The sequence below is a fragment of the Sorghum bicolor genome, chromosome 4, assembly GCF_000003195.3.
Source record: "Sorghum bicolor cultivar BTx623 chromosome 4, Sorghum_bicolor_NCBIv3, whole genome shotgun sequence".
NCBI classification, from domain to species: domain Eukaryota; kingdom Viridiplantae; phylum Streptophyta; class Magnoliopsida; order Poales; family Poaceae; genus Sorghum; species Sorghum bicolor.
The window spans coordinates 58,367,352-58,487,267 of NC_012873.2; the positions used below are offsets into that span (position 1 = coordinate 58,367,352).

Below are 119,916 nucleotides of genomic sequence, written 5' to 3' on the forward strand. Positions count from 1 at the left end.
GGGGCTGCACTTTTATATAGTGAAACTATTGAATCATTTGTTTGGCTCTTTGAAACCTTTTTGGTGGCAATGTGTGGTAAGCATCCTAGCACAATATTCACTGATCAAGATGCAGCCATGGCGGGAGCAATTGCATATGTATTCACAAAGAGGATGTATTCTGAGTTTGAGGAAGAATTTAAAAAACAGTTCGTATTGTCTTGTAATTTAGTGCAGACTGAAGGGACAAACTTAACATTCATGGTTACATATATGCAGTCTGAACGTGGCGCGACAGTGGTATTTAATACCAAAGATTGCATCATCACATGTTCTTGCAGAAAGTTTGAATCCATAGATACGTGTACACATTTCAATTTTAAATATAGAATGTACTACATATGCTGGAAATATAATCGTCTATGTTTCATAGGTCTGTTGTGCAAGCATGCACTCAGGGTCTTCAATATGAATGAAGTTTACAATTTGCCCTCTCATTATATACTAAATAGGTGGACAAAATATGCAAAAAGAGGATTTTATATCGAGAAACAAGCAAGTAAGAAGGAAGATTTAAAAACACATGCTGCTCTTATCTCTCGAAATGCGACATCTGTTGCATTGAAATGTTCAACTTCAAAAGAACTCCTTGATGATTTCCAAAGAATTATAGAAAAGTTTGACATAGAGGCAGATGCTCGTCTAAGAAAGATGCAAGAAGAATGCAATGATGTTCCGCTAGTGGTGAGTGAATGTGACGGTGGCACTTTAAACGCTGCAATAAGTTTTAAAATTCCCCAAGTGGTTAAAGGGCCAAAGAATTCACGCTACAAAAATGTCGTTGAAAAGAACTCAGGAAAGAAGAAGAATAAGAATAAGAATAAAAGCACTAATAAGAAAGGTATAAATCATCCATTCTATTTATTTTTCCCATTATATGGGTACTTCTATAGTAATTCTTTTATTTATTACTTACAGATCGGGCTACACGAGAAGATCCCAAAAATAGTGCAGAAAAGAGAGATGAAAGTGATGATCCAAAGCAATTGATCGTAATACATGAGTTGGCTCATTATTTGTTTTTAAAAATTTATTTACTACCAATTGTAATAAAAATTTTCCTATTATGTACACAGGACCTTGATGCCGGTACAATTGCCAATGACACTGCAATGCCAATGTTTACAAATGAAGTGCAAGGGAAATCTTCAACCATGGCTACTTCGTTTATCCAAGGTGGACAAGCTAATGCCACGATGTCGTTGTTTGCAAGTGATATGTATGAGTCATCTTCGAACATTTCAGCTCCTTTTTTCCAAGGTGGACTTACTGGTCTTCTGCTTGGAGTTGAACAAGATGCCACATTGTCCAAATCTGCTAAAAAGTTACACTTCAATGAATAATAGTTATTTTTGGTCACTGCATTGTATCATTTTAATTCAGGTTTGAATTAATAGCACTCTATAAGACATAGCCTGCAGTCTGTATGAGTGCAGTTTATTTTATTTTGGCATTCAAAAATTCAGTCATCAATGTTTTGGTCTTGTCAATGCAAATGTTTGAATTTATACACTAAATGGAACATCTAGATGATGTGTTTGAGAAGATCCTCTCTGTTCGATATACAAACTGAATACACAGTCATTGCAGACACTGACCATTTCAGGTTGTGGCATATAGACATTCAGAAATCAACACTTTGCTATTGTCAACACAGATGTATTCAGGCACTCTGTTTGTTTTGCATTTCATATAATATGCTTGTATTCTGGAGGACCATATATCTTTCAAATAAAATAGCAGTGTACATGTTACAAGCTCTCAAGTTGCAATGAAAGGTTACAGTCATAAAACTACATTCCAATTCAGATAAGATAGCTTCCTGATTCCCTAGAAACAAAATGAAAAGTTCAGGCTGCTACATCAAATACTAGCATGGTGATTACAAAATTGGCAAAATAAATGTGACTTAGGATAGCAAAATTGAAGCCTTTACATGTCAAACACCAATAGCCTGGACACCATCGGCCTGCTTGTAACATTCATCACCATGGTCCTATACAATGTTCTTAAGTCTGTCACTGATATTCCATCGAGCATGTGGTAGGCTGCGGGTGCACTGACGCTTCCTCGCATGAGGACCTTCGCCTGGCATGGTCACCGGTGGATGGACGCCCCAATGGGAACGTGGGTGACCTGCGCCCTCACTTGCCTCCCCGGAGACGCCGTCCAGCGGCACCATGGCATGTGCCGTGTGCGTGTTAGCCTCGCCGCGTCGGCGATGACGAGTCGTAGGGCACTGCAGGAGTAACGTGACTGACCTTCACTTTCTCTTGCCTCCCCTAGAGATGCAGTCCTGCAACGCCATGGTGCTCGCCGTGTGTGCCTCGGCCCCGCAATGGCACGGCGGCCTGTAGTCTTCAGTTGCCATCTAACTCGGCTGCTCTTGCTGTTCTGCAAGCCGAGCCGTAGCTTTGCAGCGAAGCCGATGTGCAGAGGGAAAGCAGCAGCGGACGACCCCATCCTCATCTAGCCGTGCGAGGAACTGCTTGGGCACGTGGCTATCATCTGCGCCAGGTCTGCACAGAGGGTCGCTGCAGCCGGCCTTCACCGAATTTTTTTCCACCGATGAACTGACAATCGTTCAACTTCGAGCACTACCCGGAGCAAGTTTTACGTTCTCTTCCTTTTCATCCAGGACTCTTCTTCCTCCTTAGGCCCACGGGTCGTGGGCCTTAAATGAAAACGTTCTCTTCTCTAAGGCCTGGTTTAGTTTTAAAAAAAAGATTCGAAAAAAACCTTGTATATCGCCTCAGCTTGCCGTGCAGCGCCAAGTAGCCAGGAATACCGTCCCTCTGATCTCTGATGACAGTTCGAAAGATACAACTGACAATATGCCAGAAACACAGAATATATGCACAAACCTTGTATCCGTAGCCGACGCAGCAGTATAGCACGCTGTAGAATTAGTCCTGAATATGACGGATTATATGTCACTCTCATATGCATTAACGCATACTCTCTCTGTCCAAAAAAAAGAAAGATATTTTTAACTTTTAGAAATCGTGTTTGACCGTTCGTCTTATTCAAAAGTTTTATGTAAATTATAAAATAAATAAATCATTAGTAAAGTATCTCTAATAATAAAATAGGTCTCAACAAAATATATAATATTTATATAAAAATTTTAAATAAGACGGATGATTAAATAAGATGTCTGAAATTTTAAAACAATATTTTTTTTGGCCGGAAGGAGTACCTTCCAAGTCTGGATGATCTTCCAGTCCTAACCAATTCTATGCAAGTTAAGAGCTGCAAATGGCTCTCTATAGTCACTTCGAAAAGTTCAAAGTGCCAAACTGTCAGTCCTCCTAAACAGCCAGCGTACCGTATTGGGATGCACGCTTGCAAATGGAAGCATTTGCACCGAGAGAACAGAAAGCTGTTGATGGCAGCCTGGCAAGTTCGCGGATCCTCATCGGAACTGCCAATGCACCTGATTGACCGTTTATTCATTTTTATCGGGCGCCCCTGTCTGTCAGTGTCTTCCATTATAAATACATCTTCGCTTCTACTTACGAGTATGCGTTTGCTGCAGACGTGCTTCACTAGTCAACAACTGCACTACCACATTGACGCTCTTAACAGCATTTTTCTCTCAAGTGTCCGACGATGGCCGTCAGTAGGATGCCGGCGATCTGGGTACTACTAATAGGTGCAGTCTTGACGTTTGGGGTTGCAGTCAGTCCAGCTCAAGCGTCCAGGTCTCATCGTCACTACGATTTCGTCGTCTGTCCCCGCACGATCACTCCCCCCCCCCCCCCCCCCCCCCCAAAAAAAAAGAAAGAAGAAAGAAGAAACATTTCTTCTGATGCTGTATGGTTAAACAAAACTTCGCCTGCAGATAAAGAAAGCTGACTACACCAGGCTCTGCCAGCGGAAGAGCATACTCACCGTGAACGGGCAGTTCCCCGGTCCAACCATCTACGCGCGCAAGGGCGACGTCGTCACCGTCAATGTTCACAACCATGGCGATAAAAACATCACCGTCCATTGGTAATCGCAACGATCCAGCCCTAGCTAGCATCAACTCTTGCTGCCCCCAATAAACCACGTTTTCTTCAGCCCGGCCGGCCGGCATCACGATCACAATTCACAACCATATGGTGCAGGCACGGCGTGGACCAGCCGCGGAACCCGTGGTCCGACGGGCCGGAGTTCATCACGCAGTGCCCCATCCAGCCCGGCGCAAGCTTCACCTACAAGATCATCCTCACCTGGGAGGAAGGCACGCTGTGGTGGCACGCGCACAGCGATTTCGACCGCAACACCGTGCACGGCGCCATCGTCATCCGCCCCAGGCGTGGCACTACCTACCCGTTCAAGAAACCCCACAAGGAGATACCCATCTTCCTTGGTACAGTAACAGTACTATATAACCGTTGCTTCAATGCGCATGCCTGATCGTGCAACAACGCTAGTTTCGATCTGTTAAGTCTGATTGATTAGCATGCAGGTGAGTGGTGGAAGGTCGACCTCCGGCAGGTGCTCGCCGACGCGCTCCGTACCGGCAGCGAGTTCAACGCATCCGACGCGAACACCATCAACGGCCAGCCCGGCGACCTGTTCCCGTGCTCCAGGGACGGCACGTTCAAGCTTCCCGTCGAGGACGGCAAGACGTACATGCTCCGCCTCATCAACGCGGTGTTCACCTACGAGTCCTTCTTCAGCGTCGCCGGGCACAGCCTCACCGTGATCGGCACCGACGGCTCCTACGTGAAGCCGTTCGCCGTGGACTACGTCTTCATCGCGCCGGGGCAGACGGTGACCGCTCTGCTCACGGCCGACCGCGCCTCGCGTGGGCTGCGGAACGCCCGGTACTACATGGCGGCGCGGCCGCTGTTACCGAACAACCCGTTCATAAGCTTCGACAAGTACGACAACAGCGTCGCCACCGCCGTGCTGGAGTACGCCGACGACGACGCGGCGGCGGCGGCGGCCCCGGACCCGGAGTTCCCCGTCCTGCCGGCCATCAACGACAGCGCGGCGGCGGACGCGTACACGACGCGCCTACGGTCGCTCGCCAGCGAGGAGCACCCGGTGAGCGTGCCTCGCCACGTCCAGGAGCACATGCTCGTCACCCTCGCGGTGAACTTCCTCGCGTGCTCCCCCGACGAGCACTGCCAGGGGCCCCAAGGCAACCGCATGGGCGCGAGCCTGAACAACGTGAGCTTCGAGGCGCCGCGGCACGCGAGCATCCTCGACGCGTACTACCACAAGGACAAGGTCCGTGGCGTGCACACGACCGATGACCTGTTCCCTAGCAACCCGCCGCTGCTGTTCAACTTCACGGCCGGCGACGACCTCCCTCAGGAGCTCTGGTTCACGAAGCGCGGCGCGAAGGTGAAGGTGCTGGAGTACGGATCCACGGTGGAGGTGGTGCTCCAGAACACGGCGCTGCTCGGCGGCGATAGCCACCCCATTCACCTGCACGGGTTCAGCTTCTACGTGGTGGGAACGGGTTCCGGCAACTTCGACGGGGATAGGGACCCCGCCGGCTACAACTTGGTCGACCCGCCGTACCAGAACACGGTCGCTGTGCCCAATGGCGGGTGGTCTGCGATCCGTTTCCGTGCCGAAAATCCTGGTGCGTACGTACGTGTTGCTGTTTTTGTCTTTTGTTGTGTTTCTATGCAAGTTTCAGTTACCGGTTCCAGGTTCCTCATGATCATGGCTATTGTTGCCTTTTTGTTAGGTGTGTGGTTCATGCACTGTCACTTCGAACGGCACATGGCGTGGGGGATGGACACCGTTTTCATCGTCAAGGATGGGAATGTCCCGGAAGCTAAGATGTTGCCACCACCTCCGGGGATGCCTAGGTGTTGATGTGATGACCAATTAAAGGTTGATATGGAACCGATTTTATTAGTAGTTTTTTATTTGAGAGAGAGAGAGGAGAGATATCCATTAATTAATTATTAGTAGCTTTACTAGCCAGGCCTGGGCCAATTCTCGTTGGGCCTTTGAAAGCAGACTGCAAACCCAAACTCTCGGGCCAATCAAACTTCACTGAGACTGTTTTATGGCAGATCAATTTGTACACTTCTATTGGTTTTCTTTCTTTCTTGTTTATTTATTGATTATTGTGTGTATGTATTTGTAACATTTTTTTATATCTATATGTATACCTAATAATAATATTAAATAGCGAAGATCCTTCCAACTGTCTTTTTTACTTTTCTAAAATATCATGCATCCTTCATGTTTTGAATGTGTTTTGTATTCACGATCTGTGTTTATACGAGTCTGGCTCGTGTTAGTACGAAATCCAATTTCAAACCGTATTGGAACCTGAATACGTTTGCTGGTGTAGATTAAATATGATAGTTCCTTCCTCCGTTCTTCGGCCTGTCGTCCTCCCTTCTCGTGTTCACAGTTTAGAGCTGCAAAATCTTTGCTGGTGCCATGTCATGGCCAAGTCTAAGCCTCTAGGCATCACGACTCGACACAGCTTGCCGTGTGTACAGGCGTGTGACTTGCCTTCCACATTTTGAACCTCACAATAGATGCACATGATAGCTATATATTTAAGCTAAGTCAATCTAATGTCATATTCTCATCCTAGATTAATCATTTATTGCACCTAGCAGTTATTATAAGCCTTAATATTAATTTAATTTAATTTAAATAAGATTTAGTCAAGCTCAATTAAACCTCTTTTCTACAACTAAAAACCAGGACAGTGTCCTGCCTCGATTGCCCCGCTCCCTACGACTAACACACACACTATGGTTTTGTATGGTTTCCTCTCCAACATGTGACTAGTGGCGTCTCTGTTGCATGTGCCCTCTACCTCTCTCTGATTTTTAAAAATAAAAAACTAGATTCAAAGAATCAACTATGACCCCCAAACCCTAATCATCGTGACTCGATCAACAAAACCAAAAACTCTTCGTCACTAGCAACTTAACCTTGCCAATAACAACCTTCAAAACTTTTCCTCCTCCTACTCGACCATGTCGCCTCCTTTTCCAATCAAATATTTTCCTCTTGGGACTTGGGGGAGAGAGGAACTTAGTGGCGAATACTCGAGATCAACGGGTAACACTGGGGGGTTGTCTTCTCAACTTAATCATCTCAGATTTTCACCGCCTCAATATCATGTTTGTAGCCTGACTGCTTTGATCTTGTCGTGCCGTGTCATGATGGATTGCAATGGCAACTAAGAGCCTGTTGCCCAAAATATGTCTTCGAAAATGAGGGGCTCCCCAAGAGCACCATCTTACCCTTCCTCCTTGTGGCCAACATCTCCACCAAAGGACCAAAGGTGAGAGAGAAAACCCCAGATGAATTGTGGGCTTTCATACGAAACTACTTTTTAGAAGTAAGCAAAATTGGTCTATAGAGGCACTGAGGCAGTTAATGCTTTCGATTGCTTCCAGAAATCCACTTATAAAGACGATTGGTAATAGCATGACTTACTTCTGATTTTTTTCAGAAAAATAAAATAAAATAAAAATTGGCCCCAAAAACCTATTAGGTATGAAAATGTCATCAACTATAAAGTTTTAGATAGATTTGTGGTACTCTAAGTGATTTTAGTAAAAATGTCATCAACTATAAAGTTTTAGATCTCTTCGAGCTCTATAATTTTTGTATAAATGTTCATCTTCATCCAATATTCCAACTACATTTAGAAAACTTATGTTGTTTTTGTTGCACTAACACTAACCTTCTTTACAAATGCTTTGTATACAAACGGTTCGTAACGCCATCCGTTTCTAGAAAATAGCATTTTTTTTAGATGTGGTTCTAACCACCCTTGAATAGATGAAGGTTTTAGGGGTGACTAGAAACATTGATCGCCTATATAAATTTACTTTTGGATATGGATAATCTCTGAAATCATGTTTAGAAATGGTTTTTATTGGACCTCCTTTCGAAGTAAGAGAGACGTTTGTGTAATAGTGTGAACTTTGAGGATGGCGAAGGACTCCAGCATGCATGCTAGCTCCATCTGTGCTTGAGAATGTTCATGATGATCCTCTACGTACCTCACTACCCGAGGATGGTTGAGCGGAGTGATGCGTCTCTATCAAAGATGTCCACGCTAGCAAGTAGCATCCATTGCCCTCCTGGTGGCGTGCTGCATCCCTCCCTCCTGCTATGGGGATTTATGTTTGGGGTTACTTGCATTATCCCATCTTTGAAGGCGGCCACAAATGTTGTTGGCATGGCCAATGAAGCATCTGCTGGTAATCAGTGGTGAAAGGTCCTAATATGGCTAGAGGGGGGGTGAATAGCCTATTTAAAAATTCTACAAACTCACTAGAGCAAGAGGTTAGTAAATAACAAAGCGAAGCTTTTTGCTCTAGCTCTAAAGGGGTGTTTGCAAGCCACCTATCCAACAATTCTAGTTGATATAATCACTAGGCACACAAGAGAGCTATGTCACTACTTACACTAGAAAGCTACCTAAAGTTTCTATACAAGTAAGTAAGCTACTCTAGTTTGCGGGAATGTAAAAGAGATGGTTTGAACTTTATACCGCCGCGTAGAGGGGATGAACCAATCAATAATGTGAAGTCCAATCACCGGGAGAAATCCAATGAATCAATCACAATGGAGGCACACAATTTTTCTCCCGAGGTTCACGTGCTTGCCGGCACGCTACGTCCCTGTTGTGTCGACCAACACTTGGTGGTTCGGTGGCTAAGAGGTGTAGCACAAACCTCGTCCTCACTAGGACACCACAAGAACCTACCCACAAGTGAGGTAGCTCAATGACACGAGCAATCCACTAGAGTTACCTTTCGGCTCTCCGCCGGGGAAGGTACAAGACCCCTCACAATCACCGGGAGATGGCCACGAACAATCACCAACTCGTGCCAATCCTCTTCCGCTGCTCCAAGCCGTCTAGGTGGCGGCAACCACCAAGAGTAACAAGAAAACCGCAGCTAGAACGATCCCCAAGTGCCACTAGATGCAATTACTCAAGCAAATGCACTTGGAAACACTCCCAATCTCACAAAGATGTATAATCTATGAAGGAGATGAGTGGGAGGTGTTTGCTTAGGCTCACAAGGATGTCAAGTATGTTAGAATGCCAAGAGTGTATGCCCCAAGCCGGCCAAACACGTATTTATAGTCCCTCAAACAAATAGAGCCGTTGGCTCTTTCACTGGGCGAAATACGGGGTCACCAAACGCTCTTAAAGGGGCACCGGACGCTCAGTATCAGCGTCCGGTGCTCCAACGTCAGCCGCGTGTCAGAGTCTAACGGTCACCTGCAGTGCACCGGACGCGTCCGGTGCACACCGGACTCATGCGTAGAGAGCTCCAGGGTCACCGGACGCGAGCCACCGGACGCACCCTCAGCGTCCGGTGCTCACCAGACCCATGCGCAGAGAGGGTAGCAAAACGCCCGCACACCGGACGCGCACCACCGGACGCTCAAGCCAGCGTCCGGTGCCTTTCGTCCGGTGCCTTACCCTAGCTGGGCCAGGCAGCCTGCACACTGGACGCTCAGACACAGCGTCTGGTGCCTCTGAGCCAGCGTCCGGTGAGTGTTCCTCAGCGAGAAACACTCCCGCGACTTCTCGAATTTTCCCACCAGCGCAATAGAAAATATGCACTTCATTTTCTCAAAAAGCGCCGAATCCCGCCTCGCAAGCTCGGCGGGAGGGAGAGAGGAACCCATCCTCTCTCTACCCTTCAAACTTCAACTCCATTCTCAAAGTGTGCCAACGCCACAATGTGTAAACGAACAAGTGCACGTGTGTTAGCATTTTCACAATTATTTTCTTCGAAGGAGTTAAGTTAGCTCACTAGGTTCTAAATGCATGCATATGAACAATGACACCTAGTGGCACTTGATAACCGCTTAGCCAAAGAATTCCCCTCTTTATAGTACGGCTATCTATCCTAAATGTAATCACACCCTCTGTGGTGTCTTGATCACCAAAACCAAAACCCTAAGCAATACCTTTGCCTTGATCTCCATAGGGTTTTGTTTTTCTCTTTCTTCTTTTCCAAGTTGAGCACTTGATCATCTTGTGGTCATCACCATCATCACCATGATCATCACTTGCTCCATCACTTGGCATGTACCAACCTCATTAAGTCTACACACACTTAGTATAGAGGTTAGTACTAGGGTTTCATCAATTATCCAAAACCAAACTAGGGCTTTCAAGTGGGCCGGCCGCTCAACATAACCATTCATCACCTATACTTCTTCGTTTTCCTAATCCTAAAAAAAGTAGACTAAACTTTTGGGTTAGGGATTTGGTAACTCGCGTGCTCTGATTGATGTGGTGGCCCAACGGATGGTTCTGGTGCTCCAGCCTATTCACTGGTCGTCAGACGTCAGTGGTATGCTGACAACTCGATCTCTAATTAAACACCTGGTCAAACACTTAACTAATCTATTCTTACTTGATCTTCTCCACAGAGAGATTCCCGCGCAGGTTGACACTCCGCATGTCATTATGATACAAGTGTTAAATCTTAAAAGACTCGTGAATTGAATGTCAATTATTTAAATCTCTCTCTCGCTAAAAATGTCAAGTCAAGGGAAGATGATTACCTATGGGGAGGATCTAGGGCGATGAGGTCCAATGGAGACTTGCAAAAAAAACTAACTAACTATTCTCCGATCTATTTATATATTCATCTCTTCCTATCTTTTTAGTGAATCACACAATAGACTAATCTATTCTTACTCGATCTTCTCTCTTAAGAATTAGTCCCCGCTATTATATCAAGTCGATTACCTGAATCTAGGTGTACAACAAGTTCTACTATATATAAAGAACCCAGCCAGCTAAACTACGCTAAGTACATCATTTCTTTCTTTCTTAATTCTTATGTAGACATAGTTTCTCATATATATCTTGTATAACAAAGAATTTTCATCTCTCTGTTATATATTTAGTCCCAAAATCACATCACCATTTTGTTAGATGACACCCTAATTGATAGTTATAGTTTCTACTTTAGACTATTCTTGCACTCCTCTCCAAATCCCGACAATGACTGATTAACACATGTTGATTTGCGTGGTGGAGATGGTGCCCAACATTCAACGAGAGCACACGGCTTTGGAGAAAGAGACTTACACAAGGTATCTTTCAGTCTATTCTCACAGGATTGTACGTTTGAGTGTCCTCATCCTAAATTCCTCGAAATTTACTGCAACCTTGTATGTTAGTTATATATAGGAAATTTATTGGATAGAGGCTTCTTTGTTCCAAAGGAACACACGCATGGGTGAGTTTTTTTTTCCACGGTGGGCCAGGGTTCTTCTCGTATGCATGTTTAGCACGTTTTGTCGACAGTTCACACTCAGTACGTGCATGTGCTCGTCGAGGTGCTCATGTCTGTTACGTTTTAAATTCTTCGAAACCGCCGGCAGCACATTCTCTGGATTCTAATTAATTCTTTACTGGAAACCACCGGCATGCATTTTCGTTCCAAACTCATCTCTAAATCTTGACGAAATTTTCTTCGATCTATACATAAAGAAGTAGCTGACCCACGGTTTTGACTCAGCAAATTATTTGAATTCTGGGGCTCATGGAAGAGACCCCTTCCCGGACTCCCGGTTGTTCTGCTTCCTGCAGGTGGAAACGGGATATATTTAGCCGGGAGAACCATCTGTTCTGTTTCCTGCAGGCATCAGTGGATGACAATTTGAGCTGAGCATGCATGTAGGTCTCCGGATACAGCATATATGGATTGAAATGTTCTTCTTTCCGAGGGAGAAGACGAATTTTCTTTTCTTGAAAGCTTCTTCCCATAGGTTACTCATCAGTTTTGCTGGAATCTGCATACTAGTATTTTGTCAATGCGGAGTTGGAATGGACTTAGGGACCTTTGCTTGCATTGGGCGTGAGGTGGCCGACCTTCTCTTTCTTCCATTTACTTTGTCTCTATACCAAACAACAAAACACGAAAGGGACGCAGATTGGCATCAGGTCCAGCCTCCAGGGTTCACTTTCACAAGACGGTTAGATTGATAATATAATACACTATATATAATAACAGAAAAGAAAGGTAGTGATACAATGATGCGCATGGCACTTTCTTATATATCTATTTAAACCTAAGTGATGAGTTTTGAAAAAGAGCTACGCATATCACTTTCGTATATCCAAAATAGGAATATCACTTTGGAGATAAACCTACGCACGCATATCCCTTTTGTAAATCTAATAGATCTCTATTAGCTTTCGATTCAGTTGACTGATTGATATCATCTAGCTAGTATATCTAATGACCTACTCCCTCCGTTCTGTAATACAATCTATTCTGATATTTAAAATTTGTTCTCAAATATAATAAATTAATTCTGAAAGACAAAAGCTAATATTGTATTAAATATTTTTCATTTACCGACCAATTACCACTCATCGCATGGATGATAGCTTGTAATTAGGAAATAAAATAGAGTATATGCGTCTTTTATGTTCTCTATTAATTTATCTAGAATTTTATGACAGAGGGAGTAAGTTTTTTTTTAATCTAAAAGGTCAATGTCATCTGTGAAGTTGTAAACGTCGATGTCATTTATAAGGGGCTGTCATACGTCCAACTCCAAATAAGAATCAGCTTCGTGTTCGCCTTTTGCGCCGGGCCTCCTCGGCAGGCGGCAGGCCGCTATGCACATGCATATCATATTGCCAGTTTGTTCGTTATCTTAATGTTAAAAATTACATATAATTTCTATATCTATTAAATTCATAAATATTATATATCGAAATTATGGTCTATAGATAGTTTTTTATCGAATAATTTTCTATCTAATCACATTCATTCTTTCTCTATTTTCAACTAATCATATCACTTCATCAGCAAGTATTATAGTAGGTTGTAAGTCGGCTAAATGCTGAGGGAAGGAGAGAGAAGAGGAGAGAGTAAAAGTGGGTTGTAATCTTACAGCCGACTCAAACATAAGAACTAAGAAATTTTGTGAAAGAGACAAGTGAGTCATGTATTAATAGTGATGAGCTAATCATTATATGAGTGGGCTGTAAAAAGGCTGTAAAGAAACCTTACAACCAGCAACGGTGTACTATTAGCCTTGCTCTTAGATCCGGTTTCTACAATTTTTACTCTTTCTTCAATAATTATATTGTCATATCAGTAAAACATTTAGATGGTAGTATATAAAAACTGCGATGGTTTCTTTATCGGAGTGACTTTAGTTCACGGAATCATATGCATACGTGCTCGCTTGCGTAATCCATGACAGACATGCCCTGCTCTGCAATTACTTAAGAACCAGTTGGAAAAGTCTCTGCGCACGAATTTCTCTAGTTATTGAAGTCAGAACGGCATAATCTACTACTACTCCTAGTAGTAATTTACTTTCTAAAAAAGTCAAGGCCGATACCTGGAAATTGGTCTGCTTTTAGCTTGCGTCACGCGGAGTTCAGACAGTAGTTTGGGATGTTTGGATGACTAGTTCGTAAAAAATTTTCAAGATTCTTCATCACATCAAATTTTATAGCACATATATAGAACACTAAATATAAAAATAACTAATTGCATAATTTATTTATAATTTACAAGATGAATCTTTTAAATATAATTAATTTATAATTAAATAATAATTACAAAATACAAATAAAAATACTACCATACCAAAAACCAAAAATTTTCACAGTCCTCGGACGAACGCCGGCCGGTCGATCAGATCAGGAACTCTCGCAAGAGGACATTCTTGCTGTTGGTGTCACAGTGTCGCAGACGTGCCCGCCGTGCATACACGCCCGATTGGATGGACCACATCAAACGTCGCAAAGAGAACATCTCTCTTTGAAAGACGCGAGTGAACATTTCTGGCTGTTAGTTGGTGTCACATAGCTAGTGTCTCAGGCGTACTAACCGTGCATACAAGCGTAGCCAGCTAGGCACGTACTACGGTCGTACGTACACAGCTAGTAGTGACATGCATGTATATATTGGAGTATTGTTTACGTACATACGTGCATGGCTGAGCAAAGCACGATCTTTTTCATGATTGCATACAGTCAGCACATATATAGGTTCCTTATGCCCACGTTCACATATATATTATTGATATAGTCAAATTGATCACCTCAACCTTCAATATTAGGTATGCCAAACAATCTAAAGTACCTAGCTCTAACTACTGGTCTCTCATCTCTGCTACAGCATCCAAGAGCAGAGCCATGAGCAAGCATCTCCCGGAACCCTCCTTGCATGCATGCTGCCGACTGTCGTTCGTTGAAAACTTGCATGTGGCCGCGCACATTGGGTTTTCTTTGACCTTGACTCGTTCCAGCCTTCAAGGCGACTGTGCTGTGCATGCATGCATGCTGGCGTAATCTAATTAAATAACCCAAATGTCGCCGTCGTGCCAGTTCCCGGTGAAGATTCATCAATTCAGGCCTAGGTAGCTCAGACGTCGTCGTCGTAGGCTCGCGCCACCGCGGCGAGGCCGCAGAGTAACTAGCTAGAGGCAGCAGACCACGCCAATCAACTCACGCTAACGGAGGATCGGCGTTTCAGGGTACGTATATACGCGGCTTCTGGAGCCACACCGTGCATATATTAGTCGCCGGCCAAAAAAGCGCGGCCAGGAGCCCAGGACGTGGACGAGTTGGTAAGCTTGCCAAGCAAGCTAAGCAGACAGAGATCATTCGAAGTTATCAGCCGGACCGGGTAGTTTAGGCACTGACTGGTGGTTGCATTATTGGCGCAGCTCTCGCTCTATAAATACCTGCGCCATCCGCTCCAGATGAACATCGCACAGCAACGCACGGAGATCACATTGCAGAAGCTAGCTGCTAGAGCTACTATATAGCCTTTGCATCCTCTCGCTCGCTGCTAAACACACGTTTAATTTGTTCCAGTTTGCATGCTCAAACTAACAGAGCGAACACATCAATACATCATCACTTTACACAAGATCAGATCAGGAGAGCTGATCGAGCTCTAGCTCTGCTGCATGCCCCTTGGACAGCGTTCGAAGATGGGCGGTGTAGCTAAGATGCCGGCAGCAGGCCGGCTCAGCTGGTTATTACTGCTAGGCGTGGTGTTAGCTTTTGGAGTTGCAGCTAGCCCGGCGCAGGCTGCCAGGAATACTCACTACGACTTCGTTGTAAGTTGATCGAAAAATCTCATTATTTCAACTTATATTACCAGTTTGATTTATTTCATTGAGAGATACACAGGCAGTAGCTTGATCAGTATTTTCGGACACTTGATGTTGATTGCATGCCTTACAGCAATTCAGATCATTTGCATATGTCAGGAATATCTAGCTAGTATGAATTGTTAGATACTCTGCATCATGGAAGTAGATCTAGCTAACTTTATTCCGACAGGCACAGATTGACTTCTTCTTACTTGCTTGTCCAGAAACACTAGCTATATATCTAGCTAAGCATAGAAATTACGGAAGCCACACAATTTTCCCATTCCCCTGTGTGAACTGCTGCTGAATGCTGAACATCGTCATCACTTGAGAAAAAAGCTAGCAACGATGTTATTAGCTGCTTGCTAATCTTTTCCATTCCAGCATGCAGCATCTGTTCTCGAAAAAAAAGCATGCAGCATCGCCTTATCGAAATTAGCCTCTTTAATTTGCTAGTTATCCAAGCTCCTGACGCCCACTGCTTGCCTCGTACTACCATGCAGTAGGCTCGAGAGACAAGGACTAACGCCGGCGTGTGATATATATTTTGCAGATCAAGGAGACTAAGGTCACCCGGCTCTGCCAGGAGAAGACCATCCTGGCCGTGAACGGGCAGTTCCCCGGGCCGACCATCTACGCGCGCAAGGACGACGTGGTCATCGTCAACGTGTACAACCAGGGCAACAAGAACATCACCCTCCACTGGCACGGCGTGGACCAGCCCCGGAACCCGTGGTCCGACGGGCCGGAGTACATCACGCAGTGCCCCATCCAGCCGGGTGCCAACTTCACCTACAAGATCATCTTCACCGAGGAGGAGGGCACGCTGTGGTGGCATGCGCACAGCGACTTCGACCGCGCCACTGTGCACGGCGCCATCGTCATCCACCCCAAGCGTGGCTCCGTCTACCCCTACACAAAACCGCACAAAGAGATACCCATCATCCTCGGTGAGTGGTGGAATGCAGACGTGGAGCAAGTTCTCCTGGAGTCCCAGCGGACCGGCGGCGACGTCCAGCTTTCGGACGCCAACACCATCAACGGCCAGCCCGGTGACTTCGCCCCGTGCTCCAAGAATGACACCTTCAGGATGTTCGTGGAGCACGACAAGACGTACCTGCTACGGGTCATCAACGCGGGGCTAACCAACGAGATGTTCTTCGCCATCGCTGGGCACCGCCTCACGGTGGTCGGCACTGACGGCCGCTACCTCAAGCCGTTCACCGTCGACTACATCATGATCTCCCCCGGACAGACCATGAACATGCTCCTCGAGGCCAACCGCCCCACCAACGGCTCAGCCAACAGCTGCTACTACATGGCCGCGAGACCATTCTTCACCAACATCGGACTCCCAGTCAATGATAAAAACACCACGGCCATTCTGGAGTACACGGACGTGTCGCCCTCTGTGGGGCCACCGGACTCCCCCTACCTGCCGGTCATCAATGACACCGCCGCAGCGACAGCGTACACAGTGCAGCTCCGGTCCCTAGTCACCAAGGAGCACCCGATCGACGTGCCAATGGAGGTCGACGAGCACATGCTCGTGACAATCTCCATCAACACGCTCCCCTGTGGTGCCAATGAGACATGTGAAGGCCCCGGAAATGGCCGCCTTGCGGCGAGTCTGAACAACGTCAGCTTCATGCCGCCGACTATCGACATCCTCGATGCCTACTATTACTCCATTAGCGGTGTGTATGAGCCGGACTTCCCCAACAAGCCGCCTTTCTTCTTCAACTTCACCGCTTCAGACCCACCAGTGGAGTTCCAGCTCACGAAGCGGGGCACCAAGGTGAAGGTGGTGGAGTACGGCACCGTGGTGGAGGTGGTGTTCCAAGACACGGCCATCCTTGGTGCCGAGAGCCACCCCATGCATCTGCATGGCTTCAGCTTTTACGTGGTGGGCCGAGGCTTCGGTAACTTTGACAAGGACAAGGACCCAACAACGTACAACTTGGTCGACCCGCCGTACCAGAACACCGTCTCCGTGCCCACGGGCGGCTGGGCTGCAATACGCTTCCGTGCGTCAAATCCTGGTGAGTATTTGCTAAATTTGGCAACAATGATGGAACAACAATATATATATATATATATATATATATATATATATATATATATATATATATATATATATATATATATATATATGATTTTTTTAATCTTACATTGCGTTGTCTATTTGTCTGTTAGGTGTGTGGTATATGCATTGCCACTTCGATCGTCACACGGCGTGGGGCATGGACACTGTATTCATCGTGAAAAATGGCAAGACCCCAGGCGCTCAAATGATGCCACGTCCTCCTAACATGCCTATGTGCTAAGGAAACAAAGGCATGAGCCATGGATGACTGCGTTGCATGCAAAACAGTCGAGCAAAAATAATTAATCTCAGTTGATTGGTTGATTTAATTATTTGCCGTACATATTTTAAGTAGACTGTTTCTTCTGATCAGTTGAGATGAAGAGAGAAAATTATATTTATTGTATTCATTATTTGTGTTGGTTTACTCCTGGTGCAATCTTTAAAAAGTGTAATTAAACAATGTAAGTTACGGGGAGCTATATATATATTTTTATCCCGTGAAGATTCAATATAAATACGTGCTTCATATATGTATTCATTTATTTTCGCCATGATAAGACCATGACCATCACAACTTTGTCATTGTGATTGGGGCTCCTTTTTTTTTACCCTTAGCTAGGTCCCGTTTGGATCCTTACAAATGAAATCTATTCCAAAATCGAAGTCTAGGCACAAATCCAGCAGGTTGGTGTGTCCATCTGAGGATGTATTTTTGTGCTGCTGCAAGTAAGTTTGAGGTTGGAGAGAGAGAGAGAGCACATACAAAAGTAGGGGGTATGGGCTCCTGTTGCATTATTTGTCTTTGTCGTACCTTGGCATGGATAGAGCAGTGACGAACCGACGAGCCTACTAGGGCATCGTATATTCTTGACGGCTTCGATCTGCAGGTACGTGGTACGTCTTCCGAGGGAAAAAAAACAAGGAAACTGCATAACGATATTCTTCCACATGACAAAGACGACGAAATTGCAATGAGCATGTTGAAATTTTTCTGTGAGGAACACGAACCGACAGATTAATTACATTTTCTCCGTGAGACTTTCGAGGAATGAAGACTATCTTGACTTGGATATAATGTAACATTTTTCCTGTGTTCCACACTCACGTAGCTTTGGTTCGATGGTGGCTACAATCACACATTGCTGAACACCAATCGATACCCCACCAACAAGACAATCATCGGTGCATGGAGCGGCGGCGGGCACGAGGCAGCGGCCGGCGCGTGCGTGAGTCGATCGAGCCGAGCGTGCGTGCTGTGGATCGAGCGTGCGCTGTGATGTTGGGGTCGAGTGCTTGCGTGAGTTTTGGGGGTGGCGGCCAACAGGTTAGGGGCTAGGGCTAGCACTTTTTTTAATGTATTTTCTTTCAGTTTTTTTGATAACATATCTTCTTTCATTGAGATGCGCGAACACCAAAATGACAGCGGCGAAGGCCAGGGCAACAATGCCAAATTGAATTTCTATGTGCGTATATAAATTTCCTTATGTGTAAGTTATGAACACACGGAACAATTACTCATTTTCTCTGGGCGTTTTAGCAAACCGACAGAGTAATTACAATTACCATGTGTGTATCATCATCACACACAGAAAATCCTCCCATTTTTCTATGCGTTTATGCACTTTTTTGTCGATATTTTTGGTACCGACAAGTTAATTGATCTTTTCTTTCTCTCATTTCGTTTGTCTATACCAAACAACCAAATGTGAAAGGGACACAAAAGCTAGCTAGATTGGCATCTAAGGGCCTGTTTAGATTGGGAACGAAAAGTTTTTGGGTGTCACATCGAATGTGTCGGAAGGATGTCGGGAGGGGTTTTTAGAAACTAATAAAAAAACAAATTACATAGCTCGTCAGGAAACTGCAAGACAAATTTATTAAGCATAATTAATCTGTCATTAGCATATGTGGGTTACTGTAGCACTTAAGACTAATCATGGAGTAACTAGGCTTAAAAGATTCGTCTCGCGATTCTTAACTAAACTGTGTAATTAGTTTATTTTTTTATCTACATTTAATGTTCCATGCATGTGTCTAAAGATTCGATGGGATGGATGAAAAAATTTTGGATAGGGAACTAAACAGGGCCTAAAAATCCAATACAGGCCGGGGTTCACTTTTACAAAGGAGATGACTGGACTGGTAATACCACCAGTGGCGGAGTCAGAAAAAAAATAGGTGTGGCGAAATTTGTAAAAGAACCAACGTACTAGCTTGTATAACGTATTGACATATGTATTTCATATGTGTATTTACTTGTATATAATACATATATTAAGTATTTTTTATAAACTTTAGGTATGGCGGTGGCCAAAGCTTGCCAAATACCGGCCTCCGCCACTGAATACCACTATAATAACACAAAAGCAAGTTGTGATACAAAGACGTATATGACACTTTCTTATATATCTAAACCTACTAAGGATGAGTTTGACAAAACTACACATTGAAGAAAATTAGAGGCACGTGAGCATTGTCTCATGAGGCACGACGGTTGCTTGTTAATTAGATGTGGAACATCTTCACATGCGGCTTTTACATCAAAGAACTATTCCTTGGTAAGTTGGAGATATCGCTAGGATCTAACTAACTCAAAAACCTTAAGATATCCAAGTGATATCTCCATTTCCCTAACAAACCAAGGATAAGTTACAATACCAAGTACACAAGATCAAGTACACATTATCTAACACTCTCTCTCAATCTGTCCTTACAAGGTTTAGATCGTTCCTGAACATTTGAAGTGATGGTATGCTAAGATGTTTGGTGAAGCCATCCGCGACTTGATATTTGGATGAGATATACTTAATGTCAAGCAGTTTCCTTGCAACTCGTTTGTGAACAAAATGAAAATCAACTTTTATGCGCTTTTTTTTTGACAATTAACTTTTATGCGCTTAGTGAGGGTATGAAAGATTGTATTAGAATAAAGATACTTAGTCAAAAATAGGGTTTTCTTATTTTTTTTTCTCCAAGTGATGCATCTTCGTGCTCATGAGGAACCTGGTCAAGCTATTTTGCTAGAGATGTTTTTCAGGGGTCTTAGCACGCATCTATCCACTCAAGCTAACTCCAAACACATAGAATCACAAGATCCAACAAAGCGGTCAAGAGAGGGGAAAAGAGCTGAGAAAAACCAAATCAGACCAAAACTCGAAGTCGATCTTGACACAGACATGATTTCTTTATTGCCAAGATTAAAAAGGTCTATTCTTACACATAGACAATGGTTTCATTCACTCATTTGTGAGATCTCTCATCACTCAGTACAGATCTCAAGCTACAAAATAGTAAACTAAGAGACACAAATGAAAGTAATGGAAGAGATGGGCTGATTTTGGATGCTAAACAACTCAAGTGGGCTTAGCCGACTCCTGATTTGACCAAGTTTCTCAAATGCACAAACGGACTTCACCGTTGCATTCCCCTTGTCGAGCTGATAAAAAAATATATCATATATGGTTCGTCTGATTTGGAGTCTGGATGAATTAATTATGAATTTCAGAAGATTTTCACCTAGAATTTCCTGTGCCAAAATACAGTGTCCTAGGCCTGTGGAAGTTGGCTAAGCCGACCTGGAAGTCCGCTAAGCCAACTTTCTCCAAACCGATTTTATTCCAAATCATGTTTTGGTATAATTAGACGTGATAAATTCAAAGATTAAGTCTTGGAGATGTTTGTTACTGGGATAAGATCACCCCCTCTATATATACGAAAGGATCATGGTCAATTGAGTTTCCAACTATCTAATTGATACAAATCAATCTACAAACTCCCTTCTCTCTCTCTCTAACCTCCATATTATTCATCTCTTGATCCACGACCAAGGATAGTGCCCTAGGCTTGCCAGTTGCCTAACCCGGTGATATCCTTGCCCTAACGAGGTCACTCCCGAACAAGAGCTTTGACGGTTTCTTTGCTAGTTTACCTAAAAACTAGCCAGTTCTTCATCACGTAAGCACATTAGTTATCTTTTGGTGGTTTGCTTGTAAACCTTCGGTCTGTGGTGGTCCGGGCATCCAATGTCCTTGTTGGTGTGTGATTTGGACCATATCCAACATCAACAACATCGCATTGCCAGTCGTTATTGGGTTATTAATTGGCCTGGTGCCCATGGTTTCATGCATACGTGGTCGCTTTTGTAATCCATAGAGTCGTCTATGCGCATGAATTTCCCTAATTATTAAAATCAAAGTGACACATATAATTTAGTACTCTTTTATTATAAATAAATCAATTCTTAGAATTTGTGTTAATTAAACTATTTTAAATTATACTAACTTTATAGAAAAAATAATAACATTTATGACATTGAACACCTTAAATATATTCTATGCTAAATTCAATAATACTAATTTGATATCATAAATTTTAATATTTTATTTTAAATATTTAGTTAAAGTTTAAAATGTTTGATTTAAGTCTAGAAATCTATTTATTCGGGACGGAGGAAGTAGTACTTTAAAAAAAAGTCAAGATCGATACCTGGAAATTGATCTGCTTTAGGCTCGCGTCACGCGGAGTTCAAACTCACGCCGGCCGGTGGATCAGATCAGGAAGTCGCAAGAGGACAATCTTGCTGTTGGTGTCACAGTGTCGCAGACGTGCCCGCCGTGCATACACGCCCGATCGGACCACATCACACGTCGCAAAGAGAACATCTCTTTTTGAAAGACGCAAGTGAACATTTCTGGCTGTTAGTTGGTGTCACATAGCTAGTGTCTCAGGCGTGTACTAACCGTGCATACAAGCGTATAGCCAGCTAGGCACGTACGCACGTACGTACAGTGACATGCATGCATGTATTGGAGTATTGTTTACGTACATACGTGCAACTCGCCGAAAAAATATCCAGCACGATCTGGTCGTTGAAGACTTGAAGTATAGCAGGATAGCATGCATGCTCTGACAGTTTGATGCATGTCTGATACATGCCCTCCGTTGATAAAAAAAAAATAAACTATAGCGTCCGTTTGTTTGCTTCGCGTCAGGCGAATGCGTCAAGTTTTGAAACCGTAAATTTGAAATTTCGAACTTTAGTCCTTCACACATAGCCACACGGCTGTACCTGTAACACATGTGCCACATACTGTGGCTGCATCTGATCTTGAAGAAAAAGAGCTACTCCGATCCCTTTGTCCGTAAATATTGGTTACCACATTTTACGTGCCAACAAATTTAATTCAAATTATAGAAATATATGCAATATTTTTATTTTTAAATAAATTTATTAAAAAAATAAATTTAAATATCTATCTAATAATACTAATTTTGTATTATAAATATTAATATTTTTTTAATATATATTCAATTAAAATTATTTCTCAAGAAACGAAAATAACAAATATTTAGAAACGGAGAAACTACACAGAATAACTTGGGACCGAAGAAACAAGACCGGATCAGCTACACAAAGTGACGAGGGCTTCCTGCGAGTAGCACCCACTTGCAAATACTCCGTAATAAGTCAATCTCATGGGACAGAAATTTTGGTTGCACATATAACGCGTATTATAGTATACCTATTCAGAAAAAGTTAATCTCATGGGACAGAAATTTTGGTTGCACATATAGCTTAATTTAACGCGTATTATATAAATACCTATATTCTTCTTCATGATGATTGCATAGTCACATAGTTTCACCGACACGTTCAGATATTGCTTTGCTAGTCAAATTGATCACCTCAAAACCTTCAACATTAGGTGTGCGTGTGCCAAATAATAAAAAATTAGCTAGCCCTAACTACTGGTCTGCTACAGCATCCAAAAGGACCATTCGCTAGCTGTAAGCCAGCATCTCTCGATCGGAATGCTGCCGTTCGTTGAAAAAACTTGCATGCATGCGGCGCCCACTGGGTTCCTTGACGACCTTTTGACTCGTTCCAGCCTTAGCTTCCAGTTGACAGCATGCATGCTGGCTTAATAAGTTTAGCAACCCAAATGTCGCCGCCGACGTGCCAGTTCCCGGTGAAGATTCAATTCAAGCCTAGCTAGCTAGCTCGGACATCGTCGTCGCCGTCGCCACACACACACGCTCGCGCCACCGCGGCGAGGCAGCTGTGGAGCTAGCTAGGTTATATGCCACGCCAATAAACTCACGCTAACGGAGGAGAGGGGCGTTTCAGATCAGGGTACGCGGCTTCTGGGCGGAAAAAAAACGCTAGAGCGTGGATGAGTTGCTAAGCTAGCCAAGTCCAAAGACAAATCATTCGAAGTTATCGACCGGACCGAGCCGGGGCAGTTGTTGTTTAGGCACTGACTGGTGGAGGCATGACGAACGGGAGCATGCATGCATCCCTTGCTCGTCGTTGCATATTGGCAGCTCTCGCTCTATATAAATACCTGCCGCGTCCGCTCCAGATTAACATCCCACCAGCAACGTTAACACACGGCGAGATCACATTGCAGAAGCTAGCTAGCCTTTGCGTTCTCGCTTGCTCTCGCTGCTAAGAACACGTTGTTGTGTTCCAGTTTGCTCAAACTAAACAGAGCGCAGCACACATCGATCATCACCATACACAAAGAGCTGATCGAGCTCTAGCTCTGCTGCTTGCCCCAAGGGCAACGTCTGGCGACGGGCGGTGCAGATAAGATGCCGGCAGCAGGCCGGCTGATCAGCTGGTTACTGCTAGGCGTGGTTTTAGCCTTTGGAGTTGCAGCTAGCCCGGCCCAGGCCTCCAGGAAGACTCACTACGACTTCGTTGTAAGTTGATCCATACATCTCATTTCAGCTTATATTACCAGTTTAATTTCAGAGGTGCAGGCAGTTGTTGTTTGATGAGTACGTAGTATTTGCGGGCGCTTACAATGCAAATCAACAGCTGTACATGTATGTTCTAGTTTTGAAATATCTGTAGCTAGTAGGTTGATGTGACATGCATATGTATTTGCATGCCTTCTAGCTACTCCAGTATGAGTTGTTAATTAGATACTCTGCATGACCATGATGATGGAAGTAACTAGACCTAGCTAGCTGTATTCCGAGTTTTCGACAGGCACAGATTGACTTCTTACTTGCTTATCTAGAAACACAAATTATATAATCTTGCTAAGTATAGAAATTACGGAAGCCACAATTTTTCCATTTCCGTGAATGTGAACTGCTGAACGGCGTATGATACTGATACATATATATATATATTGCAGATCAAGGAGATGAAGGTCACCCGGCTCTGCCACGAGAAGACCATCCTGGCCGTGAACGGGCAGTTCCCCGGGCCGACCATCTACGCGCGCAAGGACGACGTGGTCATCGTGAACGTGTACAACCGGGGCAACAAGAACATCACCCTCCACTGGCACGGCGTGGACCAGCCGCGGAACCCGTGGTCCGACGGACCAGAGTACATCACGCAGTGCCCTATCCAGCCCGGCGCCAACTTCACCTACAAGATCATCTTCACCGAGGAGGAAGGCACGCTATGGTGGCACGCGCACAGTGAGTTCGACCGTGCCACCGTGCACGGCGCCATCGTCATCCACCCCAAGCGTGGCTCCGTCTACCCCTACTCCAAGCCGCACAAGGAGGTGCCCATCATCCTCGGCGAGTGGTGGAATGCAGATGTGGAGCAATTGTATGAGGCGACAGAGCAGGGCGGCGACGCCAGTATTTCGGATGCCAACACCATCAATGGTCAGCCCGGCGACTTCGCCCCGTGCTCCAAGGAGGACACCTTCAAGATGTTCGTGGAGCATGGAAAGACATACCTACTCCGGGTCATCAACGCGGGGCTCACTAACGAGATGTTCTTCGGCGTCGCCGGGCACCGCCTCACGGTGGTCGGCACCGACGGCCGCTACCTCAGGCCGTTCACCGTCGACCACATCATGATCGCCCCCGGCCAGACCATGAACATGCTCCTCGAGGCCAACCGCCCCATGGACGGCTCAGCCAACAGCCGTTACTACATGGCCGCGCGGGCGTTCGCTACCAACGCTGCAGTTAACTTCACCAAGACCAACACCACGGCCATTCTAGAGTACACAGATGCGCAGCCCTTCACGGAGCCACCGGACTCCCCGAACCTACCGACCTTCGGTGACATCACGGCGGCGACGGCATACACAGCTCAGCTCCGGTCCCTGGTCACCAAGGAGCACCCGATCGATGTGCCAATGGAGGTTGACGAGCATATGCTCGTGACGATCGCTGTCAACACACTCCCCTGCGAGGCCAACAAGACGTGCACCGGCCTCCGCCTCGCGGCAAGCTTGAACAACGTCAGCTTCACGCACCCGACTACTGACATCCTCGATGCCTACTACCGCAACTCCATCAGTGGTGTGTACGAGCCAGACTTCCCTAACAAGCCGCCCTTCTTCTTCAACTTCACTGCTCCCAACCCACCACAGGAGCTTTGGCTCACGAAGCGGGCCACAAAGGTGAAGATGGTGGAGTATGGCACCGTGGTAGAGGTTGTGTTCCAGGACACGGCCATCCTCGGCGCCGAGAGTCATCCCATGCATTTGCATGGCTTCAGCTTCTATGTGGTAGGTAGAGGCTTCGGTAACTTCGACAAGGACAAGGACCCATCCACGTACAACCTGGTCGATCCGCCGTACCAGAACACCGTCTCCGTGCCCACAGGCGGTTGGGCTGCAATACGCTTCCGTGCGGCAAATCCTGGTGAGTACTTTATTTGCTAAATTAAATTTGGATAACAATGAACTACTCCTACATTGTATGTTGTTATATGGATTTTTTCCCTTATATATGTTGTGTTATTTTTCTTTCTTGTTTATTAGGTGTGTGGTTTATGCATTGCCACTTCGACCGCCACACGGTGTGGGGCATGGACACTGTGTTCATTGTGAAAAATGGCAAGACCCCAGACGCTCAAATGATGCCACGTCCTCCTAACATGCCTAAGTGCTGAGGATCGAAACAAGGGCATGAGCCATGCTGTGGTTTGCATGCAAGACAATTGAGCAAAACTAATTAATCTCAGTTGATTGGTTGATTTAATTATTTGTAGTACATATTCTAGGTAGAGTAGTTCTTCAAATAAAAATAAAATGGTCAGTTCAGATGTAATTAGTGTGGTTTCTGTTCTTTTGTTTTTTTATTTGGGTTGGAAGAAAAATATTTACTCTATTCATTATTTGTGATAATTTACTCCTAGTCAGTCTTCAAGTGTAATTAAACAATGTACATTACGGAGCTACATTTTGTATCTTGTGAAAAATAATATATATATATATATAAATACATGCTTCATATATGTATTTTTTTGCCATGATAAGATCATAATGAGCATTTAAAGAAAATATATTTGATAACAACACTGTTCAAATACCTTTTAACTTTTTAGATTAGATGATCGAATAAAAACACATCCCTTTGCTGTGAAGATGCCTTAGCATGTATTTTATTAAAAGGGTAAAGAATTACACAACACAATTATGATAGAACCCCGTAGCGCAAATTACAACTATCAAGGTGGCAAGCGACTTGGAACAACCTAGGATAGCAAGAAAAAAAGTGAGGAAAGAGGGACCCAAAACCCCAAACCCTAACTGACTGAACGGCCCGTGAGAAAAAAGAATGCAATGGTTGCCTACAGAGAATATAAAGCCATGATGGCAATGCATCCACCTAGATAAGCCGAAACGAGCATCCCACAACAAACAAGGGCAAAGCATCCGCCAGAGAGGAGTCCAAAGCAACATCGGCAACAAAGCATCCACCAAGGGAGATGCCAACATGACAACGATAGCAAAGCATTCTGAGAATGGTAGTAGCAAAGTATCTACCATGAAAGCCAAACAACGACACAAAGCCTCCGCCTGGAAGGACAACCCAAACAAGCATTGCAGGGCAGACCATTGCGAAGAAGGTTGTGAAGTGCACATAGGCACAACACAAACCTCCCTTGAGGCCCAACCACACAACAAGGACGAATGAGACAACCTCATGGAGTAATAGGTGTGAACGCATGGTTGATATGTGTTCATTTGTGTTGAGTTATTATCAGGAGATGATCAGGATTCTGGTGAGTTGAGACTAACCCTAGCATGAGCGAGTGGAAAACATCTCATCGTTGTGTTGGTGTGCATGTGGTGGAGCACAAAGACGGTCGACGGTCATGGAGAAGGTCAAGTAGAGACGTGTCATGCTGATGGACTAGAGCGGTGAAGGATGGACATGAGGCTTAGAGCGAGGAACCTAGATTGCCGAAAGACTGACCACGGGTGGCTAACACTTAGATACATCGATAAGCAAATGTACATGTGGAGGAGTAGAGTGTGTTAACTAAGTCAAGATGATGGTTGACCAAGTCAAGTGGGAACATTAGAGGACTTGGTGATTGGACGATCGAGGATGACAGTGATACATGTCGAGATTGTGGGAGAGGCGTAGCGGATACGTTCTCCAGGCGATTTTGTGGTTTGGGCCTCAAAACCACTAGCGGACAGGTTTTTTGTTTGGGCCACAAAACCCAATTGGAGTTTCATCAAGAATGAAAGGCGACACGTGGCATCATCGCAAAGTTTGCATCGAGGCAAAGCAAAGTCATGAAGAACCTATGTCCGTCAGATGGGCCATTTAATTTGCCCTAGGGTTAAGTGGTTTCGCCTAAATATTTAAGGGTAGGTTAGGAAATCTATAATAGCTTTGTAAATAAGAGGATGATTGCTCCTAACTAGTCTATCTCTCTAGTTGTTATTTCCTAGGCTTTCTAGTCTCTAGTTTCTTTGTTTTCATGCTTTTGAGATCCGCAATGTAGAGAGTGATTTATCTGTTGTCTGGTTCTTCCTCTCCCCTTCCCTTTCCCTTATGAGTTTTTACTAGATCTTGTGTTCTAGTGAATTTGGGGATGTTTTGTGGGATTGGATATGTCCTTGGAACTCTCTCATTATCATATCTACCAAGTGACCTTTGGCAGATTCATCACGAGCACAAAAATCTACCATTGGGAGGAAATTTGAAAAGACCCCAACCTTTTTTATGGATGTTGAAATTGTGGGAGTTTGTGTGAGTTATAGGTGTTGATGCTACGAGGATATCCTGCCAACACCCTCTAAAACACCTCTGCAAAGTTTTAGATTGACCGGAGTTGATTTGAACCCTCAACGATTTTTTCTCAAAAATTTCAGCAGTAGCTCGATCATACTAGACATGTCCGGTGTGAATACCAGACAAGTTCGGTGTTCAAAGTTTGGAGCTAAAATTTAGTGGTTGCTTCATTAAGATGTCAAGAGGCTATGGTTAAATTTTGATAAATTTTCGACACCGTTTTACAGGGTTGAGTTTACTTTAGAGAGTTTGAGTTTGCAAGTGTGTTGGAGTTGAAAGGCCAAAATCGGAAAAATGGATTAGCCTCTCATTCACCCCTCTTTGGTTGCTTGTACAATCCTTCAATTAGCATTAGAGTAGGTTAAGGAACAATCTACCTTAACTGGTTCATGTAATGCTCTTTACATGAGGCTCTGCATGCCTAGGCTGATTGTGAACAAGATACATGCTAACAAGTCACAACTAACATATGACGGACATAAGAGGACCCTGAAATGCTACATGCCCTAGATCAAAGGGTTTGGAAGATCAAATTTGTTGTAATGATTGGGTCCCTAAACTTCGAGACTCTTATAGTCGATGAGTCATTCAGCAAGCTCAAGTCCACAAAGATAGACTAGCAAATCCAGAGCCATATTTGAGAACCTAACAAACCCATCCTAATGTCTAGTCCACGAGGATCTTCTCCTAACCTCTCATCATTTTTTTCTATGCTTTGTCTTCTTTGATGTTCATTACAAAAGAGCAGATTGAGGTGCTTGATGATGATGATGAGCTTGTGATGGTGATCAACAGGTTCAAGCAGTTCTATGACCACGACAAGAACCGCTAGTGTGTGGTGTGCCATGAAGTGTTTGGGTGCAACAAATTTTATAGTTTTAAATACCATGGTATTACTAAAACTATAGTCTTTTTGGAGTTTTAAAAACTCCATTCTATACATTTTTTCCTAAACCGCGGTTTTACACATCATTGCTTCTAAAACTACAGTTCTTGATACTGTACATCTAAACAAGGCCTAAAGGTGAAAAAAGTGGAAATAACCGAGAAGCTTCTTGGGTCACAAAATCAAGGGGCTTCTTAGGGTTTATTTGGCACAACTCATAACAATTTCATGAGATATTATGAGTTTTTTTTTGCTAAACACTATTTTTCAAAAGGATTAAGTCTACTTTTAGCCCTTCAACTATTGGCCGAGTTTAATTTTAGCCTTCAACTACAAAACCGTCTGTTTTTCACCCTCAACTATCAAAACTGGTCACTTTTAGCACCCGGAGAGAGGACAGGGCGGTTTTGAGTCACTTTGAGCGGTTTTCCTTTTCCTTTTCTATGGTTAAATCTGTGAATTTCATAGTGAATTGTTTGAGCATGGTAAATTCATAAAATTTTTTGGGTAGCCTTGTCATGATGTTCTCTATGCAGAAAAAATGTGAAACTATGAAAGTAAGTATTTTTTGGATGCTAAAATATTAGCTCTTTTAATTAATAAATACATGTTCTATGATTTTTGTAGGATAATATATATATATCCTATAATCATGAAACTTTTTGCATAACTGTTTTATACTAAGATAGACCTTCACAAAAAGTTTGAGATCAATTTGATGATGTTTGCTTATATCCCTAATTTATATGCTTTATTAATTACATATAAATTAGGGACATAAGCAAACATCATTAAATTAATCTTAAACTTTTTTTGAAGGTCTATCTTAATATAAAACAGTTACACAAAAAGTTTCATGATCATAGGATATATATATTATCCTACAAAAATCATAGAACATGTATTTATTAATTAAAAGAGCTAATTTTTTAGCATCCAAAAAATACTTACTTTCATAGTTTCACATTTTTATGCATAGAGAACATCATGACAATGCTACCCAAAAAAATTGATGAATTTACCATGCTTAAACAATTCACTATGAAATTCACAGGTTTAACCATAGAAAAGAAAAAGGAAAAACCGCTCAGAGTGGCTCAAAACCGCCCTGTCCTCTCCCCGGGTGCTAAAAGTGACCGGTTTTGATAGTTGAGGGTGAAAAACAGACGGTTTTATAGTTGAGGGTTAAAATTAAACTCGACCAATAGTTGAGGGGCTAAAAGCGGACTTAATCCTTTTCAAAATAGCTTCATGGGTGAAGTTATTTTTCTTTCTCTCTCACAAAGATAAGTTAGGATAAAGCTAAAAAAAGTAGCTTATCTTAGCTCTCTTTCTCCCATTTTTCTCTTTCATTTATGCATGAAGCCGCTGCGCGAAGCTATTCTGCTAAACAACTTTTTAAAAACAGTTTAACTTTACTTTAAAAGTTGCTCATGAAGCTCTTTTTCTTAAAAAAACAACATCACTAGTGAAGTTATGCCAAATAGACCCTTAACATATATATTTTATAAAGAAAAAACATTAGTTGACTATTAGAAAATAGAAACATGCCCTTTTATTACTCTACAAGCTTGTTCAAAACACATATTAGCATTTCTTTTTGTGGTTCGTTCGTCACGGATTTTATGTAAAACAACATTATAAGTTATATACAAATTGCAGTAACATTTCGGCATACAAATAGTTTGTCTTCTACAGTAGAATTTTTACAAAAACTATTTCTTTTCAAAACATGACGAAAAGTTTGCACAGTACTATTTTCTTCGCATCAAAATAATCGTATATCTCGTCGAGTAGTCTACTCCTTGTGAAACAAAATATGTACTGCTTATATATTTCTCCGAGTTGATTTTGTCTGAGTTAGACAGAGGAAAGGAGAGGAGCACGTAGCAATTTCTCCGTGTTGATTTTTTTAAAAGTTTATTTAGACTGAGTTCCTCAAAGAAATGTGAGATCTGGCACTGGCACCTTACCTGTTCGGTTTTTCTCCCCACGCTAACCTTCAACCACCAAGGACCGAAGCCACACCACACCAGCCGTCCTCGCGATCTCTCCGTCTCCCATCCCTCACCGCGCTCTTCTCCGCGCGCCTCCCCGCCGGATTCGGAGGCGACTCGCGGGGCCGGTGCCCAGGCTGCTGGCGGCGGCATCCGCGGTGGCGGGCTACCATGGAGGATCTGGGCATCGAGGCGAAGGAGGCCGCGGTGCGCGAGGTGGCGAAGCTGCTCCCGCTCCCGGAGCTCCTGTCCTCTATCGCCTCCATCAAATCCGACTACCTCGCGCGGCAGCAGGTGACGTGATCCACCCCGAAACCTCACAATTCTACTCGCGGTGGTGCCGCCAATTGCAACGGAATCTGAAGTAGCAGGCGAATGGGTTGGGTTAACCCGGATTGTCATTCTCGCAGGGACGTCTCCATGTAGTTTTTCTCCTCTCTGTTCTGGTTGAAATTTAGTCGTGGCGTGGATCATAGTGGCTCTGTTCTGGTTGAAATTTCGCGAATGGATCATAGCCCAAACTAATGACTAAGTTATTGTGTGCCACTGAGCTTCTTATACTGCCACATCCAGAAGTGTGTGGCTGTGTTCAGTTCTGTCTGCAGTCAGTATAGGTAATATGTTCACGTGAAATGGTGATTTTTTTCTTTTCTGAAAAATTAGCAAGAGCACTGCCATGTCATTTAAGTAGAGGATAGAGATGCAAGGTTACAAGGTCTTATTACATAGGAAACTTAAAGCGCATAAGCGTAAAAAAAAGCGAACACACCGAGAGAAAGACCTATCATTACAGACCGGTAAGCGAACCACATGCTTGAAATCGTAGTGACAAATGTGCCACAATATTCTGGGCTAGCTCAATTATTTAGCTGAATCAGAGATCTCTCCAATTTTTCCAAATAATTTATCATCTATGCAAAGCTGGAACTGCTAAGTTTAAAAGCATGGACACTTGGTTCAAACCTTGATGAGCTATGAGCTACATGCAACTTTGATGTAAACAGTTGTTTCTGTTCTGCAGTGTCAGATGAAGGTGCTACCGTGCTAGCAAGCTGTTACAGTGTTATGTTAATATAGTTTGATACTCACGCTTTCAATGATTGAACTGGAACTCACACTTCTTCCATACAAGTTATGTCTAAAGTTTGATTAACAAATAAGGCTTGTGGAGAGATAAACCTGAACAAAAATTTGAGATGACACGGTTGGGGCCTTTCGCTCTTTTTGTTTGCTTGCTTTTTTTTTATCAGTCTACCTGCTTTTGTATTTCACTTTAGGACAATGTTTGAACTGGAAAACAGACAAAATTCAACCTGCTATTTGAAATATTTTCAATTTCCACAAACTGAAAATCAAATGGACATTGACCGTTGAAGTCTTCTGTCTTCTATTGACAAACAACAAACAAGAATGCATTTTATTAATCCTAAGTTGGTTGGGGTGGGATTTTTTTTATTCAGTCACCCCGTTCTTATGCTTGTTTTATTTGTTTGTATTTTGTTATCTTGATTATAAGCTAAGCTACATGTTTTTTCTGTTTCATTGCTGTTATTGTGCAAATTCATTTTGGGGTTACCTCAGGCTCTTGTTGACAAGATTTAGAGAGCGTTTGGATGTAGATATTGGAGGTGCTGGAATTGAATCATTTACAGTACCAAATCAGCCTTGTTTTGGAAATGGCATATAATAACAAATCTATGGTTTGGATGTACATAGAATTGATCCATCTTCTTCTCTGCCTCTCCACTGTACACATGACCCAGCTCCTTACATCACCGGAGCTGGGGAAGGAGTGGTGAGAGAGGCCTTCGAGGGTGCGGAGAGGGTCCGGGTGGTGGTAGTGGCTGGGCGTTGGGTCTGGAGCAGTGTAGAGAGGGTGGAGCGGCAAGGGAGGTGTGGGAGGTGTTGGGGTCGGGGCGCATGCGCGGAGAGGGTGGGGGCAGCAAGGGAGGCGTTGGGGTCAGTGCTCGGGGCGCACATGCGGAAAGGTGTGGAGAGGGTCGGGGCGGTGAGGAAGGCGTCAGGGTTGGGGCTTAGGGCGCACGTGTGGAGAGGGTTGGGGCAGCGAGGAAGGCGTTGGGGTTGGGGCTCGGGGGCGTAGTGGGTCAGAACGCCCAATTTCACCCAATATGGAGCCACACCCAATTCTCTGGTGGTGGGATTCTCCGTATTGGGAGAGGCCACTTCTAGTTGTAGTCCAATGCCAAGGAATGGGGTTTGTAATTCCAAATCTCAATTCCACAGCATCCAAACAGCAGAATTAGGGAAACCTGATTCCAATTCCCAATTCCAAGCTCCAATATCTACATCCAAATGGGGTGTTAGAGAATACTTACATAAGCTGTTTAAATTAGATTGGTCATCTCGTAAAATGGCTTGAGCCACAAAAGAAAGCATGCTAAAAATAATATGTTATATAGAAAATGATTTGGACATATGCAAGTGCAATATTTTCTTGGAGATTTTACATTCACTGTTTCAACCACTTTGTGTACCTTTTTGTTGTCTGAATACCTTTTACAAAATTTTCAGACAAATGATGCACAACTCAGTACAATGGTGGCAGAACAGGTACTCCTTAATATCTGCTATGAGCAGGCAAACTTATGAACAGTACTGAACTATGTTCGGTTTATTACGTTACTATTGTCGCTTCCATCATCTATATCCCTTCATGTATGTCAAATTATTTCTGGATATGCTTGAAAACTGACAGGTCGAGCAAGCCCATGCTGGCATCAATGCTCTAGCATTATCTCAAGAAACAATAAACAAACTACGTGAGAACTTCATTGATATAGACAAGTAAGCTATGTATCTGGACTTCTACATTTTTCACATTCTCTTGCTTGACTGATATGCTATAGACTAGCATACTTCCAAAGTTTGTATGTTTTTTCTTTCATTTCTCACTCCTATTATCATTAGTTAATAATTTACTTGCAGGTTGTGTCAGGAGTGTCAAACTTTAATTGAGAACCATGACAAGATCAAGCTTCTTAGCAATGCAAGAAACAATTTGAACACAACTCTAAAGGTTTGCTAACCAAATTTGGTGTCACCATTGCATTCCCACTCCCTTGCATCATGCTATTTGCGTTTTCGTATAGTTATGAAAAGATCGTGCTAACCACGTTACAGGACCATGGAATCCTAATTAAGTATACTTGTTTGTATGCTGGTAGGATATGGGAGGTATGATGTCCATTTCTGTTGAGGCAGCTGCTGCACGTGACTCATTAAGCAACGACAAGGAGTTAATTCACACTTACGAGGTTGATTTTTCTTCTTCTTTGACTTATCAGTCAACATCATTATCGGATGCGCTAATGGTAATTTTCTATTTATCTGACTCTTCCTTGTCATCTTGCTTGTGTTGAAATTAGAGACTAACAGCTCTTGATGGTAAGAGGCGTTTTGCTCTAGCTGCTGCTTCATCTCACAAGGAAGAAGTTGGAAGATTAAGGTTCTCCTTTTGAACTTCAAAGGCTATCTAATATTAATTTTTCATGAGACACAGCATCCTTATTTAATTTTCCTTTCAACTCTCTTGTTAGAATAAGCTAGGCATTTCCAATAGAGGTTTGCTCCATTCTAAGGTCACTTGTCACCTAAATCAGCATTTAACTAATTACCAGAAGCATGTATTTTTTCTAAATATGAAGTTTCTACTGCTCTGCATATGCAACTGTACTCAACCAACCACTTTCTACTTTTCAATTTTAGTCCATCTGTGAATCATTTAGGCTTTTTTTAATTAATGGACAGGTAATAGAAGTATTGTTGATGGCATAATTTAAAAACAGTGGAAGAAAAGAAAAATTACCCTCATTGATCCATCTAAGGATGATGTGTTACCTAGCTGATGCTGAACCGTTTATTTTCATAGCTAGCCTCTTTTACAACATCAATGGATGCAAAAGAATTGTTGTGTTCTGTATTGCAATGAAGTACACAAGTGTAATCCACTTGATGGATTTTTCACTCCACAGAGAATACTTTGAGGACGTTGATCGAACATGGGAAACATTTGAGAAAACATTATGGGGTCACATCGCTAACTTTTTCAAACTTTCAAAAGAGAGGTAACTTTTTTGGGTCACACACATTGTTTATTCTATACGATTATGACATATGACTATAAATTGAGGCACTGTTTTGGATTCCTAGATTCTGGTCACCTTTTTTCTTCTTATATGCACCTTCTGCAAAGTAATAAATATTAAGTCTTGCAACAAACAGGTTTCTTTAGCATTTAAACACCAGATGGAATAATTGCCTTTCAAAATTGAAATATAATGTTTTTACATTTGAGCAGGATAAATTCACATTCTTGTTGGAGACGACATGAACCAAACAACCCCTAGAGACAAATATAGGCTATCTTATATAGTTATATTCATAAAGCAACCTGCTGCCTTTTCTGGTACCTTACCCTCTTCGACATGTAGCTTTTTCTGGAGGATATATCCAAATGTGATATGACTCTATTGTTCCAGAATCCAGACATTTTTGCACCTTATATTTCATTGACAATAAAGATGCATGCAATAAACATGTTACTACTTGTTACGTCCTTGTGCCAAACTGCCAATTTTGGGTTAAGTCTTGGCCGTGGTCGGGTTTTATTTTGTAACATGGGCGAGTTCTCTGATGTGGGAGTGTGTGTGTTTGTAAGGGCTCTTCCCCTTTATTTTCCTTCTTAATGTAATGCCAGTAATGGTATGCAGCTCTCCTGCTTGTTCAAGAAAAAATGTTACTGCTTGTTATGATCTAAATGGCACACGTCTTTGTTATTTATTCTTTCTATTTGTTTATCCAAAAACTTGGTTTATCAAGATTGCAGCAGTAAACTCAGAATACATGCTTTAATTATATTTAAAGGTACCTCATGCACTATGTATGCTAGTATTTATACTTTCACCTTTAATTTTGCAGCCCTCAGACATTGGTTCGGGCTTTGAGGTACAGCTCATTCTTCAATTTTTGCTTTAATACAAATTTGTCAATGAATATATTTTTCAAATATACAGTTTCTTATATTTTCTGTTTATGTTCTATTTGGTATATACCATGGCACTCATGAATTTACATTCTTGCATCAATTTTATTTTGGACTACATCAGGGTTGTTGAAATGCAAGAGATCTTAGATCAACAAGTTGCAGAAGAAGCAGCTGAGGCTGAGGGGGCTGGTGCTATGGCGACAATAACAAACCAACGCAGAACTGCAAAGTACACTCTTTTTCTTCGCCAGATAAATTTCTGTTCTTCCAGTATGATACAGTTCATGCTTTAGAAGAGTGCAGTCATAAGTCCTTCACGATATAGCATTTTCTGTTAACCTTCATTTTTATGCAATTATGATATGTGTAACACAGAAATATGTCTTGCATTTTGTGTTTATTTATACCAGCATTTGCACATCTGTGCACCTTACGGTTGTGCCTGAGTTCAGTAAACCTTTCAGCCGTTTCTGCATATTCATATTATTCTGATGGTCATGTCAGATCATACTATCATAGAATGCCTTCTTTCACGTATTGTCACTGCAAGACTTGATGACTTGTTTCTACTATTGATTGTATTGCTTTTCTAGTGTCACACAACTTGACCCTTTACAGCTCCATTTTTGTCCACCATCTTAAGGTATCCATATCAGTCATAACATATGTGAGAAAGCAATGAATAATAATATAAGTTACCAGGTTCTCTCTAATCGGCTTACTAATGATTTTTTGCTGCCCTTCCCAATGCTAGCAGAAAAGGTGCAGGGGTAACCCCAAGAAAGGGCACTCAAGAAAAATCAAAGGTTCAGGGAAAGGGCTACAAGGACAAATGCTATGAGTCTATCAGGATGGCTGTTGAGGCCCGCTTTAATAAGTTGCTTACTGAGGTAGTACTTGAGTCAATCCTGCATTTTAGGATCTAGTATTGCAATTCATGCACAACAGTAGCTAATGTTTTCATCATGCAGCTTGTTTTTGTGGAGGACTTGATGGAAGCTTTGGAGGAAGCCAAAGCAGTAAGAACTTTATTTGTTAGCTTTGGTTATTGATTGATTGAATGCACTTCTGTGAGTTATAGACTTATGAGTTACATGATTCATGACGGTGAACCTGTCATGGTCAAAACATGTTTGCTAATTAGTGTTACAAAAATTCACAGTTCTGGTTGGACCATACAATATTATTGTCATGCATGAGGGGAAATGTTGTTTGTCTTCTCTACAAATATTCCTTGTCACAGGAAAGAGTACTGTTTTGAACATAGGCATGGTCCCCAAAACAACTTCGATTGTATCAAAATATATGTTGAAAACAATTTGATTGTGATATTAGGTGCATTCCCAAGACAATTTATGCATACTATTTCCATATGACAAATCGAAATATATATAGACATACTATGTGGCAAGTGAGCTTAGAAGTGGTTGGGTGTAATATCCAAAATGCCACCTTTCTTTTGTGACTACGCGTGCGTGTGTGCGAGCAGGAGGGGAGGGGGGATCTCACCATCCTACTGGCTCTGTAATTTGGGGTGTAAAAAGAAGTACCTGATGTTTCTTTAGGAAATGTACTTGCCTTGGTTTACCTTATCAATCTTTTTGACTCATAGCTTGCTACATTGCTTCTATTGCAACACAGATTGGAGCTGAGCTTGGCGATATATATGATTACGTTGCACCATGCTTTCCTCCTAGGTATGTTGATAATTAGTATAAAGTATAAACTACACTTATCTAGTTGCTAGATTTGGAATATCTGTTCTGTAGACACAGGAAGTTGGTAATTTTTTAGAGTTTTAGGGCATAGCCCTAGTCTTTCAACTAAAGTCAAAAGATGGTTCAACCATTTACAGCATAGCGAGCGGCATCCCACTCGGAAAATATAAGCCTCCAGTTTAACCCAGTCAAACAGACACTGACACAACCCATACCAGCTACCGAAAGAAAGACAGCACTGTACAAGACAAAAAGCAGGAAGTTGGCAATCAGTTTACTATAACAAAGACAAATCTGCGCACATCAACATAATGTCATAGCCACCTCTTGCTGTAACTTAAAAAAAAAACTATAACAAGACAAAGACATGTTAAGAGCTCACACAATGGGCCACAATTTGTGTCTCATAAAGTTATCTTTTGTGAACGCTTCCAAATTCATGTTCTTATAATTTCTCGATAAGTCAGTTGATAGAGAACAGAAGTAATGTTATTACTGAAAACTAGTACACAGGAGTAAAGGAAAGGAGTCTTCGCTTTTATTATTGTAGAATATTGATGACCTGATTGGTTATTTTGACATGCCATCTAAAGCTAAAATCCTGAAAGGAAGCAGGTCTATCCTTAGACCTAGTGATTTGCAGAACATTTCCTGATGGTTTCCTTATCTTTGCCAACATGTTAAATTATCACATACCTTATTTCTGCACAGATATGAAATTTTCCAGCTCATGGTAAACCTGTATACTGAAAGATTCATTCAGATGCTTCGACTTCTCAGTGATAGAGCAAACGATATTCAAAATATAAATATCCTGAAGGTACCTTATCTCAAATATCATAATATAATTCTCACCACACCTTTTCAGATTGTGCACCTTTGATTCATGAGTAATGAGTAAACATTTTTTTACTTCTGTTCTTAGCAAGCTCATTAATAGATTAATCACTGTAGGTGACTGGTTGGGTTGTGCAATATCAAGAAAATTTGATTGGTCTTGGTGTGGATGAATCACTTGCCCAAGTTTGTTCTGAAAGTGGTGCATTGGATCCCCTCATGAACATGTATGTTGAGCGTATGCAGGCAACAACCAAGGTACTTCTTTCTAGATCTACTGAATGTAGATGAACTTAAACATGAGAATCATGTATTATTTCTTGTTTTCTTCTGTAGAAATGGTACAGTAACATTTTGGAGGCTGACAAAACACAACCACCAAAGAGTACAGAGGATGGAAAACTATATACACCTGCAGCAGTGGATCTATTCAGAATATTAACTGAGCAAGTTCAGATAGTTAGAGACAACAGCACAGACGTCATGCTATATCGCATCGCTCTTGCGGTTATTCAGGTATTATATAGTTACCCTATGAGATTATGTAGTCTACCAGGTTTGTTTTGTTGTGCTTCATGCTTATGTAATCAGTTAATATGTTATTTAGATCTTCTATTTTTGTCATTTGCAGGTCATGCTTGACTTTCAAGCAGCTGAGAGGCAAAGACTTGAGGAGCCGGCTTCTGATGTTGGTCTGGAATCTCTATGTGCATTGGTATGTTCCTTTCTGCTTTTGGACCTCGACGAGATGTGAATTTTCTGTCTTCCTTTATTGCTTATTATTTGATCCTTATGTTGTATGTGGGTGCAGATTAACAATAACCTGCGTTGCTACGAACTTTCATCAGAGTTAAGTAGCAGTACATTGGAGGCACTTCCACAAAACTATGCTGAACAGGTGCAAATCTGTGACAACTTTTGCTCTTTATTAGATGTCATTCTTTCAACCGTGTTTTAACTTGTCAAGAGATGATTTCATGTTTTTTGAATTACATAGCTCAGTCATTCTTAAGTTTCTTCTTTATGAACTTGAAGTATTACACATAGTATCAGGGCCAGGGTTCTATTTCCCACCAGGGTCAGATTTTTACTTGGCATGGTTCCGGAGAGAGAAACTTGTCTAGACATACTTTTTTTGAGGGTACAAAGAGCAACCAGACTGTATGCATTAGCTATATCGGTTCTCTTTCTCTGTAGGAACCAAATTTCTTACTTTTGTCTGGCGTAAAGAATAAAGTTTCCTGGCAAATATTAGTAGATGGAAGCTGCCTGGATTTTGCTATTCATAAATCAAAATTTGGATGTAAATATGTATTAGTCCTATAGGTGTAATTTTCAACTTTGACCTGACCAACATGGAGGCATTCTTGTGGAGTTGTGGTTGGTCTAAAGATACACTTAAATATCACCATACTTGTACAGTTGTACACTTGTACTCCCCTACCTAGCTGGGAAGCATCAGATGTATGTTTCTTGGATCATAGCTTGCAAAATTGAGATTTGTCCTAAATCTAAGCATCGCATGCTTCGCATGTACTGTACTATTTATGCGCAAATGCTGTTTGTGCTAGTGAAATTCCACTGGGAGCTAATCTCACTTCCAAAACTGGGATGTTTGAAATTTGAATCGGGAGAACAAACTGGATGGGAGAAATCTGGTCCTTGTCGACTACTGGTCTTGGTGCTTGGCTGAATTCTTGCATTCTCTGTAAAACTGAAAATATTAACCCTATTTGTAGCTTGATGTTAATTGTTCTTTACTGTACAATGTTTCTATCTCTTCACTCACCTTATGCTTTTTGAAGTATAAGCAAAATATTCTGTTACAGGTTAATTTTGAGGACACTTGCAAAGGATTTCTAGAGGTTGCCAAGGTTTGTGCTGCATGCATACAATATTGCTATACATCTATTTACCTCGCCCATGAAACAGTCATTTCAAGCATTATTATTTGTTCTTTCAACAGGAGGCTGTCCTCCAAACTGTTAGTGTTATTTTTGAAGACCCAGGTGTGCAGGATCTACTCGTGAAGCTTTACCAGAAAGGTACTTTAATAGAAGCATTGTCCGTGTTCTCTTTTTCTTTTGGGTGTTTAGTTTCATAAGTTAATCAATCCTAGATGGAATGGCCCATTATGAGATAATCCCATGAAATTTGGTAGGATGACCTCATTCCTCATGTTTACACTAGATGTGTGTTTTTGAGGGATGAGTTGATGGGTCAGGTCAACCCATTCCATTCCTCGAAGCAAACAATAAAATTGGGTTTGAAGCTAGTATAAAATGATCCATCAGCCTCTCACTCCTCAAACCAAACACTTCATATATGTCAGTTCTTGGTCCGTTTTTGAATTTTAACGCCTGCAGGTCCTTTCATTCTGTAAGAGATTGATAGATTTTCTGTAGATATTCCCTACTATTTTCAACAGCTACTTGTCATATTTGGTGCTAACAGTTGTTTACACTTGTTTATCAGTGTAAAAGAACATTCAAGGTCTTTTTGGATAAGAACCATTAGGACCCGGATGCTTAGGGTTTAGCTTAAACTAAACCCTAAAATCATAGAGCAATCCCATTCTTTTGAACACACCCTCGAATTTATTGAGAATTTACTTTTACCATTTTGGCTGTATAACTATGTGTTGAATCCCAAGTGGGCATATCTGATGTGTGATTCAGTAGTGAGTCCAGCATGATTCTGTTAATACCCTCCCAGTAAGCAAGCTAAGTTGATGTACTGTTTGGCACAAAGGTGCCAACAGTCATGAACTGTTCTAGTGTGCTTTGCCTATTTTTTGTGACATACTTCATGTAGTGTCTTCTGATCTTCTCTTGTCTATGGAATGTCTGGTTGCAATTTGTTTTCTCACACGATTCTTTCTGCCCAGACTGGCTGGAGGGAATGGTCACAGAATATCTTGTCGCAACATTTGCTGATTACTTTGGTGATGTTAAAATGTAAGCTTTATTTTCCTATTGAAACTGACATGTGGTATGAAGCTATGTAGGAATGTACATTCCCTGGAAAATCTTGTTGCCTATACATATTTTGTTCACATACACTTTTATGCGTTCATTATGAAATGATTTGTGGCATAGTTTTGAGAAAACTGCACCACACCATATTCTATGCCATCAAGCCACGTCTGAAGTTTACTGAAATATCCCAGAATATCAAACATAAACAATGTGTTTGCCAAATATGGAAACTCAGGTGCATGTTAATAAATTTAAAATGCTTGAGGCGAATGTTAAAAGTTGCAGGTAGATGCAGTGCAACTAATTGTCTGCACTATTTAGTGTTTTCAACATATCAGTACTGTTTCTCATAAACTATGGAGTGTTGTTTGAATGCACACTTCAAATTTCTGTTCTGGTGAATTTAATTTATCGAAGTTAAACGTTAACAGTCTAAAGTTTTGCTTTTAATAGTTGTCTTTATGTGCTTTAGTTTAATACCTTTTTGTGTGTGTATGTGTTTGTAGGTATATTGAAGAAAGATCATTTCGAAGATTTGTGGAGGCTTGCATAGAGGAAACAATCGTGGTCTATGTTGATCATCTCCTTTCTCAGGTTTGCAGAACTACCCTTAGTGTTCAAGTTAGTAAAATAGTGTCATACTGTACCCTAACTCTCCATATCTGATGTAGTGTTCAAGTTAGTTAAATTGTGTCATACTGTACCCTAAATGTCCATATCTGGAGGGACTTTAAGGATCATATAATATATATTAAAACTCTAAAAGGAAGAGTTGCACTGTTCATACCGATTTGACAACATTCACCCCCAAAAAGAAAATTCACATAAGTAATATTATGTCTGAGAAGAACTTTCAAAAACTAACAACTGCTGTCTGACATGCCCTGTCAATAATCTATGTGTTTCCTTTGCGTCTGTAGAAAAACTACATAAAAGAAGACACAATAGAGAGGATGAGGTTAGATGAAGAGGTGCTTATGGATTTCTTCAGGGAACACATCAACGTGACAGTAAGTATAGTTTCTGCTAGGATTTTGTTCTGTTACTACTACAGATTGGTCTTCATTCAAAGCAGAAACTAGGGAGTCTCGTGTGAGAGTTCGAATGTGGAAAATCTTATGCAGTTTTGTGCATGCATTTTATTGAAATGTGGATACTTTTTTTTTCGTTTGATGTTTCTGTATTACTAACTTGGAACTGAAAAGTTGTCTTTACACTGTTCCAGAAAGTTGAAAGCAGAGTGCGGATTCTGGCAGATATGAGGGAGCTAGCTTCAGCTGAGAGTTTGGATAGCTTTACTCTCATTTACACAAATATACTGGAACATCAACCTGATTGCCCGGTAATTTTTCTGCCTAACAAATATATCCAGCTTTGCTAATGCTTGATTATTTAAAAATATGAAACAGCGTGTTAATTTCTCATTATGCCCTACAACTTGACATCTGTGTTATTTAGCCTGAGGTTGTTGAGAAGCTTGTGGCAATGCGGGAAGGCATTCCAAGAAAGGAAGCTAAGGAGGTAACATCACAATGCCTCTCACATAGTTTGCGTCATTGGTGCTGAACATATGAATGGTCCTGTGGTCCAAAGGAAGGCCGCTTTGTGCTTATTGACAGATTAGGTTTTTTCCAATGCTTTCTAGTAATTTGGTCATAGATTCTTACTCCCTAGTTGTTTCTTAGGTTGTACAAGAATGCAAAGAGATATACGAGAATTCGCTCGTGGATGGCAACCCTCAGAAGTCCGGTTTTGTGTTTGGCAAATTGAAGTGCTTGACAGCAAAGAAAGGCATATGGAGGAAACTTGGGCAGTAAGTGGTGACATGCAGCAGAGTGGACAGACACCAAGGAAAGACTGTACATTTCATTTCTAAATGATCATTCTTTTGTTCTTTTGTCGATGCTACTGTTGGGTTTCACGTTTATACTATCAGTGTGTACGCAGCTTCAGGAGCAAAAGTGTATATTCCATTTTACTTAGCTACAGAGAATTTTGGTGTAAAAACATGTAATTTATTCAATAAAATGATTGTTATTTGCAAGAAGTTTGCGCTAAGTCATCCTACGTGCCTGAGCTGCGGATTCAGGCACGAGTCGGAACGAGGCAGCTATATCCTATAGACAAGTGCAGAGAAGTCTCAGACCAACCTCAACAAAGTTGGTAAAAATAGATAGCTAAACTTATGATTTAGCCAACCTCTGAAATAGATACCTCAATAAAAAAACACAAAACTCCGCTTTTTAATAGGATGAGGCAAATGGCTAATGACACATACAAGTTATATTTAGCATGCGAGAATTCCAAGATATATTACTTGTTATTTTACAAGTTATGTTTAGTATGCGAGAATTCTAAGAAATATTACTTGTTATTTTACAAAGCATCCTGTTATATTTAGCATGCGAGAACTCCGCTTATTTTACAAAGCAGAACAAGTTATATTTGCTCTAAGTCATCCTACGTGCCTGTTAGACTCTCTTTTTTTCCCCCAAAAATAGACAATTTTTTTTTTCCAAAATAGCCAAATATAGATTACATAGTCTCGGAGTTTCTCTCATTCGCTCGTGGATCCGTCCAGCCATTCGAAGATCGAGCCTTCTAGCTGACGAGGTATAGACGCCAGACGGCGACTTCCCAACCGTCGACAGTGAAGCATCGGCTGCATCGCGAATGAATTGCTTTTTCTTTTTCCGTCGACAGTGGAGCATCGCGAATGGATTTGTTTTCTTTTTCCGTCGCGATGTTTATGTTTGCTGAGATGAGATGTCCACCATAGATGTTCACCAAACTATCAAACTGCGGTGAGAACTGCGATGGCGTTTGCCGTTTGATTCATCTAAACATATAGCGAAGAGATAAGAGGAACTGTTACGCATGTTTGTTTCGAGTCTATCCGTGATTCATCACGGCGTAATTGGATACCGGCCTATTTCAGATACGATCCCGCCTCCTCGGCCGTAAGCCCGTAATCGCATCCAACTTTCCCTCAACTCGTGTCTCCCAGGTTAAAAAGCCACAAGCAGTGGCGAGGTCATCTGTTCGTTGCCGCCGCCGTCATGCCAGTTCATGCCTCGATTCATCTACTACATCCGTTCGGCAAACAAAAGCAGACCCAGGAGTGAAGAAAGTGATGTTTCAGCCAACGGTACACTTCGGATTTATCTCCCTTATTCCATTCCTTTACAGCTTATAACAAGAAATGCTTCAGGTTTTCTCCTCCCTCGTGACAATGCAACGAACAAATAACTCAACGATGCTCTAGGTGGTACACTACGGTACAAACAAAAGGATCAAGGTTCTACAAGGTCTGTATCCTTTGGATCTGCGACTCAGCTTGCGAGTCGCTAGCTGGATTATCAGGAGTGTGCTCGCTGACGAAGCTCTCGATCTTATGAAGTGACTGCAAAGATGTTAAAGAGTGTTATCTTTTAAAAAGCTGTCTGATGATAATTGGTACGTAGAAAGAGAAACGATATTCGCGGTAAGCTTACCTCAATTGCGATATCAGTGGGTGTCAGCTTAGAGACATCATGGTGACCTTGCTTAGATGCAATCTCTGCAAATGCCAGGCACAGGTGTGTTAATCCACTGGAACTTGGAACAAAACTATAATCAAGTCTTATGAAGGATCATCTGATCATATAATTTGCCAGATTATCTGGATGGGAATCTTACCTTCTAGAGAAACCCTTACATCTGCATTTGCATAAGCGTCACCCCTTTGCTCTGCAAGCATGCTGAGCTTAGAGAAGGCCTAACATAGAAGGAACCCAGTGAGTGATCCGTATTAGAACTGGCAAAAAAAGTGTGAGCATGCCTACAGATACCACAAGTAAAGGCCTGGAATCCAGGATAGAGCTTCAAGGTTTAAGTGGATCTATGAGCAGTTCTTTGTCCAAATAGAATGACAAGACAATTCTGTTTCACCAGCATGAACGAAAATGAAGGAACAAGTAGCTACCATTGTGTATGGATCACCAGATGGTTGGTCCAGGAGAGGACGAGAGGCAGTTCCCACTTTAGCAATACGCCTAGCAAGAGCATCCAAGGGCACATCTAACCAAACAGATAGGCCCTTCTTCATATATTTCCTGATAATGCACCGCAGGTCACATTACTATTGATTCAAAGAAAATAAAGTGACCCATTTAAAGGAAAAAATAAAGTGAACTCTAGATACCAGTTAACTGGTCGGATAACAGCACCACCGCCGGTGGCAACAACTAATCGTTGCATGGAGGACAAATCTCTCAAGACACTACTCTGCAAGGCATGAAACACAAAGGAAGGTAAATCATAAGCCAAAGCTTCCAAATCTGGGCATTAAGGAATAAAAAACAAACATCATAAATCAGAGAGAGTACATGAGGATGTCAGTACCAGAGAAATTCAGTAACCATTACCTCATTATCCCGAAAGAAGGCTTCGCTATGAACCTTGAATATTTGAGCAACTGAAGGCATTCCAACAGCTTGCTCCACTAATTTGTCACTGTAAAACATAATTTAGAGCAACAAATCTCATCGTCAGTACCTGTGCATCAGAACATCCATAGGAACCTTCAACAGATTGCTACTTGCACAAAAAGACACAGACCTGTCAAAGAACGAATAACCCAAGACTTCAGACATAATCTTCCCCACTGTACTTTTTCCAGAACCCATCATTCCTGCACACAAACACTCACTCATCAATCATAAATTCAAACATGGTAGTTTCATCTAAAAGTTGACGTTCTTTATAGCAATCGCAATATAGGAGGACGGAAACTAACCTACTAAGTAAATACACCTCCCGTTCAAGTAGAACAGAACTTCTTCGGATTTCCTCTGAAATCATAGCACAATAACATTAGGCCGGTGCAAAAACACATGCGCTCTCCATAGTAATTATTGATATGATCTTTTAGGAATCCAAGATCTTGGTCAAATACCTTCAACAGGAGAGCTTCGTCAACGGAGTTATGCAAGTTTTCATGACCTGCACAGGAATAAGATCATTAAAAAAATTGTCAACCATAGGGATACAAGCATGGGGCTCCATCTTCCTATTTTGCATTTTTCCTATAATCCAAAACCCGATTGATTTATCAATTTCTGACAAATCAAACCACTCAGAAGGTATAGATCCTCCCCGAACCCCTTAGAAGAGGAAAACAAAACTCCAGAAATCACTCGGAATCGGAACCCATGGAACCAAACTATATACTTCGTAAAATCCTACAGCCAAATCACACGTCAATTCCATTAAAGTCAACAGTAATGACGAATCCAAATACGCCCCAATAACATTGGTTCGATTAGAGCGAACCGAATTCGCAACGAACGGGATAAAAAAAGCGACAGGGAAGACCAAAAAAAAAACCGAATCACGCCAATCTGACCACAATATGCGTAATGTAAAAAACAGAGAGGCGAAGGGGCTGTACCTCCGAACGATTTCTTGGCACGGAGCGGTGCGACGGGCTTGGACCCGCGAGCCCGCACGGCAACCGCAGCTCCCGCCGGATCAGCGACTCTCAGGCTCCCGATGGGCGACTGTAGGCCGCCCCGGCGCCGTCCGGAGCCGAAGCCCGCGGCAACCGCAGCTCCCGCCGGATCAGCGACTCTCAGGCTCCCGATGGGCGACTGTAGGCCGCCCCGGCGCCGTCCGGAGCCGAAGCCCGCGGCCCGCGTCTGCAGCGCCAGGCCCGCCTCCATCCTCTGCTGCTGCTGCTGCTGTGCGGGGAGAGGGGACGCGGCGACCAGTCGGCTACGGCTCAATCTCGGCGCGATCCGGAGGTCTAAAGAAGCAGAGGGCGCAGGCGGCAGGTGGTAGCCGGTGGCGGTGGCGGAAATGTGGCCATGTGGGGACAGTAAAATAGTGACGGGGGCGCATCGGGCACCAGACGCTGCCGAGTAGTTGCGTAATTTCGAGCTCGAATTCCCCTTTTTGCCCTTGGCATTTGCTTTTGTTTGTTGTTTTGTTTCGAGTGATGGCTTAGGTGTAGTTGGTGCCCTGCGCTGCGCTAGAGCCACACGTTTATATTGTGATGAAAAAGCATTTAGCTTCATTTATATTTAATTGATTGATTGATTGTTCTTGTACAGTTACATGTCACTGGTATTAATTATTTTTTAATTATAAATATATAAAAAGAGATATATCGATCTAGATTTTTCAGAGTTATGTTATGACACAAGGGTTGGCATAAGAAGATAGGTATTGCCACCTAGCATTTCAAGGATCCTCGTCTTCTAAAATGCAGCGTTGAAATGAATGGGGCGTGTAAGTAGTATTGGTGAAAAATATTTATATAATTGCATATGAAGGCTGGAATTCCTCAGTTTATCCGGTTCAGCTGGGTATTTTAGTCAAGGATGCACGTTGGGTTGGTTGGGGATCTAGCTAGTACAGGGGTACGTAGCTGAGTCAGAGTCACCTACCGCTGGGTGCCTCCACGTCAGGCAGATGTGGCTGGTGGGAAGGGGGTATCTCGGCAGAATCGTGCGGTGGACTGATGCGGAATCGATCCAACATGCTGGAGAAGATCATGGGTGTCCCGTACTTTTTGATATATATATATCCGCTTGTTGGGACTGGGAATTTACTTCTTGTATAGTTTTCTAAAGCAAAGTTTTCAGGGGAAATAAGACAGTAAATTCACGTCTTCCCAGTTCTATTTTTTGAAGTATAAGCCCCTCAAAATATATTACCGGGAAATAAAAAAAAAATCTGCCCTTTTCCTTTCGAGATAAAGATTGGGAAATTCTGTTGTTTTGAGACAGGAGCATTAGAGACCGTCTTCGTCGAATCTGCGGCATCATTAAATATATTCTAGTTAAAGAAATCACGAGGAGCATAGGAGAAACGGGAAACACTAACAACATACGGAGTATATTCCATGTGATTGTTGCACTGTGGAGAAAAGTCTAAACAAAATGCAACGTGATAGTAACTTGTAAATCTTGTTTCCTGCTAACTTAAACGACCAGCCGATACATGGTCTTAAGCCACCAACCACACAACTCCTGCTAATTTAGACGACCAGCCGAAATATGATCCTAAGCCACCGCCCACCAACCGCACAACTAAAAAAATAGTGAGTGTTTGCTTGCTTTTGGCCTGGTCAGAACCAACTCTTCAGAGTGACAATGCCATCCCATCACGGCATCACGCACGCCGGTCGCCACCAACCAAACAATTGCGTTGAACACTGTAAAGAACCAGGGATAAACGGGATGGAGGTGCTATAACTCACCAGCCATTCAGGCAGAGGCAGCAGCCAAATGGTTGAAAAATAGATAAGGTCTTGTTTAGTTCACCCAAAAACTAAAAAATTTTCAAGATTCTCCGTCACATCTAATCTTTCGGCATATGCATGAAGCATTAAATATAGACGAAAATAAAAACTAATTGCACAGTTTATCTGTAAATCGCGAGACGAATCTTTTAATCATAATTAGTTCATGATTGGACAATATTTGTCACAAACAAACAAAAGTGCTACAGTAGCGAAATCCAAAATCTTTTCGCATCTAAACAAGGCCTAAATCTGGCCGCAGACTTTGATTTGATAACGAGCATGACCGCGAGTGGTTTCGGCGAATCTCCTTTATCTTTGATCCTTGCAGTTGCAGGGAAAGTCTTGAAGGATAGTTACTGCAGCCCGTTGCTGTCACTGGGTAAAATGGAATGACCGTCATCACTTTGGCAAAGATATATTCATCTGCGCACATGTTTGGAGCGGTATGAACATTTTCGACTTGCATGCGTGACTTCACACCGGTCAAGGGATCCGGCTAGCCAGTGTGTGTGTGGAAAAGACGAAGCTGCACAGACCTGAGAGGACAGTCAAGGGATCGCTCCGTCAAGAAATGGGCAGTTTCGTGCCGCCCAATAAGTGAATAGGACAGCGGTCTTTTACAATTTGGTGGGTAATAAAGAAAGAGCAGTTAAGCAAAAAAAAAAAACTACTCCCTCGCCTGCAAATAAAGTTGTAATAAGATACACTGAATTATTGAGCTCCAGCTATGCAGACAGCGTGGAAGACTGTTGCTACTTGCGTACTCCTTCCGTCCTAAAATAAGTGTCGTTTGCGCTTTCCGAAAAATAACTTTAACTAAATATATAGTAAAAAATATTAATATTTATAGTACATAATTATTATCATTGGAAAGATCTTTAAGTCTAGTTTTTTAACAAATTTATGTAGAGATATAAATATTGCACATATTTTCTACAAATTGAGTTAAAGTTGTGGCACGAAAACCCAAAACGACACTCTTTTTGGAACGGAGGGAGTAGATCGTAGATCGACCATAGCATAGCAGGTGGTATCGTGGCATGGGCGCACGCGCATGGCACCCAACTGTCCAGCATGATTGCCCGGGACACGAAAACGTGATGAATTGAAAGAGAAACCTGGGCCCTGCCCATGGAGCAAGACTCTGCAAATGAACGGTGTACAGAGAAACAGATTCTCCAGCTGCCCGGTGCATCACCGGAGGAGGATGGCGCGTCTAATGCTGCGGCCACGGATCTGCGAAATCGGACGCATGTGGTGCTGAGCCCACGGGGCGACGCGATTTTTAGAGCACACGTTCATTTGTTCCAACTACTCTCTTTGCGTGGACACAATCTTCTGTCAATTAAAATTTGAGAAGATCGTGTTCCCTAACCTCTATCATGGACGAGTCAGATGATAGTTCAGTACCCGGTTTATTGATATGTTACACAGGGTTCGCAGGTGTGAAGGACAACCAACACATTTACAACATGTAAGGGCCAAAAAATACTATAGTGCTAACATACTATTCCTTTCCATTGTTTTGATACGACAACGTTTCTTGGGACTGGGAGAATGCTAGGCATCGTGGTGATTCCAGCCATCGACTAGCTACCTTAATAGTAAAGTTGTTCTGCTGAATTCCATGCTGAGAATGAATTAACTGAAAATTCTTAAGCCGTTCACATCTTAGCTCAGATACATCATTCTGTAGTGTATAGCCGATTTCTTCTGATTCTATACCAACATTACCAACCCTTGTATAGTAGGCAAAACTGGCGTTTAACTAGAATTTGTTGTTGTTGTTTGTACAGGGTGATTACAAGGTTATTCAATAGGCTCATGGTAAAAAAAAATGGAACTGATTCCCTAATCTACAACAGGCAGCCTAGATGTTACAAAGATATAGTGTTGGTAAATCTCTACTATAATGTCAGTTGCCAAACCCAAATGGTGATTTAGTCCTGCTGCCACCTTCCCCATATTGTTCGTTCCATTTTCTCAATTCATTCATACTCGTTGCATCATAAGAAACAGATGAGCTAACCTGCGTTAGGAAATAGCCAGATGTTAAGAAAAGTGAAATTAATCAGAGAAGGGAAATCAGGATTACAATCAATACCTTAGCTTTTGCTTGGATAAAATCATCCAATTTAAGGGGTCTCAGATAACTGTTTCCGTTACTCACACATCCCTAGAAAAGATAGGAATCATGTAAGGAAACTTAAGAGTAGAGTAGAAGTGCAGTCTTTATGGTAGAAAGTTCACAGGTGAACGGTTGAAAGAGCATAAGCACCTTCTTTTCTTCTTCTAATAGTTCATGAACTGGCCTATATGCTGCAGCTACACATAGGTTCTGCAGAAACAAACAGTGAATGGTTGCACAGAGACATGAAAAGAGAACATAACAGATTCATTCTTCTGAACAGCAGGGAAACAAGAGTACCACGATCATTCTAGTTTGGTACCTTTAGGTCGCTCCCTGAATAGCCTTCTGTGGCATTTGCAAGCTCATCGAACTTAAAATCAGATTCTAGCTTTTCTTTAGCAAGTAAAATCTTTAGAATCTTCATCCGGTTCTGTGCATCTGGAAGGTCAACATATATCCTGTAGACATGGGACCAATGAACATCTTGCTAAATGGCCATTGCTTAAATTTGTGTCAGAAGCAAGAACATGGAATCTTAGATGTTACCGTCTAGGTAAACGCCGTATCACAGCATCATCCAGATCAAATGGACGATTTGTCGCACCAAGAATAAGGATTCGTTGGCTCTCTTTGGACCTGAGACCATCCCAAGCTGCCATAAATTCATTGCGCATCCTTCTTGTTGCTTCATGCTCAAATGCACCTCCTCTTGCACCAAGTAAGCTGTCAACCTATAACAACCAAACCGTATCATGCCAGGAGATCATGAAAAAACCACCATACGTTGAATACTTGAATCATGCTCAATTTCAGCCAAAGTAATGACAAGAAATGGTTTAAGAGTACTCTTGGTTTTTCTTCTTCCATTTTACTAGTTAACATACAAAAATTACATGGCATTCTCTTTAGCTAAAATACCATGTTGCAATGTTTCAAAAGATCATCACAAAAATCATGTATGTAGTACACCTAAAGTTAAGTGTAGCCGCAACAATTCAGTTTGAAATTCATCTTTGATGTTGAGATTCAAAAAACACAAGTGTCACTGTCAGCACATGATGAACAGTGCCAGGTTGACTGCATGTCTATTTTGTTTCTTGACATCTAGGGTGAATTTCATACAAACTGAATTGCTGCAACTATACTTAACTTTATGTGTACTACATACATGTTTTTTTCATGATTTTTTGAAGCATTAATGAGGGCGCCAAATCTGCATTGATTAAACATACCTCGTCAACAAATATGATAACAGGAGCTAGTCGACTTGCAAAGGAGAAAAGGGCCTTTGTAAGCTTCTCTGCATCTCCAAACCACTGTTTAAAGGAAAAATAATTTTAAGTCAGTGGTTGGTTGGAAAATGACTTGCATATATGCATATGCATGAGACTGCCAGTCAATGATCATCTTGTTCACAACCATTCAAGCTCTTTGGTTGCTTGCACAAGGAATAAGAATATAGCTGATTGCTAATATATTTTGATGCAAGATTAACTACAGATGGTCTTTTGGCTGCTTGAGTTAGACATGTCAAACTGTATCAAGTTGAGAAAAATGGTGCTTTCGTGCTCAATTACAACCATGACCATATGGATTTATGTTAGATCATTACTATCTAATGGCTATCACCAGCCATCACTGATTGGCACAATACACAAGAATTGTTAGCTAAGCCACTAATAGTCACTAGTCACAAATAAGGTGTACATGTTTGAGAAAAACAAATAAGGCGTGTGAGTAGGATATCCTAAAGCAACCTGGTGAAACATGAAACAAAATTTCACAGTTGCCACATGTGGTAAACATTATCATAATTTGAATCCACTTATCCTGTGTTTATTTAAATTTTATATTAGTAGATCCTGCATCATCCCAAACAGGAACGTTCAAACCCTTAACCAAACAAGACCATAACAGAACTTTTTCCCAGTAATAAATAACAGATATTGTTATGATCCAACTTCTCACAAAAGAAATTTCATGTAGGTCATGAGCCAATATTGGTAACTTTCATCAAGCAAAGAACCTAACTGCCAAAGTCAATGGACAACCCCAAAAACATATGCCTACATAGAATAAAACTGACAAGATTGAATGGTGTTCTATTGAAACATCATTTAAGGTGTTCATAGTTTACCCAGCATGCAGCCCTCTAATTCTTTGCAGCAAGAATCTTCAGCAACATGTATCACGCGTCTTGATTTTCTTATATAATTCATTTTACATATTATTAATGAACAAAACTGAAAAAAAATCGATATAAAGATAGAGGACAAATGAAATTACCTTTGATGTGAGTGTAGAACCAGTTATACTGATAAAATTTGCTCCAGCTTCTGTTGCAAGGGCTTTTGCCAAGAGTGTTTTCCCTGTTCCAGGAGGCCCAAAAAGCAAAACACCTTTACAGGGCTGACAAGGTGCACACAATCAAATGTTTGTTAGAAATTCAGTAAAGCAGTTAGACCAATTCGAATATGCATAACTTCTGATAAGACAAATATCACAATGTTGAGCGATTGATAGAACTATAACTCAACATTTAGTGAATGAAGCTAAAGCAACAAGCTGTCTAAGAAATAGTGATTTCATTTGCAGAATCTCCACATTTTTTTTGTTTATCTGTAACAAGTGTATCTTTAATTGCACAATCTCATTTTGTAATATACAAAAGAGTTTAACTAAGAACCAAAGATCAACTTAATTGAAGCTTCTGGTTATCTGCTTCACTTATAAGCTAAAACTTATTTCTGCATCCATATGAAATTTGCATGCCTCAATCACATTACACAAGGAAAAGCAACCATCATAAAACTAGACTTAAATACAATTAGGTGAATAAATGTGCAGTCATGTATGATAAATTGGTAACAATCTGAACTGAGCAGTAGCTTGGATGGTTACTTGGTTAGTGCCACCAATTAAGAGGACAGCCACCCAGGCTCGAACCCAGGGCTCACCAATTTGTGAGTACCTCATGGAAAGTGGTTTCAGGGAAAATGCCTAGCGGACTCTCTGCCAGTGGTCAAGGAAAAACAATAGAAAACAATCCAGTGCTAAAAAACGCTCCATAATTAGTTTTTGACAGATGAAGAACAGTCCAATGTCTAACAGTGGACCGAGGTCAACTAGCTAAAGGCTATCAGGACACAATGCACGCATCCACATTAAAAAACTAGATCAACCAAGCAGGAACTAGCTGGCATTTTATATTATTAATAAGACAAAAGCATCCGAACCCCAAATTCACCTCGACCAAGACTTAAATCTGGGTGGTATGGGTATACATCCACACCCTGGACCAACTAAGCTAGCTCATCTTCCTTCCACATTGACTATATTTATGCAGCAATATCTGTATCAATTTACAGAGTGCAAAATAGATGCTGCAAAAGTGTAGTGTAAATGGGAATAGGATCATTCCAACACCTTTCAAAGTTGCATCTTTCTCTACCACAGCAACTACATACATCGAAAGAACTCAAGTAACATCTTCATCGAAAGAACTCAAGTAACATCTATGTCATAACCTTGAATTCAGCATGAAACATACTTCTGGAAGCTTCACTACAATGCTAAAGCAACAGCACCTTATAGCTATTTATTGCAGAAAATGATTTTTTTCCTGCAATAACCAATTCTACAACCTAGCATTTTGAGTTCATGCTAATATGAGGTGACTTATGTGTCTATCAAAAATAAGGAGTCACTTAAATGCAATATTCAAGGCTCTGTGATATTTCTAGCAAAATATACATTGTGATTTTCCATCATTATATGTTTCGTACAGTTTTGTACCTCTACTGTTAATTTCTTATTATATGTCTTACACTATCAAAACAATGATAAAATATTTATGATTTTTTAACAAAAATTATGATGTTCGTTATCACCTCACAAAATTTGAAATTGAAACTCAGCTTGTACATGGAGAAACAAAAAACGAATATGTTAAGAGGTAAATTAGATCAACTGAAATCAATAAATATGAAGTAAAAAAAATTATCGGAAAAAAAGCAAGCCATACCCTTAATAAATTTCCATGCGAAAAAAGTTCAGGTCTCCTCATTGGAAGAGTAACAAGCTCATCCAATGTTCTCTTCACATCCTCAAGTGCACCGATATCATCAAATTTCACTCCAATTTCATTTGGAGGTACAACAGCAGAAATGAAATTGCGTTCATACTCATCTTTAGCCAAAACCTGAAGTTAGGAAGCTTATGAGTTTGTGTAGGCATATAGAACAATGACATAACAGAAAAGGCAGAAAAAAAATCTAACTTTATGAGATAGATAATCAGTTGAATACCTTCAGATTTTGAGATGATTTCTTAGTTGTTATACCCTGTTCCTTCAGCCTCTCGATTGCTATATCCAGACTTCACATAAATAAATAAATAAAACATTAGTAGCAAGGGACTGGCTAAGGTAAAAGCAAATAAAACAATAGTCAATGTTTCCCTAAAAAATATATGATGTGAAGTAGATATACCTCTCACGGGGAATGATTAATCTGTCACCCTTGATAGAAGGAAGATCTGTTGATGACAGATAGTGGTTTCTAGCCCACCCAACAACCTTCTCTGCTTCTGCAATAAACAACAAACTCATTGAACTTACTGATTCACATCTGCACCACCAACTAGGCAACTAGCAACGGAAACCTGTGATTGTTATGCAAAAATGGAGGAACAAAAGGAAATATATTTCAAATTTAGCACTTCAATCCGCTTCACTATTTCAAAATGTGCACTTTGCAGCGTAGCATTAGGATAGTGAATATTTTTTTAATACATTTCCATCTGCAACCGACCAACTATAGCGTTTATTCAATGGAGCAGACCAGTTCACAATTAATTGTCAATAACTTCCAATGATTCATCATGTACCAGAATTTTTACACTATCTCTACATATAGAAACATCATAATTTAATACCATTACAAAACCTTCACTGCAACGAGATTAATCTGGCACCAGGATTTTAGTACTGGTAACCACCCCCAAGCTGGCCACTGCCAATCTGCCACGGTGATGTAGGTAAAGTTGGTTTTGTAGTTGAGGGTTAGTTGCACTTCAAGTTAGTAATAGCAGTGGTTCACTCGAACAAGCATAAAAGCACTAAACCCGAAAAAGAAATTCAGGATATCATAAAAAGAGTTGGTGTCAAATTCCACTATACTTATCAAACAAATTATGTTTCTGTTCCATTTTTCTTGCATTGAACCAGCACAAGACAAACCAGTTAAAAAAAATCAACTCATATGATGTGCATGAAATTCCAGCAGAAGCATGGGCTACAAATTTGAGTAGACATACTTTGTTTTGTTAAAACAATACCATCCGACTTCACATGCAAAATGTCCACACAAGAAAGATCATGCTCCTCAAGCACCTGCATTAACCAATCATCACTTAGAACTCAGGAACCATGATAGTGAAGTGGCAATCTGAATGAAAATGGAGATGGATGGGAAGCACAAGATCTGCATCCAAACCTTGTGCAATTTAACAAGGTTATGCCTCGAAATCATGATTTTTCTATCCTCTTCAATCTGATTATTAAAAACTCGTAGTTGTTCATCTTCCTGTATGTAAAGTAAGAAAGAAAGAAAGAAAGTTAGGAGCTATCATCAAGCTACAGGGCACTTGTGATTGAAATGTGGACTAGGCACTGTAATTCATTGGTTTAATAATAAGAGGCGCCATTATAGCTTCATCATGTGCTGGTACAGTGCATGTCAATAGTTTGTTTTGTGTATTGCGGCTATAAAAACAAGATTTGGTGAAAGATACTAACCTCTGGAAGAGGAACAGTTAGACTATTGGTGAAGAGCTTTGATATGTCACCGGACCTTGAATATCTTTCTCCCTTCAGGCCCCCTACCAACCGCTTCAGTGGTGATGGCTGCAAAGAAACATTTCAAATGAGTCATACTGATTGTGAAGTATTATAATTGAGAAGACAAACTTAAAACTTTTCATAGGCAATGACAAAAGAAATGACAGTCAAAGCTAATATTATAGGTTTCACAATTTGTGCAAATAACATTTTGTAAAGAGCTAATGAGCACTTCTCCTTCAAGTAGCATGATTTCAATTCATGCTAAAACAGCAGGTTTACATATGTCCAAGTAATGACTCACATTCTCTACCCACTCTAATTCTAACGAATGAAAAACATATGTAATTAGTCATCATTAGCAAACAAGGTAGGTACCGATAACTCATAGAATGGACCTGAACGAGCTTGCTAGACAGTCATGCTTCACAATGGTAAGCCAACTAGTGCTGTTTTATGAATGTTGTAAGAGCAACTCCAAGACACTCTCTATATCCTTCCTAATTGTTAAGAATAGAGATTTTGGTGAAAAAGTACCCTTAAATAGCTTCTTTAAATGGTTAGCCAGAAATAGCCATCTTCTATTCCAGATTTCTTGCTAGCCAAAGATAGAAAACGAGAATGGCTCTCCAGAGTGCAAACAAGATATAGAAAAACTGTTGGAGAGTGGAAAGATATAAAAAACGACTTTTATGCAAATGACTCTCCGAATGATGATTTAAAGGGTGAGCTTTAGAAAGACTCTTGGAGATGCTCTAAGGCAAAATAGGAACAGCAATATAATGGTGCAAAACTCATCCATTAGTTACCAAAAGAATGGAAATAATCAACCAAGACCCTTGATACAATAACAATAAAACCTATCTCAAGCATGCTTTAACATAAAAACAATCAACAAAGGCTTTTGATACAAGTACTGAAGAAATAAATCATGATTATAATAGAAAGTAAACAGACAAGAAACATATATTCATTTGAACAACATAGGATAATTACCAGTGAAGACAGGCGAGAGAGATTGTGGAACATCAGTGCAGGCTGTACATGTCCATAACATGCATAAGATCTAACAAATTGCTTATGTAAGTTGAATTTGAATTTTAGCAAGAATTATCAGATCTTACATGTTCCTTATCCTTGGGTGCTGCTGCCAGTATGTTCTGTCCACATATCAACACTACTGGTCCGGTAAGTCGGTCAAACATTTTCTCAACTCTTTGCACAAACTCTTTGCGATCTGATTTTGAAACTGCTCTAGATAACCATTGAGAACTGTCTGGAAAGTAGACAATTATTGGCTGTAGAGATGGCAGAACCTGCACAGAAAACAGTTCATTAAGCAAGTCCATATAGAGATTAACTTCTTGAATGAGACCAACAACACTGGCAATATTTGAGGATAAAACCAGCAGTAAGGAATGGTTGCAATATACATATGCAATGCGCCAAATTTTCAAAACTTATGTAAAAATGCATGTCAAGATATATTTTGAGAAATCACCTCACAAAGTGCTTCAAGTGCGATATGCCAATCGTCTGATTCGGTATCATGGTCATGTGCAATATCCTGAGCTAAGGCACAAAGAAATCAGATGGAATCAAAGTGATGGAATTGTCAAATAAAATCAAACAACCATCAGAGCTACAGAGTAGAGGCATACAATCAACCCAGTAAACAGTTGCTGTTCCATTTTCCTCCTTGCTAGTTACATCTTCATGGGCATCGTGTGATTTCTCTATAGAAGGATCAAATATGACAGCAACCTGATCCCCATTGACCTCATATACCTCCCCACGCTGTCCATTTGATAGACCCCTGTGATTATTAGAGTTACAAATATTCATCTTCATAATCTATAGGAATAATTTTCTAGACGCAAATACAAGAGCAAATTTTTCTATATATTGTAAGTTTCTGCATGCACGGTAGAAATATCATAGCAAAGAACTTTCCTCATAAAAAGGACAACGATAGTCGATAGACAGAGAATCAATTGTCTAAGGAGCCACAAATCAGGTATTTGCCAATACATTTCACTGGAACATATTTTCAAAACTCAGAATACTCAAATAAAGAACATGAAGTTGCCTGAATAGCTCCTATTAGAGAAACTACATCCTAAACTATCATACTTTTCAAATTGGAAGATAAGCTCATGAGATATTCAGCATGTTTCAAATAATAACTTGTGGCAATAATAATTTGTCATGTTTCACATGCTACTAACAATGCATGTTTCAGCGTATAAATATCACCCAATTCTATATTGTAACATTGACTATTCTATTGATAAAGGGAATATTACAATGAAATTTTAACATTGACATGGAGAAAATACTATACAGAACTACAAAGGGGAGGCCAGAACTGGCAACAACACAGAATCGGGTGTACTACAAAATCATTTTGTCCTGTTCCATGATACCCACCTTGCACTAATAAAAGTATAGGCGCTCCTTGAGCCATCCTGAGTAGGTATTTTCCCCAAAATGATCCTGTGTACGGTATATATGGTACATATCAATGTTAACATCAAGAAATTGAACTTTTAACGTGGAGCACATTATTGTGATATAAAGCACTTGTGAAACCAGAACAAAAAAAAATATTTTCTATTTTTCACCACATCACTACGTATCTATGCTAGCACATGCATGCATGCTCATTTGCTTATTCCAAAGCCAAACGATCCACACCTATAAGACCAAACCCAAACAAACTAATGTTGTTTGATATTTGAGTAAACATAACAAAGATAAGTCATGGTACCAAGCTAAGAACCACAAAAGTTAACTCAAATCAGCATCTATACTTTATCAAACTCATCAGTTGGTTTGTCCTTCGCATCCACACACATTAACCTACAAAGTTCAATCTTATCCATCTATTTGACCTCTTTCAATGGTTATCTTGATTTTGTGCTTCACCTTCCTTTATAACAATAAATAACATTAATGCTGCTAAAATGCTCCTAATCACCCTTCACCACACCCAACTGATAACCATAATACCACTAATGCCCATCAACTAATGTGCATTGCATGCAGGAAAAAAAAGGTAAGAAAGTCAATATCCAACAATTACCTTTGATCTGCTTCAACAACTCCAGAGGCCCCAACATACTTGACCCTATCTCCTGAAAAGGTACATAACAAAATTAGAAGGAAAAAAACAGATTTAAACTCCAACGTTGAAAGATCCAATTCGTATGTATGATTTAAAGAATTTTTAGATGAAGCAGATTTAACTTCTGAGTTCGTGTAGCTACATACAATGTATCAATAAATACGGGCTAAGCCTCAATTATGCTCAGGTGATCATGGACTCGTGGGTTAAGTTCAAACAATAAAAGCTTATTTTTCAACGCAATGTGGTCGATAGTTTACATAGTAAAGTCTGAAGGGAAAAATCATGGGAAATTACCCCTTTTGAAAGGCCTTTTCTCTTCTTCTGATGACTCAGGAGTTTCAGAAGATTCTGACGCTGTAATTTCTTCAGCACCAACAATTCTCTAAAATAACAAGGCGGTCAAGGATAATTATAAGCCACAAATTTGTGCATAAAGAAAAAATCATTGACGAGGGCAGAAAATATGAAACGTTGGATCTCCTTGCCTTTCCTCTAGTAAGGCAAGAACACTAAAAGAAGACAAGTTATTTCAAACATTTGTTTCTATCAACTGTATTGTCTAAACTTTTGATGTCCCCTTCGTTTTAGAGAGACACAAAAGTGGCAAAGTACCATTTTGTCTGTAATGAAACAGGTCAACTTTTCAGAAGCACAGTCAAATATGTGTGTTTTCTGTGGAAAGCATCGGAAGACACTTCTTATGCAACAAGACAGGGAGATAAGATAAATCACCTTGGCAAATTCCTCGATAGTACAAGGGACCAACTTTTTTAGGTCATCCACAGACTTTTTCAGGTCTTCCACAGATTTGAGAGCATCCTCATCGTCACTTTCACCAGATTTTCCATTGTTGCTTGTCCAATCTTCATCACCATCGTCTTCCATTTCAGATTCTGAGCCTTCATCCTCTGACTCAGCATGCTCATCCTCCTCCTCACTTTCTGAGTAATCCTCCCCATAATCCTACAGATCAGGTGAAATGTGAGGTTTGCAAAGTTGCATCCTGCCTTTATACTTTGTGAAAATGCAGTATCTTACATATGGTGCAAGGACACTGCTGTCCAGAACCAATAGCGGCACTTGCAACTCATGTGCAAGAGCTCTAACAAATCTCTCCCTGTAAAGCTCAGTTCCTGCATTAAACAAATTTCACAACCCAAGCATTTACAGCAACACTATGTATCTTCATCCTAGCTGCTTTATACCTGGAGAACTTTGGAGCAATATCCGCCCTCCTGAGGATTCCAAACGTGAGCCATACTCTGACGTGACACCCTTGTGCCGCAGGTGGGACGCCACACACTCACTCAGCAGCTGCCTCGCATTCTCACTTAAGCATTCAAAAGGGAACAGACACACACGCTCTAGTCGTCAGCCCACTAATGTTAGCTTGGTTGAAACAAAATGTCGAACAGATGATGTGGGCGTCTCACTTGACATAGTAGGGAAAATTCTGCCACGAGAGCGACCCCTTCTCCCACGGCACGACGCGGCGCAGGAACTCGCTGCGGAACCTCTCCCGCCTGGTGAGGAACGTCGACTCCCGCCGCTTGCAGCCGGTGAGAAACCTCTCGCCGCTCAGCCACTCCTGCTGGTCCTTCTCACCGAGCCGCGCGTGCTCCTGCTCGAAGCACCTGCCGCTGCTCCCCGCCGCCGCCGAGGCCGCAGCGGCGCCCCTCGCCTCGGCGCTCCCGACGCCGCCCTTGGAGCCGTAAAACCGGCACAGCCGTCGGGCAGGGCCGGGCGGCCGCGGCGCGCCGAGCGCGCTGAACCTCCTGACGAAGGAACCTCCACTGACGCCGGTAGCGGAGATGCCGAGAGAGCTTGAATTGCTCCACATCGGAGGGCGCAGGAGGAGGCAGCGCAGCCGCATCGCGTGGTACATCTCAGGCGGCTCTAGGACCAAATGGTGAGGAATTGTCAGCCTAGATCGTTTGCTTGAGCTTGTGAAGCGAAGCAAGGAGCGGTGTGGGAGCCTGCTGGAACGAATCCGGACCAGGATGGCGGGTGGCGCGGCGGAGACGGTGGCGCCCGGCTGCGGGCGACGGAGAGGAGGGAGACGGAGACGCCACGGCACCACCGCTCCCACTCCAGGTTTCGGCTAATCCGCTTCTCACGCCGTGCCGCTCCTGCGCTGGGTTGGGGCGTTTGGGCCCCCGTTGGATACCAACACCAACAGGCCGTGGATCCAAGTCCTTTGTGAGAACCTAGTGGGCTGTTGCCTTGATAGAATTTGCAGTCATTATAACGGGCCGCTTTTTTGGCATCACCAGTGGACGTATGAAGGCCCTGTAAGGAGAAAAATGTTTACGGGCCCCAGCCCATAGTGGTCTCTTCGTTTCCTAGTAGCCAGAAAAAGTCCACATTACCTCCTCAAAATTTGCAAAAGTCTATTTTTCTCTCTGAACTCTAAAATCAGATAAACCATCTCTCTAATCTTTTATAAAACCATTTATTTTATCTCTCTAAACAAGACATTTTCAAAGATGGGCCTTGTTTAGTTCACCCTGAAATTCAAAAACTTTTCAAGATTCCCCGTCACATCAAATCTTGTGGCACATGCATGAAGCATTAAATATAGACGAAAACAAAAACTAATTGTACAGTTTATCTGTAATTTATGAGACGAATCTTTTGAGCCTAGTTAGTCTATAATTGGACAATAATTGTCAAATACAAACGAAAGTGCCACAGTGCCAAAATCCAAAATCTTTTCACAACTAAACAAGGCCATGGTTTTGTCTTTTTATTTGTTTTATTTATTTTGATTAATTTTTAAAAAAGTTATAGTAAATCATAAAAAATAAAAAATTCATTTTCATTGGACTCTAGACGAGTAGATCTACACAGTGAACATATAATATGATATGCTTTAGTACAAACTGTTTACTATAGCTTTAGATCTACGTTTTCTTTGTAATTAATTCATAGCTATAGTTTTTATAGTTTAATTACGATAAAATTTTTATGGTGCGCTAATTATTGTATGCTTAAATTGTAGTAAAAATTTCATACTCACTGGATTATGTATAACTCAGTTATAAATTTATTTAGGTGTATACTTGTTAACAAGTTTATAAATCTATAACTAAGTTCACCATAATTAGCCCACCATAATTAGACCTTAGAAATTGCAGTTATGAATTAATTATAGAAAACATAGATCTAAACCTACAACAAAAAATTGTATTAAAAGATATCATATTATATGTTCATTATGTAGATCTACTCGTGTGGAGTCCAACAAAATTATATTTTTCATTTTATGATTGTTTCTATGACTATGATTTTTCAAATAGTCATCCAAAATAAATAAATAAGAAAAAGACAAAATTGTCTTTTAAAACCGTTTATTGTGGTCAAGGAGGTAAAACAAAAGGTTGTAAAAGTTTAGTGAGGTAATTTACCTGACTTTAGGGCCTGTTTGGATCATGGGAATTTCAAAGGATTTTCAAAGGAATTGATATTCCTGTAGTTTTGGTCACTGTAGCTATGTTTGGATCAAAGGATTCATCGGTTCCTTTCCAAAGGAAAGATTCCTATACCTGGGCCTTGTTTAGTTCCGAAAAGATTTCGGATTTCGGCACTGTAGCATTTTCGTTTTTATTTTACAAATATTATCCAATCATGGACTAACTAGTCTTAAAAGATTCATCTCGTGATTTATAGGCAAACTATGTAATTAGTTTTTGTTTTCGTCTATATCTCATGCTTTATGCATGTGCCCTAAGATTTGATGTCACAAGAAATCTTGAAAAGTTTTTTGTTTTGGGGTGAACTGAACAAGGCCCTGTACGTTTTGGAGGAACTTTAAAATCCACTGCAACCTCATGGTTTCCTTTCCTGTGCGAAGTCTGGGAGACTGAGACAAACACGCTCACTAAAAGACACAGTGCGCGTCATCTGTGGTTGTATGACCATGCATGCATCTTGCAACTACTTGTTTAGCATCTAATACATCAGTGAAGCTTTGATTTAGGAAGAGAGAAGGAAAGTGATAACAAGATACTACATGACATTGATAAGCAGGCGGCGCTATTGAGTGACAACAGGATACAAGTAGAAGAGTACACTAGTGTGCATAAAGATGACAATTTTTACCCAAAACCCGAAATCCGATTGGTAATTATCTCATTAGGGTAAGAGTATGGCTATTTCTTGTACCCATGAATAAGATGATGTGAAAAAAGTTTTACCCAGCGGGTAAAGTGGGTAAGAGTATGAGACTGCATTGTCCGTACCCGTTAACCCATAGGTAAATTGAACCCGATAAATTATACTAGAATCATGGAACTTGTGAATTTTATGACTTGTTATCTAGTAATGATGGATTTACCTATTAGATCATTTGATTGTGTGTTTATGTAGCTTGTATATTTGAAGAGTTTATTAATGATTTGTGATATTTTGGCTAAATTTGGGAGCCTGATATATTAAAAAATGTATTTTTTTCATAGTAAATATTTTTAAAATCATGGATAAAGATAACTCATGGGTTACCCGTTACCCGCATGGGTAAGGGTATGGGAAAAAACTTTTACCCGTGCACGGGTATGGGTAAATTAGTGGGTAAAATATTTTCTCGTGGGTAAGGGTATGGGTAACACATACCCAGCGGTTAATTACCCATTGCCATCCCTAAGTGTGCAACAATTAATAAAATAGAATTACTTTTTGGTTCTTATATTTCTACTTGTGTATTCCCATGTTCCAAACACCCACTTATATGAAATTTCTGTGTTCTTTCTTTCCTCTGTTTTGTCATTGCATTCCTATTATTTTTCTATCTATGCTTGTGTTTTTTATTCCTTACCCTTAAAGTTTAGAGAGGAAAACAAACTTTCCTAAAGTTAAGGGAGGCATCGTGGACTTTTTTTTTTCCTAAGAGCAACTCCAAGAGCCTGGCTAAAATTAGTAGCTAAATTCTATTATTTAGCCATTTTATAAAATAAAAGAGATCCACAAGAGTCTTGCTATTTTACAAAATCATATAGCTTGTGTCAGTGGTTGGCTATATATGGCCGACGAAAATCAAAAAATAGCTAACTTTCTATTTTACAAAACTAGATAGCATATCTGTTGGAGTCTACCTTTTATTATGTAAATTTTAGAATAACTTCCGCAACAAAAATAGCCAAGCTGTTAGAGTTGCTCTAACCGCTAGGATCCTGTATTTGCATAACGGCCCAAGTCCATTTCAAATGTCAGATGGTTAGGCCCAGGTAGCTCTTCAGGGCACCAGTAGTGTATAGGAGTTTCTCATTTAAAAAAAAGTAGTGTATCAGAGGACCCTTGGTTTTTGTCCAAAAATATTAGGCCTTGTTTAGATACACCTAAAAACCCAAAACTTTACAAGATTCTCTATCACATCGAATCTTGCGGCATATGCATGGAACATTAAATATATATATAAAGAATAACTAATTGCACAGTTTACATGCATGTAAATCGCGAGACGAATCTTTTAAGCCTAGTTACTGTATAATTGGACAATGTTTGTCAAATAAAAACAAATATGTTACAGTGCCAAAATCCAAAAACTTTTTTATATAAACAAAGCCTTAGTGTATAGGAACGGCATCGTCATTGTGGTGTGGGCCCATAGGAGGGAAAAGTTGCAATGCCGGAGAGAGAGTAGACAAGTGTTTTTTTTCGAGACCCATGGAGACGTTTATATACATAAGCATACACTCACCTTTATAAACACGCACACACATTCTAAACCAAATTGGACTAATAAATTTTGAGATTGACGCATCTCACTGTCGACAGGTATGTCACTAACTGCTGAAAGCATAGCACCGTAAATCCAAAAAAAATGCTAGAATTTGAATCTGGATGGACAGGTTCTACTTAAAAAACCCTAACCAGGAGGGAATACTATATTTTATTTAATGGGAGTAGATTCAATCTATAGGAGCTGGTTCTTCGTTTTAGAGTATAGGAGCGACGTGTGCAATGTATAGGATTGGGTCATCCTATCATAGAACCGGGACAAATGAGCGCACTGCGGACGCTCTTAGTCTTTATTATTATGATGACTTATGACAACAATCTCCAGAAAAGAAAATAGATCTGACTCTATATGATGAATTGCAGGTTGCGATATCACGAGGTCACGAGCAGGAAGATCTAGCTAGAGAATCGGAATCGATACCAAGAGTGCAGTCTTAACTCATGAAGTCATGAGCCATCGAGTTTGGCCGATAAAGGCAGAAAGAATGGAAGAAGTGAGCTGTCTTGGTGAGTGGTCGTCGCCCACAGGGTCGAGTGGTACTCTCACCGGCGTCGTCTTTTTGCAGCATCATTTCCCTTTCTAGATTCAGCAGCAACAGGCTACTACAGCTCACCAAAAAAACGGTGTAGTACTCGTCTTCGCAGTTGAAAGGATCAAGATGCCCAAGAGGAGGGGTGAATTGGGCTTCTCTAAAAATTTAAGCACCCTATAAGCTCCAATTCAACCCCTTGTGCCTAGTGTGACTTGGAGAGCTACCGGATAAAAGTTTTGCAACCTAGTTCCAATCCTATTCTAGCATGGCAATTCTAAGAATGTAAAAGCACAAAGTAAATGCTAGAAAGTAAAGGAGTAGTGGAAGAAAATGTTCGGCGATGTTTTGCCGAGGTATCGGAGAGTCGCCACTCTCCACTAGTCCTCGTTGGAGCACCCGCGCAAGGGTCTTGCTCCCCCTTGGTCCGCGCAAGGACCAAGTGCTCTCTACGGGCTGATTCTTCGACACTCCGTCGCGGTGAATCACCCAAAACCGCTCACAAGCTTGACACGAGCCACCCACAAGAACTACGGGTGATCTTCGTGCCTCCAATCACCACCGAACCGTCTAGGTGATGGCGATCACCAAGAGTAACAAGCAAAGAACTCTCACTTGACCCAAACAAGGCACTAGAGAGTGGTGGATGCACACTTGACTCTTGGAACTCACTAGAGGATTCTCTCAAGAATTCACTCAAAAACTCAATCCTCTCTAAGCTCTTGCAACTCTCTTGCTCCACAACAAGATTCTCTGATGTTCAAATGGGCAAGAGAGCTCTCATGGACGAGGTGGAGGAGTATAAATACTATCCACCAAGTCCAAAGGTCGGCCAACCGTTTCCACTGAAAACAGGGTCACCGGACGCACATTATGTTGCACCGGACGCACTGCACCGAGCGTCCGGTGTGACATAACGGCTACCTGCGCTTCCTCTGACAGGTCACCGGACGCTAACTCTCAGCGTCCGGTGCACCGTCCGGTGCTCGGGGAAACTTTACATGCTCCCTGCGCATGGGACCGGACGCTACCCGGTGCGTCCGGTGCTAGCGTCCGGTGCTCAGGGGAACGTTGCAAGCTCCCTGGGTAAGGAACCGGACGCTACCCGGTGCGTCCGGTGCTAGCGTCCGGTGCCTAACCCTAAGCACGGCACTGATCTAACGGCTAAGGACCTCACCGGACGCACTCACAGAGCGTCCGGTGCAGCGTCCGGTGCCCCTTTGGGCACCCAAACTTCGTCGAAACGCGATCGCTCCAAAACGAAGTTTGTTCCTCTCGATCTAAGGACTATCTCTGAGCTGCCTAGTGCTAGGTTTACCAAGTGTGCACCACACCTAAACCTAAAGTCTTGCCTAAGTCAAGCTACTAGATCAAATCCCCTCTTAATAGTACGGTCAAAGGAAAACAAAGTCCTGAACTACTCTAAGTGCCCTTCTTCACCATATGGCACTTAGACCTAGTCTAGTCTCGACGATGTCCATCCCTCCTTTGAAAACCGAAACGATTTTCACTATTAAGTAGGCATGTACGTCCCTGTCCATCGAGTACCTATATACCATGACCTTACCTATGACTTTGCCTCTGCAAAACACACGTTAGTCATAGTAATCAACAATGTCATTAATCACCGAAATCACTTAGGGGCCTAGATGCTCTTTCAGCAGTTACTCTAGCTGAGCTGAGATGACACATGAGTCTTCAGTTCAGTGTGGTACTAGCTCGGAATTGTTGAACGGTGAATGGGCTGGCTAAGACCCCGGCCAATGCAAACCGTACCCATACTATCAGGCCTTGTTTAGTTCACAAAAAATTTTGTAAACTTTTTCAGATTCCCCGTCACATCGAATCTTTAGACATATGCATGAAATATTAAATATAGACGAAAATAAAAATTAATTACACAGTTTGGTCGGAATTGACGAGATCAATCTTTTGAGTCTAGTTAGTTTATAATTGAATAATATTTGTTAAATACAAACGAAATTGGTACTATTTATATTTTACAAAATATTTTGCAAGTAAACTTTGTTTCAGTAGTGCCGCTTCGGAGACTGGTACATATGTCAGCACTTTGCGACCGATCACCGATTCTATTAACGGATACGGGTGACCGATTGTATCATTTAACCCCGCCGTACCGTGGTCCTCCACGCGCGTGAAGAAGAAGAATCCATGTTTCCCATCCCAATCACAGACAGAGCCAATTCGATGGATCACGCATACCACCTGTCTGTGAGTCTGTCATGCAACCAAATGAATCCGGCAAATCCCAGATCCAACCTGTTCCAAACTAGGGAGTAAAAAAAATAGCCCTCCTCGCCATCAGAAGAGGACCGTCATCAGCACAAAAATTAAGCAAAACCCCAAAGAAATGCGGTGCACTACTAACCATCAGAGTTAGAGTTCAGAACCCGACGACAAACCACCGACTAGTGCTGATTGCTGAAGCCGGGCTGGGCAGGTGAGTTGACATGCCATGCCACCCACACCGCCACTCCTGTCTGGAAGTGGAAGCAGCCGACGGGCACGGGCACTCCCGCGGCCACTCGCCCTCACCTGCTCGGCACGGTCAGCACTCAGCAGTCGCCGGTCGGCACTGGGCGCCACCAACCAAGAAGCGAAAAACTGCACCCAGGTTTCGTGCCGGAAATGGTCGGAAACTTCGGTCTTGTTTAGTTTCCAAAAAATTTTACAAATTTTTTTCAGATTTCCCGTCACATCGAATCTTTAGACGCATGCATGGAGTACTAAATATAGATGAAAATAAAAACTAATTACATAGTTTGGTCGAAATTGACGAGACGAATCTTTTGAGCCTAGTTAGTCCATGATTGAATATTTTTTGTTAAATACAAACGAAAGTGCTACAATGTCGATTTTGTAAAAAAATTTGGAACTAAACAAGGCCTTCGAATCGCCCTCGCGTTGGTCCAACAACTCTCGCGGCGCGCGTCGGTGAGATCGCCGCAGCGCCGTTCAAAGCTTGAACTGTTCTGCGAGCGCGGTCACCTGACCTGACGGAAGAGCAAAGTACTTGGCGGTGCGCGTTGGACTGTGTAAAACCTTTGGCCGGTTCCCAGTTCAGACTCTGAGCTTTCAGTTTCAGTACGCCGTTGATATATGCGCGTCGGCGGATTGACATGTATGTACGTTACCGGGACAGTGACACCGACGACGCCTCGCTGTTTCAGCTGTGCAATTGCGGAGTTTTCTGTAGCGACAAAGAGAAAAGCGCGAAGCTGCTGCGTTGCAGCGACGGGGACAGGTGCCTGAGGCAAGGCAGTGTGCCTGCTACTATTCCATTTTCCATCGCTGCATCGTTCGTTGCAAATCTTAAGCTTCCCTTGCCCGCGGCGTCAAATTCAAGTTCAGAATTTTACTATCTTCGAACGCCCGGCTTGCTGGGTTCAAAAACACAAGGCACACACACAGTAGGCGACATGAGTGGTCCACGAAGCGACCGTAGCGTATTTGCAGCAAGGTTAAATACCAAGCTACCTGACGATCAGATAGCTAGGTAGATGCACTCGAAATGTTCGCACAAATTCTAAGCGAGCTCGCGCGCGCACATTCCCACTGGTTCGCAACAACTTGCAACAGGATTTTATACCGTCAAGGGCCCCTGGAGAATGGAGATCCAATCACCATGGGCGCCCAGCTACTGCATCGCAGATAATGCCGAATTGACAGGTCTGGCATTTTAGAATTATACTTGTGCGCGCATAGGCTGCTCGATCCAAACTCGGTAACTCCTGTGCTCGGAGGATCGTGGCCCGAAGTTCTGGATCCGATGCTGTAGTCTCTCCCGCCGATGCGGATAACCCCCGGCTCCCCTAGTTCCAGCCTATCACAGGCACCAGGAGCCGCTTCCCGGCGGGCACTGGCCGGCAGGCAATGATTCCGCCCACCTGTTCAGCGCGGCCGGGGACTCCACCAAGACACGGGCACGGGCACGAGGCCACGAGTCCACGACTCCCAACCGAAACGCGCGAGTTATTACGCTTTACGCGCGGACACGGCGGCCACCCGCCCGTGCCGTGAGGCCGTGACCCGAAACGCTCCATTACTCGCGCGGCTTAAAGCGTTTCCTCCCTTTCCTTTCCCTTCCCTGCCTGCCTCAGATCTCGCCCACCTGCTGCTAGGCTCGCCACTTCCGTCTACCTCCCCGCCTCGATCGCCGTCGAGCTCCCCCACGCTTGACTGACCCCATCCGCGCTTGGATTGGTGGCCAGAGGGCGACGCGCCCAGCTACCTACCGGTTCCTTCCTCTGAATTGGCCGCAGCTAGCTGTTCCACCTCGCTGTTCTTGGCCCAGCTGCTCTCTGCTCTTGTCGAGGGATGGTCCAGTGCTGCTCCAACAAGGCTCCCCGCCGACATTGAGCTACTGTGCCTTGCCGCTGCCGATTCGATCGGGGTTCCTCTCTGGATCGTACCGTGGCGGCTGTCCGATGGGCTGCACGGGGTCCAGGCACGCGCTGCGCGGCGGCGTCCGGGGTGGCGGCCGGTCGCCGCACGCGCGGAGCCGCTCCGGCGCCGTTCACCACACCGTTGCGCTCAAGTCCTCCACGCTGGGGTCGCTCAGCCTCGACCGGGACGAGGAGGAGATGATGAAGTGGCGCGACGACGGCGGTGTTGTCGGCGCCGCGAAGACGCCGCCGATGCCGCTGAAGCCGCAGCTGATGCGGCGGCAGAAACAGGTGCCAGGCTCGCCGGCCAAGACGCCGCAGGTCCGCGAACCCGAGGTGATCAACGTGTGGGAGCTCATGGACGGCCTTGACGACAAGGACGAGGACGGCGAGGAGCGGCGCGAGAAGTCGGCCCCAGGATCGCCCGAGTTCGATCCGGACGTCATCGCCGCGTTCCGGAAGGCGCTGGATGAGATACCCCCGCCGCCGGACGACCCCGGCAACGAGGAGTGTATCAAGAAGCCTGGTGACGGCCCGGGCGGGGGCGGCGACGAGGTGGGCGTCAAGAAGCGGGAGATACAGAGGTTCCCGGGCATCGTGCGCGCGCGGGTCAGCGCGTTCCAGCAGAGGATCGACGCGAAGCTCGCCAAGCTGGCGCCTCCGCAGCCGCAGCCGCCGGCTCTGCCGCCCCCGCCGGATAGCGCCCGGAAGGTGGTGCTGTACCTGACCAGCCTCCGCGGCATCCGCAAGACGTACGAGGACTGCTGGTCCGCCAAGTCCATTCTGCAGAGCTACGGCGTGCGCGTCGACGAGCGCGACCTGTCGATGCACTCGGGGTTCAAGGACGAGCTCCACGCCGCGCTGGGCTCCACCAGTGCGGGCAGCAGGCTCCCGCAGGTGTTCGCGGACGGCAGGCACCTGGGCGGCGCCGAGGAGATCCGCCGGATGCACGAGGCCGGCGAGCTGTCGAAGGCGCTCGAGGCCTGCGAGATGGCGCCCCCGCCGAGCTCCGGCGGCAAGGGCATTGCCCTGGAGGCGTGCTCCGGCTGCGGCGGCGTGCGGTTCGTGCCCTGCGAGGAGTGCTCCGGCAGCTGCAAGGTGTTCCTCGAGGAGGTGGGCACCTTCAGGCGGTGCCCCGAGTGCAACGAGAACGGGCTAGTGCGGTGCCCTCTGTGCTCCTTGTGAAAATCTCAGAAGCCGCTGTGGGTTATGGGATTTTTGTTAGTGTGGGTTTGTAAGATTTTGCTGAGGAGTGCGTATTTGTCGTTCTAGCTGCGGGTTTGTACAGAAGTTACACGCATGTGTAACTTTATTAGGACTGATGAAGCAACTGATGACCGTATTTATGTTTTGTTGATGACTGGATTTGAATGTGTACAAGCACAAGATGACAACAGTCTGATGGTGATATGCATTGCAATTGCATTCCCCACCTCTTGTCGTTTGCTTCTGGAGCACATTGTGTGGTAAGAGTTTTGCCAATGGACAATGCGAGCGGCGAGCCCTCCGGTGATGCCACTACTGTGTTTTGTGTGTCTTGTGACGCAGTACTCGATCAGGAGTACTGTGTTTTCGTTTTTATTTAACAAACATTGTCTAATCATAGAGTAACTAGGTTTAAAAGATTTGTCTCGTGATTTACAAGCAAACTATACAATTAGTTATTTTTTTATTTATATTTAATATTGATGGAGAATCTTGTAAAGTTTTGTGTTCTTTGGTGCACCTAAACAAGGGCTGTAGAAGGAAAAAGTCTACATAACCCCCCAAACTATTAAGGGTGTACTACTTCACCCCACGAACTATAAAACCGGATATTCTACCCCCTGAACTTTCAAAACCGATCAAATAACCTCCTAAAGTGGTTTTGGATGGTGGTTTTGTCTTTTTCCTTTTTATTTATTTCCGCTAAATCTTTGAAAATCATAATAAATCATAGAAAAATTATAGAATGAAAATTACAATTTTGTTGGACTTCTGATGAGTAGATCTACACAGTGAATATATAATATGGTTTACTTTAGTATAAAGTTTTTGTTGTAGCTTTAAATTTATGTTTTTCTGTAATTAAATCGAATAATTGATATATGCAGTTCCTATGATCCATTTGTGGTGAAATTTTTATGGTGAGCTCATTATTGTATGCTTGAACTATGGTAAAAGTTTCGTACCTAGTGGATCAAGTATAACTTAGTTATCAATTTATTTAGCTTTATTCTTGTTAAATCTATGCTTTATCTATAACTAAGTTATACGTGATCCAATGAGTATGAAATTTTTACCATAGTTCAAGCATATAATAATGAGCCCACCATAAAAATTTTACCATAATTGGACCACAGGAACTGCATATATGAATTATTCAAATTAATTATAGAAAAAAATAGATTTAAAGGTACAGCAAAAACTTGTATTAAAATATATCATATTATATATTCACTATGTAGATCAACTCATCAAGAGTCCAACAAAATTAAAATTTTCATTTTACGATTTTTTTTATGATTTATTATGATTTTTCAAAGATTCAGTGAAAATAAATAAAAAAGAAAAAGACAAAACCACTCTCAAAACCACTCGAGGGGGTTATTTGACCGGTTTTGAAAGTTCAGGGGTAGAATATCCGGTTTAATAGTTCGGGGAGTTAATTAGTCCACTCTAGATAGTTTGGGGGTTCTGTAGATTTTTTTCCGGCTGTAAAAGTAGCTGCCTTTTTCGGTTGCTGCTGCCTTCCGGGAAACTCTAAAAAAGGCCTGATCGGCCCTTTTCTCAGTGATGTGCCATCTGAACCAGGGGGATGCGTGAACCGGATGAAGATGCGATGAAGCAGGTGTCCGGTGTTTGTCCCGCATGGATACGTCAATGCCACGTGCGCGCCGTCTCCGGCAGCCCGTACGAACTACGAACTGGGGAACTGCTACGGAGTCGCAAGAGCAGGCGGAGCTGTCGATCTCCGAACTTTGTCGTCCGTGCTACCAGCACATTTTAATTAGAACATAGGAGCGGTACTGTACGCATTGTCAACACTTTCAAGCGATGCCAAATGCTCAAACGTACTTGGTGCTCCAAAGGTTCTGTCCGGTACTCTCTCGGTTGCAAATTGTAAGAAAATCTGTATTTTCAATATATGTTATTTTTACTAAGTATTTAGATTCTGGATATATTAAAATAAATATAGGTAGAAATGTCAAATATCTTATATTTTAAAACAAAAGAAGTACTCCCTCCATCCCAAATTGTAAGTCGTTTAACTTTTTTTACTCCAAGTTTGATCACTCGTCTTATTCAAAACAATTGTGCAAATATAGTCAAATTTTAAGTCATTCTTGAAGAACTTTTATTAATAAACCAATACACAATAAAAAAATGATATTTTGTACAAAACTTTGAATAAAACGAGTGGTCAAACTTGATATTAAAAAAGTCAAACGACTTACAATTTAGAATTCGGTGTCACAAAGTCATGCAATGGGGCACTAGCGGCCTAGAAACTAGGCCTTGTTTATTTTCGAAAAAAATTCAAATTTTGCTACTGTAGCACTTTCGTTTTTATTTGACAAATATTGTCCAATCATGAACTAACTAGGACCAAAAGATTCGTCTCGTGATTTACAGACAAACTGTGTAATTAGTTTTTGTTTTCGTCTATATTTAATGCTTCATGCACGTGCTGCAAGATTCGATGTGACGGATAATCTTGAAAACTTTTTGGATTTCGGAATGAACTAAACAAAACCTAAAGGGTTTTTTTAGCAACTTTTTCCCACACGCCATGGACTGTGTTTTCGAGTGTGTTTGACTTATGACCGCAGGTTGCCATAACTGAACTCTAGCCCCGCGAAAAAAAGCCTAGTGTCCATTTTGCTCGTCCAAGAGGCGTCAAAAGTTGTCATTAAGCACAATAAACAAGCATATAAGGTGTGTTTGGTTGCACTCTACATGTGGCCAGAGCTGACTTGGGCCAAAAAATATATGTTTGGTTAGTTGAAGAGGGCTTGGGGCATGACCAACTTGGGCCAGCCGTACAGAGATAGCCTGGCCAGCTTTGGAAGCCCAAATCGAGCTTCCCAACTGAGCCAGGATCTGGCCAGCCGTCTCTTACTGTTCTCGTCACCTCCCGACGCCACCTTCCTCGTCACCTCCCGACGCCGTGCGCCAGGCGGCTCGGCTTCGCCGCGGAGGGAGAAGGAGAAGGTGGGTTACGGAGCGCCGTGGGGGCGAGGATTCGGCGGCGGGAGCAACAGCTGCTCCGGCGACGGTGATGTGGAGGCCGCCTCCATTTGCGCGCGGCTCCGGCAACGACGCGGAGGGCGGTCGCGTGCGTGGCTCTGGCTCCCTGTCCCTTCCTTGCCCCCACCTTCATCGTGCTCCCCTTCTCGTTCCCCAGTTTCATCCTACTCCGGCCGCCGGACATGGTCGCGCCGACTGCTCGCTAGGGGAGGAACATGCGTCCTCCTTGGCCCGCTCCTTGGCGACGCGAGAGAGGAGCGCTCGGAGACACCAGGCGCTGCTCCGGATCTCGTGGTTGGGTGGAGCTTGTAACAGAACCGACCAAATTATAAGAGATTAAGCCTAACAGTGACCATTTGCATAGTCAAACCATCGAGCTTAAACCCATATAATCCCGGTAGTCCGTGAAATCTCGAAGGATTTCAAACCACATAGCATACAAACAGCCAAGATCGTAATAAGTTTAGCGGTCACCATCCACAGTTACATCCCAGTTCGAAAACATTCATACAATACATTGGAGTTCTTAAAAACTATTACAAACCAAGTTCTTCAAGTAGCGGAAACTTCATAGTTCGAAAATACAACACACACACTTAGTCTGATACAGTGCCATAGTTCGGTCATTCCCACAAAAGCAGAAGAAAAGACGGAGTGACCATCGCCCTTGGTCTAGTCATCACCCATGGCTGGGTACAAACAGAGGATGCAATAACCATAGTACATTTGACCATCTGCAAAACAACATGGGAGTAGAACCCTGAGTACGAGAATGTACTCAGCTAGACTTACCCGTCAAAAACTTAAAATAAAGACTCTTCAAGGATCATGAAGGCTATATAGTGGGGTAGCTGACGACCGTTTTGCAAAACCGCAGGATTCTATTATCATAACCTACATAAATCTTTCTTCTTCTAATTTGCTCAAGTTGAAAGTATCATTACCTATTATCTAGGTTTGCACCTGCACTATTACAAGCAAGTATAGCAATATGATGGTACCTCATCATAGCAGTCATGAAACCATTTATCTTTATAACCCAAGTTTCCATAGTCCTTACTACGAGGACAGGGCTCATGTCAAGTGCTCACTATCCAGGAGCGATGGCGATTCGAATCAATTTCTAACCAGCTGGCGAGTTTATTCCCCACACAAACCACACTCACTGATCAAGTGAGCTACAGATCACCGTATTGCACTATCCAGGACCAATTCGCGGGTTCGATAGGCACCGCCCGTACCCGAGGACCGTTCCGGCGACCGAGGTATCCAAGGTATACCAAGGTTGCGCGCCGCGCCCTCGTCGTTCTCCTCAACCATCACCAATACAGCGCGTACATCGGGCCGATTCCCGGCCCGGATAGTGCTCAGGCTTCGCGGTCGGAACGACTTATCCTTCCAGCTAAATGTGGGGCATGCGTTCAACATGACAAGAGGGCCGTCAACGATCGGTCCTTAATCGACACAGACAGGGGCACTATGGTCAACCCACCATAAGACCCTGCCCGGTCTCCAATTCCATTCCACCCTTGGTTATTCTTTTTTCTAAAGCAACCACTGCTTAATCAAGTAGATATCCACCTATATCTCGCAGGTGACAGGGAATCACCCGACTTCTACCGGACTAAGCAAGCTAAGCATAGACTTCGCACCTATCTACATGGGACAAGGTAGATAGACGAGGAGTGATATCAAGGAGTACCAATGCATCAACTGTATCAACCAACTCCTATCACTTAAATGCAATATAGTAGAACAAGCATAGTATATTCTGTAAGTTAGCGAGAAATAGGGAGACTTAGAATGCTCCGGGGCTTGCCTTTCTCAAACGTGCTGGGCCGGTGATCCGGACACTCCTGCAACTCCTCTCCGGGTTCCTGCGTTTCCGGAGGTTCCTGCTCCTGAATCTCCTCTGGCTCCTCGGGTCCCGCCTCGTTCTCCTGCGAGCCTATACGATGTATGTACGCTCATGAGCGGAGTGCGAGATACCCGAGTGGATGCTTGTATGAGAAGGTACCAAATGATCATGACATGATGCATAGATGATTCACTTGGTCATGCTCATTACAAGGTAGTCAACATCATCCAAGAAGAGACAATTGAATTAAACATCTATTGCATTCTCTTCTACAAATTGTTTTCAAGTGTAACCAGCAACCCACATGATGCTTCAAGGATACACCAAACACCTTCTTGTTCTATTTAACCCATATATAACATTTCCTAATTTTCTTTATTCATTTCTAGACCCATCAAAATTTTGCATGCATTTCTGTTCATCAATAAATTCCACAAAAATTACAGGAGGCTACCAGTCAAGCATAGAGTCTACTATAAATTTTTCATAATTTTTGGATATTTATTTTGAGCTACAAAAATCACAAGATTAATTAATAAAGGTAAGCATAATTACTCCACTGTGGTATAAGTGTCAAACAGCAGATTTCATATTTTAACAAATTGTCTAATATCATAAGAAACACCCACACAAATTTCCAGATTAATTGCATGATCAAATTAATTATTAAAAATCATAAACCACTGCTATGCAAGCATTTAAATCACTATAAATTCATTTATACACCAATAATGTGTAGCAATATTTTCCCAGTAAGTTAACATACATGCAGAGCCAACAAAACAGGTTTCACATTTTTCTGAGTCTTACTTTCATTACTATGCATTTTCCAAGTTTAGCAAAAGCATGGATTAATTATTTCTGCATAGAAAAGTTACTCGAACATGACATGCAATCATTCCATGTTATAGATCTGGAAACAGAGAACACACCAAAATTTATTTCACAATTTTTGGAGCTATAATTCTCCAGATATGGATTTTAGAACATTTAGAAATCCTTTTTCTGAAAACAATTCAAATCCGTTTCGGGACTGACGAGCGGACCCGCCTGCCAGCCGGGCCCGCTGGTCAGGACGCAGAGAAGGGGGGGGATCCCCGACGACAGCTCGCCGCCGGCGATGCCTCCCGGCCGAAACCAACGGCACCAACGCGTTCGCCTCCCTCTTGCGACTCGATTCCACCCCACCACTCGCCTTGGAACCTCGCACAGCGAGCTGGCCACCGGCAATGGCGGACCGGCGGCGCTGCCGCAGCGGTGCCGGCCACCACGCTCCGGTAGAGCGTTCAGGTGCGGCCCCTCGCGACTCAGGAAGCCACGGCGACCACGATGCGCGCGCTAGCGAGGCAAGAGAGGGTCAAGAGGAGGAAAAACAGAGATGCCGACGCCGCGGAGAGCTCCGGCGAGGCCGTGCACTCTCCGACGAGCGATTTGGCCTCCTAGGACCGCTCACCTGCGCGAAGAAGTCGTGTCCAAGCACGCGAAGACGAATGCGGAGCTCGGAGTGGTGGAAGGAGGTGCTGGAAGGCGACGGAGTGCCGGGAACAAGGCGGACGAAGCTCGGGAAGCTCCGATGGCGGGAGAAGAGGCGAGAGAGCGCGAGAGAAAGCGAGAGAGCGCACCGGGTGGAGGCGAGAACGGCGAAGGAGGTGGCGCTGTCCACAGCGGAGGAGGGGGGGTCGTGGCGCCGGCGAGCCGCGCATGCCGTCCACGCGGCGCCGTCGGCCTGACACGGTCGCGCGCGCGCGGCGCGGCCGTGTCCAAGCGCACGGGGAGGAGGCGTGGACGCGGCGCGGGCAGGCCTGGGCTGGTTTCGCTGGCTGGGCCGGTTGGTTGGCGCCGGCCCGCCAGTGAACAGCCCCTCCTTTCTTTTTTTTAAATTATTTTTCCCCAAACCCTTTTCTAAATCCATTTGAGCTGTTTAGAAATTATTTTCACCTTTTTCTCCCAAAACAAAAGTTGTTCTAAATCAAAAACCCTACAACTTTGTTTTAATGAGCAAGATCAAATTCCAAACAGAATTTGAATTACAAATTAAAACTAGTTCTAGGTTTCCAAATAAAATTCATTTTGGGAATTTTTGTATAAATTCTATTTCTCAAATTCTATGGCTCCAAAAAATTGCACAAAAATATTCTTAAATCTTCTTACACATAAATCAACCTAATTTGAATATTTCATAATTTTAGAAGCAAGCATCACATTTTTAGCATATTTAAGGCACATGAAATAAAGCACATAAAATTATATTTTGAGATGAATGATATGCTCATGATGCTATGCTTGATGAGAATGCTTATGCATTGTTTTGATAAGGCTAAGTGCATGCTTAACACCTAGGGTGTTACAGAGCTCGCCCATGCGCCCGCGGCGGGGATTCGACGGCGGGGATTCGGTCGCGGAGGAGGGCTGCAGGCGCTCGAGGCCGGCAACGACGCGGAGGGAGACGAGCGCGGCTCCGGCTCCCTGTCCCTTCGCGTGCATGGAGACGAGACGGACGGGCAGGCAAGATCCAATCTCCGACTCCAGCTCCTTGTCCCTTCCCTGCAGCTCTGGCTCCGGCGAGATCCAAGCAGCGCAGGGTGACGAGGCGGGCGGGCGGACGAGATCCAAGCTCCGGTAGGTTGCTGGCCAGGCTCATCCTCGCCGAGGTGTGCGCCGACGAGCAAGGCTCAGCTCCAGCGCCGACGAGCAGTAGAGGAGGCCAAGTGTTCGAGGAAATGTCTAAGAGGGGGTGAGCTCACCAGAATAGAGAAGAGGTAATTGTATGCAGTGCAAATCAGACAACCAAACACATCTAGTTGTTGCCCAGGCTTACTTGATACATGCAACCAAACAAGTCCATCTTAGCTTGTTAAAGGCAGGTTTGGGCTAGCCTGACTTAGTTTTACTAGCGAGGCTTATAGATGACACAAACCAAACACACCCATAGAAGCGCAACACGCTAGAGATGCGTGAAGATGCAAACAGTGGCCGGAGTGAGTGTGTCACGCAAGAGTTCTAGTTTTGAAAGTTTGGGACATAAACCAAGCAGGGCCTTCTTACCAAACTTTGCCACAAATATGGTTGCCACAATTTTTGTGGCATTTATAGTTTGGCTAAAGTTTGGTGCTTGATCTTCGGCGCAAACCAAAATGCCCAATATAGGTATTAGAAAAAAGAATGAAATATATAAGATACAACATATGACCCATTTGAAACACAAGAACTTTATAGAAACCATTTTAATTTCATGGAGTACATACAGGATTAAAAATTTCAAAACGGGACCTAAATCATCGATGAAGTAATGGTATGTCGGCCCATAAATCCCAAGAACGCCGCTACGGCGGGTGCAGCCTTGCGGCTGACATGTTAGTCTGGGCCAGGATACTAGGGCCAGGTCCAGTCCAGGGTGTAGCAGGCCTAAATCGGGTGGACATAGGCCGTTACAGAATAGAGAAGAGTCCTATTATCCTATACTCCTATTGGGAGGGCCGATCGAGCGGGTTGTCGCTCGCCGGACCGACCCTTTTGTCCCAGCGAACGGACAGCCACGTCTCAACAGCCTACTCCGTCCATTTCAAGGACAGCCTGTGATGAGTCGGAAGGAAAGAGTTCATTGGAGACAGCCAGGCCTAAAGGGCTAAAGCCTGAGGCTAATGAGGTCCAACATGCTAGACAGCCCATCAAGTTGGTTCTCCTCCACGCTGCTATGATTTTCCCCTCTGATCATTTCCCAAGCAAATCCATGCTTGCTAATGATCAAACCGAGAAAAGACGACCACAGTGTTTTCAGACACCTGACCATGAGATAATTTCAGACAAAACCTGCTGCGCCCAGTTCACTCATAGGATGGCTACGGTTCCTACCTGTAGCCTGTCAAGTTCGACCCAATCGGATTCCTTAACGTACATCATCTTTCTCCCAGGCAATCTGATTATATTCTCTCAGCACACGCTACTGCTGTAGCCTCTACCCTTTTACTACTACTAGGTTGTAGCCATGAATGGGAAAGATAGCTGCCTACGGTTAGTCGGTTACGTGTCCTCCATCGTCAGATTAGAAACTACTACTGCTATAGAAGATCAGTGCAGCGACACCGCAATTATTTGGGACAAGGAGAACGTAACACCAACCGGTCTAATGGCCCCGGATCCCCTTTTCGTCGTCTGGGAGCAACTTTTTTGTCATGCAATGCACTGTGGCTCCGGCTGTACGTACGTGACAGGGATGGATTTTTTTATTATATATATATTTTTTGGGGGCGTGGGACGTGGGTGCAATCATGCAATCGTGTGTCGCCATGGCAAAACTTCTGCCTCTGTAATCATGTCCCCATGCATGCACGACCGGGGCAGACAAACTTTCACTACCGAACGCCTTTTCAGATGGCGATCTCAAGTGGTATGGTAGCAGGAGCAGCAGCTAAGCTAGCACTGATCAAACAACGGGCGATAGATCGCGGGAAAGGGCAGAGCACAAAGCACATAGCAGCTCACGTGCCGTAATACGGAGTAATAAGACGAGCGAGAGAGAGAGAGAGGCCAAACGGAAGAGAGAGATTAATAAAACAACGGATGACGGGATGAGTGCGAGGGCGGTTGTGCTTGTGCCATCTAGAACAACTGCCGACCATTGGTTGGCTCGTCAGTTGTGATCTGCTGCTGTTCACTTCAACTCCTCCCTTTAATTTGTGGTTTCCATTATGCGACCCGCAAAAACTATATAACCACCTCCGCGCGGGGCCCTAATCACGGGGAAGCTACGCGTGTAAAGCACCCGGCTTTGTCTGGTTAGGGTTGTCACCTCAGTGGCTCGGGGTTTGTGGAACGCTAACTGCCCCTGGGTCCCTTTCTTATCCTTTTCCTTTCGAAGCACAGAGAGGCCGGGAGAGAGATCATCAGCTCGAATGAGATGGGACGTTAACCTCCATCGATAATGGCAACTCCGATAGTGGCGTGGCGGCCGTGCACTGGGCCGGGTTTGCATGCAGCATGGCCATGCGATCTCTCGGTAATTACACGAGAAAGTAAGCTAAACATCCAGAGCAGACAGAGACAAGCTAGAGAGTTAGGAAGAGCTTAGTCGGAGTCCATATCCAAATCCGACGCGAGCGCAGTGATGAAAAAGCAAAGGCGTGTTGGAGGTAGTGTGCTGTCAAGAAAATAAGGATTTGGACGACTCCGCGCAACAACACGAGTAGCAAAGAGATGTGTAGCTTAGCCTTTCTTTTTACTTGCTTAAAGACCAAACCAACCACAAGTGCTTCTTATCAAACAGAAAAAAAAAACAAGTGCTGGAGCTTTCCATTCAGTTTTCACGATGCCTCAGTATCTCTGTCTCTCGGTGCGCGCTTTCTTCCCTAGGACAGGAGCACTGTTTTTGAGCACGGGGATACAGTAGGAGAGCGTGAGCAGCAAATTAACATACACCTTTTTTTTTTGTAAAAACGATCGAGTAAGGATTCATTCAGATGGTGCCGCGGTGAAAATTTTTACCACCGTTGTTCGGTTGAGTTCGGCCTAGCTAGCTAGCTAGATGGGTTTGCTTTATTATTACCACCCGCACGTCCACGTGAAAGATTGCTGTGTGGGGAACAGAATTCCCAGGCGAGTGATTGGCCGAATCGGTGAACGGGGAGAGTGCTGCCACTCTCCCGGTTCGTGTGTCCCTGTCCATCGAGTTGGGGAGGTTGGCGTGGAGCGCGGGCCCGCCACTTTGGTTAACCATCCCCTTCTAGCAGATCGGGAAAAGAAAGACGGCAAAGCGGAGAAAGAAAAAGGCGCTTGTTCAAAAAGCCAACCGTGGATGGAGGCGTGGCCGCATTGGCCAGCAAGTAGCCGAGCGACGCCGACCGGACGGCCGGCCGGACGCGCGCGCTCGGCTCGGCAACCGCAGCCGCATGTGCCGTGCCGCCGCCCGCTCGTCTGGTTGATCGCTGCCGTGCCGCTGGCCGATGGGATGCCGATGACGCTAGTGCGCTCGCCATTTCCGCGAGGAAAACGCGCTGCCGCCCCGGTGATTTTTTTCTTCTTCTTCTTCTTTTCCACGGCGCCAACCCCGGCGGGGCGGCCGAGTCCGATTGGCCAACCAGGGCCGCGACGCGTGGTCCAGCGAGAGAAAGGGACGTTCGCGTTGCGCACCCGCACCCGCACCCGCGCCCGTGCCCGCGTGTGCGCATCCCGCTCGATGCGGTTGAACGGGCCCGGTTGCCGTATCGGGAAAGAAGTGCTACAGCTTTTCCATTTTGCGCCGGCAGCCTTTCATTTTACCACTGCGGTGCGTGGTGGAAGCGAGCCTGGTGCGCGCGTGCATGCATGGCCGCTCGGATCGTCTGGCACTCTGGCTCGCCGTGCGAGAATTCGCAGCTTCTTCCCCCCGGGGGCAGAGTGCGTTGCGTGTTCGCCACTCGGTCCTGGGTGGTTAGTACGTGTCGTATCTGGGAAGTACGTCTGCGAGAGGGATCGGGGGTGGTACGTACTGACACCGACGGAGCGGGGCTTGCGGCCGTGTAGCCGTGTAGGCCTACCCGATGGATCGGAATCGGAGGCGTTTGCACGCTTGACAAATGGACCGGCCGACTAGGCGGTGATGGTGGACGGACGCGCCGGCTTCAATTCTCTGCTCTCATCTCTATCGTGCTGGCCACACCCGTCGCGGTTGAACCGGTCGTACTTCAACTCCAACAACTGCCCGGTCTGCATGACGCGCGCCTCGGTGCTGAATTCAAACTTGGAATAATCGATTGCGTCCGTATGGCACACAAGCGCAGATTGGTATGTTTCTTTCGATCAAGACGACGACGCTCACAGCGGGAAGAAATCGCAGTCGTGTGGTTGGAGCCGGCCGGCGCATATATATATACAGGGATAATATTACGTTCCTGCCGTAAACGAACGTGTGCAAATGGAAGGAAAACGACGTCGATCGATCGGAGGCGGGAGGGGAGAGGGGGCCAGTAGGAACAGCGCCCGGGGCGTCAAAGCTGCCACGTCGCGGGTCATGGGCTCATGGCCTACTTGCATGCTCTCACCTGACTTTCCTGTTGGGACTCTTATCATTACGAGAGCGACGTTGTCACATCGAGACGGCAAGAACACAGGAGGAAATTGGAGGCAGGAGGAAGAATCCAAGCTCTTCTGCGTGCCCGTTTGTAACAAGCAATCGATTTGACATGCTGGTGGTAGAGGTTTTCTGCTGTTTCAACTGCACGTGTTCACTGAAACACAAAAGGTAGGGCGAATGTAATTGTGGTTTTTTGAGCCTACGAAAAGGTCAAGTTCAAACAGTTGCACTAGTCCTGTAGCGCATGTTAAGTGCTCACAGGGAAAAATGGAATATGCGAACCAGTGTTCATAATTAACTAAAATGGTTTTTTAAGCATCTCAAAAAAAAATATAGAAGACGAGAATGACTCTCTAGAGTACGCATGAGATTTATCAAAACTGTTGGAAAGTAAAAAAATATAGGAAGCGATTTTTATGGAAATGACTCTCCAAATGATGATTTAGAGAGTGAGATTAAACGATGATTTAGAGAATGAGATTTAGAAAGGCTTTTGAAAATGCTTCTGTTTGGGGACCACGTTTTCTTCTATTATAAATGAGAGATCAAGATAATCCCGCCAAACACTCTATGTTTAGTCAGCTTCTTTTCACCGCCCAGGCCAAAAAGACCAAAGCTGTACACTATAATAAACGTAAAATAAAACACAACATGAGAGCCGCGGCCGCATATATGAAGGTCGATTCTCGCGAGAACCAAACCAAACACGGCTGTATCTTGCTGGTCTAGTTGCTAACCCACAAAGTCTCTTCTCCCTTTTTATCCCCAACCTACTTGATCCCTCCATAGGACCATAGCCACTAATTTAGATTCCATAGAGTTTTGGTGCTTCCATACTTTGAGGCGATTCTAGTGAAAGCAAGACTCGATGCTTTCCCATCTTGCAGCCTAGGATCCTCGCGGAAAGAATGATGTTAATTAACATAAATTCATAAGCACATATTATCTGGTTGCTCAAGACTCAAGTCTGCTTCTGATCTAATCCTGTTCTAACTCTACCATTTTTGAATTAGACAACTTATGATTTATCCGCTCCCTTGACAACCTATCTTGATTTATCCGCTCTCCTCCGAATCCGACAAAATCAACATGTTGTTTTTCGTCTAAATGTATGGGGTCGAAAATGAAACTCATTCACACCGCAACCTGTTGCAGAGTAATCAATATCGTAATTTGTTTGATCGCATGCAGTAATCAATAACGACGAGGGAGGAGAGGTAACACACTTATGAAGCGCCAGATTCTTTAAGGTGAGAACCGATACCGACTCAGGCGCTCACAGCTCCACTAAACTACATGCAACGCTATCTGGTAGCAATGTAGACAGATAATGGGGAAAAACGTACCAACCAAACAACACCTAAATGGATTAGGATACGGACAAAACATTGAGGCCTGGTTTACTACCAAAAAACCTAAAATTTTTTCAAGATTCCCCGTCACATCGAATCTTTAGACGTATAAATGGTCTATTAAATATAGACAAAAATAAAAACTAATTGCACAGTTTGGTCGAAATTGACGAGATGAATCTTTTGAGCCTAGTTAGTCTATGATTAGACAATAATTACCACAAACAAACGAAAGTGCTACAGTGTCGCGAAATTTTTTTCCTGCGGGAAGTAACAAGGATTGAGCCGGCCCGCTCTGATCACGCTTAGCAGCCAAGTTCCTAGAACATAGGGTGCGTGCTACCGAAAACGTGGTACGTTGTACGACGTTCTCGTAAACTTTGAAATATAGAGGGTATATAGTTTTGTCTCGTTTATTTAAGTTGCGGAACGCGTTCCACTTTCCAAAGGAACATGTCTGGTACGCAGTGGTTGGCTCAGGTAGTTTTACGTGTTGTTTTGAACCGGATGAGTTCGATTTCTTGCGTGGTATAGTTTACAGTTGTATTTTTTTTTATTTTGGGCCATCCAATTCCAACCTTAAGGCCATTGCAGGTCCAGGCCAATGAGTCAATTTGCAACTAGATTTTTTGCCGGCCGCTCATGGACGGGCACGGTGCAGTACGCACACACACTAGACGAAGTTCCATAGTCGTTTGGGACTGATGTTCCTATGATTACTCGTGCATATGATTCCGATTCGCGTTCCACTGTATTTAGGAATGATGTCCCATAATGTTTCCGTTCCGTGTTTCGGAACGAAGTTCCCGGAACAGGGAACGTGCCCATATTCCCATACCCTGGCTGCTGCTGACGTGGAATTGGCTATAGATAGTTGAGATGCGCTGTGAGCTTGCCCTTGTGCATTTATTTAAAAATATGGATGTTAAAGTCATGGTTGATTATTATTTTATAACAAAATTTTCAACTGCCATATTTAACTATCAGTTTGTGGACTATCAACAATGTATACATGTTCGGAATGAAGGCCTTGTTTAGTTAAAAAAATTATAAAATTTTTCAGATTTCTCATTACATCGAATTTTTAAATACATGTATAAAGTATTAAATATAGACAAAAATCTCTATTATAATTAAAATCTTCTCCAGACAAATCTCACCTGCAAGATCAACGACTCACAGCACATATCATACAGATTTAACGGCCCAGATTACAAATATGATCACGACCTTACACACCCTCAGCCTCGCGTAAATCACACATCACACAAATTCACCACGTGTGTGCCTCCGTCGCCCTTCGCGAGCGCGGCCGTAGGCCGCCGCTGCCCGCCACGCCCGCCGAAGCTACGCCAGTCTGCTCGCCCGCTCGTCCTTGCAGCGCACTGCCCGACCATCGCCCGCCACCCGCTGCTCGACGCGCCTCCCACCGCGAGCGCGGCCGCAGCTCACCCGATCGCCACTGCCCTTCCCGCTGCTGCGCCGCCCGCTGCGCCCGCCGGAGCTGCGCCAGTCCGCTCGCCCGCCCGTCCTCCCAGCGCGCTGCCCGATCATCGCCCGCAACCCGCCGCCAGGCGCGCCTCACGCCGCGAGCGCGACGCCCGCCGCGAGCACGGCCGCAGCTCACCCGGCCGCCGTTGCTCGGCCACCGTCCGCCGCCCGACGCACCGCCGACAACGAGCTCGACGCCCGACGCCGGTGCCAGAGCCGCGAGACCGTCGCCGTGCTCCGTCCGTCCGTCGCTGTAGACGGATAAAAGGGCATCCATGCAAATAGAAACTTTTTAACGTGTTCACTTTGTAAAACTGCTAAAGAGAAAAATTTTCTGATTTGGGTTTGATTAATTACGAGAAAGTTTTGTGTTCATTTTGCAAATAGCCCCAGAAAAAAACCACGCTTATGGTGATTTTACCAAGTTAGAATACTAAATTGTTGGAGAGAGATATTTTTTTGACTTGCCAAATAAAATAGCGACTTGCTAAAACTAATGATTACTAAATAAATCTTCATATCATAGCAGTAAAGGGGTGACTGCTGCTTTCTTGACCATGGTGGCATAGCAAGGGGATCCTATACCAACTTGAGAAGATTTCTGTTTTTTTCCATGTTGTATTTGATTGTTCTATCTATTTTATCTTCCATAGTTCCTGCTTCAGATTGGTAAAGAAGTAATATTCTGTCAATGGCTTTAGTATTTGTATGAGTTTGTTCATGCAGTATGTTATTTCACTTGAATAACATAACCAATTTGATGGGAGAATATATGAGGTTCATTAGCTTTTTTCAGTCTAATTCACCGGATTGTCTGATCAATTTATCAAGACTTGAAATGGTCTCAGTTTGAGTATTTGTGCAATACAATTATATAAATTGCTTATAGTAAAATATTCTATCTGGTGATTACTAAGTTTTGACATGGTAAATGTGTTCATGAATTACAAAAGTTGGTGCTAATTTAGTCTTCAATATTCAGGCCTTAATTTGTGGTTTTGCTTCTGGTTCAATATTCAAGACTGAAAATTTTTTGAAACTTTGATGAACTTGGCAGATAGTCCTACCAGCATAAGCACCAGCCAAAAATGGAGAGAATATAATGTTACACACTAGAATACCAACTTTATATGCACCTTTAATTCATGATGGGAGAATAAATAAATTCTATCTGTATGTTCTCCTATCTGGAGCAGTTTTGTACAATGATCAAGACCATCTAAAACTTATAAATAGGAGTATTTTAATTTCCCTTTAGTCTTATGTATAATTTAGTGTTTGCTTGTCTTCTTGACATTGCATGATAGACTGAAGATAGGTGCCTGATTTTGTCAGATATTTTTATTTTATTATTCCTTTAATCGATCTCTACAATTTTTTATGGACTTGTTATCGAGGTTAAATACAAATGATGGGCATTTGTAGCATTTGTTAAAACCAAATATACGTTCCCAAATGAAGTACCGTAATTTTTCGTATGGACTTTTTTTTGTTAGTGGGGTAGATTTTTTTTTAGTTTTATGATTTATTTTAGTTTTGTAATTTTTTCTAAATTTTACCGTAGCGTTAGCACGGGCAATATACTAGTAAAAACTAATTACACAGTTCACCTGTAATTTGTGAGACGAATCTTTTATGCCTAGTTAGTTCATGATTGAACAGTATTTGTTAATTACAAACGAAAGAGCTACATTGTCCATTTTGCAACAAAAAAATGGAACTAAACAAAGGCCAAAAGCGTTCTCCCCTTTGACGTTTAGGCCGAACTATATTTTCAGTTGGACCAATCTTGAACAGTCTACCGTGCACGTCTTTATACGAATGAAATAAGTCAAAATTGACAATCAGTGGCAAACTCAACTTAAAGAACTGCTATAGACCTATTTGTCAGCTCACCCCAATTATGATATGCTGGTCAACGAAAAAACAAAGGCGCACAAAATCGGTTCTTCTTACTCCTCAACACACATAAGGCATTTTTCTTTATGCCCGACTGCCCGTCCATGTGATTGTCAACATGTTTCAATCAGAATGAGCACAGCCAAGCAGCTGCCATGTTGACAATAAAGAATGAATAGGCCCTTTGGTCTTCTTATTACATACAGTTCTTTGCATGATAACATATCTAAAGAAATCCGTACACTGATAATTTATTATCATCCGATCCAATAGGTCTTTGCTGACAAATCACCAAATCAAACTCATATTTTTCTTGTCTTATATAACTAACTATACTTTTGACACAAACACAAGAAATGATGAAGACAACGGCTTTCAAAAATAAAATTTGATTTTGGAGGTTGGTAACCTTTTGTTTAGTATATACATGTCCACGTCACCAACTGGATGTTTCGTTTTAAAAAAAAACTGGATGTTGAATTATTCATTTGGTTTATCAAATTTATAACATTCCAATCCATCCCAATCTCGAGCCGCCTTTTATTTTTCAAAACTTGTAGTCGCTTTTAGAAACTTGAGAATGTTAGAAACTATTCCAAAATATTAGATGGACAACATATATATAACTTGTTATTGACAAAGTGTATAGCTTTGATAAGTTTGTCTATCACTAAAGAATACCTGTCTAAGTCGTACATACCATACAAACACATGTGCTAAGTCGAAGGCTTGAACCCGATTTTGAGATTTTTTTTTTGTCTCGGCTAACTTGTGAATCACGGTGCAAATAACATGTCTACCAAAAATGAAAAGTGACAATTCATGTCCACTGGTTTACTAACTCGTGTACGGTAATATTTCTCTCGTTATGTCATTTTAGCTCATTTATCTTGGATTGTACTATGGATGGATGCTTTTGTTCTCACTTTTCTGTTAGAAAGAAAGAGCACATTGATTAGCAAAACAATTGGCTTCCCCGTTGCCTAGCGGTTGCTTGTTGGTTCTGGCTTGTTGGAGGCAATTTGCCTAGCCAATTGCCCAATCGTATGTCCTGTTGCATTCAATCTATAGGGTTGGCCTAACCTTTAGCCTAGGATAGAAGTTCGCTCGACACATCGAACGAGGAAAATCAGAAAACAAGCTACGTACGTATGCGACCAGGAAAGAAGGAAAAAAAATCGCCAATCATGATGAAATACTTTGGTCTTGTTAATAAGCAACAACCAGCTAGCTAGAAAGAGCATGTAAATCTAAATACAGACGGAACCAAAAGCCGCTGTGATTCATCGACGAAAATACCAAGATTTTCTTTGTCGAAACCCACGGCGCGCCAACCCTTCTTTCCTCGCTGCCTAACCGTGCTTCACCCTTCCAGGTAGGAGAACGATGCTGCCGTTTACCGGAAAGATATAACCCAGCTATTCTCGCGGAGAGCAGAGGAGAAGCGGTCACAGATTCACAGCCCGGATGGATGGGTTGTGTGGTGCGCTCGATCGCGAGAGGAGACGTGTTTGGACCCGCGATCGAGCCGTGCACCGCCGGGGATCGAAGGCGCGTGCGGACACGGCGCTCCTCCGATCCGGTCGTCCACACGACCACGCTGGCCGTTACCAGGGTCCCCGGGCATGGTCGCCGACTTGGCTTCGCTTCGCGTGCCGCCAGCCCGTGGTCCGTGGAGTAGTTTTGAGTTTTGACTCGGGTGGACGGCCCCGAGTGCGGTGGTCTAACCGTTGGTTTATTTTTTTTTCCAGCGGTGAAACAGCTGACCAAGGTGGATGTCGCACCAGGTGGCAAGTCAAAGAGCTCCCATTGTTTTACTTCGAGGTAAAAGAAAAACCAGTTGGAGAGAGAGAGGTGAAGTACGACACGCCGTGCCAAAGCAAGTAGGAGTACAGCTCGGGGCGTGCGTGCAGAAAACGAACTGCGGAATACGACCGCCGCCGCCGCAAAAAAGATTAGAAAAAGAAGCAGGAATCTGAGCAATCAAGGCGTTGCGGCTGTTCCAAGAAGAAAAGGAGAAAAAAAAAAGAGAGGAAGAAGATGCGACGGAAAGAAGGATGCCACCTAGGCACGTACTTATACGTAACTGCTTAATTACGGACTACAGTGCCGGTCCAACAACCGTTCAAGCTCGGCTCGGCTTTGATCGAGAACTCCCGTTACCAAATGTGTCCTGAGCGCGCTGGATTTCCCTTGAAGCAAGACACTTTCTTCTGGTGATAAATTACGAAACTCCGGCGTCGCAAAGACGAGACATGAGCTTAGTATTCACCGAACATTTGGAGGGGCAAATCATGCTAAAGCGTCATGCGCGCGGTCATGCTCCTGTTGGCTAAGCGTGGCTACCTAGAACACGTACGGCGTACAAAAACATGTAGTACGCGTCAAATTGATGACACCAATACCATCAAGGGATAACAGCAGTCAGTCACCGGCCATCGCATAAACAATCAATTTCAATCAAAAAAACAACAAAAAGGTTGGATCGATCCTGGACGAGGCAAAGCTACAGCGCATCGCAACAGCCACGAGAAAACAAGGTGAAGTCAAATCCGGAAAATGGAGAGTCTCGAACTGGAGCACATATATAACTGCACACAATGATCGATCCGAAGGGCAACGTCAAACCGAAATTGAATAGATCAACGCCCGCCTGCTGGCCACTGTGATTATCCGCGTCCACATGGTGGCGACGCGAACAAACAGCATTTTAAATTCCAACAATTAAAATTTCGGCTGCGAGTTTCTTTCAATTCCGTCTACTATACCATGATGAATTAATTAACTAAAGGAACTGGATTAATCAGTTTTTAGTTCGCAGAAGATTGATGGAAATAGACACGTACCTAGTTAGATAGATGCGGGTTGATTGCAAGAGTTGCCATCATCATGCCATGCCATGCCAGCGGGCAGCGGCAGCGGAGAAAAGTTCATGTAAAATGTGCGTGGCTGACCGTCCAAGCCAAGCGGAGGAAACAACGCGAGGCGCCGCGTCAAAACGCAACGGCAGCGCCCGCCCTTCCGCCAAGACCCCGTTCCCGTTCATGTGGGCGCTCGCCTTTGCCGTTCCCGTTCCCGTTCACCCATAAACACCACCTCCCCCGCATTACTGCGCTCCCTCCCATCTCCGCCTCCGCTTGCTTGCTGCTGCCCTGCCCCTGCTCCGGCTGGGACGAGCCTCCTCTCCTCCCTCCTCGTCGCGTCCCGCATAACTGTGCCTGCTGCTCCTCGCCGCGCCCCACCGCTCAGCAGCCCACACTGCCCCGATCCCGCCGGAGTGCCCGCGGCGCCCGCACACGCGCCCTTGCCTGCGCCGACCGGCCGCCGGCGAGGGGTGTGGGCGCTTGGTCGACGTGACCTCCGCAGGCGCGCTTGGTGTCTTCGTCGTCCGGCTGGTTTCTCGCCAGCCTCGCTGCCCGCGAGTGGCGTCGTGTCGGCGGTCCATGCCGGCGGCGGTGCGGGAACAAGGCGAGGGCGGCGCGCCTTGTCGCCGTGCGGACTGACATGACTTGAGCCTTGAGGTGCGTGCGGTTGCTGGCTAACCTGCTGGAAATAACATGGGTGATAAAAGGGAATGGGAATGGGGTCAAATTCAGGAGATGATACTCATACTACCAGAATTTTATCAACCAAATCAAGAAGCTGAGGTCCCTGTTCTAATTTTGTGAAAAACGGGCATGTGTCAAATCTGGTTCGGTAACTGTTCACTCATCGCCCTCTTCGTCGCCGGTGTACGCGGTGCCGAATCGGCGTCCGGTATCCATCCCACCGAAGCACGCCAACCACCCCGAGCGCTCTACCCTCGTTGTGTTTGCTGATGCTGCCTCCCCTCCCTTAATTGGTATGTCATGGCGTGGAATGGGAGATTCATCCAGACTTGGATAGGTTTCTTTCTTTGTTAAGGATCCCATACTTGCTTGGAGGAATTTTCCTGGAGTGGGGTTTTGTTCTAGGAGATCTTCTGTGCGATGTGAGCAACCGAATCCATATCGTCCTTATTCTTCATTAGTACTATTATTAGATTGCTTGCTTCACGGTGGAGTATCCATCCATCCGTGGTTGTGGTTTAGTTCTGTTTTAGTTTCTCTTCTGCCGTGCAGGTAAGATCGTCTCAGTTGATGTTGACGCCATTTATATTCCTAAAAATAGGATAATTCACAGTTTTTACTGAATCCTCATGCTCCATGCCAAGGTCGCCCCAGGTTCTCATTTGTCGGCTATTAAGATTACCATTCAAGGAGATACTTTTTGGTATTATGCTTTAGTAGTACCAAAATGGAATATTACTAGTACTAATTGCCAATAAGCCAAATTAGGCTGATATTGATAAAGTAACGGAGTGGAAAAGGAAAAGGTCCAGAATTGGGGGGTGAAGATATTGACACCCTTCTTTTGTTAATACAAACTATTAGATGCACATTCTGAGACTATTCTTGTTTAAATCAGGTAACTTCATTAGTTTGGATTTGGTTTACAGAGTAGTAACTAGCAAAATATATAATGAGCATGTAGTGACACAGATCATACTCTCAGACATAGTATGCAATGAGAAGGGGCATGGGATAAGGACCAACTTGGAACAGTTTTTTTTAAAGCTACAGTGCTACTGCTACACCAGACTCAACCCCACATAGACATAGATATGTTATCTGTTACCCAAACTTATAAATTTATTTGTTTATAAAAGGTATCTTTTTTGAAGATTCTAGAGAAATCTTACTGTAGTTTCCGTTTATACGCTTCTTTGGAGGCTTTGGGAGAGGAAGGTAGTTCAGACTTCTCTATGAATCACAATATATTTCCTAGCCCATCCCCTTTTGTCAGCTATTGGTTCAAAGAGATCTTTTCAGAGTTGATAATTGTGTATCAATTACTGATATAGTGTCGTTTGATCAGGCTTTCTCCTCAACTGTAACGTGAGAATTGATTAAGCTGATTGATACTTGTAATATCTTACAAATTTCAGTGATTTGTTAGGTAAATACTTTGCTTCATTGCAATTCCTTGTGACATGTTTGTCTTTTTTTTTATGTGTTGCAGATTAGGATGTGTACAGAGGGGCTGTATTCTTGTGTATAGGTTCTCTTTCTATTGATCAACTCTTGCTGATTCTGACGGAATGTTGGAGGGTCAATCTTGGCTGATATCAAGGTCGCTGCCGAGTTCCTGTGAGCAGGAATCCAGACTAGCTTACATGACTTACCACCTACTTGAGATCACAAGGAGTAAGCGCCCTCCTGGGACCCTGTCTATTGAGCACGACGTTGCTGCGGTGGCTGCATTGACTAAACGGATCAAGTCCGCTGAGGACCAAAACGGTGAGGCACTGGATTGTCAAGGAAGTAATGATCAGGGCGACTCAGATTCAAGCACCCTGATAAGTTCTATTGGACGGGACAACTCAATCAACTGCCTTGCTCGTTGTTCTCGTTCTGATTATGGTTCTATCGCATCACTCAACCGGAGCTTCCGATCAGTTGTCCGCAGCGGTGAACTGTACAAGGAGCGTCGACAGCTGGGGATTTCAGAACACTGGGTCTACTTCTCTTGCAATGTGCAGGAGTGGGAGGCGTATGACCCCTACCGTTCACGGTGGATGACGCTTCCAAGGATGCCCCATAATGAATGTTTCATGTGCTCTGACAAGGAGTCACTTGCTGTGGGCACTGAACTTCTGGTGTTTGGAAAGGAGATTCAAACACATATTATTCTGAGCTATAGCATTCTGACAAATTCATGGTCGCGGGGTGTTGAAATGAATGCCCCTAGATGTTTGTTTGGATCAGCTAGTTTTGGAGAGAAAGCAATTATAGCTGGAGGCTTCGGTGCTGATGGAAGGGTGCTTCGTTCTGTTGAGCTGTATAACTCGGAAACTAAGAGATGGATAACACTTCCAAGCATGAATAAAGCCAGGCGAATGTGTTCTGGTGTCTTTATGGATGGCAAGTTCTATGTAATTGGTGGAATGGCCAGTGACACAGAAGTGCTTACTTGTGGAGAAGAGTATGATTTAGATAGAGGTACCTGGCGGGTGATAGAGAACATGTCTGAGGGGCTCAATGGTGCAAGTGGTGCTCCTCCACTTGTCGCTGTTGTTGAAAATGAGTTATATGCAGCACAATATGCCGGAAAGTTAGTAAGAAAGTATAATAAAACGGATAACTCATGGACAACATTGGGGGAGTTACCAGAGCGGCCAGAAGCTGTGAATGGCTGGGGTATTGCATTCCGGGGCTGTGGAGAGCGGCTTTTGGTAATCGGTGGACCAAGAGTGTTGGGTGGTGGGATGATCGAGCTCCATTCTTGGATCCCAAGTGAGGGGCCATTGCAATGGAACATGATCGGAAGCAAACCTTCAGGTAACTTTGTTTATAACTGTGCTGTCATGGGGTGCTGATATATGCACCCTCAAACATACTGTCGACACGGAAGATTATGATATTGGTTTTATCAAATGGCATAAAGCACTGATTCCACCTGATGGGTAATCTCTGCATTCTTTTTGACATTTCAGATTTTACTCAAGGTTCAATAGAGTAGTCAGTTCCATGTGTACTCGTTAATAGTTACCCATTGGTTTCTGTTTTCAGCACATTTTATTTGCAGTTGATGATTTGTACCTTGCTCCATATACTCTGTTGAAATGAGTTTTCTGAGATGGTTGCATATAGGTGATAAATTGTAATTGAGGTAACTGTGCATCTATATGATTGTATCCTGTTGTGCACCATGTCAACGCTGTAGTTCCATTGTGCAAATGTCTCTTTTCAAGAATTGCATGAAAAAATGTTCATCTGTACATTTCCCAGCATAAATTGAGCGCCGACCTCTCCATGCTTGTAGTCTGCCTTTAAATCCTTTGAAACAGTTGGTGCTAAAGTCCTTCCACTTTCTTTCCAGTAGTAGGGATCCTACCCTAACTTTGTTTCTTAGCCTATGAGATATTATCACCAAGTGTTAGGCAGGTGACCACTATATTATATCCAAGATGGCGACAACTGCGGAGCTAATCAGTATATCATTGTCTGGTTCGTTCTTTGTATCGTGGAGATTGAGAGGCCATGTTTTCTTTGTCGAGTTGTGCGGTGCCTATGATTAGTTTGATGGTTTTGTTTGGACCCCATCAGTTTGCAGCATATCTATGAAAATCTGTTGGCTGTGCTGTGCCTTTTAAATTTTTTTGTGCTCTTTCAGTTGTGACTGGGTGCTTGTCGGGTTGTCTTTTGTGCATCTGTTGGCAATAAGACTATTGACTAGCATTTCCAAGGCATCATCATCCTAGAAGATTAGGAAAAAAGATAATTCAAACCTAAAATGCGCACTCTATCCACGCACAATCCAAGTGAATCTACTTCTAGTACTAAAAGAATAGACCTCACTTGGTCTGTTCTAATTATTGTGGTGTCTCTAGTCAATCATCATTTCTGTTCATCGAGCAGTTTTCTGCTTTAGCAGTAGTACTCTGGATTCTCGTCCTCAGCATTCGATTTCTTGGTATTCCGGTGGCTGTTGCATCATGATCTCTGTATGATCATTAGGCAACAACTCCTGGGGCGTCCTGCTTTCGTTGACGAGAGCCCCAAATCATCATCCCCAGGCCGCAGGCCTGTCGATGTGCAGCTTCCGTTTCTATCGATCCACTCACGAAAATGGAAGACTGTGAGATTGATGACATGAATCACGGACCCCCGGCTGGAAGCGGTGTTTTTTTTCCCCACCCTCACTTTTTACAGTCCTTGCCGGTACAGTGCTGCAGCGCCCGTGGGCTGGGAGGTTGTTGCTGCCTCGTCGTCCTCTGCTGCAGGCTGCACTGGCAGTCTGGCACTGGGCAGTGGGCACTGCCCTGCTCGCTTCTTCCGGCTATGGTCCCGTTGCGAGCACGAGTGGAGTGGAGCCCGGAGCCGTGGCCCGTGGAGGTGGAGGTGGAGCGCACCACAATGGTACGATGGCAGGCAGCGACGGAAATCGTATCCTGCGGACGTCGGAAAGATACTCCCGTCATCTCCATGCCTGCACCTGCACCTGCACTGTAGAGATGCGACGGGAAAGATACGGTTATCCGCGGGCGTACGCTTCGCAGGCGAGGCACGGGCTGCCAGGCTACAGGCCAACAGGCCTGTGCTACTACTGTACAACTCTTCTGGCTGGCAGTGGCTGCGCCTTCGCTCCGCACCTGGAGCCGCACGGCTCTGGGAGTGGGATGGTCGTGAGACCTCGAGGCTCGAGGAGCGGAGCCGTCGACGACGAGCTCATGCATGCACTCGAGTGAGTGTTTCCTAGGCAGGTAGGCACTGGCATGTGGCGACCACCGGCGAATCAACAGCACCAGTGTTTCCGCGAAATGTGAGCGAGAGGCATGCGTGGCGCACGGTGACCCGCGCCATCTCCCGTGCGCCCTGCCGTTCCCGAGTTCTGCGTTCGTACCGGGTCTTTTTGCTCTGCTGCCCCTCTCTGGCACCGGTGCCTGGTCCTCGTCTCTGCCACTGCCGCGCCATGCGCCGGCCCCCGTGCGGGCTCCTCGTCGGATGCGTCCGCCTCCTTCCTCCGGCTGCCGCGCCGATGGATGCAAAGCGACCGCAAGCCAGCCTGACGCGGTCCCTGCCTGCGCGGCTGGTCCCCGCCGGGCGTCGAACGGCTCCGACTCCGAGTGGACTCGGGCACTCGGCTCTTTTCGGGGGGCTCCGCGCCCTCGTTTCGGCTGATCTGGAGCAGGACCACGGATCGCGCGCGGATGCGTTTGCCATTTGGGCATGCTCCTAGTAATGTGTCAATGTGTGCGTGACTGATGCGCGCCTGCACGGCCGCGGGCCGCGGCAGCGTCCGTTCGCTACACGGCTACAGCTACGAGCCTTTTCGGGATGCGTGGGGCGGCGCGGGCAGCGGCAGCCTGGCAGCGCGTGGGCACGCGCAGAGGTCGCAGGCTCCCATCCTCATTGCCCCCCTGCCGCAACCGCAAAGCCAGCGAGGTGGTTTTCGGGTTTGTTCCTTTTCCCATGTTGCTCCTGCCTCCTGCAGTCCTGCTCCTCTCGGCCTCTCCTCCTATCGGTGCTGTCGTGCTGATGATGATCCGGTTTGTCCTTTCCTCCGTCAGTCTTTTTTTTTTTAGGAGAAACCTCCGTCAGTCATTCGGTATATTTCTACTGCAAGTTGCAATGATCCACGGAATATACGACCCTATTTTAAGTTCTTTCTGTTTCAGGGGCATGCAGTTTGTTAACAGCTCAAATTAATAACTACTGCAGTCGGGTATCTCTAGCTCCAACAACTCATGGGCTGGAGAGTATCGAAGCTTTTTTTAGTTGAATCATCTTGTTTACATTTAGACTAAAAATAGAGTCTATCCAATTTGTTTTAGCCAACAATGTCTACATTTGATGAAGCAACTGGACTTAGATCTCAGTCACACAGGGTACTTCTGAATTACTCCTATGTTAATTTGGGATGGACATAGTATTATTGCTATTATTTGGGACGGAAGCTCATCAGTCATCAGCTCTACCGTATTCTGTTCTTTTCTTTTATTTTTCCTTCGACTCAAAAGAATTCTAAAATTATTCCCCAAAAAAAATGAATTCTAAAACAGCATCCACTGATCACTGGTATGCTCTAGGGCCACGGGCCATAGGTCTCATTCTCTCCGACGCTAGCAGACTAGGATATAGTGGGCCTATACCGTACCACTTCTCTTGTCAAGCAACATTTAGCCCATTGTTTGCAAAAAAAAACCCGTATATTGTTTTCTTCAGAGGAGCCCATATATATCCAGATAGGATAAAACCAAAAAGAAGTATTTAGAGTTCATGAAACATATATCTCGAAGCAGTGGCGGAGCCAGCAGTTTTAAAGAGCCTGGGCAAACCAATTATCCTCTATGCTATATACACATGCTGACTTGCTAACCACACTTTACTCCCTGAGTTAGCTCCTTGGGTTTACCGTATTTGCGGCAGGGGAGCCCAGCCAACTGCCCTGGCTAGCCGGGCCTTGGCTCCGCCCATGTCTCCAAGCATCTTGAAATTAGGTTTAGCTCAAGAAAAATGGAAAAGGTATAAAAAAATCTTAAAAAATATTGCATTTTAATCTATATAATAAAAATATTATCTGCATCTAGCATAAATATAATCGACATGAAAGCATTCATCATCAGTGTATGTTGCATTCATGCTAGTCACATATAGCACTTTTGTTGCGGAAGGTATTTAAAAGGATGTAAACATTCATTACAATGTTTTTTAATTTTGTTTGACATTTTCTCGATTTTAAAAAATAAATGTATTTTTATAAGCTTCTAGATATACTCCTTTATCTAAATTTTTTTGGGACCTTGTGTCCCAATATACCTTTATGTTTTCTCTTGAAATTTTAAGAGGCTTTAGAGATTGGTTTAAATCTTATCAGGTGGTTACCAGATTTTTTATTTCATCAAAAAGATAAGAACGCATTGAAAACCATTTCTTACTGGGGCAGGAGATAATTTAAACGGTTTTGATAATTATTAAGATAAGACAGTTTATATAGTTTTGAAGTTTGAGGAAACAGCCACAATCCGGCCCATACGGAACTTCAGGCCCTGAGGCAACGGCCCAACCTGTAAGTGTCAAACTCTCATGAACCGTTACCCGCTAAAAAAGATGGACGTCCGTGATTAGAGCTTGCAGGTCGTCTTCTTCCCCGGCTCAGTTATCTGTCACCCCATCTACCCTCCTCCCCCGGATCCAAACCCTAAGCAGTGGTGTGATCCGTTCCGCTATGGAAGCAGCAGCTCAATCTCATCCGCTTCCGCTTCTCCAAAACATCGACCCCGGGGTCCGCCGTTTCCTCGACGGCCGATTCCGCTCGGCGGCCGACCTCGCGACGGCCTCCGACGTTGAGGCCGAGATCCGCGGGCACTGTGCGGAGCTAGAGGCCTCCATCTCCAACCTGTACGTAAGCCTACAGGAAGCTGCCGCTGCGTACTCATCTTGCCGCGAGGTCGCTGGTTCGGCCCTCCGTGGCGTCCGCGGCGGGCTTAGTGCCCTCAAAGCATACGAGTCAACAGGTAAGCCGAACACGGAACACACACGAGGTTCTCAAATTAAGAGCTTAATAAGTATATTGCTTCAGCAATTTCATGATTCCTGCCTTGTTTTAGGGGCTGGAGAAGAGATGGAAGCGAGAACGGAGCAGATGCAGTTCGAGCAACTCCCTGCTCTGGCCTCCGAGGTGGCGAGAGTGGAGATGGTCAGAGAGTACGCCGGTGAGTATAGAATTTCTGGAAATCACATTCCTTCTATGCTTCAGATTTTGAATGACTATCTCAGCCTGCCAATTTTCCATGTTCGTATTGATTTAGGCATAAGAGTCCGTGCTATGAACTTGTGGTGCATAAAATCTATGTGTCCCATCCAATGTCTGTTTGGTTAAGGTTCAACTACAGAGGAAACTGTTGTGCATGATATTGAAACTGACGGATGTTTAATTGTGAAATTCTGATATGCCAGTGTGGGGCTGGAATTACTTTTAGCAGTGCACCCTATGATTCTGATGGGATGTGAAATGGGGGGTTGCTTGTGGGAGCAGGCCGGCTTTGGTGATTGAAGCTGCTGTTTGGTTTGGTTAATAATTAGGTTTGGTTGGTGTAGATCTTGCCCGATACAGCTGGGATGGATGATGGTATCTGTCTGGTGCTACTCAATTAATTGGCATGGGATCTGGTTGCTCTCAAATGGGTGCTTCATTTTGATCACATGGATGTATGTGTTTGCCTTTGTTCGTTTAATAAATTGGAAGTGATGGGGGACATTGCATTATGGTGTCCACTGAGAAACAAATTTTCATGATTCACAAGTCGTAGCTAGCTACTAGTCCTTAGCTAGTTCTTCTGTACACAACTGCAGTAGTTGATGAGCTTTCAGTAATAGTAACAATGTTGAATTGATGAGTCTTCCACGATAATAATTCTGAAACAAGAATATTTATTCTGTTATTATCGCAACCTCTCACATGTTCAACCTTACCCTTATTATGTATCTGGTTATTTCTTATTTTTACTATGGTAGACTGTATCACCCTGACTGCCCGAGCCCGTGCGTGCCGCAACTCTGTGGGCTTGGTCATGTGGCTCGTCTTCCACTTTTCTTAACCTCACAACAGATGTATACAAGAGCCACCTATTTAAGGTGACTTAATCTGCAGTCAAATTTTCATACTGGATTAATCCTTTATTGCATCTAGCACTTATTATGGGCCTTGGAACTTATTTGATTTGATTGAAATAAGGTTAGGCCAAGGCTTCAAGCCCAATTAAATCCAACAAAGATATAGCTAGGCCATTATAAATGGCATGGGCACTCCAGATGACTGCGCCACAAGTTGTACGCCCCGTTGCAATGCACGGGCATGTGTGCTAGTTGGCATTTAAATTCAAAACTTTAAAAGAGTTATAGAGTATTGAAAAAAACATATCAAGACGAGCGCTCTACTTGCATTTCCCAAAGTGAAGAGGGAAAATTTGAATAGGTGGGATTAGGAATAACCTAAACTAGCTTAAATGTGGCAATGGAGGGTGCAGACAAAAACCTTATCCATAATGGTCCAATTTTAATTCATTAAAAGTTCTAATGCATTAAAATTGGACAGTCATATACTCTGCCTTAGTGTAAACTTTCTGTCAAGGCAGGCATTTTTATAAGATAGATATAGCAACCAAACCAGTGCTAGGAAATAAAAGGGTTATCACAATTCATTACTCATTTTTTTTGTTATCTAGAGTTTAGTATATTGTTTTGACCATTCTCAGATGTGGTGGCTAGTCCACTTGCATGCTGAGATAATGCACAGCATACTTGCCACTTGCGAGTCCAATGATTTGTGTTTCCATGCAACAAATATAAGATTTGTAAGTTGTTTGGCCATGTTTTATCATCTTATTTACATCATGTTAATTCTAAACAAACAACCCGAAGTTGCTGATGGTCTCTTCTTCCTATATTCATTATTTTATGCTAGCTCGAATCAAGTGTTCTCTACTTTTGTTGGAGACCTGAAATAAGCTGCACATTATCAGCTACATCATTGGATGAAAATGATGATTGGTCTAAGATATTGCAGGTGTACTAATTCAACTATACATTGGAATTAAATTTACAGGGAAGGGTAATTGTGGACTTTTATCAAGATAATGAATTTAATAATCAAAACTAATTTAAACAAACTCCCTAGAAATTCTAACTGTTCCACTTGGCATTAGATGACTATCAGTTACTACAATTTCATTATCTGTATTTACATGCCTTTCTCTTGGCTTAGTACTTGTTTTTTTAGTTAAGTTGCTGTAGCACTTTATTTTTAACTTTGTAATTGGTGTGTTCTTAACGGTAGGTTGTCCTATACAGAAATGGCTCTCAAACTTGACAGTTTGGTGGGTGATATAGAAGATGCCGTTTCTTCTTCTGTAACTGGAAAACTTAAATCTCCTGTAGACAATTCGGAGGTATGGATCTTGTCATATTGTGATTCTTGGGAGAGCCAACATGACAGCTGCTAATTTTGGCATTCTCTTTTCTTTTTCAGAAAACACATCATGTTGCTATTGGATATCTTAAAAACATAGAAGATCTTTTAGCTTCTGTAACTACGACTAGACCACAATGGACTCGCCTTCTATCTTCCGTGGATCACAGAGTGGACCGATCTTTAGCTATACTAAGACCACAAGCCATTGTTGATCATCGATCTCTTCTTTCTTCCCTTGGCTGGCCTCCTTCACTTGCTGGCTCAAAATTTTCGAGTATTGATTCAAGGAAACAAGCAGAGATTGTGAACCCATTATTTTCGATGCGGGGTGATCTGAAAAGCAAGTATTCTGAGAGCTTTCTTGCACTATGCAATTTGCAGGAATTGCAGAAACGTAGAAAAGCTAGACAACTGAAAGGGCATGATGTGGGAAATCAACTACGTCAACCATTATGGGTAATTGAAGTGCTAGTAAATCCAATATCTACAGCAGCACAACACCATTTCTCAAAATGGGCTGAAAAGCCTGAATTTGTTTTTGCTCTTGCTTATAAGATAATTAGAGATTTTGTTGATTCCATGGATGAGATTCTACAGCCCCTTGTGGATAAGGCCAACCTTATTGGGTATAGTTGTAGGGAGGAGTGGATTTCAGGAATGGTCATTGCATTGTCAACATACTTGGCAAAAGAGATATTTCCTAAGCAGATTGAACTTCTTCAGGAAAGTAGTAACTCAAGTGATGCAGGCAGCACAGCATATCAGGCTAGAGTCTCGTGGCTCAGCCTTGTTGATCTAATGATATCTTTTGACAAGCGGATTCAAGATTTAATCTCGAGTACTGGACTGCTACTTACTGTAAAGGATGATGACAGTTGGCAGAGGATCTCAGTCCTCTGTGTCTTCTGTGATCGCCCAGACTGGCTTCAAGTATGGGCAGAGATTGAGAGACAGGAGAGTCTTAATAAGCTGCAATCAGCAATGGATTTAGAGAAAAATTGGAGCACAAGGATTCAAGGAACAATGCTTGAGTATGACTCAGATGATTACAAGTCTCCAGTAATCACCAGTGCCGTTCATCAGACCTTGTCTTTGCTAATTGATCGTGCTCGTCCTATCCCTAGCATCATGCTTAGGGCAGAATTTATTAGGACGTCTGCTGCACCCATCATATCGGAATTCCTTGGTTACATGCTTCGGAGGTCTCAAGAAGCGGAGGGGCTAACTGCTCTGGCTGATGATAATGCTGTGCTCAAGGTGTCACAGTCTATCAATGCAGCTCGATATTTTGAATCCACATTGACAGAATGGTGTGAGGATGTTTTCTTTCTTGAGATGGAAAATTTACCTGTAAATGGTGAGGGTGGGTGTATCTTTCAGCAAGAAATAAATCATCTGAAAGAGTTCAGAGTGGAATGGGCCGATAAGATTTCCACTGTCATTTTGCGTGGATTCAGCGCTCGTTCTCGGGATTATCTAAAAAATAAGAGGCAGTGGCTGGACAAATCAGAGGGACCTGCTGTATCAAGAACCTTCATAGAATCTTTAGACTACATGCAAGGGCAACTATCTAAGCTTCAAGGTGGCCTAAATACCGTTGATTTTGTGACGGTTTGGAGAAATGTGGCAAGTGGGGTAGACCAGCTGCTTTTCGCCGGCATTTTCACAAGCGGCGTAAAGATTAGCAGTGATGGAGTGGAAAGGCTACAGAGCGACCTGAGCGTTCTGTTTGCTATTTTTTCAGCGTGGTGTCTGAGACCTGAAGGCTTCTTCCCTCGACTGTCCGAGGGATTGAGGATACTGAAGATTGATGAACAGCAGCTCAGAGATGGGGCGTTTACAGATAAGAATTGGCTGAGGGAATATGGCATTAGGCATCTGACAGCTGCTGACACTGAGAAGATAATAAAAAATCGGGTATATTGATGTATGACGATTTGTACTTAACTAACATCAGTCTGAAGTTAGAAAAAGGATTATCAAATTTGAAAGAGTTTACACTGTTTTACTTCATACAGATTTTGTATCTTCTTATATACAGCTACATTCTTAGCGTGTTGGTTGGTGTAATAAGGTACATTATATATTTATTAAAATATATGAAGAGGGACTAGTTATGAGATTGCAAATATTTTGCCTTGTTTTCACTTTTCCTTATATATACAGAAAAAGGCCGTCTACTCTCTTCCTAAAAGGACCAAGAAAGCAGCTTTTTTTCCTAAAGCTGATCGATTCGGAACTGAAGCACACCAAAGGCTGGTGAATCAGAGTGTTTTGACGGCCTGCCTCTTTCAGGGAACCATGCATTTCCCTTTTCATGGTCTTTGGTATACCGCTACCGCACCACAGTTGCGGTTCAGTTTGAGCTTGATCGCAAGCTCGAGCTCCTCTGGTTTCTGTCGTTGCCAAAGCCGACGTGCGTCTCACACGTCGATGGATGGCGACCGTGTCAGCCCCGACCCAACCGGAGCGTTAATGCGGCAGAGGGCGCAACAACTTTTGGCTGCAAATCTTGGGCCCGAAAGATTCCGCCTTAATCACGCGTGCCCGCGTGCCTCCCGGCCCCGAACCACCGCCGGATAATGCTGTCTGTCACTCACCTAACCCTGGGCCTCGTCGCGAGGGATTAACGATCGGGAAAAGATGGACGGACGGAGAGGGACAGGCGGAGGGCGTCTCGGTCGCTGATACGATTACGAGCGATCCATTCATCGGCCGATCAGGGCGGGTGGCCTGGCCTGCAGGCGGGCGGGCGCGCGCGCGGGGCACCAGTAGCTGTAGGTGCGTTGCCGGCCCGCGCGCAGGGGCCAGGGGCAGGCAGGCAGACCACCTTTGCCGTGCGGGCAGCCGTGCAGCCCGGCCACCACCACCGCCCGGTCCCCGCAGCCCCCCCGACGGCATTGGTCCCCGAGCGCGTGACACCGACGCCGCCCGTCGTCCTACGTACACGCTGCTACTGCTAGGCTATAGCTCGTCTCGCCGGCCGTCCCGCGCTCGGGCTAAACAGCGTTTCCGTCGGCTGGGAGCCGAGCATTGCGCACCTGGTCTCCGCGTGCGGCCGACCCAAACGAAGCGAAGCGACTGTCGGTTACGTATGCGCGCCGCCGCACGTACTCCTACATGCATACTGGCGGACTGTGCATGCGACGAGACGACGACCGACCGGAGGAGTGGTGCACTGGCGGACTGTGCGGCACGCGCGCCTAGGTAGGACCGTAGGAGGCTAGGCGATATAGGCTACTCGAGTGCGCAGAGGAAGCTGCGCTCCTGATTGGCCCTTAGGGAGTTGACGCCGCCGCGCTCGGTACTGACCGGTGACCAGCTGCTGATGGATCGAACGTGACGAGCACGAGTTGATCTGCGCCAAGGGCGCGAGCGGTGCATGTGAGGTGGACGGCCATCGTGTCTTCGACGTTATATAACGTTCAGGACCACTAGCTGCCTGCATGGTGCATTCCTGCATTGTGTGTATGAGTCGTAAAACCAAATAACTATGCCCGTATTATAACTTGAACTGCTAGGCGGCTTCTAACACCCACACATAGAAGATTGCAATTTGCAATGCAGGGCCTTGTTTAGTTCACCCAAAAACCAAAAACTTTTCAAGATTTCCCGTCACATCGAATCTTGCGGCACATGCATGAAGCATTAAATATATATGAAAACAAAAACTAATTGCACATTTTGTCTGTAAATCGTGAGATGAATTTTTTAAGCCTAGTTACTCTATGATTGGACAATGTTTGTCAAATAAAAGCGAAAGTGCTACAGTGTTGAAATCCAAAAAAAAAAATCCGATATAAACAAGGCCCTAGATGCTGACATATACGAGAATCATATCCTTGCTAAATGTCCACGGATCTAAAGCTTTGGTGTCCACAACACAACTAAGGCCATCCTCAATGGGAGTTTCATGTCACAGTTTCCAACACATCAATATTTTGGAAACAGTGCATAGGAGTTTCATGGGATGAAACTCTCTCTACTCCCATGAAACTCTTATCATCTCTCTCTTCATTAATATAGCGCCACATCAGTATATTTAATGTGCATGAAACTCTAATGAAACCCCATTGAGACTGGCCTAATTGGCCGACCGTGCGTCGGCTAAGCTGGTCCTCCAAGAGCTAGAACTGGACCAATTTTACATACGAGGCCGTGGGTAACGTTCTACTGCATAAAAGTTGACGCGAGCAGTTCGCACATACGGTGTATATCCTGGGACCAAAACCATACTGTGCTGGATACGTAGGGTTCAGTCTATGACATCTGGGAGCTAGGGTGTCCACTGGTCCGGTCGACCGACGGACGGTCCAGCAGGCAGCAGCACTGCGCTCTAACTGCTGCAGATTTAAGGCCTTGTTTAGAGCCTGTTTAGATACCAAATCTTTACATCTCAAAAGTTTTGGCCGTAAACATTACATCCAAATAGGTGTTTAGATGCTTCCAAAAACTTTTTGGCCTACAGCTCATAAGACAGATTTGCCCTCATTTAATGCTTGATTTGGTTCATTATTGAAGTACATGCACATGATGGTGTCCTGCATGTCGTCCTGCATGCCGTCCTGCATGGTTACGTTTCTGCATTTTGGCATGCCGTAGGCATTTGATTTTTTTTCAAAGCGCTCAATCAAAACTACAATGATTTTATTCCCAAACAAATATCCTCAAAAAAAAATACATGTCCTCAGACAAAAATAGAATTACATGTCCTCGAACAGAATTTAAATTACATGTCCTCAAACAAAACTTAAATTACATGTCCTCAAAAAGAAAACTTAAATTACATGTCCTTGAACAAGAAAAAAAAACATATTCTCATGATCTATTCAGCAGGCCAAGTGCAAGACTGTCACGAAAAGCATTCATCTGTGCACATTCTTCCCTACTAGGTGCTGGAACATGTGGAGGCTGATTGGCCCTTGCTTCAGGAGGTACGTAATTCTCATCACGGTCACAACGATCAAAGTCTCTATCAACTATTCCACTCATCCTAATGAAGTTATGAAGTGCAAAGCAAGCAACTATAATATGGCTTTGTGTTGTCGGTGGATAACTTGGGATACTTTGCAACATCCTCCATTTTTGCTTCAACACTCCAAATGCCCTTTCTATGACATTTCTAAGTGACGAATGTGCATAGTTGAATACCTCCTTTTTACCTTGTGGTTCGTCGGCATTTTGAAACTCTGGAAGATGGTACTTTGTTCCCTTGTACGGCGCTAGATAACCGGGACGGTTTGGATAGCCCGAATCCACCAGGTAATACTTCCCTACACCAGCAAGTACCTGTAAGTGTCAAGTGCTATAATTAGAATACAAAATGTAAATATCAACAAGCTGTGTACCTGTAGGTGGATGAGGAAATACATGGCTGTATTTCCCCATTGCATCATCAAATACTCTCATGTCATGTACAGACCCAGGCCATCCAGCAAGGACAAATGTAAAGATCATGTCAAAGTCACATGAGGCCATCACATTCTGAGTAGTCATGCCCTTGCGACATAAGTGCTGAACAAATTTATCATTTGGCACGACCACAGGTACATGAGTGCCATCTATTGCACCTATGCAATCCTTGAAGAAGGGATAGAACCTACGCTGTCTCAATCTAGGGTGCAAAGTACTGAATTGTGGGTCTCGAGGTTTAATGATGTCTTCGGCCAGCTTTAGCATACAGTTCAACACTTTGTAAAACATGTTATGAACTGTGCCTAGTGATCTCTCAAATCTGTCCTCAGCTTGCCTAACCGATTGCGGAGCTCCAACCATCCAAAGAAACATTCCTAAAGCCTCAATTGAGGTAGACTTTCTTGAGGACTTAAGGCTGTAATGTTCTACTAACATATCATGCAGCCGATAGAAAACAGTTGGGGTCATTCTAAACATGTTGTAACAGGAATTCCTATTTGTCAACTTTCTTTCCACCCAATCCAAACCAGTCATCATTGGTTGCCTACTCTGGGATCTACTATAGAACTTGTCAAGGTGCATAGCATACTGGTACATACCATAGATGAATCCACTGCAATCATCTTCAAGGAACATGTTGAAAAAATCTTCCTCAAACTGCTCATCTGAATCCTCGTCTGTGCCATTTTCCTCCTCAGGTGGTTCGACATCTTCCTGTCCATAACAAAAACCGACAACAACTCAGTCCTCAGTCCCAGGAATGTGTTGATGGATGCTTACTTGAGCAGACAATCACCAAACAACACAGAAATCAGAAACATACAATGCATGGATAGGAAGGTCTCGCTACATTCATTCATCATCAAAGACAACAAACAACAGTCATACAGACATCACAACATACATAGTTCAATTCGAATACATCAATGGCATACGTAGTCCAACACCTAATTAACTAAACGAATGCATAGATAGGAGGGTCTAGTTATCGACCCCGGCATAGTGCTTGATGATGCCAAGCCTTCCTTCTGGCTTTGTTGATATGAAGAACTTCATTGCTTTCTCAGACAGGATGATCTTCAGGACCCCAATCCATAGCTTCGTGTCCTCCTCAGTTGCACCACATTCTCTGGCTAGCTGCTGGACATACTCAATCCTCACTTCCTCAGCAGACTTCTTTTCTGCAGCTTCCTTCTGCCTTCTTTCCCAGATGGTCTGCAGCATGGCATTCCTGTTCTCTTGAATTACATTGAAGTCCCTCATGTTGTTATCCATGGCTCTAACTGCAGGACTCCTTGTCTTCTTGTTTGGGCTGGAACCAGTGCTGCGTGCGCTAGGTGTGCTGGCCCTCTTTGTCCCAATGCTCAGCGGGGTTAACTGCTCCTCGGCTTCATCTCCTTCGTGCTCATCATCACTTATATTGTACGCACTGGGAGCTCCTTGACCAGGAGCGTAAGCAGAAGAGCCGTCCACTGCAACCCCTAGGAACATGCGGTCCATTTCTTCTAGGTACGGAGGCCACCCATTCTTCAATTTCTTCCATTCTGGTTTTCCCTGCAAAAAGAACAGAGCACAAAAAGAAGGTAAGACTTGCACTAAAATTTAGGTGTCCCTGCAACAAAGAAAGAACAAAAAGGAAGTACCTGAGTGTTTTATTTCCACCAATCATCTGAAGCTATAACAGATCCATCAGGTCTCCGTCCCAAACCTGTTCCTTTCCGAAGTTTCTGAATGAATGTCCACATATTCCTCAACTGTCTTATCCTATTGCCAAACTGCTCGTTATCATGAACTAAACCTGTGGCCGCATAGTACCTCTCTATGATATCCCTCCACCCACTTTTGCTCATGACACCCTTAACACAATTCCCATTGTCAATCTGGTTGCAGTATATCTCACACAACTTGTTGGTGTTTTCAGAGCCCCAGTGTGCCTTGTCTTTCCTATCCTAAACGTTGCATTACATAGCAAAAATGAAAACAGTCATACAAGAACAAAACAGCCAAAAACAGTCACAACATGCAAAACTAGTCATAACATACTTAACAAATAGCCTAAATACAAAACTAGTCATAACATTCATAACATGCATATAACAAGTACAAAAATACAAACTACCACACTATACCAGTGAAAACCTACATACATAACAAGTACAAAAATACATTCTAGGAAAACCAGCAGTCTATACCAGTCATAAAAATACAAAACTACTTAGGGTGTACAAGAAGCAGTCTTACCGGGACTTGAGCGTATGAGTTCTCGTCCTCTGCATCGAAGGTCGGAGGAGGTGGGTTGCTGCGCGGAGGCGTACCGCGTCCCCTGGATCCGCCGGAGGATCCTCATGCAGCACCACGGGGAGGGATGCGTCCGCCACCAAGGGATGGGGAGCCGCCGCGACCAAGCGTAGCTCCACCTCGGCCGACACCGCCGCGACCACCGCGCAAGCCGAGGGTGCCTCTGCCGCTACGGGGAGGCGGGCGGAAAAGGGGAGGGGCTTGAGTGCTCCCAAAGTCCGTGTCTTCAGTCCCCGAACGAAGGAGACCCTCGTAGGAACCGAGGCCTGGCCACCCTTCGCCGGAGTTGAGATCCAACGCCGCCATCCCCAACCGGTTAGGGTTACTGGAGCTCGAGGTGTGGTAGGGGTACCCGGTGCCGTTGAATGCCGAGGAATGGGAGTTGAATCCCGACGGCTGGGAGAGGAAGTCCCTCGTGTCTCCTCCGTCGCCGAAGACGTCCTCGTCGCCGTAGCCGTCGTCGTCGTGGAAGCCGTGGCCCCGCTATCCCGCGCCGCTCCAGCCGTCCATCGCCGAGGGAAGCCGGATCCGGATCTGGATCCGGTGCTGGAGAGCGACGAGGCGGGTGTTGCGGTGGTGGATCTGGCGACGATTCGAGAGAATGGGGGTGGAGGAGGAAGCGGCGGCGGGATGGCGGGTTAGGGTTCGGGAGGGAGAGAGTGGCTGAGGGAGAGCGGTGGGTGCGGGGCTGCGCGAATGGATAGGATCGGGGCTGGGGTGGGAGCGAGGCTGGGGGTATACCCTGTCCACACGGGTCCCTAGGCACTTTTTGGACAGTTTTGGGACTCAAGGGTCCCAAATTCCAAATCTTTACAGCCCATGGTTTACAGACCCCTGTTTAGATGCGTTCTTCCAAAAAGTGTACATTTCTCCAAAACTTTTTGGTTTTTGGGTGCATCTAAACAGGCCCTTAGTTCGCAAAATTTTTTGTTTTTGGCTACTGTAGCATTTCGTTTTTATTTGATAAACATTGTCCAATCACGGAGTAACTAGGCTCAAAAGATTTATCTCACAAATTACACGTAAACTGTGCAGTTAGTTTTTATTTTCGTCTATATTTAATGCTCCATGCATGCGACCAAAGATTCGATGTGACGAGGAATCTTGAAAATTTTTGCGAACTAAACAATAAGCAGCCTTTTGGTTTTCAAATTTTGTGTTTCTCTCATAATAAATCAACGATCAGTCACACTGAAGATTGATGGTACTATATATTGCACAGTAAATAATGAGATACTAAAGTTTTGTTACGTTATTTGTCAGATAACTCGCCCTGTTTAGTTTTCACCTAAAAACTTTTTACCTCGTCACATCAAATATTTAGACACATGCATAGAGCATTAGATATAGATTAAAAATAACTAATTGCACAATTTGCATGTATTTGTAAAACAAATCTTTTAAGCCAAATTAATCCATGATTGGGCTTAATTACTATAGTTACAAATATGCTACAGTACCTAAAAACTTTCCTTTTCAAGAATTAAACAAGGCCTATCTTTTTACGAATTAAGGCCTATCTTTTTCTAACTTCACAATAGTCATGTGTGAGCTCCCAATTCACCCTTTGTGGGATTCGAGTGATATTTGCCATATCCACTGAAATGGAGAGACATATTTGAGCCTTGTGAGCTAGTGTGAGCCTTAGCGAGCTGAGCAAAGCCTTGAGCAGTTTGTGGCAACATCAATTTACTCTTAGACCTTGCTCTAGATAGCTAGGGGTGTCACCGGCGAGCACCCAAGATTGTGGAGTGTTTGTGGAAGTTTTTGCGAGCTACAATCCTGTCCCCAGAAGGGAAAAGATTATCTAGTGGAGTGTGGAAATTAATTGGTTGAAAGGAACCCGCTAGAGTACACCGCGAAGTGGTCAGTCACGCCTTCCACAACAAAGACATAGGATTCAAGTGGGGATCCATACTTTGGGAAGTACATTGTTTGTGTCTCCTTGTTTGTTTTGCTTCATAGTTGCATTTAATTGTTATTTATATTTATATTGCATATTTGTGCTTCCACTTGTGTCTACTTGGTTTGTGTGTGTTATGACTACAAGGACTATGTGAATAAGTTCATGAATTTGTTTAAGAAGTCACACACTAAGTTTGCATTGATTTTGAAAGTAGGGAAAGGATGTTAACTAATTCACAGCAGGTTTGAAGGGAAAATTGGTTTGGTAGGTTTTGGAAACCAACTAGTTTTGCACTCCATGTGGCTTTGATCTATATTTGTCATATTCGACCCAGTTTAGAATTTGGCCCATAGTGGGTCATGTGCATGTTAATGAGATATTCGAGGGGAGGGTTAGTCCCACCTTGGTTGCTTAGGGTGGGTTAGACCAATATTTAAGGCTTCTAGAGTCCATCCCACATTTTAGGTTAATCCTTTTATGCGAAGCGAAGACAAAAGCGTAAGTGGGATGGTGGTAGGTGTAGTTCATTCAAGGTCATGTATAGAGTGGATCTATGTCGGTTGGACACTAAGGCATTACATTATTTCTCTCCTCCCTATGTCCAAATCAGACTTCAATGATTTTCTAGACCCAGTGGGTTTGTTGGTGTGAGTCTGGGGTGTTGTATTGTACCCAAACCAATAAACCCATGGTTTCTTTAAACCCGGTGTATCCTAGTATAGTATCTCATGTAAACCCACAATACTGTAAACACGGTTTACTGTTGTATAGTTGGTGACTGTTCCCACTCTACTCAGAGCCTTTAATTTGCAAAGACCATATCGGAGCTCCTGTGCTTGCTCCTTAGGGCACATGTACAACACATGTCTCTTCCCCGTCTCTATCTCGGTAAATTTGCACAAAAGCCCTCTGTTCTGCTAGGAGACAGGCTCCTCGTCCTCTCATGAGGCGACACTAATGGCTCGTGCTCCGAGGTCCAACAGACGAAGAAAGCCGTGTTGTATGACAGCGTCTTCTCAAGTCGACGCCACGCTCGGATCCCGCGCGGAGGGGGTGGGGGCGTGCTCGTGGACTGTGGTTTGGTGGTGGGATGATACTCTGCCCCTCATCATGCCTGTTGTGTATGTGTTGCTCCTGTTGCGTCAAGCGGAGTCCGCTATGCTTCTTGCCATGTCGGCCGTGCTGCGAGAAACGACACTCATTGGAACCGTGAAAGCCCTGCAAGGAGCAAGTGCTACCGCTACTCCCTGGTTAGCCGGATGTTGATGTGATTGCTTGTGGGTGTTGATTTCAGGATTTGCCTCTGATTGCGGCCGATACTATGAGCTTCGAGTTCATGTTGATATAGCTTGTTGCTGTTTTTAGATGTTTGTTGAAATGCCAGTCTAGCAAAGATGCCTATATCATCCTACGCGATACAGAAAGTGGGAACACAATGGGAAGTCAAGGGAAAGAAAAGGCCGATATGTGGTTGTGTGGCTTGTACTAATGTTCAAGTGATAGATTAGGGTTTTTGCAAATAACAATTATTCAGCAAATATGGGAGCAGCTTGGCCAAAGTTTCTACTATATATAATATAATTATTATAATATAGATTTCTAAAAAATATTGTAATCTTGTTACTTTTATTTATATTTGATATTTTTCTATTAAATAGCCACATAATGGTATACAACAATTTGTTTATAGTTGATCTTAGCTATATACAAGCATTCAATAGCTTGAAGACAATAAAATCGACCCTGGGTTAGTATGATCTTTCTTTATATTTGTCTGTATGATATATTTAATATACTCCCTCCGTCCCTAAATACTCCCTCCATACTAGAAATACATGACGTTTAGGACATAATTGTGCTTACCAAGGAGTCATTAATTAAGAGTAATCTTCCGGTTTTGCCCTTATTAAATAGATGTTCGGGTGTATCCTAGACATAAAAGATTCTCTGGTCTATTGGTTACCATGGCTGGTTTCAATGCATCCGTTGGCGAGGGCGCAGGTTCGATTCCTGTGACCAGCGGCTTTTTTTACTTTGACGCGATTTTGCATGGCGAGAATGAATGCGGGAGATAGGAACGAGGCGCCGACGGAGGCATACGCGAGGGGCAATCACGTCTTAGAGATTCTTCAGCAGCTACGACGACATCTATTGCGAAATTAGATCACTAGTCTAAAACGATATTTAATCTAGGTATGGAGGGAGTACTGCTATTTCTAGTAGAAAATTTTGTCCACAAATACTGCTATTTCTACTAACATACTCAGTCCACCAGCCCATTTAATTCTTCTTGGAACTTGCGTGGTCCACAAATGCGTAGGTTCGATTCCTGTGACCAGCGGCTTTTTTTACTTTGACGCGATTTTGCATGGCGAGAATGAATGCGGGAGATAGGAACGAGGCGCCGACGGAGGCATACGCGAGGGGCAATCACGTCTTAGAGATTCTTCAGCAGCTACGACGACATCTATTGCGAAATTAGATCACTAGTCTAAAACGATATTTAATCTAGGTATGGAGGGAGTACTGCTATTTCTAGTAGAAAATTTTGTCCACAAATACTGCTATTTCTACTAACATACTCAGTCCACCAGCCCATTTAATTCTTCTTGGAACTTGCGTGGTCCACAAACTCATTTAATTTCTTCTAGGGAGTAGTACTTTGGCGCATGGTAATTGTTTGAGTCTATTCAGTTAACATTAAATGCAGCTCGTTGGAACCAGAGAACCATGACTTAACGTGCATGATTAAATGGTGGAACCCAAATTAATTGAGGGTATAATGGTCTTTTGTTTGTCACACTAATCTGTCTCAAATCTGCTAGAAATAGCAGTATTTGGGGACGGAGAGAGTATATTTGATATGTTTAGAGACAGTTCTGTATCTGTGGACAGTTTATTGTGGGTTGTACATGCCCCGCGGTAGTTTGACAACGTGCGCTTTTAATTTGGAGCCGGTGCTAGTGATGTGTTGTATGGAAGTGTGCGGACGGCCACAGTAAGATAACCGGTCGCCGACCGACCACATGCATGTCCAAGCAGGTCGTCTGACAGGCGCTGGAAGTACTTGTGGCCGGCTTCGGGTACCGCGGTGTGTGTGTCTAGCTAAGGCCTTGTTTAGTTCCGAAAAGATTTCGGAATTCGGTACTGTAGCACTTTCGTTTGTTTGTGACAAATATTATCTAATTATAGACTAACTAGGATCAAAAGATTCGTCTCACGATTTCCAGCTAAATTGTGTAATTAGTTTTTGCTTTCGTCTATATTTAATGCTTCATGCATGTGCCGCAAGATTCGATGTGACGGAGAATCTTGAAAACTTTTTGCTTTTTTGGGTGAACTAAACAAGGCCTAAGTTTAAGTCTCGATCGACGGCGGCATGAGCAATTAAGTCACTGCAGGATGAAAAATGCGCGGTCGGCTAATCACGTGACACGATGAAACTTAAGAATTGAGAGGTTCATGCATCAAGCTCACCGAGAGTAAGACCCAGAGCTTGAGACCAGCAGCGGGGGGAGCCGTGTGTTCATCTGGTCGGATTCACACTCTCTTTTACCCCGACCGTGCGACGATTCAATACCATATCGTCTTGCTTGCAGCGCCCTATGGTCCATGCTGTACCCACAACACCGCTCCCGAAGTCATTACCTGGATCATATCTCATGCTATATATACTACAGAGCGCGGAGTAGTCAGGTCTATCTTGGCGGATTCCATGGCAGTTAACAAAAGGGAAACATGAACTACAGAGCGCGGACGCACGGCCGGACAAAAAGTAGTAACAGCAAAATTAATAATATACTCTATCCATTCTAAATTACTATAAGTTAAAGTATCTTAAATTTAACTGACATTATAAATAGAATCACAAAGATTTAATGTCATCAAATATGTAATACTATAAGAATATAATTAATGAAGAATCTAATACTATTTATTTGATATCATAATATTATTATTATTTATTATATAATTTTGATTAAACTTAAGATTTTTTGATTATTCAAGAAAGTTAGAATAACTTATAATTTAGAACAGAGAAAGTACTAGCTTTCTGCTGACAACACTTACAACTCACCTATTAGTTTACTCCTACAGTAACTGGTTTACCTGTGATTAGTTTTTTTTTCTCACAAAGCTTTGTTTCGATCCTTGTGCATAAACTGGTTGGCAGTCTGCTTTTGCTTCTCTTTTCTCTACCTCAATATAAAGCATAACTACATCCTTTTAGTATATATATACTTGCTCTTAAAGAGCTGCTATATTTAAGTACTTGTTAAACCCAACTAATAGATAGTCGTAATATCTTATAGTAAAACAATAGCAAAGTTACTTATTATTGTCTTAACAACAAAAGAGATGTTGAGTAGTTAAGTACGAGACACCGTCATCGGGGAGATGTTTTCAGTTTTCACCGCGCGCTTCCGCTGGACTCTGCTGGTGCAAACGCAATGCATGAGAGGTACCGGCAACCCCCACCACGAAACACATAACCACCGGGCTCGTACCGTCGTCGGTGCGATGGAGCATGCATGCAACGCGTGCATGTCCTGTGCGTGCCGGGCGTGACTTGTTGCGGCAGTTGCTTGCACTAGGGTTAGCTCGTGGTACGGTACTACAAGCTAGCTAGCGTACACGTACACGTACGTGTACCCTGAGGTAAGAGAGAGTACCTGCGCCGCAACCGCCGTCTGCCCAACGATGGGGGATAGAGGAGGCGGTTGCTTGTGACGTCGGGCACAGGCACGTGTGGGAGCCCACGGCTGCCTTCCGCGCTGGGGAGCAGCGCATGCAATCGGGTCCCCCATGCATGCATGCAATAAACACCGCGACGGCGACGTGCAACTTGGTCCGATCTCTCCCTGCTTGCAACCTATATGATGGTCGGTCCTACCACACCGTTACTACTGCTACTACGAGCGACCAGTAGCCGGCTTCGCTTCGCTTCCTAGAAATTGCAGGACTGTCACGTACGTACCTGCTGCAGCTTTAACGATCGTACAGTAGGTCCACAAAAATGTAGCTGGTGCTGCTGATGAGGCACTGAGACATAATAGGCGTATATATCGAACCCCAGCTCTAGCTCCGGAGGTAGTACACTCCCTAGTAGTTGAAAAATGGCAGATGTTTCTGCTGCAGTATTGCCTTTTTTCAGAACGGAGGCTTTTTGGGCCCGTGGACAGTGGATCGAACATGACTTTGCAGAGGGACCAGGCACACGCAACTGTTCCTAATTGCCTTTGCCGTACCATCTTTAGGCTAGGCCCGGCGAGCAAGCTAACCAATCTTTAGGCTAGATAGATAGACGAGGAAGGAATGCATGTCATCATGTGGATGCATGGATGATATATATGCATGTAACGTGTCGATTGTTGATGGCCGGCTTTCATCTACAGTTGCACACAGGCTTTGTTTAGTTCGCGAAAACTTTTGGTTCGGAGTACTGTAGCACTTTCGTTTTTATTTGACAAATATTGTCGAATCATGGAGTAACTAGACTCAAAAGATTCATCTCGCGGTTTACAGGTAAACTGTGTAATTAGTTTTTATTTTCATCTATATTTAATGCTCCATGCATGTGCCGCAAGATTTGATGTGACGGAGAATCTTGAAAAATTTTGGAGTTTTTTTTTGAACTGAACAAGGCCACAGCCACCCCGCGCGCGTACCGGAAAAAAAAAAACCGGTTTTGGAAACGGCAGACGGATAGGATCCAGAAAGCAGAGGTACCGGCATGCACCCCTTACGCGCACACACGCATTATCCGTGAGAGCTAGCCTGTGATGTGAGCTCGATCCTTTTGCCTGTGGCGATGGCATGGTGTAAAGCAGCAGAGCAGCGCTGCGTGCACCGGCCCGGCCAGGTGGGGTTTGTCAAAAACAGGGCCTGGCCTGCTCACTACTAGCACCGCAGCACGCGCTAATACGGCCCACTGCCGGTGCATGTCTACGTACAGTACGTGTACATGGAGTGACCGACACGTTGTTTCCGGCATTTATTAATCTATACATCAGCTGGCATCGGGATCGGAGTTACTCCTCTCCCCTGATCGGGCGTTTTCTGGTCCGGCCGGTCATTTCACAACGCAAAACGCCTACCACACGTTGCGCATAGCAGGGTCGTAGTAGATGAAAGAGATAGGGGGGCCGTACCGGTAAGAAACATCCATGACCGCGCTAGCTGCGCATATGAGGGTGTCGATCGATCGATCCATCTGGCCTCTGGGACGACGTGCATGTTAGTACGACGACCCAGCCAGCCAGCCGGGGCGACAGGCGTACGTGCCGTGTAACGCGATCCCACGCCAAGGCCGCGTGATCGACCCGGCCATATGTGAGAGCATCGACCAGCCGGCCGGTGGGTAGGCGCCCGACCCTCGGTCACCATCAGCGAAGGCGAGCCCACCGGCGCGCGCGGCATGCACGCCCCTCACATGGGCCTCCCCGCGCCCCGGCCGCCACAAGTGGCAGCTGTCTCGCCCCCGCGCGCGGCTCCACCTCCACCCCGGCCGGCCCTATCACGCTAGCTAAGCAAGGCCAGCAGCACCAACTCCGCTCGCCCGGCCCCGGCGCGACCGGCCGGCCACCCGCGCGCCGCATGTCGTGGCCCTGTCTCGTTCTCACGCGCGCGCGCGGCCTCCGCCTCCACCCGACCGCCGCAACGTACGTAGCCCTCAGCGGCCGCGCGCGCCCCGCCCCCCCCCCCCCCCCCCCCCTGCTAATAGTGCCTAGTGCTAGGCCAGCACACACAAGCTTGTTTCGCTCTCGACGCGACGGACGGACGGGCGATGGGGCCAGCAGCAGCAGCCAGAGCACCAAAGCAGGGCCGCACCGGGGGACCTGTCGTGTCGCCCGATCGATCGTTCGATCGACCCCGTGATGACGTGATATGATAGCCAATGCAAGAAAAAAAAAGAATTCCCTCTCGATATCTTTCTTCATTCACGTCGATCGATCGCATGATCGAACGCCAGCCCAGCTCTCCCGGCGCCAATCGTCGTCACGTGGTGGCGGCCGGGCGGCGGGCCGGCGAGCCGGCCGGATCGGAAGCGAGCGAGCGAGCGACCGCCTCGGCGCAGGGGCAGCAGGGCAACATCGCATGCATGCGCCACGCGACTGTCACGTGAAAGGGTTGGCGCACGCTGTCCGGTCGGGGCCTGATGCGTCCGACATGGCAGCGGCGCGGGGGGTTCCACGTCGGCCCCTCCGAGATTTTCGTGCGTTCAGTATATACTAGCTAGTAGACGCGCGCGTGGCCAACAAGCGCATGCATGCAGCCTTCCCGGGCATCATGTTAGTTGGCAATGACATACAGGTACAGATAGATAGATAGATAGATATATATAGTATAGATAGATAGATCATGCATAGTGGCGCGACGACCGCCCGGGCGTGGACACTGGACCTGGACAAACTCTAGCGTTCGTATGTGATCATGCTCCTTGATTATCGTATTGTGGCATCTAGCTGGCATTAGCATATATATATACCTCGCTCGCCCGTGTGTGTTAGTTGCGCTTAGTTATACGCATTTTGTCGCTGAATTAGATGCTAAAATAGTGATCATCGGTGACACCGCAGTCTGCAGACATCAGACACGGGGATGGACGATGCTAATAGATTCAGGGCACCGGGGACAGAGGCATCTTTCGAGTCTGCTGCAGAGGTGTTCTTCGACTCTCTGTTTTCTTTAATTTAGCAGACAACCAATGTAAATTTGACTGTTTTATTAAGACTCCCGATGATTAGAGTTGCTGTCGTGCACGTATCTGTGCAGTACAAAATACGTGCTCCGATCCGTGTCTCTTCGTGTCTGTGTGCTGTCCTGCATGTAAACTACTAGTAGTAGCATGCTGGCGGTAGATTCCTTTTTGCTAATGTAGATTAGTAAGATCGTCCAGAGGTTGGAGATAACAATGTTTATACTCCTTTCATACTAAACTATAAGACGTTTTACTTTTCTAGATACATATTTTTTGTTATGCACTTATATTAGATATAGATGTATAATAAAAGCAATATATATAGAAAATTCATATAATTTGGAACGAAGAGGGTACGTGTTATACATGTTGCCTGTTGCCTCCTCCCACTTGTGCGAGATCAAGTAGAATTACGAGTTAGTAGATATCATTAAAATGATGAGTTAACACTGATTTGGTCAAAAAAAGAAACTCAAGGTAGTTATGGAGG

The 119,916-nt window shown here is 43.8% G+C and overlaps 10 protein-coding genes and 2 long non-coding RNA genes across 16 annotated transcripts; 7 read left to right on the plus strand and 5 right to left on the minus strand.

The window, feature by feature from the left end:
• LOC8075702 (laccase-21) lies at positions 3,652–6,060 on the plus strand. The gene is made up of 5 exons (XM_002452502.2): positions 3,652–3,768; positions 3,884–4,035; positions 4,152–4,396; positions 4,496–5,626; positions 5,735–6,060. Exons 1-5 carry the CDS (start codon positions 3,652–3,654, stop codon positions 5,863–5,865), a joined length of 1,776 nt encoding a protein of 591 aa, XP_002452547.1. The 3' UTR covers positions 5,866–6,060.
• On the plus strand, positions 14,741–17,748 carry LOC8075703 (putative laccase-9). Its single transcript, XM_021458637.1, has 3 exons — positions 14,741–15,108; positions 15,698–17,186; positions 17,341–17,748. Exons 1-3 carry the CDS (start codon positions 14,956–14,958, stop codon positions 17,469–17,471), a joined length of 1,773 nt encoding a protein of 590 aa, XP_021314312.1. The 5' UTR covers positions 14,741–14,955; the 3' UTR covers positions 17,472–17,748.
• On the plus strand, positions 23,617–26,305 carry LOC110435055 (putative laccase-9). Its single transcript, XM_021460371.1, has 3 exons — positions 23,617–23,938; positions 24,382–25,861; positions 25,981–26,305. Exons 1-3 carry the CDS (start codon positions 23,828–23,830, stop codon positions 26,109–26,111), a joined length of 1,722 nt encoding a protein of 573 aa, XP_021316046.1. The 5' UTR covers positions 23,617–23,827; the 3' UTR covers positions 26,112–26,305.
• On the plus strand, positions 31,086–43,720 carry LOC8075704 (exocyst complex component SEC6). 2 transcript variants are annotated; one of them, XM_002452504.2, is made up of 25 exons: positions 31,086–31,429; positions 33,668–33,706; positions 33,852–33,940; positions 34,082–34,172; positions 34,321–34,410; positions 34,522–34,601; positions 35,128–35,220; positions 36,074–36,100; positions 36,262–36,369; positions 36,895–37,030; positions 37,112–37,159; positions 37,782–37,837; positions 38,570–38,678; positions 38,813–38,953; positions 39,032–39,211; positions 39,327–39,410; positions 39,507–39,593; positions 40,525–40,569; positions 40,662–40,740; positions 41,583–41,652; positions 42,180–42,267; positions 42,594–42,683; positions 42,899–43,015; positions 43,132–43,194; positions 43,359–43,720. In XM_002452504.2, exons 1-25 carry the CDS (start codon positions 31,307–31,309, stop codon positions 43,488–43,490), a joined length of 2,265 nt encoding a protein of 754 aa, XP_002452549.1. In that variant the 5' UTR covers positions 31,086–31,306; the 3' UTR covers positions 43,491–43,720. The 2 variants fall into 2 exon arrangements, with proteins under 2 accessions (XP_002452549.1, XP_021313995.1); XM_021458320.1 differs by having other exon boundaries at positions 31,087–31,429; positions 36,898–37,030.
• LOC110434391 (shikimate kinase 1, chloroplastic-like) lies at positions 44,796–47,739 on the minus strand. Its single transcript, XM_021458321.1, has 10 exons — positions 47,105–47,739; positions 46,610–46,656; positions 46,451–46,505; positions 46,273–46,345; positions 46,080–46,167; positions 45,857–45,939; positions 45,638–45,767; positions 45,352–45,430; positions 45,168–45,232; positions 44,796–45,076 (listed from the first exon to the last, which is right to left on the minus strand). The coding sequence occupies exons 1-10, from the start codon at positions 47,727–47,729 to the stop codon at positions 44,975–44,977; spliced, it is 1,347 nt and encodes a 448-aa protein (XP_021313996.1). The 5' UTR covers positions 47,730–47,739; the 3' UTR covers positions 44,796–44,974.
• Positions 50,581–62,196, minus strand: LOC8075705. 2 transcript variants are annotated; one of them, XM_021459191.1, is made up of 24 exons: positions 61,495–62,196; positions 61,267–61,391; positions 61,100–61,194; positions 60,794–61,024; positions 60,356–60,443; positions 60,017–60,068; positions 59,362–59,427; positions 58,593–58,747; positions 58,433–58,503; positions 58,056–58,247; positions 57,928–57,969; positions 56,890–56,997; positions 56,588–56,677; positions 56,409–56,484; positions 55,583–55,679; positions 55,400–55,469; positions 55,117–55,293; positions 53,379–53,501; positions 52,325–52,408; positions 51,639–51,823; positions 51,412–51,550; positions 51,240–51,299; positions 51,066–51,137; positions 50,581–50,990 (listed from the first exon to the last, which is right to left on the minus strand). In XM_021459191.1, the coding sequence occupies exons 1-24, from the start codon at positions 61,944–61,946 to the stop codon at positions 50,877–50,879; spliced, it is 2,964 nt and encodes a 987-aa protein (XP_021314866.1). In that variant the 5' UTR covers positions 61,947–62,196; the 3' UTR covers positions 50,581–50,876. The 2 variants fall into 2 exon arrangements, with proteins under 2 accessions (XP_021314866.1, XP_002454278.1); XM_002454233.2 differs by lacking the exon at positions 57,928–57,969.
• Positions 69,862–72,090, plus strand: LOC8066430 (uncharacterized protein At5g39865). Its single transcript, XM_002452505.2, has one exon. The coding sequence runs from the start codon at positions 70,776–70,778 to the stop codon at positions 71,916–71,918; it is 1,143 nt and encodes a 380-aa protein (XP_002452550.1). The 5' UTR covers positions 69,862–70,775; the 3' UTR covers positions 71,919–72,090.
• LOC110434702 (F-box/kelch-repeat protein At1g74510-like) lies at positions 91,554–95,369 on the plus strand. 3 transcript variants are annotated; one of them, XM_021459378.1, is made up of 2 exons: positions 91,554–92,581; positions 93,652–95,369. In XM_021459378.1, exon 2 carries the CDS (start codon positions 93,731–93,733, stop codon positions 95,006–95,008), a length of 1,278 nt encoding a protein of 425 aa, XP_021315053.1. In that variant the 5' UTR covers positions 91,554–92,581; positions 93,652–93,730; the 3' UTR covers positions 95,009–95,369. The 3 variants fall into 3 exon arrangements, with proteins under 3 accessions (XP_021315053.1, XP_021315055.1, XP_021315054.1); XM_021459380.1 differs by having other exon boundaries at positions 91,554–92,452; XM_021459379.1 differs by having other exon boundaries at positions 91,554–92,132.
• LOC8075706 (RINT1-like protein MAG2) lies at positions 99,238–104,234 on the plus strand. The gene is made up of 4 exons (XM_002452506.2): positions 99,238–99,649; positions 99,743–99,847; positions 101,985–102,082; positions 102,163–104,234. The coding sequence occupies exons 1-4, from the start codon at positions 99,361–99,363 to the stop codon at positions 104,029–104,031; spliced, it is 2,361 nt and encodes a 786-aa protein (XP_002452551.1). The 5' UTR covers positions 99,238–99,360; the 3' UTR covers positions 104,032–104,234.
• LOC110434365 lies at positions 106,798–108,222 on the minus strand. The gene is made up of 2 exons (XM_021458247.1): positions 107,454–108,222; positions 106,798–107,378 (listed from the first exon to the last, which is right to left on the minus strand). Exons 1-2 carry the CDS (start codon positions 108,154–108,156, stop codon positions 106,924–106,926), a joined length of 1,158 nt encoding a protein of 385 aa, XP_021313922.1. The 5' UTR covers positions 108,157–108,222; the 3' UTR covers positions 106,798–106,923.
• Positions 108,352–110,344, minus strand: LOC8075707. The gene is made up of 3 exons (XR_002451712.1): positions 109,762–110,344; positions 109,164–109,469; positions 108,352–109,074 (listed from the first exon to the last, which is right to left on the minus strand). It is a non-coding gene; the product is annotated as an uncharacterized LOC8075707 (long non-coding RNA).
• LOC110434611 lies at positions 115,023–118,165 on the minus strand. The gene is made up of 3 exons (XR_002452160.1): positions 117,877–118,165; positions 115,202–115,339; positions 115,023–115,119 (listed from the first exon to the last, which is right to left on the minus strand). It is a non-coding gene; the product is annotated as an uncharacterized LOC110434611 (long non-coding RNA).

Excerpts from the sequence above, each read along its gene's own strand:
- LOC8075702 (XM_002452502.2), top strand. The coding sequence starts at position 3,652 with ATGGCCGTCAGTAGGATGCCGGCGATCTGGGTACTACTAATAGGTGCA. Across the intron at positions 4,036-4,151 it reads AAAAACATCACCGTCCATTG|GCACGGCGTGGACCAGCCGC; the intron begins GTAATCGCAACG and ends CATATGGTGCAG. Across the intron at positions 5,627-5,734 it reads TTTCCGTGCCGAAAATCCTG|GTGTGTGGTTCATGCACTGT; the intron begins GTGCGTACGTAC and ends CCTTTTTGTTAG.
- LOC8075703 (XM_021458637.1), top strand. The coding sequence starts at position 14,956 with ATGCCCCTTGGACAGCGTTCGAAGATGGGCGGTGTAGCTAAGATGCCG. Across the intron at positions 15,109-15,697 it reads ATACTCACTACGACTTCGTT|ATCAAGGAGACTAAGGTCAC; the intron begins GTAAGTTGATCG and ends TATATTTTGCAG. Across the intron at positions 17,187-17,340 it reads CTTCCGTGCGTCAAATCCTG|GTGTGTGGTATATGCATTGC; the intron begins GTGAGTATTTGC and ends TTTGTCTGTTAG.
- LOC110435055 (XM_021460371.1), top strand. The coding sequence starts at position 23,828 with ATGCCGGCAGCAGGCCGGCTGATCAGCTGGTTACTGCTAGGCGTGGTT. Across the intron at positions 23,939-24,381 it reads AGACTCACTACGACTTCGTT|ATCAAGGAGATGAAGGTCAC; the intron begins GTAAGTTGATCC and ends TATATATTGCAG. Across the intron at positions 25,862-25,980 it reads CTTCCGTGCGGCAAATCCTG|GTGTGTGGTTTATGCATTGC; the intron begins GTGAGTACTTTA and ends CTTGTTTATTAG.
- LOC8075704 (XM_002452504.2), top strand. The coding sequence starts at position 31,307 with ATGGAGGATCTGGGCATCGAGGCGAAGGAGGCCGCGGTGCGCGAGGTG. Across the intron at positions 42,684-42,898 it reads GGGAACACATCAACGTGACA|AAAGTTGAAAGCAGAGTGCG; the intron begins GTAAGTATAGTT and ends ACACTGTTCCAG. Across the intron at positions 43,016-43,131 it reads AACATCAACCTGATTGCCCG|CCTGAGGTTGTTGAGAAGCT; the intron begins GTAATTTTTCTG and ends TGTGTTATTTAG.
- LOC110434391 (XM_021458321.1), bottom strand. The coding sequence starts at position 47,729 with ATGAAGCTAAATGCTTTTTCATCACAATATAAACGTGTGGCTCTAGCG. Across the intron at positions 46,506-46,609 it reads ACGAAGCTCTCCTGTTGAAG|AGGAAATCCGAAGAAGTTCT; the intron begins GTATTTGACCAA and ends CTATGATTTCAG. Across the intron at positions 45,077-45,167 it reads CCACTGATATCGCAATTGAG|TCACTTCATAAGATCGAGAG; the intron begins GTAAGCTTACCG and ends ACATCTTTGCAG.
- LOC8075705 (XM_021459191.1), bottom strand. The coding sequence starts at position 61,946 with ATGTACCACGCGATGCGGCTGCGCTGCCTCCTCCTGCGCCCTCCGATG. Across the intron at positions 59,428-60,016 it reads GTTGTTGAAGCAGATCAAAG|GATCATTTTGGGGAAAATAC; the intron begins GTAATTGTTGGA and ends TACCGTACACAG. Across the intron at positions 55,294-55,399 it reads AATCATCTCAAAATCTGAAG|GTTTTGGCTAAAGATGAGTA; the intron begins GTATTCAACTGA and ends TCCTAACTTCAG.
- LOC8066430 (XM_002452505.2), top strand. The coding sequence starts at position 70,776 with ATGGGCTGCACGGGGTCCAGGCACGCGCTGCGCGGCGGCGTCCGGGGT.
- LOC110434702 (XM_021459378.1), top strand. The coding sequence starts at position 93,731 with ATGTTGGAGGGTCAATCTTGGCTGATATCAAGGTCGCTGCCGAGTTCC.
- LOC8075706 (XM_002452506.2), top strand. The coding sequence starts at position 99,361 with ATGGAAGCAGCAGCTCAATCTCATCCGCTTCCGCTTCTCCAAAACATC. Across the intron at positions 99,848-101,984 it reads GATGGTCAGAGAGTACGCCG|AAATGGCTCTCAAACTTGAC; the intron begins GTGAGTATAGAA and ends TGTCCTATACAG. Across the intron at positions 102,083-102,162 it reads CTCCTGTAGACAATTCGGAG|AAAACACATCATGTTGCTAT; the intron begins GTATGGATCTTG and ends TTTCTTTTTCAG.
- LOC110434365 (XM_021458247.1), bottom strand. The coding sequence starts at position 108,156 with ATGTTCCTTGAAGATGATTGCAGTGGATTCATCTATGGTATGTACCAG. Across the intron at positions 107,379-107,453 it reads ATTTCCTCATCCACCTACAG|GGAAGTATTACCTGGTGGAT; the intron begins GTACACAGCTTG and ends TTGCTGGTGTAG.